General features: G+C 45.4%; 2 protein-coding genes across 4 annotated transcripts; one reads left to right on the top strand and one right to left on the bottom strand.

Annotated features, from left to right (window-relative positions):
* Positions 1 to 334: 334 nt before the first annotated feature.
* Positions 335 to 101382, bottom strand: ARFGEF2 (ADP ribosylation factor guanine nucleotide exchange factor 2). Of its 3 annotated transcripts, none has more exons than XM_047067914.1 (39): positions 101208 to 101382; positions 87247 to 87277; positions 86475 to 86598; positions 77379 to 77525; positions 76245 to 76424; positions 75553 to 75787; positions 66571 to 66639; positions 64529 to 64677; positions 61777 to 61907; positions 60389 to 60623; positions 59645 to 59744; positions 58758 to 58897; positions 57146 to 57254; positions 56314 to 56497; positions 53698 to 53809; positions 52981 to 53186; positions 50339 to 50423; positions 50064 to 50235; positions 49355 to 49506; positions 48182 to 48310; positions 46735 to 46893; positions 42516 to 42663; positions 41275 to 41374; positions 36026 to 36066; positions 35752 to 35921; positions 30435 to 30586; positions 24329 to 24501; positions 22428 to 22588; positions 20549 to 20679; positions 20275 to 20404; positions 17329 to 17464; positions 15172 to 15310; positions 15009 to 15063; positions 13432 to 13546; positions 11016 to 11146; positions 6798 to 6966; positions 5767 to 5905; positions 1832 to 1949; positions 335 to 1266 (listed from the first exon to the last, which is right to left on the bottom strand). In XM_047067914.1, the coding sequence occupies exons 1-39, from the start codon at positions 101326 to 101328 to the stop codon at positions 1090 to 1092; spliced, it is 5355 nt and encodes a 1784-aa protein (XP_046923870.1). In that variant the 5' UTR covers positions 101329 to 101382; the 3' UTR covers positions 335 to 1089. The 3 variants fall into 3 exon arrangements, with proteins under 3 accessions (XP_046923870.1, XP_046923869.1, XP_046923871.1); XM_047067913.1 differs by having other exon boundaries at positions 64529 to 64680; XM_047067915.1 differs by lacking the exons at positions 77379 to 77525; positions 86475 to 86598; positions 87247 to 87277; positions 101208 to 101382 and adding an exon at positions 77182 to 77269 and having other exon boundaries at positions 64529 to 64680.
* On the top strand, positions 24662 to 29115 carry LOC124504325 (ras-related protein Rab-21-like). Its single transcript, XM_047069785.1, has 2 exons — positions 24662 to 25431; positions 29092 to 29115. The coding sequence occupies exons 1-2, from the start codon at positions 24871 to 24873 to the stop codon at positions 29113 to 29115; spliced, it is 585 nt and encodes a 194-aa protein (XP_046925741.1). The 5' UTR covers positions 24662 to 24870.
* Positions 101383 to 142349: the final 40967 nt, after the last annotated feature.

Genomic DNA, 142349 nt, shown 5'->3' on the forward strand with positions numbered 1-142349 from the left:
CACAACAGCACAGGCCTACTCCGGGTCAATGACTCAAGGTTCACAGACGACCCCTGTCACGCACAGCCACCGTCCCTCTCGAGGGCCCTTTAACGGGGACTGTGCACAGCAGGGACGCTAACAATTGGTACACGCGCTGTTCTGAGGTAAAAATAAAAGGTTTACTCAAATATAAATTAACTCTGTTAAATTACTACTTCATTTTTGTTACTACTTCATAGATTAGGTTTCAATGTGTGAGATGGACAATGCATTCTGGAAATTTTAATACCCATCCACAAATACTTATTTCAAAGGAAGGCTAATCATCTTCATTACATTTTTTACTTTTTACTACAGACGTTTTCTCCCCAAGTTACTCAAAAAGGGAGAGCCAGGAGGCACTACCTGTTTTTGTTTTTTAACCTTGCAAGCTCTTACTTCTAACTTAATTACTAAACTCTGCTGTCAATGAAATTTTCAATAATATCTTTTCATAAAGTAATTTAAAAATCACTCAGACGTTAACAAAACAGAAAAAAAAAAGCAACAACCCTTTTCCCCACTAACTTTCTCCAAACTAATTTAACTACAGCTGACTCACAACTGACAAAAACACTCAAAATTCTCCAACACGCTCAAACAACAACAAAAAATCCAGCATATTTTAGGTGGCACTTAGCCGTTACAACAAGAAATTTTATTAACATACTCTCTAATAATCACAAACCTATACAGCTATGTTCAGTGTTTTCAAGGAGAGCAACTTCCTCGGACAAAACACGGACAGCCAATCGTGGGACTCTGCTAGGAAATGACCACATGTGCAGTGACAGGTTTGACAGTTTAATCAGTAAAATGGAATGACGGAGAGGAAACAGACTCCCCACCTACTGTGTTAACTGGGTATGCAACACTTTAATGAAACGGCACAACGTCTTAGTCAGGGACCGATGGGGCCAGCGCAGTGGCCGGCTTCCTCTAGGCCATTCTGAGCTCCCAGAGGCCGACTCCTCGTTTCTAAGATCTGACCCTTCACGAGATGTGCCAGGCAGAGGTGGCATGGTGAGCGTTCTGCAGAGCTGCAGCAGTGGCCCGCCGGGGCCGGGGCTACCACACTGGTGACAGTGTCCCCGGTAGCTGTGACGGCTCTTCTGGAATCCAGATCTTATACACAACGCCTATCCGCAGGAAGAACTTGCGCAGGACTGCTCGGAGCTCAGGGATGAGGTCAAACTGCATAATTTCACACAAGTAGGGGTAGTACATAGAAGCGTGTGCTTTAAACTTGAGGTGGGAGAGAAGGAGAGAGAGAATTAGACAGGGAGCTATTTTTTCTGGCACTACTTTGCCAAGAGTATTCATCTCACCCTGGAACTTCTTGCAAGATTCTGGTGGTTTTTCTTGCTATTAAAAAGTTGATGTGAGAAATTTGCAAATTAGAATGTCTCTTAATTACGTTTAACTCCAAACACAAATTCTTTGGGGGACAGCTTTGCTGCCGAAGTCAACTTTCATTTTAGCAAAGCAGATTCCCAGCTCTGAACCACTGCTTCGCAATCGCCACCCTCTCTTCCAACACAGCCGCACTGATAATCACTGCCGCTGTTTAACAGCCGCATGGATGGTCTCAACATCAGCCTTTCTCAACTGGGCTTCTTGGAGAGAAAGAGACCCAATGGGCCACAGCATCACTGTCTGTCATGAATTAACTTTTCTCCAATGCATCTAGAATGGTGCTAGTTATGCAACCATCCTTAGAAGAATTGAGAAAAACAGTCTTGAAATTCTGAGTAAAATGCCAACCCAAACCTATGTCCTAGTGGAGACATTAGAGTTTCCTGGTTTATACCTTGTCATCGTTTATTTTGAGGGTTTTTGTTAGAAGTAACAACAGAAGACTTGTCCAGGCCTCCCGATGGCTTTCCGAATTCACGGTGATGAAATAGGCAAGGGCCTCACTGCACACGCTAGAAGAGTCGGAAACAGGGAGGCACATCAAACCCAAGATTAACCTCGGGGCGCCTGGGTGGCTCAGTCGGTTAAGCATCCGGCTTAAGCCCAGGTCATGATCTCACGGTTGGTGGGTTTGAGCCCCATGTGGGGCTCTGTGCAGCTCAGAGCCTGGAGCCTGCTTCAGATTCTGTGTCTCCCTCTCTCTCCGCCCCTCCTCTACTCACACTCTCTTTCTCTCTCAAAAATAAATAAACATTTAAAAAAATTTTTTAAAAACCCACAAGATTAACCTCTCACATTTTACTACAGAATTTTTTTTTTTTTAATTTTAGAGACAGCATGTGAGTGGGGAAGAGGGGCAGAGGGAGGGAGAGAGGAAGCGGGGGTGGGGGGAGAGAGAGGGAGAGGGAGAGGGGGAGAGGGAGAGGGGGAGAGGGGGGGAGAGAGAGAGAGAAAATGAATGAATGAATGAATGAATGAATGAATATCTTAAGCAGATTCCATGCTCAGCACAGAGCCTGATGCCAGGCTCCATCCAACGACCCTGGGATCATGACCTGAGCAGAAATCAAGAGTCAGACGCCCAACCGACTGAGCCACCCAGGTGCCCCATGTAGTGGAAAACTCTTCATTTTGGCAATGAGTATTTATTTGCTGGGCACTTGCTCTGGCTTCTGGCTATGCCATCTTGGGCAAAGCTATAAAACAGGGATAAATAACTGTACCCAACTCAAGGGACTGTGGTAAAGATTAAATGAGACTGGTGTGTTGAATGTTAGCATAGCTCAGGGCCTGCTCAGAGAAGAGGGCCCAATCAGCATTTGTGCACAATGAACATAGAGCCTATCATCCACAGCTGGCTACACACTGCCTTTCTCTTCTCCTGTCACATACAATTGCTTTTTTTTTTTTTTTTTAATGTTTGTTTATTTTTGAGAGAGAGGGAGCACAAGCAGGGGAGGGGCAGAGAGAGAGGGAGACACAGAATCCGAAGCAGGCTTCAGGCTCTGAGCGGTCAGCATAGAGCCCAACACCGGGCTCGAACCCATGAACCATGAGATCATGACCTGAGCTAAAGTTGGACGCTTAACTGACTGAGCCACCCAGGCACCCCACTACTTTTTTTTTTTTTTTAAAGTAATCTCTACCCCCAACATGTGGCTTGAACTTGCAACCACGAGATCAAAAGTAGCATGCTCTACCAACTGAGCCAGCTAGGTGCCCCACAAATGCTACTTTTATTTAACTTTTTGGTTATTATTTCTTTCAGTTTATTTTTGAGGGGGCGGGGCCGAGAGAGAATCCCAAGCAGGCTCTGCACTGTCAGCGCAGAACCCAACATGGAGCTCAATCCCATGAACTGTGAGATCATGACCTGAGCTGAAATCAAGAGCCAGAGGCTTAACCAACTGATCCAGTCAGGTGCCCTACAAGTGCTACTTTCAAAACACATGTTATGCTGGGGTGCCTGGCTGGCTCAGTTGGTGGAGCATGTGACTCAAAATTGTGAGTTCAAGCCCCACACTAGAGGTAGAGCCTACTTAAAAAAAAATGTTATGCTAGAAATTGCAAATTTATCTCCTTTACAGAAACTTTATGAGACTATGTACATAATTATCCTTTGAGCTTGATTTAAGTTAATATGAGCTATCGGTGTCTCTATAATTAATTATGATGAACGAAAAGTGCAAAAAATTATAAAGGAGAAAAAAATACCCATAATTCCATCATCCTAAGGGACATATATCAAAATATTGTCCTATTTCCTTCTAGTCTTTTTGTCTGTGATATTTAAAAAACATTGCTGAAAAATCAGATCTATATGGTTTTACATCCTGTTTTGTGGTGAAACTTGTATCATGAGCACATTCCCACATTCTGGAAAATTATTTTGTAAAACTTCATTTTCAATGCCTGCTTAATATTCTACCACAGGATAGACTGTAATTTAGTTATCCATTCTACAGCTGAGCTGTTTTAAATTTCTTCTCTTATTTTCGTATTTTTAATTTTTAAAAAGTAATCTATGCCTAACATGGGGACTCATGAGAGTGAACTCATGAGAGATTACTTTAAAATATTAAAAGAAAAAAAAAAAGTCTCATGCTTTACCAACTGAGCCAGCCAGGCACCTGATATTTCTTCTCTTTATAGGTAAGTCTGCAGTGAAGAGTTCTTTGTGGGAATCCTGGTTCTTATTTCAACGTTTATTTATTTTTGGGACAGAGAGAGACAGAGCATGAACGGGGGAGGGGCAGAGAGAGAGGGAGACACAGAATCGGAAACAGGCTCCAGGCTCTGAGCCATCAGCCCAGAGCCTGACACGGGGCTCGAACTCCCGGACCGCGAGATGGTGACCTGGCTGAAGTCGGACGCTTAACCGACTGCGCCACCCAGGCGCCCCATCCTGGTTCCTATTTCTAACAAAATTTCTTTTTTTAAAAAAATTGTTTTGTAAGTAATCTCCGTGCCCAAAGTGGGGTCGAACTCACAACCCTGAGATCATGAGTCGCACGCTCTATAGACTGAACCAGTCAGGCACCCCTCTAAGACATTTTAGATTCCATGACAGTGGAATTACTGTGCCAAAGAAAGGCACTGAACATTTTCATGTTCCTGATTTTAATGCCACCTGCTTTCTAGAAAAATCCCCTCACTGTACACTCCTCCTAGCAGTGCAGGAGAATACACATCCTATCGTGGTTGCCAGCACCACAAGCTAATGATCTGAAATCATAAAGGAGTGAAAAGGGGGCGCAGACATGGTGTCTTGCTCACAAGATGCTGGGTGGCGAACGTCTACTTTTCTAATTTTTTTAATGTTTTACTTATTTTTGAGACAGAGACAGAACATGAGCAGGGGAGGGGCAGAGAGAGAGAGGGACACAGAATCCGAAGCAGGCTCCAGGCCCTGAGCCGTCAGCACAGAGCCTGATGCGGGGCTTGAAGTCATGAACCGTGAGATCATGACCTGAGCCGAAGCCAGACACTTAACCAACTGAGCCGCCCAGGCGCCCCTCAAACGTCTACTTTTCTGTCTGGGACTCTCAATGCCACCCCCCATCTCCTTAAGGCTGCGTTTCTGCATAATCTAAGTCAGGACACCCTGGTATCCACAGGATTCCAACACATGCTTCTTGGGAGGAAGGAAGGGTGGGAGGTTTAAGTGGACATTGCCCTAAGGAGGACTTAGTCAGGACTTCATTCCGGACCTGCTGACTCAGAGTACTTTGTACTGCCCATGTTTTTGTGCCTTAAGAAATTTATGAATGAGGGACGCCTGGTAGCTTAGTCGGTTGAGCGTCTGACTCTTGATTTCAGCTCAGGTAATGATCCCAGGGTTGTGGGATTGAGCCCCACGCTGAATGGGGAGCCTGCTTAAGATTCTCACTCTCTCTCTCGCCCCCTCTCAACCTATAAATGAAAGAAATGAGGCCCCACCCTCCTCAGGGCATTAAGAAAAGTGAAGTAGAAGTGTCAGCAAAGGGGCACCTGGGTGGCTCAGTCGGTTGAGCATCCGACTTCAGCTCAGGTCATGATCTTAAGGTTCATGAGTTCAAGCTCTACAACAGGCTCGCTGCTGTCAGCACAGAGCCTGCTTCAGATCCTCCGTCCTCCCCTCTCTGCCCCTTCCCTGCCTGCGCTCTCTCAAATAAAACATTAAAAAAAAAAAAAAAAGTATCAGCAAATAGAAAACACAAAAAAAGAAAAGCATTTTGTGAGGGTGTCAGCATGTATATGTTTTTTCTTATTCTTTTCAATTCAGAGTATTATTGTGATGCAGTTTGTGTTTTACAGATAAGACATTTAATCAGGAACCAATCTTCTTACGTTAAAAGTCGCTGCTGGATTTCATCCCAGGAATCCCTGCGGTTCTCGTCAACATACATCCGAAACAGGATCCTTAAACAACAGGCCAGGCTGCTGGTTTCTTGCTTTAGAAGATTGGGTTTAGATTTGCCTTTAAAACCTAGAGATTAGACAGTCAGATAAACAGTGCACACTTCTAGGATAAGACTGAGAAGTCATGCGGGAACCTAATCTAGTTACCTTAGGGAAAGAACACTGAAACACCTCACCTTCTTTTTAACTGAAGTCTAGCTGACATATAACATTACTCTTAAACACATTTTCTTAAACAAAGCAGTACCAGTCAGCCATAGAGATATGTAAACAACTCTCACAAGCAAAGCCTTATTACAGGCAAAGGCATAAAATACCTAGATCTGTTAAAGTCATAAAGGAAAACAGTATTATAAAACTGTGGATTAAAATAAGCATTTGGGAAGAAAATGAATGGTTACCCCGTAACAGTAACAATACAAAAATTATATAAAGTCTCACTTTTGTGCAAAGTTCACAAAATGAGACTCTCACTGGCACCATGCATGCATACCTATCTACATATAAATATATCTATATAAATCTGTGTACATATCTATATGTATCTCTGTATCACCTCCAGAGTTTATGTATTTATTTCTGGAGGTGGGAAGGAGAACCCCTAAAAGCCTCAGGAAATGTCTGAATGCTTTTCTGTTTCTCCTAGACCACCACAATTTTTGATACAAAAATATTTAACTACATAATTTTACCTTGATTTGCTAGATCAGTTCCGGTCTCTATGAATTCACTTTTCCACCAGATACTTACTGAAAATCCCCCGCGTGCCAGGCAGTATTCCTGGAATTCCTGGTACCGGGATGGAATGTACCCAGCATTCCTTCTTTTTCCCTCAAGCATGAAAATTATCTGCCAAGTTATTCCAGCTAAGTGTACAAGCCCAGGAGTTTCCCAAGGGCTTCCATGTTTTAGGGTGGTGACCGGTGTGGCCACCTGTCCCATCTGCTGTGTGGCCTTACCTGCTCGCCACAGGACAGTCCGTTGCTCGTAATTGGAGTTGAAGGCCTTTGAGAACGAATGGGACTCCTGCAAGCAGTCCAGCAGCTTGAAGAGGTGCTGGGAAGACATGCACTTATACATGCCCTGGTCCTCTGTCTCTATGTGGATATCTGCATCCAGCGTGTCTTGCTAGAGAGGGGAGGGTGGGAGAGCTAAGTGAGGGTGGTTTTGGACACCATGGCATCACATCGAGGCAGTCATTACTCGCCACAAGTCATACACACACTTCATTCCTCACCACCCTGAATGTCTCCCCTTTACACTCTGTTCATCGGCAGGGGCAGTGGGGAGAATTACGCCGAGCTCTTGCGTGACGTCAGGCTTTGCTGGCCCGAGTGTCCGTTCTGTCGGTACTGCCTTCATTGCACGAACACAAGTACTTCTCCAGTTATTTCACAATAGGACTGCACGGTCCTCTACTTATCAAAGAAACAATTTTTTAAAGACTTTATTTTTAAGTAATATCTATACCCAACGTGGGGATCAAACTTACAAGCCCGAGATCAAGAGTCGCACGTCCCTCGGACTGAACCAGCCAGGCGCTTCTACTCTTTTATTTATTTTTATTTTATTTTATTATTTTTTTAATGTTTATTTATTTTTGAGAGAGACAGAAACAGAATGGGAGTGGGTTAGGGGCAGAGAAAGAGGGAGACACAGAAGCAGAAGCAGGCTCCAGGCTCTGAGCTGTCAGCACAGAGCCTGACGTGGGGCTTGAACTCACGAGCTGTGAGATCATGACTTCAACCGAAGCTGGACGCTCAACTGACTGAGCCACCCAGGTGCCCCTATTTTATTTGTATTTTATAATGAGATTGGAACATGAGAAAGTCAAACTGTACTGTATGTCATAGAAGGTATGAGTCTCAAACCATACTTATTGAAAGACCGAAACTGGGGGGCCTGGCTGGCTCAATCAGTTGAGCATCCAACCCCTGGTTTTGACCCAGATCTTGATCTCATGGTTCAGGGGTTCGAGCCCCATGTTGGGCTGTCCACTGATGGTACAGAGCCTGCTTGGGATTCTCTCCGCCCCTCCCCCCCCACCCCACTCACGTGCTTTCTCTCAAAATAAAATAAACTTAACAGCAACAACAAAGAAACTGCTAAGTGAAGCCTGAGTGGCATCTTTAGCTTCAACTTTGTTTACAAATGTGAAGGGAAAAAAACATAAAAATAGGTACAAAATGCTAGACATTTTTATCAAACATGTTGCCTAAAATGTGAGACATAATTAGGGATTTTATATTTGTTGAGCATTCTAAGAATAGAATGGATCTATCCTTCTTATAAGCCGGAGGTTAATGAAAAATGGAGTTGGCCATGTTTCCTAAATTGATCTATGAATTCAATGCAATCCTTATCAAAATCCCAGATTACTACCTTTTATTTATTTTTTTAATTTTTTTTAACGTTTGTTTATTTCTGAGACAGGGAGAGACAGAGCATGAGTGGGGGAGGGGCAGAGAGAGAGGGAGACACAGAATCCGAAGCAGGCTCCAGGCTCTGAGCTGTCAGCACAGAGCCCGACGCGGGGCTCAAACTCACAAACCGTGAGATCATGACCTGAGCTGGAGTCAGTCGCTCAACCGACTGAGCCACCCAGGCGCCCCAGATTACTACCTTTTAGAAATTGACAAGCTGATCCTAAATTCATGTGGAAACACAACTGACACAGAATAGCCAAAACAATGTTGAAAAAAGAAATGCAAAGTTAGAAGACTCACACTTTGATTTCATTCAAGACAGTGTGGTGGTATTGGTATAAAGACGGACATACAGGTCAGTGGAACAGAACTGAGAACCCAGAAATAAATCCTTATATTTAGGATTAAGTGATTTCCAACATGCATGCCAGAACAATTCACTGGGGAGAAAACAGTCTTTACAATAAATGGTGCTGGGACAACTGGGGATGTCCACGTGTTAAAAAAAAAAAAAAAAAAAAAAAAAGATGATCTCCTATTTCCCATTATACACAAAAATGAACTAAAAAATGGATCAAACACCTACATGTAAAAGCTAAAATTATAAAACTCTTAAAAGAAACCGTGGGCCTAATCTTTGTGACCTTGAATCAGGCCATGCTTTCTCAGATATAACACTAAAAGTACAAGGACTCAAGTAAAAATAGTAATTCAGAACTTCATTAAAATTAAGTTTTGGTGCTTCAAAGGCCACCATCAAGAAACTGAAAAGACAATGCACAGAATGGGAGAAAATAGTTGTATCTGATAAGTGGCTAGTATCCAGAATATATAAAAACTCATATAATTCAATGGCCGAAAGATAAATACTCCAATTTAAAAGTGGGTACGTGAATTGAAAAGACATCTCCCCAAAAATACAAATGAGCCAATCAACACAGAAGATAGCTGTTCAAGGTCATTAGTCACTAGGGGAATGGGAATCCAAATCACAATGAGATACCACTTCACACTCACTGGGATGGCTGTGATAATTACAAAAAAAAAAAAAAAGAAAAAAGAAAAAGAAAGAAAAAAGAACAATAACAACCATTGATGAGGATGTGGAAAATTAGAGCCTTCATCAATTGCTGATGGTAGGGTAAAACAGTCCAGCTGTTTTAGAAAACAGTCTGGCGCTTCCTCACAAAGGTAGGCATGGAGTTATGGTGTCACCTGGAAATTCCACTCCTAGGTACAAGCTCAAGAGAATTAAAAACATGTCCACATAAAAACTCATATACAAATGTTCACAGCACTGTTATTCACAATAGCCAGGCAATGGAAACAATCCAAATGTCCATCGACTGATGAAAGGATAAATAAAATGTGGAACAGCTGTACAATGGAATATTATAGACATATATATACACATATATATACGCGTACACACACATCTGTATACATACAACAACGTGGATGTCACATGCTACAACACGGACGAACTCGGGATACGTTATGCTAAGTGAAGGAAGCTGGACACAAAAGCTCATGTATTATAGGATTCTATTAATATGAAATATGCAGAGATTAGGTAAACCCATAGAGCCAGACAGTAGATTAGAGGCTATCCAGGGCTGGGACAAAGAGAGAAGGGGGACTGACTGCTAATGGTTAGGGCATTCCCTTTTGCGGTGACAAAAATATTCTGGAATTAGATAGGGGTGATGTTTGTACAACTTTGTGAATATTCCAAAACACCGAACTGTACATTTAAAAAATAAAAACCAGGGGTGCCAGGGTGGCTCGGTCGGGAAAGAGTCTGACTCTTGACTTTGGCTCAGGTCATAATCTCATGCTTTGTGAGTTTGAGCCCCACATCAGGCTCTGCACTGACAGCGTGGAGCCTGCTTGGGATTCTCTCTCTCCCTCTGTCTGTGTCCCTGTGCCACTTGCTCTCTCTGTCTCTCTCTCTCTCTAACAAACAAAAAGGAGGATAGCCTTTGGGCTGGATCTAGCTCACAGATATATTCTGTTCGTCGGTAATTATATTACTTAATAAACAGGAGATTTCCTATATGAAAAAAATCTCAATCTGGCTCCTGTTGAAAAACTGGGAGCCTGTCATGACTTGACCCATCTGTTAGCAACACACCGCTGGGTTGGGAGGCGGCTGCGGCTCTGGCGGGGCTGGAGGTGCCTGGTCTCTCTGCCCCCGGTCCCACCTAGGCTGAGTAGGCATTCACAGGATGTTAGTCCCAGAACCACGTAAGTTTACAACCTATGGTGCAATGTTATGGTTCAACTTTTGGACACCCAACCCTCTGTTGCCAAGAACAACAGGTTGTACATACAAGACAAAAAAGTAAACTTTCTAAAGGAAAAAGTGGTATCTTCACCCATATATTTTTCTCTCTCGGTTACTTATGGTTAAACCATACAACAATTATGTGAAACAGGCCTGTGATTAACAACACTCTTTTTCGAAGCACCAGGGAGGGTGGGATCTGAGCAGTGGCATGCTGGTAGACCGGCTCTCTGGGAAATTAAAAAAAAAAAAAAAAAGAAAAAGAAAGTTCTGATTTTTAGGGTTTACTGATTTCTGTGGTATAAATATTCTCATCGTGGCCAATTTCAAGCTACCAATATGCCGTGACTGATCACAGGGCTGGGGAGAGATGAGCACGATCTACGAGCTGGCTCCAGCACACCACTGCATCTGAGCAACCTCTCCAGGGGCAAGTTCGTCCTCCTCGAGGCTCGTCCTATTACCTGGGCAGCAACCATGTGTTCTGCATCTTCTTTTTTGCTTGTTGCAGGGTAGAACACGATGTTGTCAATGGTCTGTATCAATTCCAGCTGGACCACACACTTGATGAGGAGGCTGGCAAACAGTTTCTGATCTATATTAGATGATAAAGATTAACCCTAATAATGATTCAGCCAGTGTTGAGTAAGTATTAACCGAGCTCCTTCTACATGCCAGGCACAGTCCTTGATGCCGTGGCATAACAATGAATAAGCTGGACAAAAATCCCTGCTTCCACGGCAGAGACAGAAAATAAACAAGATATTTAAGTCTAAGGCGCATGTCTACCTATGTCAAATGACAATGACAAAGGTAGGGATGGGGACAAGGTAGGGATGTCATCAGGATGGGGCTTCAAGTTTAAACAAGCTGGTCAGGAAAGCTCTCTCTGAGAATGTGATACTTGAGCAAAGACCTGAAGGGGAGGAGTCAGCTACGCAGGGCCCACGTCTTCCGACAAGCTTCTCTGCCACCTGCAGCTACTGACTAGACTCTGGCTAACATCTCCTCCCTCCATCTTTGTCTTCTCACTCCCTGGGCTCAGTGGTGGTCCATGTCAGGCACTTCGGAGGTGTGGGTTGATTTGACTATAATAAAAGTAGAGATTCCTCATTCAACTTATTGTTATAGAATCAGGAAGTTGAAAACATTAAATAAAGCATTTAGTGATGCCAAATGAGGTTAGGTCATTCTCAAGTTTTGGAAAGTGACTAAAATTGTCTTTCTGTATGTCTGTCTGTCTATCAATTTTCTATGTAGAATCAGGTTAATTAAAGAGGAATATGGTGGAGTTGCAAAACATGTATATTTGACTCATGCCAATTCAGTAACATCAGCCGGGACCAAAAATTAAAAAGAAGAGAAACAACGCAAGTGCTGTGAGCCTGTACCTGCTGCCCACAGGGCAGGCTGAGATGGGAGACTGGAGGCACGTTCCCAGGAGGAAGGACAGGGGTCTCAAGGCCCAGGCACCTCTCAGAGTATAAACATCCTGCTGCACCAAGAGCGGTTCTAGTTAAAATGTGCCTCCTCCACACAAGCCAATCCTTTATCTGGAGCCAATGAGGCAGCACAGTTCATTCTCTCACTGGCTACTACAGAGAGACTGGCACGAGCTGCAGATATGGAGGAACATGGTAGCTTTTCAATGGATCCCAAGGGTGCTTCTGTTTTATGCCTTCAAAAAATAGCGGTGAGCACGTGTGGCTTTGCCTAATGCACTGGTTGGGAAGTTAACAGCGGTGTTAACACCTACAGCCTGGCATGTGGAGAAGAGGGTGGGGCTGCTATGAAGGATAACAATATGGCCACAGCTTGAAAACAACCAGACCAGGAAACAGGACGGTTCCAGTTTCTCAGTCAGCCAGAAGTGCGCTAGGTGCCAAGGATCCAAATGTCAACAGTACCTCCTCAAACGGTAGAGTACCAATTATGTGAGATCACATATTTGAAACACACAGTGCTGTGCCTGGTGCATAGCAACTGTCAGACCTGTTTTTTAAAATGACAGGCAGTAAAATAGATCACAAGAACACTGTGGGACAAACTGATAAAAGTCATCTGAAACGCATATCCAGAAAAGGGATCTCTAATACATAAAAAGCTTCTCCAAACCAATAAAGACTAACAGCCAATATAAAATGAAGATTTGAACAGATCATGAAAAGATCTTAGACACATGAAAAACTGCTCATTTCACTCATAATTAGGAAACTGCAAATTAAAAATACTCCAAAGGTATGAAGTATCACCTGTGTGTTCCTGAAGATCACGTAAACAGAAACAACATTAATGGGGTAAGAATCTAATCATCCGTCAAAATGGCAAGTGCACTTCAGCCAGCAATCCCATTTTTAGGAATTTATTACACAGATAAACTCACAAATGACACACACATTAAGTGATTCAATGTTGTACTGTTCGTCACAAAGATTGGGAATAATATAAATGTCCATTAGTAGGAAACCCAATTAAGCAAACAATAGTACATCCACATCCTTGGATAACATAAATAGTATAAAAGAATGTGAAAGCTTTTAAGGTACTGATTTTGAATGATCTTAAAGATATACTAACTGAAAAAACAATGTCTAGTATTCCCTAATTTGTATAAAAAGGACAGGAGAATTCATGTGTATGTGTGTGCACGTACATATGTGTTTACGGATATGCATTTCTTATATATGGATAAAATGTCTTTGGAAACGTACAGAAGCTGGTGACACTGGCTGCCACAGGAAGGGACTGGCAGACTGAGGCACAGGGTGGAAGGAAGGCTTATCGTGTTTATCCTCTTGTACTTTGCACATATTTAAATTGCATAAGTGTGTTACCTATTTAAAATAAATAAATGAAAACAACTAGAAAAAGTAGCCTTACTTGCGTATGGTCTACCTTTCCAGCTGTCATCGGTCGGGTTAGAGAGTTGACTCTGGCCTCTCTCAGAGGCATTTCTATCTATGCTGCTCAGAGACTGGCGGTCCAGATCCACATCCTAAAAGTAAGCCAGAGAGAAATACAATGTTCACTTTATCCACAATTGAGTACCTGGGCAGAGATGTGCCCGGCTTAACACTGGGGCTGGCCCAACTTGACAGTAAGTGCCTTGCTTAGACTGAAGTAAAATGACATTCCATGCTGGACTGCACAGGAGACATTATAAATTCACTTATTTCTCCCTCCCACTAAAATTTCACGTTTTCTTGGGGTGCCGGGGTGGCTCAGTCAGTTAAGCGTCTGACTTTGCCTCAGGTCACGATCTCACAGTTCGTGAGCCTGAGCCCCGCATCGGGCTCTGTACTGACAGCTCAGAGCCTGGAACCTACTTCGGATTCTGTGTCTCCTCCTCTCCTCCCCTCCCCTGCTCACGTTCTGTCTCTTTCTCAAAAATAAACAAACATTAAAAAAAAAATTTTTTTTAAATCTTGTATTTTCTTATTCTGACTTCGAAGGTATTTCTCTACATATTATGATTTAACAATACATATGACCAATTAATGAGGACAAGCTCAAAAATACACTAGTGCCAAGAGCTAGCTTTTTAAAAAGTTGACAGAAGACAAACAAAAAATGTTTAAATAGGGTGCTTCATTTTTTAGGTTGCTATATCCTAAATGCCACCCCTTTTTTAAAGTAGGCTCCAGGCCCAATGTGGGGCTCGAACTCATGACTCTGATATTAAGTGTCACATGCTCCACTGAGTCAGCCAGATGCCCTCCAAATGACTTTTAAAATCGAATGGCTTTACAGTTATTTGGGAATAGACGTTAATAATACAAACCCCGTATAAAGCAAAATATTATAAAGTGAGACTTGAATTAGAACTTCTTGATGTGGCCTCACACAAAAAATAACAATCACTATTTCACTGGTGGTGGAAGAAAGCACTCTTTATTTAGGAGAGGAATAAATGAGGATAATTACACCAAAGTATTACTTCTAACAGGCAAACACCAGACCTGAGAGTCCAACAAGGGAGAATTCACTAAATATAATAATGTATAGCCACTGAAAAGGCTGCTCTCAAACAATATTTAAAAACATGGAAGACTGCTTACATGTTGTTAGGTAAAACATTCTGTGCCAAGCGCGCCCGAATTTCAAACACGTGTGGGTTATACGTGTGCCGTCGCACAAAGTAAAAACTAGAAATGTGAACTGTGGCTTTTATTGGGTGAGGTGACTTATCTTCTGTACTTTCTAAAAAAACGTGTTAATGAACATAGTTTTTAACTCTTTTTTTTTTTTTTAAAGTAATCTCCATGCCCCAAGTGAGGCTCCAACTCACGACCCCAAGATCAAGAGCTGCACGCTCCACTGACTGAGCCAGCCAGGCACTCCTAAAGCTTATAGCCTTTTTTGCTCACTTCCCATCAGAAAAGCACAAACTCCTTGGGCTACTTAATTTTTTTTACCTAATACGAGATCAGAGAAAAGATGACAACAAAAAACCCTACCAAGTGTTTCTCCGATGGATCTTCCTCCATCCCTACAGGTCTCCATGTCAGCAAACTGAAGGGAATACAAGAGAAGGAAAATGATCAGTGTGAAAGGTAATGTGGAGCCTTAAGACATCTACTGAGCTCAGCAAGAATCAGCAACAATCACATCTGCACTCACACGTGTGGAATGGTTGTCTTGAAGATATCCAGCATACAACTGCACGTTTCATCCCAGACGTCGGGACTGAATTTCTCCCCATTGGATATCACTAAGTTTTCTAAGCAATTTGTACCTGAGCGAGCCAACTGCTCATTATCTGCAAAATAAAGCAACATCTATCATCAAACTTCCGCTGCTGGTTTGATTCCCACCAGGGCACTGATGCTTCGTCTTGCGAGGTGGGGACATGACAAAGGGTTTGCAGGCTCTTACTTAACGAAGCAATGATACAGTGTTAAAACTTTTGTTGTTGGGGGTGCCTGGGTGGCTCAGTCGGTTAAGCCTCCGACTTCAGCTCAGGTCACGATCTCATGGTCCGTGAGTTCGAGCCCCGCGTCGGGCTCTGGGCTGATGGCTCAGACCCTGGAGCCTGCTTCCGATTCTGTGTCTCCCTCTCTCTCTGCCCCTCCCCCGTTCATGCTCTGTCTCTCTCTGTCTCAAAAATAAATAAACGTTAAAAAAAAAAAATTTTATAGAAAAAGAAAAACTTTTGTTGTTGGGGTGCCTGAGTGGCTCAGTCAGTTGAGCGTCCGACTTCAGCTCAGGTCATGATCTCGCGGTCTGTGGGTTTGAGCTCTGTGCTGACAGCGCAGAGCCTGGAGCCTGCTTCAGATTCTGTCTCCCTCTCTCTCTGTCCCTCCCCCGCTCATGCTCTTTCTGTCAAAAATAAATAAAAATTAAAAAAAAATTTTTTTAAATAAAAAAAAATAACTTGTTGTTAAACAGGCTATCAAGAGTTAAAATTACTTATCACAGCTTTACTGCTGGGATGGAAAAAGGTCAGTTTGTTAATTAACTGGCTTCTTATGTGATCAATGATAGAAGACAGAAATATTAGATCAGTGTCTCTCAAAATTTAGTCACTCAAACATTGCACTTCCAGTTTTTGCCATACTGGTATTGATTGTTTTTTCACTTATTTTAAAACTGAGTCACTTTTTGAAAAACTTTGCGAAATTAAGCTTTGTCCTAAGCCAAAACTATCTACGGAATCCAGGTCTAATGTGCTACGTAGGTATTCTTCCTAGGATGTACTAAAATCAACACATAAGTACTCTAACGAAAAATGTCCACTGATGAAGCTGTTGTTTATATTGACTTCCATAATATATTAAAAAAAAATGTTTATTTATTTTTGAGAGAGCAAGCAGGGGAGGGGCAGAGAGAGAGGGAGAGAGAGAGAATCCCAAGTAGGCTCACACTATCAGTGCAGAGCCCAACGAGGCCTTGAACTCAAGAACTCTGAGATAATGACCTGAGCCAAAATCAAGAGTCGAACACTTAATCAACTGAGCCATCCAGGTGCCCCTCCCACAGGACATTTTAAAAACATTACAGAAAATTTCAACTACGACAAAAGCAGAAACCATAGTATAATATAGAAAGGCACATCTTTTTAAAAAAATTTTTTTTAAATGTTTAATTTTTTTAAATGTTTTATTTTTGAGAGAGACAGACACAGATTGTGAGCAGGGTTGGGGCAGAGAGAGAGGGAAACACAGAATCCGAAGCAGGCTCCGGGCTCTGAGCTGCCAGCACACAGCCTGACATGGGGCTCGAACTTGCAAACTACAAGATCATGACCTGAGCCAAAGTTGGGACGCTTAACCCACTGAGCCACCCAGGCACCCCTAAAGGCACTTCTTTTTAAATATAATAATAACTACATCCGTCTTTAAAAAATGCTTTAGGAGCACCTGGGTGGCTCAGTTGGTTAAGCATCCAACTTGGGTTCAGGTCATGATCTCACGGTTCGTGAGTTCAAGCCCCACGTCAGGCTCTGTGCTGACAGCTCAGAGCTTGGAGCCTGCTTCGGATTCTGTGTCTCCCTCTCTCTCTTTGCCCTTCCTTCACTCATGGGCGCTCTCTCCCTCCCTCTCTCTTTCTCTCTCTCAAAAATAAACATGAAAAAAAAAATTTTTTTTAAATAATAAAAAATGCTTTATAACTGACTTGAGATTGTTTCTATGTTCTTATTAAATAAAAAAATACACATTTTCACTGATTATATATTGTACTCCTTGGCATTACATTCTTGCTTTCATATACTGAAATAACGAACCTCTCATTAAAAACTACGTCAAGAAGGATGATGCCTGGAGACGGAGAGAGTACCTTGTTTTACACACCACTGCAACTGTGCAAACACATCAGAAAGAAGAACTTCGTTCAGAGCTTCATAAAACTGGGTGAACACGTCACAAATAGCATAGAGTGCGTGATTGCACGTTGTCGTCATCCACTCGGATTTCTGAAAAACAACAAGGTAATGTTTAAAAGCTACTCTCCTTGTGGTGAGATGGGCCCACTCCTACCTCAGGGGAAAAACTGTTCTGCTGTGCAACCTGGAAGTACGTGTCTACAGTCAGTCTTTACAATGCTCACACCCACGGAGGCAGTCATGCTGCCCAAAGGAGTGGATCCTAAGGAAAGCAGTAAACATCTGTGGGTGAAGTCTTGTGAATAAAGATGTTTATGCCACACTGGCACTTACACACTGAAAACACATATGAACAAATGCCCAAGAAGGTGGCAACTAAATTAAGTTTATACATATGTCAGGACATTAATAGTCATTCAAAGGGATACTGACCAAAGGCTTTAATGATTTGGAAAAAGTGAGTAGGAGATTGTGCTAAGTTATACCTTACACCCAAAATTTACCGCTGGTAATTTCATGGCACTATTTTAAGTATTTAATGTATACAGAGATTTAGAAAATCATCGAAAAGGGAAGGGTTGCTAATTGCAAAACAAGATTCCAGAAGTGGAAGCCATAAGGGAAAAAGACTGATGAATTTGGTTCCCTAAAAGCTAAAATTTTCTAAAATGAAAACAAAACGAGAATAACAAAGTGGGCAAAAGCATTTGCAATTTATGGAAGGATATGCTATGTTACTTATACACGAAAAAGCTCCTAAATCAATAGGAGAAAGATAACTAACCCAATAGATCGGCTAAGGATGTGAAAAAGCAATTCATAAAAGAAAAAAACTGTGAATCAGCAATGTGAAAAAAAGTCTGCAACCTCACCAGCAATTACAAAACTTTGTCACTGTGATACTTATGGCCCATCAAATGAACAAGGATTAAAAAAAGTATGGGGGCACCTGGGTGGCTCAGTCAGTTAAACATTCAGCTCTTGATTTCAGCTTAGGTCATAATCTCACAGTTCGTGAGATTGGGCCCCGAGTTGGGCACTGCGCTGACAGCATGGAGCCTACTTGAGATTCCCTCTCTCCCTCTCTCTCTGCCCTTCCCCCCACACGTGCTCTCTCTCTCAAAAATAAACATTAAAAAAATTCATTAAGGTATGAAGAGTTGGAGGGGGTATGGAGAAACGGGAACTCTTGTGCACTGTTCAAATGTAAAAGGCTGTAAATTTATAAAGGTTGCGAGTTTATTTGGAAGTAACTTGAAAGTACATATCAAAAGCCTCAGTAATTTGTAAGCCCCAAACCTGATATACCACTTGTCCCAAGAGAAAAAAGAAAAAACAAGAACAAAGGTAGCAGCAAAGAATGTTCATTTCAGTGCTGCCTTCTTTCTAATGTTTATTTATTTACTTTCGAAAGAGAGAGAGAAAGAGAGCGGGTATGCGGGGAGGGGTGGAGAGAAAGGGAGAGAGGGAATCCCAAGTAGGCTCTGCACTATAGCTGACGTGGAGATCAATCCCACAAACGCATGAGACCAGGACCTGAGCCGAAATCAAGAGTCAGATGCTTAACTGACTGAGCCACCCAGGTGCCCCAACAGTTTGCAGCTTTTAAAAACAGTATGGAAGAAGACTTAGGGTTGTGAAAAAACACTCAGGTATTAAACTGATAAAGCAATTTACGGTGTGTGGGCTGGGATCCCATTTTTGTAAAGAAGAAAACACACGAAGAATGTGAAGGTAGGTTAACGGTGGTTGCCTGTGGAAGCTGGAACAGTGGCTGTTCAAATGTTTTCTTTGTTTTTCTGTATTCTGATTTGTTTTACAAGGAAGAAAAATTTAAGTTATTTTAAAATAAGATTAGAAAGCTGTACTCTTATACTGTGACCTCAATCATACTTTAACCCTGTAGAAGACAGAAATTTGCCAAAACATTAACTCTTATTTCTGAATGGTAAAATTGTGAGTCTTCTGCGTATTCTTTTCTTTTTTTTAAGCTTATTTATCTTGAGAGAGAGAGAAGAGAGAGTGTGAGTGGGGGAGGGGCAGAGAGAGAATCCCAAGCAGGCTCCATACTGTCAACAGAGAGCCTGATGTGGGGCTCGATCTCATGAACCGTGAGATCATGACCCGAGCCGAAGTTGGATGCTTAACTAACTGAGGCACCCAGGCGCCCCTGAGTTTTCTATATATTCTCAATATTCCATACTAAACCTATGTTGCTTTTATACCAGGGGGAGGGAGAGAATGGTATTCCTAAAAGTGGTTAAGAAAGTGACTCTTTCCCTTCTAAAAGTCTTAGAATATCCTCTCCTCCTCCCTCTATCCCTGAGGTATAAATAACAATGACAACTAGAGGCATCAGATATCCTTTAAAAAAAAAAAAAGCCTAATAATTTGCCAACATCATCTCCAACTGTAACTTCCATAAAAACTTTTCTTTTTAAAATTTTATTTTTAAGTAATCTCTATGCCAAATGTGGGGCTTGAACTCACAACTCCAAGATCAAGAATCCACATTCTTCTGGCTGAACCAGCCAGGCACTCGTAAAAATGTTTTAAATGGGTTCTTTTAGGGACCAGAGACATCCCATTGTTTACTGACTGCTGAGAAGCTGATACGGACCAAAGAACAGACAGGAGCAGTGCCCTGTTGAACTGGCAGGTGTAATGCCCAAGGGCCAAGCAGGCCGGCCATGGTGACTTCTCTCCCCTTACCCTTCCTCAGATGGGGACAGTTTCTTAGCATTAGTTGCTTCTGGTATAAGAGTTCCAAGGATGGGGTTTTCATTTTGAAACACACCTCATGGGGATGATGACACAATCCCGCAGCAGACAAAGGCAGAGACTCCCCCACCCCCACGCCACCTAGCCATATCTAGGGCACCGTGTTAGTCATCACCTACCTCTGACTGCTGCTCAGGGAGTTTCATATTGTCAAAAATCCTGAACACGATTCTGAACAGGTCCTGCCACCAGTGCTTCTCAAAGGTGTGGCCATAGCTCTTCATGATCTCGAACATGACCGTGAGTCCTCTGGAGGAACAAAGCCAGGCACAGAGAGGGAATGGGTGAGGGGGAAAAGAGCAGAGAAGACGGTGGGAGAGCACGGGTCAACTAAGCCGGTGACCGAGGCTCATTCCATGACAGAAGGGGCACCACCATCCGGGACATGGTTACCTTGTCCGAACATCCAGCTTGCATCTATTAATGATGCAGGAGAGCTCGAACAGGATGGGGAACCAGCCTCGGACCCAGACCCGGTCGCCAGGAGCCACATTCATGTCGTCACTTGTGTATTCTTGTAGCACCTACAAGGAGGGTCATCTCTCAGATGCAGGCCAAGCAAGCAAAGGAAGAAAGTCAAAGAGAACTACATGAAGCTCCAGGCCCCACACATCTTCCCCTCCTAAAAACATCCACTCAGAAAGGGTAGGACCGGGAATCCGGAGGAGGCAGACACAAGCCTCTCCCAAGAGCACACGAGCAGCTTCCACGTATGAACCTCTGGACCTCTGTGGGTTTTAGAATAAGCTGAGTGGGCAGATCACGAGGGTCCTGTGGGTGGGAGGTGTTCCATTAAGAAAAGCACCAAAGGTCGGGGCACCTGGGTGGCTCAGTCGATTAAGCGTCTCCCTCATGGTTCATGAATTTGAGTCCCGTGTTGGGCTCTCCGCTGTCAGCACAGAGCCTGCCTCAGATCCTCTGTCCCCCACTTCTCTCTGCCCCTCCCCTGCTTGGGCGCACACTCTGTCTCTCTCTTTCTCAAAAATAAACATTAAAAAAAAAAAAAGCATTAAAGGTCAAAAGGTATTCAAGATGATTCCGTACCTTAAGTCTTTCTGGAATATAACTGTAATACACACTCCTTAAAACAATACCACCAGCAGCTCTTTATTGAGGGCTTGCTTTGCGTCAGGAACTGTGACAGTGCTTTATGTGGACTAACAATCCTCACGGTAACACCATGAGCCAGATACAAATAAATGTCCTACTTTACAGATGAGTTAACTGAGGCACCGGGATTATAAGTAAGCTGCCCAAGGTCATGCAGCTAGAAGCTGGCAGTCTTTCCCAGTCTGGGTGGGAAGCCCTACTCCCTGCCCCACCTCTGGGATTTTGAGCCTTTTGCTCTGGAACCACTCTTGAAGCAGTGCTGTCTGCTGTAATGGGATTTCTCTATCAGCTCAGCTTATCCAACATTACGCAATTTCTCTCTCTGTTTCAGTGAACTCTCCAGTACAATGGGGACATAATTCCCAATCTCATAGGTCTGATGTGGAGACTAAGTAAGTCAATACGCAGAAAAGATCTGAAGAAGAGATCTGTATGAGCCATCATAGTTTAGATGTGCTTATTCTACTTAATGTCACTGTTTGAGATGGTCGTTTAAACCAAGCAGGCTTCTTTGGAAAGGTGAGACATAACAGAATAAACTGGGACATTTCTGGGAGAAAACAAAAGATGATTTTTAAATCATGATTTCTCAGTCATGTCAAAATGGTAAAATGTCGTGTTTTTTTGGGGGGGGGAGTAAAATGTCTTTCCTTAAGAGGTAGGTTTGTTCTTTCTCTTGCTTTATTTTTTGAGAGAGCGAGCACGTGTGCGAGAGAGGGGAAGGTGAAAGGGAGAGGGAGAGAGAGAATGTCAAGCAAGCCCCATACCTGACTCAGGCCTTGCTCCCACCACTGGGAGATCACAACCTGAACCAAAATCAAGACTCGGACGCTCAACCGACTGAGCCACTCAGGGGCCCCAGGTTCGTTCTCTTACAAATAGAAAGGTCTAGCTTCTTCAGCTTTGCCAAAATTCAAAGCTAAATACTATTATTTTCCACAAAAACAATTAGTAGAATACTACATAAAAGTTCGGTAGGGGTAAAACAAGTCACCTCATACACACAAAAGAGCAACAGCGGCATTCTGAACTGAACGGCTAGCTGAGGGCAAACACGCACTTCTGAAAGCGCAGCTGGAAAGTTCTTTGCCAGGAGTAAGGGTTTTTTGCCCTGTGATTCCTTTTCCCTCAGTGCCCAAGGGGGAGGAGAGGAAAAATGTACCCGAGGCCTCTCAGAGACATATTTCCCACAGAAGCGGATGAGCCGGATGGCCTCCATGCTGGTGTCCGGGAAGGCGGCATTGCAGGCAAACTCTGATAAGCACTTGACAGCATCCTGAAAGGAGTCGATGGCTGCAGGGAAATGGTGCTGGAAAATAGTTGCTGTGGAAACAAAGCCACATTGTTTATAAGACCAGGACTTAGAAATGGGGATCAAACACCCCCTCCCACCCCAAGAAAGTTACTTTTGTGAAAATCTAGGAGAAACATGTCACCATCTCCGGAAGACAACTTTTTATTAAGTTATTCAGGGATGAATCCACTGAGCACCACTTGGGCTAAACTGGTTCCTGAGCTCAAGCAACGATGCAAAGGTCCAAATATTCATTCATTCGACAAACGTTTAGAGTGCCAACTATGTGCAAAGCATGGTTGTGGGCCCTGGGGACAGAGGTGACCAATCGAATTCCCTGCCCTCACAATGCTCTTGCTCCAATGGGCAAGAACAGACAAGAATCACCTGTGTCAGTAGGTTTATAAAATATCATCTCAGGTTGGGTGAGTGCTGGGTGAGGGGACAGAAGGCAGGAGAGGCTGCTTAGGCTGGGGGTCAGAGAAGGACTCTCTGAAGAAGTCCTATCTGACAAGTGTCCCCAAAGAAGTGAGAGAGGACAAGCCATAAAAAAACCAAGCTTCATCAGGATGCCAAGGTGTCCATTTCAATTTAAGCTACTTTAGGATGGAGTTTAAGGAATGATGCAGGATAAACACTGATGTGTGTGTGAAATGGCCCCCTAGCTGCCTTCGCCGACAGAAGGTGAGCACTGAGCTAGGCCCTGGCTGGGTGATCCCGAGTGCGTCCTTTACTGCCCTGGCCGTTTCTGTCCCAAGACCACCCCTTACCTGGCTGTGAAGACAAAGGGAGATAAAGAAGGTCAATGAGCTAAAGGTGAAAGGTAATTTAGAAATCTAAGGTTTCTGAAAACCTACAAATACCACCCAAGACAAAAATATGAATAGCAAGAAGCTTACAAAGAGTTAAAAGACCTCAAAAAAGATCAAAGATGATCTGCTTTATACTTTTTATGAAGACCGGGGCGCCTGGGCAGCTCAGTCGGTTGAGCGGCCGACTTCAGCTCAGGTCATGATCTTGCAGTCTGTGAGGTCGAGCCCCACACGTCGGGCTCGGTGCTGACAGCTCAGAGCCTGGAGCCTGCTTCGGATCCTGTGTCTCCCTCTCTCTCTGCCCCTCCCCCACTCACACTCTGTCTCTCTCAAAAATGAATAAACGTTACAAAAAACCTGATCAATATATAACCTTGTTTTATGTGTGTTTCAGGATTTAACAAATAGTGTTGGTTCACAACACAGAACTTTTCGCCAATTGCACTTTAACTCAAGCTTGAACAAAGCTTATCGAGAACGTGTATTCTCTCCAGGGACACTGGACAGCACTCCGGCACTATACTTCAGGGCCATCTTAAATGGTGAACTCACCAACAAAAAAACCAAAAATGAAAACAATACGTGGTAGTAGGTAGACCACGGAAAGGACATTTATTTATTTACAGCGGGAGAGCTGAAACCAAAAGGCAGAGCATCGCCTCGCTTCACCTCAGCTGGGAACACGTGCCTTGGGCGACTCAAGTATCTCCCTGCTGGATGCACGCATGTGTCCGCAAAAGTGCGGGCAGCACTAGTTCTGTGGTTGCGAACCATGAGACTCGACCGTATCTCCCTCACCGGGTTCTTGCGCACATGCCTCAAGTGCTCAGAATGCCACCTGCCACGTTATTATATGACCGCAGATCTCAAACAAGGAAGCCCCTTTGGGGAGTAAAAGAGACAGGAAATAAGTGGTCACCCTTTGAGACTCGCAGGTGGGACAGTAGAGCCACTTACTGACAATGTGGCCCGTGGTCTGGAAGGCCAGCTCCACAATGTTCCCGTCGTGATCTGAGGCTGCCTGGTGGAACACGGCAAAGATGTTCTTCCAGCCTGAGCGGATGTTGGCCGCCTGGGAGTTCACCATCTGGGCGATGCAGCGGATCACCATGTCCCGGATGGTCGGAGACCTGAGGAAAGAACGGGGCAGCCATGTCAGCTGTACTTTGCATGGTGGGACGAAAGTGACACGGCATCACCTTAGAAGCAGCATGTTAAAAAAAAAAACCCACATTTTTAAAAGCACATAGTAATCCACACTCATTAAAAAATAAATTAAATTAGGCCTTTCCTCGGGTGCCTGACGTGGTGGCTGGGGGGCCCTTCATTCTCGGACTTCCCTCGGCCCTTCCAGGCTTCGCCCGGAGGCGAGAGTGGAGACGGCGCCCCGGGTTGACGGGTCGGTGCGGAGGGGCCTGCGCCGGCCGCGGCTGTGAAGGCGCTGCGGCGGCTGTGGGGAGCTCGGCGCAGCTCTAGGGCTCGGGCGGCGGGGAAACAGGATGGCTGCGGCCGGCAGCGGAGGGGCGGCGGCGGGCAGAGCCTACTCATTCAAGGTGGTGCTGCTGGGGGAAGGCTGCGTGGGGAAGACGTCGCTGGTGCTGCGCTACTGCGAGAACAAGTTCAACGACAAGCACATCACCACTCTGCAGGCATCATTCTTGACAAAGAAGTTAAATATTGGTGGGAAAAGAGTAAACCTTGCTATATGGGATACAGCAGGTCAAGAGAGATTCCATGCATTGGGTCCAATTTACTACAGAGATTCAAATGGAGCTATTTTAGTTTATGATATAACAGATGAAGATTCCTTTCAGAAGGTAAAAAACTGGGTCAAAGAATTACGGAAAATGTTGGGAAATGAAATCTGTTTATGTATAGTTGGTAATAAAATAGACTTGGAAAAGGAGAGACATGTTTCCATTCAAGAAGCAGAATCGTATGCAGAATCTGTTGGAACAAAACATTATCATACTTCAGCCAAACAGAACAAAGGAATTGAGGAACTCTTTCTTGATCTTTGTAAAAGTAGGTGTATTCAGACTTTGTATATTTTAGAAATAGCTCTTTTAAAAATATAAAAAAAAAATAAATTAAATTAGAAACAACAAAAAGAAAAAACATTAAGATGATCACTGTGGCAGACAGTTAGCTGCTTTCCCAGCAGCCACCTCTCCCTCACCTCCTTGACAACAGGACTCTAATTTTATCCAGGAAGCAACATGCCTGACCTCAGGGAACCAACCATAAACGGGACAAGAAAACATGACAATCTTGTCTCATCTGTCAGGTCCTCAACTGCCCAGACTTCTTTGGCGCCTGGGGAGCTATATGACTTGTTCTAATTACATATAAGAGACAGTCATGGGAATGGCATGGGGAGGGGTTTCTACTATGGCTTTGGTTTTACAGGGAAAACAATTCCTTGTCTTACAAGGAATACACATGGTAGGTTCTGCCCCCTTTCCTGGTATCCCCATTGTGAACATAGCATGATGCCTGGAGATAGAGCCTCCGTTCAGCAGCATGAAATAGTAGGCTCAGGATAAAAAATGATCCTGTGGGTGGCCAAAGGGACAGAAAGAACCTGGGTCCTCGATGACAATCTGGGCTAAGGAATCAAAGTTGGGACTGCCTGCCTCTGACTTAAGTAAACAACACACAGCCTTGTGGTTTAAGCCATCGTCGGCCAGTTTTTCTGGCTGAAAACCTTTACACTAATAGAATTCTGCCACCCAGACATGACCATTCCTCAATTCTTAGTGCATATCCTCTTAGATTTTTGGGCAGGGATATACGTGTATGGTAAACACATATGCACGGATGGGAGTATACATATATAACTTAAGATGCAACCTTTTAAATTATTACAAAACAAAACCTGAAGGTAGGAAAAATGGCCCATTTTCTGAAGCAGCTGCATGGTTCACCATGGTATTATCTGGGTATCTGTGACAGATTAGTGTATATGCCTTGGAACCTATTAAGACACGTACAGTCATGAAGTAAGTTCTATTATTTTACAAATAAAACAAGAAGCAAGCTCTTATACCACTAGCTTTGAAAGTCACATTAGAGTGGCTTTAGGACTGCAAACTTGGCTTGCAAATTTCATCTGTCTTAGATAACATTCATGTTAGTCTGCAGGACTCATGCTAACTGATAATAGGTCATTTAGAGAAAGCAAACAAAAAGTCCAAACAGAGTCGAAAATTATCTAGAAGTCCACAAAGTAAATATGCTGCCCACAGATGATAAAAGACTGACCTCATACTTAGGCGACTTTAATATGTAATATAACTGAATTTAGGGTTGCCTCCCCATGGGGAAAAAAAGCAGCTTGTTGAGATGAACTACACGTACTGATTAATGCTTGGGGCGCCTAGGTGGCTCGGTCAGTTGAATGTCTAGCTCTTAGTTTTGGCTCAGGTCATGATCTCACAGTTCATAGGATCGAGCCCCACATCAGGCTGTGTGCTGACAGTGCGGAGCCTGCTTGGGATTCTCTCTGCCCCTTCCCCACTATCTGTCTCTGAAGATCAATAAACAGTTTTAAAAATACAAAAAAAACAATGAATAAAATAAAATGTTTTTTGCCTGATTGTTAATATGTGTCACACCGTAATACGTGATGACAGTTAACATTCTGGAAAATGTAGAAAAAACATGATGAAAAAAATTCCTGTGATAGTACAGTATTCACATGCAGAGATTGATCTCGCTGTCTTTTTTAAATTTTCGTTTATTTATTTATAAACGTTTACTCGTTTTTGAGAGAGAGTGCAAGCAAGGGCGGGGTGGGGGAGGTGGACAGAGCATCTGATGGGGGCTCTGTGCAGACAGCAGCAGGCCCATTGCAGGGCTCGAGCTCACAAAATGTGAGATCATGACCTGAGGTGAAGTTGGACACTTAACTGACTGAACCACCCAGGTACCCCCACTGTCTTTTTTTTAAGTGTATTTATTTTAGGGGGTGCCTGGGTGGCTCCATCAGTTAAGCGTCCGACTGTGGCTCAGGTCATGATCGATCTCGCAGCTCATGGGTTTGAGCCCCACGTCGAGCTCTGTGCTGATACCATAGAGCCTGGAGCCTGCTTCGGATTCCGTGTTTCCGTCTCTCTTTGCCCCTCCCTCACTTGTGCTGTCTCTCAAAAATAAATAAACATTAAAAAAGGTTTATTTATTTTTGAGCGAGAGTGTGCATGTGTGTGTGCAGGGGGAAGGCAGAGACAGAGAGAGAGAGAGAGAGAGAGAGAGAGAGAGACAGAGAGAGAGAGAGAGAGAGAGAGAGAGAGAGAGAGAGAGAAGAGAATCCCAAGCAGGCTCCATGCTCAGCACAGAGCCCAACATGGGGCTCAATCTCACAACAGTGAGCTCATGACCTGAGCCAAAATCAAGAGTCAGATGCTCAACCGACTGAGCCACCCAGGCGCCCTGATAGCACTATTATTACACTGTCCAATTCTATAACCTGGCCTTTTGACTAAACTGTTAAGCATTTCCTATGTCATAAACTTTGTGAACATCTTTTTTCTTTTTTTAAGTTTATTTTGAGAGAGAGAGCACGAGAAGGGGCAGGGCAGAGGGAGAGGGACAGAGAAGAGAATCCCAGGCAGGCTCTGCACCATCAGCATGGAGCCTGATGTGGGGCTCGAACTCACAAACCATGAGATCATGACCTGAGCCAAAACCAAGAGTTGGGCGCTTAACCGACTGAGCCACCCAGGCGCCCCAAACTTTGTGAACATCTTTCACAGCTGCACAATATTCCATGTTGTGGCTGTACCAAGAATTACTTTAACACTCTTGTATATTTAGGTGGTATCTGGCTTTTAAAAAATTATTTTGTGTTACTTCAACATTTCGTTGTATTTCAAATTAATTCCTTACAAGAGTTGCAAAAGTGTAGAACTAGTGAGTCAAAAGGCACAACAATAGTAGGGTTCTGGATGGACACTGCCCCAATGATTTTGGAATGTTACAGCAAGTTACGGTTCCATCAACAGTGTCTAAGAGCGGCTGGCGATGTGTGATTCTAAACTCACTCTGCCCCTTACTCAAATGCTGGCTGGGCAGCCACGGGATGGGCAGGGAGGGCCTGGGATTCTGGGGCCAGCAGTGCCACCAGCCAGCCAGGCAGGCATGAGCGCACTGTTCTGCTACACGAGGCCTCGGTCTCCTTGGCACTATCAACAGTGTCCCCAGAGGCGGGAGGGTATTTCTGTGTGCACATTAAACTCAGGGGTGAGGCCAGATTCTGGGATGAGCTTTATTTTCTATTAAAATAAGCAGTAAGGTGAAGAAGAAAGACACCAAGAGAAAGACACATCAAGCAGACTTTGCTGCTGCCCTTTTTATTCTCCTAAGTGACCCACGCTGGCTTATAGCCTTTGAACTTGTAAGCTCTTTTTTTAATGTTTATTTTTGAGAGACAGAGAGCAAGCGTGGGTGGCAGAGGGATAGAGAGAGGGAGACACAGAATCGGAAGCAGGCTCCAGGCTCTGAGCTGTCAGCACGGAGCCCGACGCGGGGCTTGAACTCATGGACTGGGAAATCATGATCTGAGTTGAAGTAGGATGCTTAACCGACTGAGCCACCCAGGCACCCCTCTCACTAAAAACAAACAATCCAAGCAGATCTCAAGGACACATTTTAGGGATGGGGACAGACACAAAGGGTTACAGCTAAGAGTCATCCTTGACGTTTTGTTTTATGCCCCACAGCTAACTCCTCAGCGCACACAGTAGGCTGTCCTTTCAAAACATATGCAGAATCAAATCCCACAGTGTCTCACCCCCGGGTCCAAATCTGAACTATTACAGTAGCTGCTTAACCCATCCTACTGCTTTCCATTTTCCACAGATAAATGCAGGACAATCCCGTAACACTTCAGACCATTTCACTTCTCTGCTCAAAAGCCTCCAATGGCTTCTGTCTTTCACAGAGAACAAACCAAAGTGCTGACAAAAGCTGACGGCTCCTCTATGACCTAGGCACTCTGCGACCCAGGGCTTCATCCTCCAGGACCTTCTGCCTTTACTCTGTCCAGCTACACCAGCCTCCTTGCTCCTCATCTATGCCCAGCATACTCTGTCACAGGGCTTTTGCTCTTGCTTCTCCCAAGACCACATACAGCCACTCCTGGCTTGTTCCTCCCTTTGCATAAGGGTCAACCTACCAAACGCCTGCTTACCGGCCTGTATAAAAGAGTGCTTCTACTCTTAGCCCCTTACCTTGATTTAAACATTTATTTATCTATCTCACTGGAATCTAAACAAGGGTTTACTTTTGAATTTCATTATGGAAAATTTCAAACACGTACAAAAGTAAAGAGAATATGGTAACGAACACCCCTGTACCCAGTTGCGATGATGATTAAATCAGGGCCAGATGAAAACAGGAATTTTTGACTGTTTGCTTCTGTGCTGTATGCGTGGCACTTAGAACAGTACCTAGCAATGGCAGGCTGCAATAAATACAGGCGAAGGGAACAAATGATGAACAGGGAGAGTGCTTCAGAGGGATAGCTGTCCTGATCTCTTCTATCGCCTTCCAGGGCAGAAATGAAGGGTCATGTAATTCTTGACCTTGTTTTAGGACGCCTCAGCAGTGGCTCTTTCTCTGGACTTCAGCACCCACCCCAGTAAGGATGCATGGTATGTTTCTACTAGTTGTGGTGGTGTAACCTGTTCTTCTGGGAAAGGCCACACACAGATCTCAGTGATTTACTTAGAAATGTCACGTGTGGGGGTGCCTGGGTGGCTCAGTTGGCTAGGCGTCATGATCTCGTGGTGCGTGGGTTCAGGCTCCGCATTGGGCTCTCTGCTGCCAGTGCAGAGCCCGCGTTGGATCCTCTTTCCCCAATCTTTCTGCCTCTCACCCGCTCATGCTCTCTTTCAAAAATAGGTAAACATAAAAAAAAAAAAAATGATACAGATGAATTATAGGCTGTTCATTTTATTTGCTTCCATCAACAAGGGAAGAAAATATTGTGTGATTAGTGTTAGGTCTTTTTGGGCCTCCCCTGGGGAGTTTGACCAAAGGTCTTCTAGAACAACGTACATACCTGTTTTTCTTCATGATATGCTCAAAGGGCCTCAGAAAATCTTTCTGGAAACGGAAGTTGGCTAATTCTCCTTTCTCGAGAAACTTCATAGAGAGCTGCCTTAAGGAGTCAACAGCAAAGATGGCCACATCTTCATTGGGGTTACAGCCAACCTGAGCAGGAAAGGGAGGTGAGGTGACACAGGCACAGTGCAACTGTGGATGTGGGGTTCTGAACATCAAAAACGGATAGGCTGCCTTCAAAACAAATGCTCTGGAAAAGCACGCCCAAGGAAAAAAGAAAATGGCATTTCTTGGCTATGACCTGTACAATTTTTAAGTTTAATGATGAAAGATCAGTACTGCACATTTAAAGTGCTTTCAGGGGCGCCTGGGTGGCGCAGTCGGTTAAGTGTCCGACTTCAGCCAGGTCACGATCTCGCGGTCCGTGGGTTCGAGCCCAGCGTCGGGCTCTGGGCTGATGGCTCAGAGCCTGGAGCCTGTTTCCGATTCTGTGTCTCCCTCTCTCTCTGCCCCTCCCCCGTTCATGCTCTGTCTCTCTCTGTCCCAAAAATAAATAAAAAAACGAAAAAAAATAAAGTGCTTTCAAAATATGCTAAAAATTTTTTTTAATGTTTATTTATTTTTGAGAGAGAGACAGCGCACGAGCAAGTAGGGGAGGGGCAGAGAGAGAGACACACACAGAATCCCAACAGGCTACAGGTTCTGAGCTGTCAGCATAGAGCCTGATGCAGGGCTCGAACTCATGAACCATGAGATCATGACCTGAGCCGAAGTCAGATGCTTAACTGCCTGAGCCACCCAGGCACCTCGCTATTTAAATTTTTTTTTTTTTTTTTAAGATTGTGGCCAAATACATGTAAAATATAAAAGTGACCATCTGAAGTGCACACAGTTCAGCAGTGTTAAGTATGTTCACGTTGTTGTGCAACAGATCTCTGGAACTCTTTATGTAGCAAAACTGAAACTCCATACTCATTAAATAATTCCTCATGTACTAATTAATTTTATCTAAACAAAAGGAGAAGTCAAAAGACTTTAAAGTCTCTAAAGCCTTTTCATACTTGTCTGTCACCTAAAGCAAATTATAAATGTCTATCGCCAGCCTCAAAGAATTCAGCACAAACATTGAGGCTTTTGATTTCCTTAAAACTGTACTTGTCTGTAGTCTACCTACTTTTAGGGACTGGAGCTGTGGCTATATATGTGGTTGCTCAGGCTTTTGCCTCAAAAAGAATCCTAAAAGCAGAGCAAGGGGATGTTTTCCACCAGAACCCATGCGAAGGGACCTGGGGCATGTTGCAGGAGCCTGCTCCAAGCAAGGAACTTCGCTAGCATATGGTCTGACCTGAAAATGCGTTACTTTTAACAAAAGTAACGTGGCAATAGCATTTATAAAGAAAAATTGCAGGTGCGCCTGGGTGGCTCAGTCAGTTAAGGGTCCAACTCTTCAACTCAGGTCATGGATCTCATGGTTCATGGAATCAAGCCCCATGCTGGGCTCTGAGCTGACAGTATGGGGCCTCCTTGCGATTCTCTCTCTCTGCCTCTCCAGCACAAGCATGCTCGCTCGCTGTCTCTCTCTCAAAAGAATAAACTTGGGGCGCCTGGGTGGCGCAGTCGGTTAAGCGTCCGACTTCAGCCAGGTCACGATCTCGCGGTCCGTGGGTTCAAGCCCCGCGTCAGGCTCTGGGCTGATGGCTCGGAGCCTGGAGCCTGTTTCCGATTCTGTGTCTCCCTCTCTCTCTGCCCCTCCCCCGTTCATGCTCTGTCTCTCTCTGTCCCAAAAATAAATAAACGTTGAAAAAAAAAAAAATTAAAAAAAAAAAAAAAAAGAAATAAACTTAAAAAAAAAAAAAGAAAAATTGGAAACATCAATAGGAAAATGGTTACATAACGGTATATTCACATACATGCAATAAAATTTGGCAGTTAAAAACAAATACGTCCAGGCCTTAAAAAAAAAAAAAAAAGAAGAAGAAAAAAGTAGAAAATTCTATCACAGGCTACAGTACAGATAAACCTTGAGGACATTATGCCAAGTGAAATAAGCCAGTCACCAAAAGATAAATACTGCATGATTCCACTTATACGAAGTCCCTAACAGTTGAATTCACAGAGACAAGAAGCAGAATGGTGGTTGCCAGGAACTGGGGGAGGGGTGGCAAAGAATGGGAAGCTGGTGTTTGGTGAATTTGGAGTTTCAGTTTTACGGGAGGAAAAGAAGAGCTCTGCAGATCTGTTGCACATGATGTGAATGTACTTAACACTAATAAATTATACGTTTACCAACAGTTACAATGAAAAATGTTATGCGTATTTTACAATTATAAAAATAAATTCATACACTCTAATAGCAGCCAAATCTTTAAGATTCCTTGCTAAGTGGAAGACGAAAGTTACAAACTGGTATGTAATACTAATCACGTTTTTTAAAAAAACAAAACAAACCAAGACAAGATTATCTGTATTTCTATGATATATTTCTATATATCTATATTTCTATTATATTTCTACAAAAATGTTTGGGAAAATATATACCTAACTGCTAACAATTAGTTTGGGGCAGGGCTCAACTGGGGAGTGGTGATGGTCGAAAGTGGTTTTAGCTGTAATTTTTTTTAAAGTGTTCATGGAGTGTTCATTTATTTAAAAAAAAAAATCTTTTTTTAATGTTTATTTATTTTTTGAGAGAGAAACACAGAGTGCAAGCAGGGGAGGGGCAGAGAGAGAGGGAGACACAGAATCCCAAGCAGGCTCCAGGCTCTGAGCCTTCAGCACAGAGCCCGACATGGGACTTGAACCCACAAACCATGAGATCACGACGTGAGCTGAAGTGGGACGCCCAACTGACCGAGCCACCCGGGCGCCCGTCATGTAACGTTCGTTTAATTAAAGACTAATAAAGAGACTATTCCTCTCGTAAAAATCAGGGGGATTCAGGAGTTCCTGCTGCAGAGCACACTCCATGCTGATTGAGCAGCTTTGCACACACCCCAGGACACGCATGCGCCCTAGTTTAAAAGAGGAACATGGGACTGTGCCAAAGACTCTGCTAGAATTCCAACAGCTAAGTTACAGCTGTCCTCAGCCAACCATCTCTTCAAACCTTGAGACCCTTACGTGCCCCGGTTCCCAAGGGGAAGCACAACATCTTCCTGAAGTGGTAGAAAGAATGATGAGCTGCAGACGGAGGGACTGAATTTTCCACAACTTTGTGCTTAATGGCTCTGATGAGATGGAACAGACATTTGTAATGAAGCTGACAACCACGAAAAGTCTAATTACTACCTGCCAGCCCATGTCCCAGGCCTGCCCATAAGCGGCCCAAAGATAACTGAGAACCGGCACGTAAAGACTCTTGACAAAAGGGGTGCCTTCAGTCAGTTGAGCATCTGACTCTTGATTTCAGGTCAGGTCATGATCTCACGGTTCGTGGGATCGAGCCCCACATCCGGTTCTGTGCTTGGGATTCTCTGTCTCTCTCCCTCTCTCTCTGCCCCTCTCTGGCACGCGCTCTCTCTCTCTCTCTCAAAGTAAATAAAAGAAAAAAAAAAGTCTTGACAATAGAATCATAGGTGGGAACAATAACCTGTATAAACTGATGTTCTCTCTCAAGTCCCACCGAACATAAAATCTAGACTCGAAAGAGTTGGGACATGTTTACCAAAAAAACCCCACTTTTGGATTATCACTTCTAAGAGAAAATAGGATTCCGAAGCTGCTAGCGGAAAGATCTCGCGGCTTTAATGAGCAATGTTTGCTCCAGCTTAGCGGTCACAGACCTGGACAAGAATACAAGACTGCATCTGACAAGGTCTCATTTCAATTGGGGCCTGAAGCAGGTTAGCAGCTGCCCACAAAAGCCAACGGTGCTCAACCCTGTTAATCCGCACTACCACTATCTCCAATATCATTCTGCTTAGCCTCAAATCGGTTGTGGGGGGCGGGGCTAGTTACACCACAGAAATCGACAGATGCTATAAACCCTTTACCAGCATCCTACTGCCTGTTCTGTATCCCAGTGGCAGACCACTTCTTTTTAGAAGCTTCTTCCATTCAATGGAGAGAGTGTGATTCTCTTTTGGATAAACTATCTTTTACTCACAGTTCTTTGAAGCATCTGTATTAGAACTCTTTATCTCCAGGAGTGAAGAAATGGTTTTGAAATCATGGAGTGTGTTTTGGTAGTTAACAGTATAATTTAGCTATTACTTTTCCTTTAAGAAGTCAATGGCGTCAGAGACGCATCCACACACACATGGTATGTACATGTTCTGATCTGTAAAGTGTGTTCAACAGATGTGTGCAAGTGCCTACGTGTACACGATGAAACCTCCAGCGGAAACAAAGAAGCGTAGTCTGGTTTCCAGTAGTTGTCAGTTTCAAAACACACAAACCTCTAGCTTGCTTCTAATTTAAAAATAAATGTTAGTTTTCTCAACAAAGGTTTTAGGAGAGCGATGGCAAAGAAAGCCAAAAGAAGCAGCAGGGACGTTTAACAGTGAAACATACAGAACTTCATCTTAATCTCTGGTCGTTCAGAAGACACCACAGGATTCTGCAATGTGCTCCAACACCAGTGATGGTCCAGTGACTACAACGATGTTTGTGGCATCAGCCTACATCCTGGGCAGGGGACAGTCAAGTATTTTTGGTACCAATACCATTTTAGTTCCACGCTCCCCCAGTTCTAGCAATATGTAAATACGCTCTGCAGGGAAAACGAATTACGGGTGTCCTCTGCTTCTCGCAAAGTCAGGTGGCACTGCTTTGCTTTTATGAAAGACCTGCCTTAGTGTTAGTTTTTGCGAACCAAAAAAAAAAAAAAAAAAAAAAAATATCTGATGAGAACTTCTGCTTTTACAAAAGAAGGTGAAAAGGGAACATAACACTCAGCAATTGTTTCGCAGCGAGCTGTTCTAGAGGCCGGACTGGTGTCACCAAGCCCCCGCCCCGGGAACTCCACTTGGCGGCTCCGCATCAAGCTGCCAGAGCTTTGAACTCTCACTGAGCGCCTGGGCTTTATCTCGATTCCGTGCTTCGTTAGCAAGATGTGTCCTGAAGTATCAGAAATGCCTGAGAGAGGTTATTCGGGGGGTCTGGGGACGCTCAAAAACCTTTTCATACAAATTAATGGTAACTACCTCTTTGCTTCACACCATTTCAGCTTACAAAAGGTTTCACAGGAATGCTCTACTCTCGGATAGCACGGAAATGTGTACAGGCACCTACACTCTCAATCACTTCTTTTTTGAATACAGCTGCCTGCCTTTTTCTGGACATCGATGGAGTAGTTTTTGAATGTGAAGAGTTACCTTATTGAAGTGATCTCCAATCACATGCCATATTCGGGACCATTGCAGCCGAATCCGATTCATGTTGTAGTATGAGATCTCCACGATCTTCTGCAAGCTGAACATGCGGGGGTGGTGGGGGGAGGCCAGCTCGTCCATGGACACGGCACACAACCAGCGGACAAAGTCAACTGCAGGCCGGACCCAACAACACATGCGAGGCTTCATTAGTAACGGCCAGAGAGTCACAACATGAGGATTCTGTAGCTGTCACATGTGAGTGACAAATACATACCTATGGCATTTCCATCCAGTCTGGTAGATCCAGTAAAAATTCTAGGAAGATAATTTCAGACACAGTAAGATCAAAGTTAGATTTGGAAGCTGAGTTTCAATTTCAAACACTGAAGAAAAGGCAAAAAAGGAAACGTTTTGGGTCTGGCACCTCTACTAAAATAAATGAGGAGGCATCAGAGGCACAGAACTGGTAAATGAACTGAGTTGAAAGCAGAAATGCCTACAATGGTAGAAAGAAAAAGCGACACATCAAAAGGAGGAAGGGAGAGTAAAGTATAACAGCACGTGATGTCACGACAGTGGGACACTGTCAACTAAATCAACTAAAGTTGATTATTTCAAATGTGTTCCAAGAACTTAAGGAAAGGATAAGAACAATGTCTCTCTAATAGAGAATATTAATAAATATACTAAAAAGGTGCTCCTCCATAAGATGAACACAAACACACAAAACAATTTTTTTTTGGCAAAAAAAACTTACCAAAACCAACTCTTCTAGGACTGATTCTGGAAATTACCAAAGGCTGATAAAATGCTCATTCAAGAAAAATGGCTAAATCTTGGTATGAACAGAGGACACGAAGGTGTTTTAACTTGGCCTATTTCCATTACTGTCTCCCCAGCTCCATGGGAGTGTTGAAAACCAACAGCTCTGAAGTCAAAGTAACTGTGAGACCAGCAACCTAGCTCCACAGGAGAGAACAGAACAGTCCTGGAATTTCCCCCAAAATACCATTCTCAGGGAACTGACGTGTGACCTGCCTGGCAGTACCCTGGGAACCCTCATTTCTAGGATTTGTCCATACTTGACACAGACCTCGTTCAGTCCAAACAGCCTTTTCTCTGGGGCTTTTGTCACAAGCAATCTGTGTAACCAATGAACAATGCAGCTACCTGAGTACGACCAGGTCAAACAAGGACCTGGGCGAAAATTTAAAAGGAAAAGTTGGGAATAAGGTGTCCACAGGAGGCTTTAAAAAGGTACACCAGGGGCGCCTGAGTGGCTCAGTCAGTTGAGCGTCTGACTCTTGATTTTGGCTCAGGCTGTGATCCCAGGGGCATGGGACTGAGCCCCGCATTGGGCTCTGCACTGGGTGTCAAGCCTGTTTGAGATTCTCTCTCTCCCTCTGCCCCTCTTCCCTGCTCGCATGTGCACACATGCACGTTCTCTCCCTCTTTCAAATAAAAATTAAAAAAAAAATACTTAAAAAAAAAAGTAATAAAAAGCTCTACCATATTCCTGGTAATCTAGATAGCCATCGCATGGGTAAGGCTTTGTACACACCCACGGAAGACAGGACAGGGCCCTAAGCACTCATCTTTGGCAGGCCTTAAGGCACAACACAACATGCCAGAACATCAGAGGGGCACCCCAAAACACACTCAAAACTCCGCAGCAAAGGCTGGCATGCTTAACAGTCCCAGGCATATGGGATCTTTGTCCAATTCTTAGCGGATCACAAACGCCAAATGAGGAGACAGTGGCTATATGCGAAAAGAATACAGGCTTTATATAGTTAGTTCAGGAAAGTCATTCAACAAACTAATAGCAATGACAACAATAATAAACCCTGGGTGTGTGGTGGGCAACCTGATACCCAAAGCTGTCTCAATGTATTTTTTAAAGTATCAATTTTCAACAAAAAATTGTTAAGACATGTAAAGAAACAAGAAACGATGGCCTATTTACAGGTAAACAACAACAAACAGATCCAGTCCCTGAGGAAACCTAGATATTGAATTTACTAAAGTTTTAAAGTTGATTATTTTATTTTTATTAAAATTTTTTAATGTTTATTTTTGAGAGAGAGAGAGAGAGAGAGAGAGTGTGTGTGAGAGAGAAAGAGAGAACAGGGGAGGGGCAGAGAGAGAGGGAGACAGAGGATCCGAAGCAGGCTCTAGGCTCTGAGCTGTCAGCACAGAGCCAGATGCAAGGCTCGAACTCACGAGCTGTGAGATCACGACCTGAGCCGAAGTTGGATGCTTAACCAACTGAGCCACGCAGGTAACACCTAAAGATGATTATTTCAAATATGTTCAAAGAACTTAAGGAAAGGATAAGAACAATGTCTCATTAATAGAGAATATTAATAAATATATTAAAAAAGTAATAAATAACCCAACAGAAATTCTGGAGTTGAAAATCATAAAACTGAAATGAAAAATTCACCGGAGGGGCTCAACAGCAGTTTTCAGCTGACCAAAGAGTTCGTGAACTTGAAGATAGGTCAGATGAGATTATGCCGTGTGATAAACAGACATAAAAAGAATTAAGAAGAAAGTGAACAGAGCCTCAGAGACCTGTAGGGCACTATCAAATATATAGACATACATAAGGGGAGTCTGAACAAGAGAGGAAAGAAAGGGGTTGGAAGAACTTCTGAAGAAATAATGGCTACAAATACCCCAAATTTGATGAAAAACAATCTACACATTCTAGAATCTCAACAAACACCAGTAAGATAAACTCAAGAGATCCACATTCAGACATATAATAATCAAAATGATGAAAGGCACAGACCGTGAGAGAATCTTGGAAGTAGAAAGAGAGCAGAGATTTGTGACTGCATAATGGATCCTATGGAAAATGAAAAGCTGATTTCCCATCACAAACCATGGAGGCTGAAAGGCAGTGGGATATCATATTTAAGGTGCCAAACAAAAAGACTATAAGCCAAGAATTCTAAACGCAGCGAAACTTACCTTCAAAAATGAAGGAGTGACTAAAATATCCCGAGATACACAAAATCGGAGATGATTCATTGCTAACCAACCTACCCTATGTGAAATATTAAAGGAAGTTCTTCAGGTTCTAACGAAAGGGTGATAGAGAATAACTCAAAAGAATCTGAAGAAATAAAGAGCACTGGTAAAGGTAAGTGCGTGGAGAAATAGGTATTTCTTGTGTGTAACTCATTTTATTTACCGGATTCGAGGACAGCGAAGGTAATCACTGTAAACCGTGTTGATGGGCAGGTGTGTATAAACATGTAAGTCATATGACAGCACAAAGGAGAGGGGAGAGAATGGAACTATACAGAAGACATGTTTCAGACTATTCAAATTAAGTGGACATTAATTCAAAGTCAAATGTTCAAAGTTAAAATGTTACTAATCATGATCCCCAAAGCAATCAGTAAGAAAAACACTCAAAAAATATAGTAAAACAGACAAGGAAAGTAAAATGATACACTAGAAAATATCTTACCATATAAGAAGGCAGTGATAATGAAGGAACGGGAGAACAAAAATGACACATTTTTAAAAAGAGCAAAAGAGCGGATATAAATCCTATATATCAGCAATTAAATTATAATTAAATGTAAATAGATACTTTAATAGATATAATTAAAAGTAATAGACACTTCTCGGGATTCTCTCTCTCCCCCCATCTCGTGCTCTCTCAAAATAAATTAAATAAAAACTTAAAAAATGGTCCAACCATCTGCTGTCCAAAGAGACTCGATTTATTGCATTATTATTATTTTGCTAAAGTAGGCTCCATGCCCAACGTGGGGCTTAAACTCGTGACTCTGAGGTCAAGAGTCACATGCTCTACTGACTGAGCCAGACAGGTGCCCCCAAAGAGTTTCGCTTTAAATTCAAAGACACAAATAGGTTGAAAGTAAAACAATAGAAAAGACACAGCATATCAAAAAGTAAACAAGAGAGAGCTGGGTGGCTGCACCAATATAAGACAAGAGATTTAAAAATCATTACTAGAGGGGTGCCTGTGTGGCTCAGTCGGTTAAGCGTCAGACTTCGGCTCAGGTCATGATCTCATGGTTTGACTTCAAGCCCCGTGTCGGGCTCTGTGCTGACAGCTCAGAGCCTGGAGCCTGCTTCAGGTTCTGTGTCTCCTCCTCTCTCTCTGTCCCTCCCATGCTCATGCTCTGTCTCTGTCTCTCAATAATAAATAAACGTTAAAAAAAAATTAAATAAATAAATAAATAAATAAATATCATTAGTAGAGACAAAGACGGTTTTATAACATAAAAGGTTAAATCTGTCAAGAAAACATATAATTATAAACATATGCATCTAACAACAAACCCCAAAGTCACGAGGCAAACAGATAGAACTGGAAAGCAGAAATGGACAACTGAACCATGCCCAGAATCCACAAATCCATATAGACGGAATGAAGATTACGGGCTCAGGGACCACTGGCAGAGGAAATGGGGAGTGACGGCTAATAAGTACAGGGAGATGAAAATGCCCTGAAATTCCACAGTGGTGATGACCACACAACTCCAAATATACTAAAACCCACGGAATTGTACGTTTTAAAAGAGCAGATCTTATAGTATGTGAATTATATCTCGGTTTTTAGAAACGTAACAGCACAAGAGTGGTGCTAGGCAAGACTGCCTGTAGTCCGTGATTGTGGCTGAGGCAGAGAAACAGAAAAGAAGTAAGTGTGGTTAGTGGAAGAACAAAAATTTTGTACTATTAGCCTAAACCTAACTGAAAAATGTGGGGGAAACCAGTCAAAAGTATGTTACAGAGAGTGTCTCTGTTAGAAGCAGAGAAGCAACAGGAACAAGGTAATTAAATACACTGACAAAGAATTCAAAATACTAAGGATTGTCCTGAGAACAATACAAATTATGACAACAATTCTGTACGGCTGTCATCGCAAGATGGTCTATATTTAACGCACCGGGCTGGGTCAATAACCAAACGAACAGCAGCGTACATGCTTATTCGGTGGTAAGTTTCAGGAGCATGTTCATTTTAGAAAATTCACATTTCAAGCACTGGTACCTAATGAATGTCTTCAAATGAGAGTACCTGTGTTTCTCTCAGATGTTTAGGTCAAGTTTCAAGTAAACAGATAGAATGGAAAGGTTCTGAGGAAAAACAAATGGAAACTATCAATTTGGCCAAGTCTCACTCACGGATATAGGCTTTAAATCTTAAACCCTTCTTGACGTTTTTATGAAAGTAATTTCTATTAAGGAAACAAGGTAACCTAAAACACGAGCACAAGCAAAAAGTCTTGTTTCTGACATGATTTGGTCACAAGGTTAAAGTTATAATTTTTCTTCAAAAGGTCAGGAGGCAATTCAGGTCCCAATTCAGATGAACGTGAAGGTTATGAGTGGCTGTGGATGCCACTTCCTAGCCTGAGTGATCTGGAGCTCATCACACTCACAAGAGGCAAACGAGCAGAGTCCAGTAACGACACAGACAATGTGCCAAGCTACTGGACAGTCCGGCTTCGCTGGAGAACAAAATCATTACCTGTCCACAGCTACAACCACACTCTGCGAGCTGGTCTCACCAACCGACTCCTGGAAGCTGGCCATCTGTCTTTTATCCACGCCACCACTCACCAAATTACCTGGAACGCAATGCGCAAAAGTCAACGGTGCTTCAAAAAACAGTCAAATATTTAGAACAAAGTATTCTGTGGCATCAATCTGCAGCAACAAGAGACATAAATGCGAAGGGTTTGTGGGAGGGAAAAAAAAAAGCCCCAAGCCCCCTCAACTGATGACAGCATAAAATACATTCTTATTCTGTAAATACAAACTCCTTTGCTTGTACCAACCACCTCCTTTCCTTTACAGTCTTTTACATTTTTATAGTATTGAATGCCTATATTTAGGAAAACAAATACGAATTAAACAACCCTAACTTAGAGCTCCTGGAAGATGTGATGGCTTCCACCTGCTGAATGTCCGGCATGCTTTCCAGGACTTCAGCCCAGCCATCCCTGTGTGCACCCTAAGGAGGCGATGCTATGACAACCCCTCCCCTCTCATACAGTCTGTGCTTTTAACATTACCCGGCACGATTCCAACCAGTGCAGTGGGACCTAGGAGCCTGCCCTCTGCCCTGAGACAGCCTGGGTTTGATACCCGCCTCTGCTACTCCTTGCAGTGTGGTCTTGTTCGGGTCACTTCACCCCAGCCTCACCTTCCTCACTTACAAGATGGGGATGACAATCGTGCCAATCTCAATGAGTTGTTCAGAGGAATGAATGCGTTCAAATGTGTAAACGGAGGGTTTCGAATGTGGTCCCACACATCTGTTTGCCCTATTTACTGTTATTGTTCTATCACTGATGGAGTCTCTCGATTCAGTGAGAAAGAATTCTACTTTCATGAGAATACCATTTAGTTAAAAGGTCCCCAAATGAACATGGAAGAGACGGTGAAAAATCCTTCTAAAAATCGAGAGATGCAGATATCCACTAGGTACTAACGCTGCAGCCTTTCTAAAGCAAATGGCCCTCCACCCAATAGTTCTATGCACAGAAAGAAAAGTAATGCACCCTGATTTTGACAAAATAGGCATTTACTCAACAGTTCGAGCACAGATACGAGAGCCAGAGCAGCACTTGCACTTCCACGAATAAACATGCTGTCAGCTGGCACACAAGGAAGAGGTTTACACAACAGTCCTGCTGAGACAAGAAGCGTTTCATTCCGGTTAACTTGTGACTCCAGGACGGCCAGCCGTGGGGCCTGGTGTCTTACCAAGGCCAAGGCCCATGAACTCTTCTCCTGCCAACGTGTGGCTCTTCAGGCTCCCTTCTCTTTCACGTCCGGATCCAGACAAGTAGCGGGTTTTCACACCGGTTCCTATGAGCTGAGCAAGCTCCAGCTGGCTGATGCATTTCAAGATCTAATGAAGAGAAGGCATGAAGAAATGAGTTCCTGGGGCACCCCAGTGGCTCAGTCAGTTAAGCATCTGACTCTTGATTTTGACAATTGTGAGACTGAGCCCTAAGTAGGACTCTGTGCTGGTCATGGAGCCTCCTTAAGATTCTCTCTCTTTCTCTCCCTCTGCTTCTCCCCCCACAACCCCCCCTCAAAAAAAGAGTATACTTATCTTGATGAGCACTGAGTAATGTATAGAAATGTTGAATCACTGTATTGTACACCTGAAACTAATATAACACTATATGTTAACTGTACTAGAATTAAAAAAAATAAAAATAAAAAACAGTATCGGGGCACCTGGGTGGCTCAGTCGGTTAAGTGTCTGACTGCGGCTCAGGTCACGATCTCATGGTTTGTGAGTCCGAGCCCCGCATCGGGCTCTGTGCTGACAGCTCGGAGCCTGGAGCCTGCTTCGGACTCTATGTCTCCCTCTCTTTCTGCCCCTCCCCTACTCGTGCTCTGTCTCTATCAAAACTAAATAAACGTAAAAAATAAAAAACAACAGTATCCGCTAAGGCTGAAGAAAAAGAAAAAAACCTCACATCTTTAAAATACAAAAAGAAACCAATTCCCATTTCTAGCAATCTTAGTCATTAAAGAGTTCTTTGAAACACACAGCTTTCCGGGTGAGAATAAAATCTGAGGGTCTTAGGGTGGTTTCCCTAGTCATGGTTAGGCGACCCGTTGAGTGTGGGCCTGGAAGACAGGCTTCGCTATTTTTCTTTTCAAACTATTAAAAAGGAAAAGAGAAAATGACCAAAAGAAAAGCTGGTACAATGGAGTTATGCCATATAGATGTTTAATGAACTCCTCAGACACATAAAATACTAGTCTCCCTGCTGCTCCATTAACTTGACATGGCTCGTCGTGAGCCTTTGTACCTGCTGTTCCTTATTCCTAGAATATGTTCCTTACGCTCTTCCCTATGGCTCACTTCCACCTCAGACACGTGTGTCCCTCAGAGACCTCCTTTAACTGCCCTGAGATCACACACCCTCTCCACCACCATCCCCTGGTAACACTTTTTTTTCCCCTCAGCACTTACAACGTTTTGGCGTTTTGCCATATATGCTTGTTCTCTGCCTTAAGTCCCAACAGGGCACTGACTGTTTTGTTCACTGCTGAATCCCCAGCACTTAAAACAGCTGATTATTGTTTGGCTGGCTGGCTGACTGAGAACATGCCCCAGAATGGGGGTGCGGCGGGAAGAAAGGCTGCACCTTTCCAGCCCTATGGGGTGGTTCTGGGGCTGAGAGGTCATCCCTGCACACAAGCCCTCTCAACTGAAACTTATCTGAAGAAACAGAAATTGGTCTCAACTTCCACCAGAGGAAAAACTGGTTCCAAGAAACTGATCGTGGGACGGCGTGGAGATCTCCAGGTAAACCCTTCCCAAGGGATTTTCACGGGAATTTGTGACTAAAGCTGAGTATTGCCTTTCGTGTTGACTTTATCATCCAATGTCAGAGTATGGGAGTCCGTTACACCATGGAGCGCTTCTGTTATTACTTATAGACTGCCTTCCAGTTGACTGAGAAAGGTACTTAACTCTACCAGAAAGAGCTATCCTCTGATTGCTCCATATACAATACTATTAAATTATTACCAGTAAACTATGAATTCCCTCCCTTTTCCAGAAGCTGAGGATGGCCAGAGTCTTGAGTATTTCAACAACCTGTGGCTGACGGCTTCTTGGTTCCAAGTCTGATTTCTCAAGGTTTCTGACCATCACATAGGTGGTAATTCATTTTCACACTTTCAGGTGTTGCTACAGACTTGGCAACCAGCGGGAACCCCACATAGATCATGCCTCCCAGGTTAAAAAAAGTTCTACGAAACAAAGTGGCTACTTATTGATTCATCAGACGTTATGACTCCTCAGAAGACAGGAAATTATTTCTTAAAAAATAGGGGCGTCTGGATGGCTCAGTCGGGTTAAGTGTCCGACTTCAGCTCAGGTCATAATCTCACGGCTTGTGAGTTCAAACCCCACGTAAGGCTCTGTGTTGACAGCTTGGAGCCTGGAGCCTGCTTCAGATTCTGTGTCTCCCTCTCTCTCTCTCTGCCCCTCCCCCGCTCATGCTCTGTCTCTGTCTCTCTCAAAAATAAATAAACTTAAAAAAAAAAATACACACAAACAAAAAAACCAGGGCTCCTGGCTGGCTCAGTCCCCAATCTTGGGGTCATGAGTTCGAACCCCACACTGGGCATAGAGATAAAATAAAACAAAACAAAACCCAAACCAACCCAGCCCTCTCCACCCCCACCCCATGCAACTTCATCTTTTCTAATACAGAAAACTCCAGGATTGTGACAGAGAAAGGAAAGGCTGGGTGGAAGAGGATGAAGGTATGTGCCATGATAAGGGGGAGGAGGGCAGCTAACACCTACTGAGCCCTTACCACCTGCCAAACGCAGTTCTGATCCCTTTCCTGCGCCATGACCTCCCTTCTCCTCATGGCACCCCACAGAGGTACGGCCTGGGGACTGAGGGACTTGCAGGCCACACACAGGCAGGCAGAGGTGCACACCCAGCCCGGCCCCCCACAGTGCAGCTCGGCGGGGGGGGGGGGGGGCGGGGGGGAGGTAGGGGACCGGGGGCCCTTCCCCCTTAAGGACTCCGTGGGGCAGGAGGCAGCAATCTTCCCTCTAGGTGCCCACAGTCCCTGCAACTCTGCACTCTCTCACCTCCACTTTTTCACAATTTTCTCTTTAAAGCAAGAAGCAATATACACAAATGGTAGAGAAATCAGGTAATGTAACTTAAGGGAAAAAAGCAGAAAATAAAATGCCCACCTAATTCTATCACTGAGGATGTTAACGTTTTTCTTTATCTGTTCAAACCTCATTCTCTATGTACGTTTAAAATGAATTTTTACTTCATATACTGTGACCACCTTTCCATGACACAAAATCATTTTTATTTTTTTCTCTAAAGTCTTTTTAGAGACAGAGCATGAGTGGGGGAGGGGCAGAGAGAGAGGGAGACACAGAATCCGAAACAGGGTCCTGAGCTGACAGCACAGAGCCCGACGTGGGGCTCGAACCCACGAACTGTGAGATCATGACCTGAGCCGAAGTCGGACACTCAACCGACTGAGCCACCCAGGCACCCCTAAAGTCTTTTTTAAGACTCCATTCATTATTTTCCTTGTCATTTATTTGTTGAAGAGCCTGGTCATTCAGTCGGGGGGGTTTTCATCTCCTATAGTTGATGGACATGATCTCATTTACACATGCCTCTGGCCCCTAGATTTCCCGTGAACTGGCAGTACAGGCTCGGACTGACTAGGTTTGCAGGTGGGGGCAGAAGCATTTCGTGGGTGGTACTGTGTGCTTCCATCAAGGAGCACGTATGTCTGGCTGTCCCTCCCTTCAGCAACATTATTTCAAATGGCCTCATAACACTCTAAGGAATGGCGTACCACACTTTTGTTCTATTTTCTTTTAAAGAGCAATGTCTCATTGCTGGGACATCCAGGCTGTTTCTTATACAATATTTTTCCTATGACAACTAAAATTTCAATGAATGACCTTTCAAACACATGTCTGTACCCACAAATAATTATCTTTAGGTGAGCACCTTAGAATGTTATTTAAGGAAAAACGTAAACCCACCGGCAATCTCCTTAGTGGCTTACTGTAAATGTTGACCTTTCTTTTCAGATCAGGCTCCCAGCTTTTTCTAAATCTATACACTGGCATTAGGAGCTTCCAGGAGGCGCATAAGGGCTGGGGAAGCAGCACTCGGGTGGGAGGAAAGCCACTGCAACACAGGTGTGCTTGTGCAACATGAACTGCGGGGGCGCGGGAACCCCATGAGGGGGTGCATGTGAACCCACCTGCCGTCTGCAGCCACACAGGCTGACTCTCAGATATGTGACATATTTGAAAGATAAGGAAAAACCCAGAGTTAAAGTCAGGCTTCACTGTAGTTCCAAAAATGCAATTGACCAAAGACAGATAGACAATGAATGAAAGGAATGCTGGGAGTCATCCTAAGGCATTCACCAAGCTTTCAAAGGAAACACACCTCATGCCAGGAATTCCCAAGGTAGTTGCCATCGGTGTGTGCCACCGTAATAAGCGTCTTTATGGTGTCGATGTTTTTCTGCTTCATTTCTGTGATGCTGGAGCTGGCCGTCAGCAGGGAGAAGCGAGCAAGAGCCTGAACATAGGCGTCTCGCTCCAGCTGTAACGGAAGCCCAAACAAGAGACAACGCTCAGATTCCACCCTTAGCGTGACCGTTTTCACATCGACTGGACTGTGTCCTGGGCTTCTGACACCTTCTGTATACATATCGCCTAACAGACTTCACGCACATTATCAGGCCAGTTATTCGGTGCTGGCGTCCTCCTGCTCCCGGAACATCCCTGCACACCTCATGGCTGAGAGCCAGCTCTCTCCCTTGCAGCTGACCTCAGACTTAAGTTCCAGGTTCTATTCCCTCTGGAGGGAGTGGGAGAGGAATCTGTTGAATGTTAAGATCGTCACATACACTCAGGGCGCCTGGGTGGCTCAGCTGATTAAGCATCCAACCTCAGCTCAGGTCATAATCTCATGGTTCGTGAGTTCAAGCCCCACGTCAGGCTCTCTGCTGTCAACACAGAGCCCGCTTTGGATCCTCTGTGCCCCCTCTCTCCCTGCCCCTCCCCCTGCTCTCTCTCTCAAAAATAAGTTTTTTAAATAGACATTAAAAAAATGTTTAAAAATGTTGAAATGTTTACACTGTAACATCTGCAGTAGTATCTGCAACAATCTTGCAAGGTAGGCCTATTTTCTCAACTCTGCAAATGAGGAAATCAAGAGTGTCTTACAGAGAAGTTAGCTGGGCCAAGGTCACATGGTTAGAGAAGTAGCACAGCTGGGTTCTGAAACCCAGACTGAGGTCAAAGCCTGTGGTCTTGGTACAGCAGAAAATGTCTAACTGTAAAGTAAGCAGGAATAGATTTGAGTTTTTCAAAATAAATGGGTGCAAATTCTTATTTAAGAAGTAATGCATGGAACTGACGATTTCCTAATTTCCTAGCAGTTTGAGAATCTTATTCTGTTTAGTTGCTTGCGTTTTTCAAGATTCAAAGGTTTACAGACACATTCATTTTGCAGTAAATTATTAGTCTCTCCCAGAGAAGACCTAGATATGAAGGAAATTATAATAAAAACGGATCTTAAAAAGAAAAGTAATATTTTAAGCACTAGGGCACACAAATTAGTCAGACGGATAGGAAGTCTGTTTTGTCAAGCCCTGTCAAGTAGCTTGAAACCCACCCATCCCTAAAGAAGGTTATAATCCAAATCTCCAATTCTTCCCGCAGAGGAGACTGTTGTCAGCACAAATCTGTGGGTTTCCTCTCAGCACGCATGAGTAAGGAGCTTGCTGAGAATTTCTGGCTAGGTGGAAATGTCTGGTAGCTTCTAAGTTTTGCCAAATCCAAAGGCACACAGCCCACCAGGATCGCTGGAGCTTTGTTAAACTCACCTGCATTCCAAAGATGCAGGCAATCCGGACTGCACACCGGATGCCCTCCAAGCACAGGGAGGCCACTTCTGTGTCGTCACAGTTCTGCAGTCCGATGCTATAGGCGGCCAGCAGTGGTGTCCACACCAGCTAAAAGGGAGCAAGGTTTCAAATGCTACAACTGTAGCATGGCAACAGCCATTAAAGACCACACTGCTACTTATGAGCACAGGCAGGATGCCACAGTCATCACTATTTTGCTTTCAGCCTATTCCATTCACAATATAAAATAGTTCCCCCTGATCTGTGGTCAAAGGTATCACAACAGCACTACAGATACGCTCTTTACTAGACATGTGGTTCAAAAGGAAGGAATATAAATACGTGGCTGGAGTACCTGCGCTCGTGACAGACATCATTAGTCAACTGGAGGGCCCACTCCCTCCTGAGTCTATTCAGGGCACGAGAATCCTTCATTCACAGTGCAGCAGGCAGCCATTGCCAATCAGAGGCTGGCATGCAAAATAAAACCTATAAGTAACTTATATTCTATAAACTTAGTTCACTGAAAGTTTCCTAGTTCAAATTGTTTAGACTTTATTTTTCCTCCAATTTTGTTGTGAATTCCCTGGAAATAAAGCTTCACAAAAATCTAAGAGGATATTGATAGTTACTATAAAAATATCTTAGAGAAAAATTATGTGCTATGTATATAAAACATGTATCTTTTCTAGACATCTTAAAAATAGAAGGACTTCAGGACATTATTCTTTACTTCCAGCTAATTTCATCTGGTAAACTAACCCTGAGGCCACTGAGGTGAGATGTTAAAATGATCTCTTTTGCGTGAATAATTATTCATTCATTCAATATCCCCGCAGCTCTAACAACAACCCTGTATTTGTCCCCATTTTACAGATGATGAGACGCTGAGTAACCCGAACCAGGTCACAGAGCTATGAAGTGGCAAACCAGCCATTCCGACACAGAGCCCATGCCTGTGGCCAGTGCTGGTGCATCCCCGGCATAAGGGCTTCTGGGAAGGACTCACTTTAGTTACCGTTTAGACAGAAGCACCCAGACTTGGCCTTTCCTCTCCTCAACCTCTTCACCATCACAGCGTGGCTGGTTAGCTTCCAGCTGGTCACCTCCAGAATCAGGCTGAGCCGGGTCCTCACTTCTCAGTATACTCACCTTGAACATTGGCCGGACGTGGTCCAAGTGTGTGGCACTTGTGAACGGGGCTTTGGCATGGCTCACGGCCTCCATCAGGGCCTTGGCTGTTCTAGCCATTTGCTCCATCTCCAGATTGTACAGCAGCCGTCGCTGTTTTTCACTAGCTACGCCTACAAAGAAATAGGGGAGTGTGACACCCACGGACAGCTTGCTATGTGCTAGGCACACAAGTCCCCCTGACCACTTCCATGAGCATGTTCGGAATATTACCACTTTACTGAAGGAGGAAATGAGGCAAGGAGAGGCCTAGTACCTCGGCCAGTTAGTAGTAGAGGTGGGACCTGAGCCCAGCCAGCGTGGCTCTACAGCCGGTGCTCTAAACCCCTACACTGGGCTGAAACTGATCGTGCCGTGGGCCTTACCTAACAGAATCCTCACCAACGTTGGCACAATCACCAGTGGCATTAAAGCAGTTTCAGGGAACATTTTGTGGGGGTAATTTGGCTCTCAGATCACTCACTGAAATTCTTTCTTGTAGCTAATCACAAATTTAGCAAGAAGATGGTTATAATTATGAAAAGACTCAACATAATCACAATAACTAATTTAAACACATTTGCTATTCAGATGTCTAGATACACAAATTAGATTTATTATCAAGGGACTTAATCATGCACTCTAATACACTCGAAATTTAGAATAAAAATAATTTGCCATTAGACCTTACTCTGCTTAGTTGATTTGGTTGCGATCGTATGCTCTTTTGTTTCTTTCATTGCAATTTTCTTGCCTTCTATTTCTTCATATATGCTTGAGAGGTATTCTTCCGGTAGGTCTTTACTATCATTGATACCCCGATTCATTTTAATATACTGTTCTTTTGTCATTTTATTTTTTACCTGAAATTAAAAAAAAATAAAAAACAATTTAGAAACCATCCAGTGGTCCAAATAAAGCTCCTTATTTAGCTGCTGCAATATATAAATCACTAAAATATTTTACCTGAGGGCTGTGCAAGTCTGTAGTTAGCATGATAATGGAGTATGCTAGGACATATGCAGTGTCAGCACTAGCAAATAGGGTTTGCCTGGAAGAGAAGGTTCCAGATGTAAGAACATGCAGAGAGAGGAGGCGAAAGGAGACATACTGCACTGAAAGCGGGCTGACCGTTCCACGTGATGGCAAACTAGTCAAAAGCATTCATCCTTTCATCATCACTGAATAACAATTACTAATGACCCTGAGTGTAGAAAAAACTAATCAAGAAACCATGTCAAGCTTTAGATTTCTTTGCATAACACAGTTTTAAGTAAAGTTTTAAAGGCCTAGGGATCAGGGTGTGGCAAGCAAGACACCCAGAGCACAAAATGCAAGGAGACGCTCACTCCAACCATGAGCGTGAGGCCCCCTTCTAGTCTGCACCTTTGTGCCTCACTTGCTTCACCCTGGTCCTGTTCCTGAGAGCATCTACTTTGTGCTAGGCACTGGGTGTAAAGAGGACAAGAACTGCTGTTCAGGGACACCTGGCCGGCTCAGTCAGGGGAGTGTGCGACTCTTGATCTCGGGGTCATAAGTTTAATAAGCCCCATGTTGGGGGTACCTGGGTGCCTCAGTCGGTGGAGCATCTGACTTCAGTTCAGGTCATGATCTCACAGCTCAGGGGTTCAAGCCCTGCGTCAGGCTCTGTGCTGACAGCTCAGAGCCTGGAGCCTGCTTCGGAGTCTGCCCCTCTCTCTCTCTCTGCCCCTCCCCCGCTCATATTCTCCCTCTCTAAGTAAATAAACATTAAAAAAAAAAGGTAAATAAATACAAATAAAAATAAAAAAATAAGCCCCAAGTTGGGTGTAGAGATTACTTAAATAAAATCTTAAAAAAACAGCTGTTCAGTTATTGTTTATAGCTTACATTCCCCACTGTAATACTGAACAGCAGACATTTGAAGAAAAATACATTGTTCTAAATAATAAGCTGAAGTCTGACTGTTTTTTTGCCCAAGGCAAGAGAAGAAAGGCAAAAACTGGTGGATGCATAGCCTCAAAAACATGTGAGGCTGAAGCTACAAAACTGGTCTGTGTCCACATCGCCCCCAAAAGGAAAGGGAGACACTCTGAAGAACATAACGAAAAGACCGATTCCAAAATAAAATTCAATTGGGTCACATGTTTACCGATGAAGAGAAACAGATCAAGGCACGAGGCTCACACAGGAGACTATGTTCAAAGGAAACAAAATCTCCTTATGCCTTTGTAGCAAATTCTAATGTCCACTTGGTTAAAATGACCAGGTGCTGCCTTTATTGTCCATGTGTCTCAGAGGGAACAGCCGGCTGTGCACCCGGAGCATCAGGACCAATTAATATGAAGACCAAGTTGACCTGAGGCTAAACTGTTCTCGAAATGTCTCCACTGAACAATCTCCATATCATGTTCAAGTACATTCAGAAATTCTGCACTTCGTGCCCACTGGGAGCAGCATGAGCTTTTGAGTTAGACAATTCATATTCAATCCTATTCCGCTACTTGCTGGCCGATTAGCTTTTGGTCAGGTTGCTCAATCTCCCAGAGCCCCAGTTTTCTCGTCTATAAAACGGAGACCTACTCACAGGATTACCATTAATTATGAAAAACCCATGGCATGACAGACATATAAGAAATATTTAATAAAGGTTAGCCCTCTTTTTAATTTCCACTTCTACAAAAAAAACATGAACTACCCACCAAAAGAGGCCCTAAGATGAAATCATGTATTTAAGGCAGGTTTTATTAGTTATATAGCCATTTCTGTAACCTGCTCATTAGTTACGTAGCCAAAGAAAAACCAAAATCCTTGAGATCTACTCTGTATGTTAAATCGGGGAGCTGTTTTTTGGTTTTTTTTTTACGGTACTTTTTTGTTTTTTATTTTAGAGAGAAAGAGAGAAAGCAAGCGGGGGAGAGGGGGAGAGGGGGAGAGGGATTGAGAGAGAGAGACAGAGAATGAATCCCAAGCAGATTCTGTGCTCAGCATGGAGCCCCATGTGGGGCTTGATCCCATGACCCTGCGATCATGAGCCAAGTCAAAATCAAGAGTCAAATGTTTCACTGAGCCACCCAGCACCCCAAGGAGCCGTTGTTAATTAGGGAAGAGATGCCCAAGGACCTCCCTCCAACTCATAAAATTACTCTTATCACAATTAATAGCACGGATTCTAGGAGCACCTGGGTGGCTCAGGCAGTTAAGCGTCTGGCTCTTGATTTCGGCTCAGCTCATGATCTCACGGTTTTGGGGTTTGATCCCTGCATCCAAGGGCCGGGCTTGACAGTGCAGAGCCCACCTGGGATTCTCTCTCTCTGCCCCCCCCCCAAATAAATAAACATAAAAATAAAAAAATAAAAAAAACCAGTATGGGCTCCAGCTGTGTGAACGTGGGCAAGTTACTTAAGCCTCTCCAGTCCTCTCCTTGTCTGTAGAAAGGGGACACAGACAGAAGCTGTGAGGTCTTACATAAAATAATCCCTCAGCACAATGCCTGGTACATGGTAACAGAAACTTCAGTTGCCTAGCACAGATTTAGAAAGATTAAACTCAAGTCCTAACCAATCGAAGACTAGTGCTCTGAGGCAGGCAAAAAGGTGATGTGGAAGGGACTTAGACACGGTGCTCACCCCTGGTTGCACTCTATGTATCTCGCTGCAAACTTCTCCATCAATCGATCAATCTTCTGGGCTTCCCCAGGTAGGCGGAAACCTTCCAGAAATGTCCGCAGGGCTGAGACAAACTCCTTTTCACAGAAGTCAAGTTGGTCCACGTAGGCATACATCACTTCCTTGTTGAACCTCGTGCTCTCTCCCAGAAAATCACCTACTTGGGTCTGAAACATATGCACCCACTCACATCTAGAAACTGTCATACGTGAACCCACAGTAAGGCACACTTCAGGCAGAGCGGAGAAGGCAGAACACCCTGCTCTCAACACCCAGAACAGGCTGGCCCACTAGAAAAGCTGGGCGACTCCGAGCCTGCCCACCCGCCCAACTGGTCCGGGCTCAGGCTATCCTGCCGTGGACGAAGCAGGAGGAGGCAGCACGAGAGACTTAAAGATGGGAACACGATGAGACATACTCAGGAGGGAGGTTAGCTGCAGATGAGCAGCCAGAAGTCTCTGGCAGTCAAAGGACACTTCTAGTTCTGACGCTGTTCCACCAAGAACACAACTACCTCTTGGGAGCTTTTTGCAACGCTGGAGCAAGTAGGACTGCTGTCGGCAGGGGTGTGGACAAAAGCCACCGCACTCAGGGTCAGTCACACTGTAGGTTAAAGCCGGAAGGGTCTCAGAATCACCTGATAAAACCTACACGCAAGTGCCCCACCCCGAGGCTTACAGAATCAAGGCGCTCCTCCTGGTGCAGGAATTGGGCAATATCTTCGACGGACGTTCCCAGCATGCCCTGCTCCTGAAGGAACTGGATCCCTCTCTTGGGTTTCTTGTTGAAACTGTTTCGAGAAGAGACAGCACATGGGTTACTTATTTCAACGTCTGGAGAACAGAAAAAGCTGGCATCTGGGCCATGAACAAGTCACGTTTATCAGCTTAGGAAGGTCGTGTGTGTCCTGGCAGCTTCTCCAAATTCCGCCTTTAATTTCTGACCTAGCTGTAGCAGAGTCTGATGGCTGTCACCCAACATCAGTTCTCCTCTTCTCCCACATGAACAGAACTCAAGGACTCAAGGATGTTTAGCCGGGCACACGACTACCTGAAATAAAAACTACATTTTCCTGCCTCCCTCAAACAAAGTATGGCCATGTGATAAAGTTCTGGCCTGTGACATACGAGCAGAAGTGGTGTGGGTACTTTCAGGAAGGAGCCTTAAACAAAGCTGGCTTGGCTGGGAGGTATATTCTTTTTGCCCTTTCTTCTTTATTCCCTAGGATATATGTGACGGCTGGTGCTCCAGCAGTCACCTTAAGCCATGAGGTAACACGGAAGGTGAAAATTGTGTTAAGGATGGTGAAGCAGAAAAAGTAAAAGAGCCTGGATCTCTGATGTCCGTAAGAACCAATATAAGAGTCCTAGACTGTCCATGTTGGGATTTCCTTTACCAGTGCTTAAGTACTGTTTCTATTTCCTGTTAAAGGTAGGCGTACTTAACTATGTATAAATTCAACTCACTATTTACCAGGCCCTGCACTGGAGAAGGCTATTCACGTGTCAGCACGGACTGGGGCAAAGGCTACAAGGGAAGGACATGGATAGTGTGCAAGCAAGAGCAGCTTGGGACCTGTGCAGACAGGTGGCTCCAGAAGGCCTCCTTGAGGAAGAGAGGTTTTGCCAAGTCTTAAGGAGGAAAAAGACCCACGAGTATTCCAAGCAGAGGGCACGATGGTGAAAAGAGCTTGAGGTATTCAAGGGACTGAAGTGTATCTTACGACGTGGATACTGGCAGGAGGATGAGGTCAGTGAGGGGGACCCAGAGGTGGGATCAGGCTGTGATGAGGAGAGAGACACCTGGAATGATTGTAGGCAGGGGAGTGGTATGACCTGATTTAAGTTTTTTGTTTTGTTTTTTTTTTTGTTTTTTATTCAAAAAAAATTTTTTTTCCAACGTTTTTATTTATTTTTGGGACAGAGAGAGACAGAGCATGAACGGGGGAGGGGCAGAGAGAGAGGGAGACACAGAATCGGAAACAGGCTCCAGGCTCCGAGCCATCAGCCCAGAGCCTGACGCGGGGCTCGAACTCACGGACCGCGAGATCGTGACCTGGCTGAAGTCGGACGCTTAACCGACTGCGCCACCCAGGCGCCCCCTGATTTAAGTTTTTAAAAGATTAGCTCCGGGAGAACAGACTGGGGAGATGCCAGTCTGGGGAGAGCGGAAATAAGACCAACACTTCAATTAATAAGTGAGTATTCTAACATCAACTTTTTTTTTTTTTTTTAATATTTACTTTTGAGAGAGAGAGAGAGAGACAGAGTGTGAGTGGATGAGGGGCAGAGAGGGAGGGGGACACAGAATCCAAAGCAGGCTCCAGGCATTGAACTGACAGCACAGAGCCCAACATGGGGCTCAAACTCATGAACGGCGAGATCGTGACCTGAGCCGAAGTCAGATGCTTAACTGACTGACCCACCCAGGTGCACAACTATTTTTTTTTTTAATGTTTTATTTTTGAGACAGAGAGAGAGCAAGTGAGCATGAGCAAGGGAGGGGCAAAGACAGAGGGGAACAAGGATCTGAAGTGGGCTCTGTGCTGACAGCAGAGGGCCTGATGCAGGGCTTGAACTCACAAACTGTGAGATCACGAGCCGAACTTGGACACTCAACTGACTGAGCCATCCAGGCACCCCTAATATCAACTTTTAAAACAAACTGAATTTACTAAGTTAACCAATCATTCAAAATTTGGACAGGATGTAAAACTGTGCTTATATATTTTTGTGTGTGAAAGACTGGAAAGAAATACATTAAAATTACCAATGATTGTGATAATGATGATGTGCTTATATGGGAGAATGTCCTTCTTTTTCACAGATGTAGGGCTGAGGTATTATGATGGGTGCAGATTACTTTCAAATGGCTCAGAAAAAAAGATACATAGATAACCCTAATAGGGTAACATTAATTCTTCTGTGTGTTGAAATTTTTCATAAGATATAGTTGGAAAATAGTTATCAACAGTGATTTCCTCTACATGATAATTTCATGAATGATTAAACATTCCTGTGTTGTACTTCTATTTTCTGAATTGGTTTAACTTCTTTCATTAGGAAAAATAAAACTAAAAAGACCAGGCATCAGTTACACAAAGCTATTCAATTTCAGTCTCGATGTCCCTCTCCATCTCCCGCTCACTCCCTCTGCCTGGCTCAGTCGGGCTCAGCTGCAAGTGCCAGCACTGCCCTTTCGTGACAGGCATTCCCCTCGTGGACTCAGTCCCAGGGGGGATGTGGCTTTGTCAGAGGCCCCAAGAGATTCGGCTGGAGTAGCAGCCATACTCACAGCTCGATGCCGTGTTCAATAATCTCCTTTTGTTGCTTGATGACCTCAAACTGCTCCGGATCATCTTGGACAGCCATCTGGGTCCCTGAGGACACTGTGGACTCCATGGATGTCACACTGCTCCGTCTGGCCATGTCAAGGCCTTTCCCGTCCCCCATTTCCTGATCTGTGGGCCTCTCCTGACCTGACATAAAAGCAAAGGAAACCAAATAAGCAGATGGGATACAGACACACCTGAGCTCAGATGGGGCTCTGTGGTTTCCTTTCCCAGACCTGTAACAATAAAGCTTGTACTGGAAGAATCACAAGCATGAAAACTTGATTATTACTCAGATACTTAAAAACTTACTTTTTTGTCGAACTTGATAAGCTAATTCTAAAAAGTACAGAAACTGTCAAGACACTTGAAGAGCAGTGGCTAGGAAGACCTGCCCTAACAGGTACAAACTCACTAAGAACTCAAGGCATCTGAAAAGGCTGGTATTGGCACAAGAACAGACAAATCCATGGAACAGAATAGAAAATTCAGGAACAGGCTTCCTTCTGCAGGGAAATGCGTGTATCATAAAGGTGGTGCTTCAAGGTGGTGAGGGAAGGAGAGACTACTAAAAATATGTCAGAACAACTGTCTCTCCATTTGGGAAAATGACATTAGAGCACAACTCACACTATTCCCCCCAAATTCCAGATGCATTAAAAAGCAGAAGCTTTCAGGTAGTCTGAAAACTACAGCGTTTTGCTAATTCTGAGACAGCGACACAAACACAGCTTTCCCCAACAGTCGGAAGCAGCCTATCGTGAATGGAGGTGGCGGTGCAAAGTGCTCTCTCACCGAGGCTGGTCTGGTGGTTGGGATTGACATACAGGTCTTTGCTCCATTCCACCATGCACTTGAGAATGGACACGAGGCACTCCAAACCTTTCTTCCTCAGACTGAGCTCCTAAAGGTCAGAAGGGACATAGCACAGAGGCTTAACACACAAATTGAGTGCAGACATCTACAGGGCTCTTAGGGAATCCTGCGAGGATACAAGATAATCACGGACATTCGGTGCTATTAACCACAGAACCCAAGGAAAAGTTAACAGGTGATGTAAGTATTAAGGGCTCATTGCAAAACCCCTGAAACTCTCTACCGCTGTTCATCACAAATACCCTAGCAGCAAAAATGTGAGATGTATGCTTTCCAAAAATGAGCAGTGTTATCTGCCTTTTTTTTTTTTTTTTAAAGTAAACTCTACACCCAATTAGGGGTTTGGACTCACAACCCCCAGATCAAGAGTCATACCCTCAAGGGTGCCTGGGTGGCTTAGCTGGTTGGGCATCTGACTCTTGATTTCTACTCAGGTCATGGTCCCAGGGTCATGGGATCGAGCACCGTGTTGGGCTTCACACTGAGCGTGGAGTCTGCTCAAGATTTTTTTCTCTTTCTCTCTCTACCCCTCTCCCCTGCTTGTGTGTGTGAGCTCTTAAAAGAAAATGAATCTTAAAAAACAAAACAAAACAGTTGCACACTCTACCTACTGAGGCAGCCAGGTACACCAAGTGTGATCTGAATTTTTAAAAGGAAGCTATTCACTGTTTATATAATTTAAAAAAAACACTTAACACTTCTCCTTTTTAAAAAACCAACAGGGTCTTAACCAGTGACTGCCCTCCCTCCTGAAAAAAAGAGAAGAATTTTACATCATCCAGCAAATGAGTGATTCTGGACATATTCTTACTCCTCAGACACTCACAAATGCATTCCATTTTAAGGTTTACTCTACAAGTAAATAAAAATACTGTTTGTTTTTAAGTAGCATTCCTTAAAAAATCGAATGTGAATCACAGATAACCTAAAGAAATACAACTAGTTTAAGACTCAAAACAGCATCTAAGGTGGCACAGCTCTCTCTGCAAGTCTAATGACAGCTATGGACTTTCTACGGAAAATGCCCATACACCAGAATTGCACCCATAATTCCAGGCAGCACACAGACCTTCTGACCAGTTCCCTCAGAGACCTTAGGTTAAGATCCTGTTCTCTGTGTAGGCACACTAACGAGGCAATCTGATAAGAGGCAATGTCCTTTGCCTTACTGGAGCCTGGGATCCTGTTTTCATTCAATCTTTGGAACGGTGATTAAGTGTGAACTCACTTCCTACAGTTCTAGGCTCAAATGTCACCCTGGAGGGACTACCCTCATGACCCCATTAAAAGTGGCAATACCCTCACTTCTAGGACTCCTTTATCCCCACTTTATTTTTCTCTACAGCTTATTTCTTCATTGTCTGCTAGTAAGTGTCATGACCACAGCAACTGTGCATGCTCATGTGAGTGTCCTTTCACCACTGCATTCCAGCACCACGGACAGCGCCTGCCTGGCACAAGGTCATGCTCCGTAAACGTTTACTGAAACAAATGCACATTAAGTAGAAATGGGTGTTCTCAGTGTCCTTACCTGCAGAGGTGTCATTCCCAGCTCATGTCCACTTCTTCCCTGAGCGATTTTGGATAAATCGTTTACGAGGCGCTCAAAAATGTTAGCAGCATTTAAATCACAGTCGTAGTTGACGTAAATATCTACAACACACTGGGCATCTTGGAAAATAACACACAGATATTAGAAATTCTGATCAAACACACACAGCAGTTACATTTTCTTATCACATGAGATTCCTTTTATAAAAATGCTTCCCTGTAAACTATGGACTCGGGTGGACACACCTCCCTCAGGAAAAGTGTGTCAGACGTTCTAGAAGTCGGGAGGCCTGCTTTCCAGGCCTGCCTCAGCACCGACTGAAATTTCAGGCATCTCATTCCACCTCTCCAAGGCTCACTCTCCTCAAAAGAAGTAATGATTGCCTGATCCACCTCTTAAAGTTATGTAACTAATGAAATCATGCTTGATGACAGACAAGAGGGGGCTTGATTGATAGCCCCACAACTGTGCGTTCATAAGGTAAATCCAAATTTACCTTAGCATCCAACCAGGGGTTAGCAGCACCAACACCTTGGGTCCTGTGACTAACAAACTGTTCAGTTTGTAGGCAGAGTGACCAAGTCTCCTAGTTTGGCAGGGTGATGGGGTTTCCCACGATGTGGGACTTTCTGTGCTAAGACCACAACGTGCCAGGCAAACCGGATTGAGCTGGTCATCCTCTAAGGGAGAGTGGGGCAGGACTAGACAGTACGTTAGCAGTAGCCTTTAAGGTAAGGATTTCCCAGCACTGCATTAAAACTCTAATAGCATAAAGTAAAGGGCTCAATCTGGATTCTGGAAAATCAAAGCTTCAGAAGCATTTCTGGGTAAGTCAATGGATGAGCACACCCTCAGGGTGAAAATACCTGCACAGATCCTTGTCAGAGTCTGAATGACCATCCACCTGTGCTCAAAAGAACTTGTTGATGTTTCTAAAATGTTCAGGAAAATCTCTTTGAAAAAGACCTACATGGCATGGAGACAAAGGAGGACACCAATTAATCCAGTTTAAATTAGGGCTCAAAAACCCCAAAGGCTTTAGGGGATAGGCAGAGCGAAGCAGCCTGGGCAGAAGTAGCAGAGCAATGCACACTCGCACTGCTGAGGCGCGCTGGAGCCCCGGCCTCCCGTGGGAACGGCTAGTGGGGTGGGGTGGGCCCACAGTGACCTGGAGAACATGGGCCCCACCGGAAACAGGACCAGCTGCTCCTGAGCAACGAGTGAGAGGAGCTGCCAGGCACAGTTACGTGCACTAAGTTACGATTTTGAGAGAAACCAGAAATCTGGATTTTCACGTAAAACCTGACTTCTCGATTTGCCAACTATTTCAGGTTATTTCAAACAATTTATAGGCTAAACAAACATGTTCAGGGGACTGAGTCCAGCATACAGACCATTTGATTTAAACTTCTGGTTAAAATGAAATGCACGCGAGATTCTGGGGCAAGGACTTTTAGGAAAAAGTACTCTCTTGCTCATTCAAAAAGTCCTTCTTTGGGCTGCCAGCAAGTAGACTGTGTAACTCTAGTTCCTGGAGACTGTGTCACCAGGGGTTAACTGAGTGTAAGCGTCACCATCATTAAAAAAAAAAGTCATTTCAGAGCCCATACCTCTATCTGCATTTTCAAGTGCATTTTAAAGTTTGAGAGAAGAGTAAGAAAAATGGCAAGAGAGAGCTCAAAGACATCAGGCACTGAAGAGACGCCGTTTTTGGACAACGCCACACAGAGATACTGCTTGATTGCGTTGATGAACATCTCGTGAGTCCTGAAGACGGGGCCCGCGTTTTGCAGCACGGACAGGAGCAGCTGCAGGGAGACCACCTTGGAGCGCAGCTCGTGGGATCTGGGACAGAAAGTGAGAAACGGTGACGGCGCTACAAGATTTCCGTTTCAAGAAGCATGTTTCTTGACAAGGCTTTGCTTCTCTACCAGTGGGTAGCGTTTTCTGAGAGCCAGTGAGTTAAGGATTGTCACCTGCACCTCAATGCCAAGAGAGTGAGGGCAGATGGCATGAGGTGGGCCCTCCCAGAGGACTGTGAGAACAGGAACTGCCAACTCCTGCTTTTTTTCTCTCCCTGCCAAAAATAGGGAATACAGCAGGAGCAAAATAAGTGTAAACTGACTCCAGAAAGCTGGTTCTACAACTAACCTAATAGAATCAATTACTTTACATTATACATGTGAAACTAAACGTGTGTCCTGCTCCATGTTTATGGACAATGCAAACAGGGCTCTTTATCCACCTGTCTCCTGCTCCTCACCACCACCCACAGGGCTGCAGAGAAAGGGAAATTTTCCTGAATCATCTCCTTAATGGTCATTGTGTCTCAACAGAAAAGCTGAAGATTATTATTAGCAACTAATAATAACAGGGACTATAAAACTCATAAAGTGCAGGGCCCTTGCACTCAGGATGCGATTACATCATCTCATGTAATTGATCCTGCAAGGCAATCTTCCACATTCCCATTTTTTCAGATGAGGTTCAGTAATTCATATGGCTGTGGAGCTGGTCTCAAGCGAGCTAGGAGGGAATGCAGCTTTCTGGCTCCAAAGGGCTATCATCCTTGCAGTAACTTGTTCATGACAAAGAATGTTTTGGCTTCTCTGGGTTGAATCTGAGGCTTAAATCTGTACTCAGGGAAGCAGAGGTTTCCAATGAGGGCAGGGAAGTGAGGTTTGTACACATCCTGCCTCTGCCCACCCTGCACTAGATTAAATTCATTAGTTAGGAAACAGAGGGGGCACATTCAATATAATGACTATTTTTCACACACAAACCAAGGAAAGCAACACCAGGCAAAATCTTGGTTGGTGTGGGCACAGAGACAACACATTATGAAAGGGCTGTCGGGACACCAGGAATGTGGAAAGCTGTAAATTCCTGCATTTGCAGCAACCATGGGAGAAGACACTGAGATTTTTTTGGAACCCCCAAGATCCTCCTGGGTTATCTGGGTTATGTTATACACAGTCAAGAACTGCTGTCCGCTTACTTTGGATCTGGGGGGCCTTCACCAAGGGGCTTCATGGACAGCTTGCAAAGGGAGCGAAACACCAGGAAGGCGTCCTTCTGGAGAATGTGAGAGAACCTAGCGGCCACCTGATGTCCCTGTGCATCTGATTCCTGAGATTAGAAACAAATAAGAGAAAAATCAAACCGTCAAAACCAAGTAAGAACTCTTCTCAAAAATAAGAAATATAATTATCTCATGGAAATCAAAATTTTTTTATTTATTCAATGGGGGAACTGAGGAATGTGGGGAAGGGGACAATATGTCAAAATAGGAGCGATAGGGGAGTCATTATAGCAATTCTAAAACCTTGTTCCTTGTCCTTTAAAAAGTGGGTATGGATGACTTAATGATAAATGAGCAAACATAAAACCATTACAAATCTAAGACAAATACAGTTGACCCTTGAACAACACGGGTTTGAACTGCACGGATCCACTTATCTGCAGATTTTTTTTGATAAATACAGTACTGTGAATGTATTTTTTCTTCCTTATGATTTTGTTTTCTCTAGTCTATTGTTAGGAATATAGTATATAATACATATATATGAAATACGTGTTAATCAACTGTTTATGCTATGGGTAAGACTTCCAGTCAACAGGTTAGTAGTAGTTAAGTTTTGGGGGAGTGAAAAGTCATATGCAGATTCTCAGCTGCCTGCCCCTAGCCCCGGCATTATTTAAGGGTCATGTGTATAAGTAATTCTATTAGCTTGGATAGCAGTATTTCTAAGAACGCTATTGCAGGGTAATAGGGGAAAATGACAGGCATTTTAAAATATACTTCTTTAACTAAAAAGACTATATTTAAAAATTAAAAAAGTATTTGTAACATACAACAAAGATTAATACGGCTCAACATACAAAAAGTTGTTATAATTCATTAAGGAAATACAGAAACCTTCCACCGAAATGAAAAGCAGGCAAAAAAAACATGAACAAGCAATTTACCAAGAAATGCAAATGACAGATTCACCTAAATAATCTTACTACTGATTATTAAGGCAGGATCTTTCTCCCAACAGACTAGCAAAAGTCTGAATGAATTCTATTGCCCGGTTTTAATGAGGGAATGGGGAAATGAGCACTGATAGCCTACAGGTGGGCAGAAATTTGAGCATTACCTTCCCAGCAGGCTAATGTGATGTTAAGGAACAAAAGCCTTAAAGCTTCCAACTCGTGACCCAGCAATATCACTTGTAGGAATTTATCCTAAAGAAAGAATTAAGGACGTGCACAAGATTTATCTATAAGGATGTTCATTATAGAACCATTTCCTGTGATAAAACTGAAATGACATAAAAACCTAATGGGGAATTGGTAAAATAGATTATGGTAATCTATATGACAGAATTTTACATGACCACTTAAAAAATTTGTTAGGTCTATACGTACTCATGTGGAAAGATGTCCATAAAATAGTGCTGAGTGAACAAAGTAAGTCACGGCCTGGTATACAAGGCATGTGTCCTCATATAGATTTAAGTACATCCCTGTTAGTGCATCCTTTCTTAATGGAAATGACATAACCCCATGGGGACTGCAATAGACTGAATGCTTATGCCTCCCACCCCCATTCATAAACTGATATCTAATCACCAAAATGATGGTATTTGGAGGGTGGGGACTTTGGGAGGTGATTATATCGATAGGGTGGAGTCCTCATGAATGGGATTAGTGTCCTTATTAAAGAGGCCCAGAAAGCTCTGTAAGCTCAGTAAGAAGACAGCCATTAGTAAATCAGGAAATGGTTTCTCACCAGACACCAAAACTGCTGGTACCTTGATCTTGGACTTCCTAGCCTCCAAAACTGTGAGAAGTAAATTTTTACTGCTTATAAACCACCCAATCTATGCTATTCTGTTATGGCAGTCCAAACAGACTAAGACTGGGACAGGTATTGGTACTTGGTGGAAGGATGGGGGGCGGGTTGAAAAAAACCTTATTCTTTTTACGTATAAAGCACAGACACACATATAATACATAAACAGATATCCAGTTTATCAGTGGCTTTAAAATTCATGAAAGGGGGTGGTAAGTCAGAAAAAGGAATATATAAAAAGGCTTGGGGGGTGCTAATAATGCAAAAGGTTGAGAAACACTAGTAAAAAGGTACAGGCAGTGGGTTCAGGTGGGATGTTAACATCATATCTCTCCCTGTTTTGAATGCTTACATACAGCATTTTCAAGAGAACAACAAAGCTATTAAAGAAAAATGATATGGCAGACAGATCTAGGAGTCTGAAAGATGTTCGTAACACACATTAAGTTTCAAAAGTAGGTTACAAAACAGCATGTATCTTGTGTGATTACATCTAACTGAAAAAAAAATATGAGAAGGGGAGAAAAATCTAGAAGGATGTAAGTAAAATGTTGCCAAGTGTTATCTCTAGGTTAGGGGATTATAGATGACTTTTACTTCCCTATTTTTCCTCCTCGGTATTTTCTTATTCTTCTGTAATGAATGTATATTAAAGGAGAAGAAAAAGGGCAGGAAATCTAAGTTTTTACAAGTCTGAACAACCAGCGTTAACAACAATGCCCTATACAACCAACAGTAACACATTCCGAGAATGGAACCTACTAATACAAAGCGTATCAGGCCAGGACTGTGTGACTAGCTGAACAGGGGTTGCTGGTTTTCACTAGCTTCTTCTGCTAGAGATTTAAATCTGCATCTTCTAAAAAAGGAAACTTCGAGATGCATCTGTATGGGAGGATCACCAGCATACCAGATTATCCGCTGATGACAAGGACTGCCTGTCATCCGCTATCCCGTTGGTCTGTGAATCTTCATCAGCTGCTGGGGGCACAGCACACTCCTGGCACTCCATTTCACCTGGGACCCTCTCAGGTTCTGTCAGACGGTGCTTTTGTGCTGCTTCTTAAAACACAGGTGCAGAAGTCATCACCAAATTAGTACTTGGTCTAAAAGGCGGCCTGACCCCAGGAAGAAGTTATTCACATGATTTGCCAGCTCCTGCTTTTTCCCTTTTCCCTTCGCACTACCTTAAGAACTGACACAATATCGAAAAAGCCTTGGCCAAAGCGGTGCTTAGACTTTACATGTGTCCATTATCCACAGTCTCATTCCCTGGAGGTTTCATTCATACCACAGTCCATGTCAGTGGTGTCTCTAGAATTGAGCAATAACAGCAGCCTACCCACCCCTGTCCACTTCTGGAAAAGGTCAGAAGCAGCTAAACCTGCAAAGCACAGATTTTTGTTTTTAAAGGGGCTACTAATATAGGTGTTAAAGAAGAGCCATGTAAATGAAAAGAATTTGATAGTTATGACAGGAGACCTTAGCCATGGAGTGGAGGGAGAAGGGGACCCAAAAAAAAAAAAAAAAAAAAAAGAGCTGAGCTTCCTGGCAACCATGTGAAAAGGGAAAGATAAAGAATTAAAACTATTCTATTTTACTTTTTTTAATTTTTAAATGTTTATTCATTTATTGAAATAGAGACAGAGCATGAGTGGGGGAGGGGCAGAGAGAGAGACAGAGACACAGAATCCGAAGCAGGCTCCAGGCCCTGAATTATCAGCACAGAGCCGGATGTGGGGCTCAAACCCACAAACCCTGAGATCATGACCTGAGCTGAAGTTGGATGGTCAACCAACTGAGCCAACCAGGCACCCCAAAACTATTTTATTTTAAAGACATTTCTACCAGAGTGTACATTTTTATGTTCTATTAATTTAATTCTACATTACATAAATAATGAAATCTATGAATACAGATTGGTGGTAACCTAAATTAACAAAAGGACAGGGCTTAGAGCAGTGTATCAAACTTCTTTGACCATGACCCTCAGCAAGAAATGCATTTTAATGGCTTGCCTGGGTGGCTCAGTTGGTCAAGTGTCTGACTTCACCTTGGGTCATGAGCTCAAGGTTCTTGGGCCCGAGCCCTGCGTCTGACTCCACACTGGCAGTGCAGAGCTTTCTTCGGATTCTCTTTCTCCCTCTCTCTGTTCCTCCCTCCAACACGTATGTGTGTGCATGTGTGTGTGCATGTGGGCTCTCTCTCTCAAGGTAAAAAAAAAAAAAAAAAAAAAGACCCAGTACACATGTGTGCATATAATAACTGAAGCACGTTTCACGAAACAGTGCTTAACATTACCATCATGATGTATTCAGTTTCTGTTCTATTTTCATTTCATTCTCTCTCATTTAAGAAAGGCTGATTGTAACCCCTGCTAAGTTAATGATTTCTCAATCCACTAATGGTTTACTGCCCCTGGAACCAAGTGTTCAACACATAGGCACTGACATAAGATTTGGGGCAAAAACAAAGAAAAAACTCATCCAACAGTCATTCTGAGCTATACAAGTTTAATTTCACCAAAACCACACCATAAAACTGAGGGTGCTATGAGTGAAGACTAACAAAACAAAGGTTCCCTGTGCATCTGATACCCACTGACATGATACATCAATGGTTGGCCATGAACATTCAGCAGCACCTCAGGACTCCCAGCCACTCCTGGGAAAAGCTGGATATATATGGGAGTGGCTTTCTGTCTTTCGTGTGGAGCGCCCAATTCTAGCACTGTCAGACTGTGCTTTCTGAACTCTGAACCTGGCCCTAGTGAGAATAAAATTAATCACTAAAAAGAAGTAATTTCTGAGTTCCACATGAAAGATGGGCAGATACAGGCAGACTCAGTTTCCATGACTTCACCGAGGGTGGGCACTCCACCACTAAAATTATCTGCCCAAGGATTTTTTTGGAGGAGTGTGTAGGAAGAAAGGCTGGGCTCTTGGTTCTTACCTTTAACAGCAGATGTGACCACATCTTCTAAGATCTCCTTGACCACCTCCTGGGCTCCATCATCAGTCCCTACACACACCCAGAGACATAAACAAATACATATGGGTATTTCCAGGGAAAGCAAAGGAAGGGGCAGAAGGTCACATCTCAAAAGGCAAAGGGGTCAAATGAGTCCTCTCCAAAGCCAAATCGGATTATGCCAACGAAAAACAAGTCCTGTGCAATCTGGAAACTCTCAGGCAGTGTCTGCCATGACTTTGAGTTTCCTTTTGTGGGTCTCTCTTCCTTCTTAAGTCACAGCTATGCGGTCAAGGGCCCTCTCCACCACCCCAGAGTTTGAGGCAGGAGCCGCATCTCATCCAGAACAAAAGACAGGGCTTTCTCTTGTGCTTTCACACCCAGTACCCCAGGGCCTTGGGAAGTGACATGCCCCCTGCTGCCTCTACTCCCCCACACTCTGACCCCAGAACTCAGCATGAGACTTCTAATGTGGTGAGGATTTAGTAAATTTTAAGTACAATTATTCTGTACACTGTTAATACTTAAGCAAAGAGCTTCAGCACCGATTGTTCTAAAACTAGTTTTGGGAGAACTAGTAAACAGTTCTGGACTTGACTTTTAGGAATAAACATTACTGCCTTCTCAAACATCACACTGACCAAAACTTAACAGAGCTAAAATAGCCCTTTAAATTCTTCCTCAATGAGGCCTTTCAATCAAGCCCTTATTTTTATGAGTTCTGTGCTTGGCCCAAAAGGTCCCAGAGAACAGCACAATGTATTTTCATTTCCACTGAGCACTTGACCCACCCAAACTACTTATTTGCTCCCCCTCCCCGACCACACACACATGCCCCAAGCTTTATGGAGGTACGACTGACGAATGAAACTACATAATAAGTATGTAAATGGCTAAGTAAATCTCTGGAAAACGTTGATGTTGTGTACCCTTTTCTTAGAGGGCAAAAAAGAACTTGAATGAAAGAAAGTCCAGAGCCGCAGTGACAATCTCCTGTACCCACGTCTTCATCTAAACAAGATGAGTTAGACTAGCTCCGCGTGTGACATACTTCAGGCATTATTGTACCACCTTTGCCATTTTCACGCATCACTCGTATCAGTATATTACACGTGTACATTTAACAGTGCTCTTTACATTAACTCACCTTAAACAAGAATATTCACAAAACCGCAGGTTTCATGCACTAATTATATTTTCTGAATGCATGTTAAAATAAATGTGTAACTATTAAAATAAAAACTGTTTACGCATGAGCCACCTAAAATCACCTCATCTACATGTGACAAGATGTTTCCAAGTTCCTTCCCAGTTCCAACATTCTCTGATGCTATATGTGCTGCTCCCCGCCACCCCCACCACAACCAAGCTTCACTGAGGTATAAGCGACGATTAAGACTTGTATATACTTGGGGCACCTGGGTGGCTCAGGTGGTTAAGCATTCAACTTCGGCTCAGGTCGTGATCTCATGGTCTGTGGGTTCGAGCCCTGTGTCAGGCTCTGTGCTGACAGCTCAGAGCCTGGAGCCTGCTTCGGATTCTGTGTCTCCCTGTCTCTCTGCCCCTCCCCTGCTCACGCTCAGTCTCTTTCCTTCTCAAAAATAAACATTAAAAAAAAAAAAACCCAAACCTTGTATATACTTAAGGTATACAACTTGATGATTTGATATACATATACACTGTGAAATAATCACTACAGTCAAGCTAATTAACACATCTATCACCTCACACAGTTACCATTTTCTTCCTTTTCTGTGTGTGGTGAAAACACGTAGACCTACACTCAGCAAATTTCAAGTATACAACACAGTATTGTTAACTACGTTTATACTGTTGGCATTTTGCACCTCCAGAACTCTGCCCCTTACATAACTGAAACTCTGTACCCCTGACTAGTACCTCCCCATTTCTCCAACCACCATTCTACATTCTGTGTCAATGACTCTGACTACTCTAGGCACCTCATCTATGTGGAATCACACGGTATTTTTCCTTTTTTTTTTTTTTTTTTTAATGTTTTGGTTTTGAGAGAGCGCAAGCAGGGAAGGGGCAGAGAGAGGGGGACAGAGGGTCTGAAGCAGGCTCTGCGCTGAAAGCAGCGATCCCAATGTGGGGCCCTAAGTCATGAAATGGGAGATCATGACCCGAGCCCAAGTCAGACACTCAACTGACTAAGCCACCAAGGTGCCCCCAGCAGTATCTGTCCTTTTGTGACTGGCTTATTTCACCTAGCACAATGCCCTGTAGATCCATCCATGTTGTTACAAACATCAGGATTTTCTTCTTTTTTAAGGTGGAATGGTATTCCAGTGTGTGCGTGCATGCGTGTGTGCGAGCGTGTATGTATGTCTGCACTTTATCCATTCATCTTTTGACATTTAGATTATTTCTGTATCTTGGCTATTATGAATAATGCTGAAATGAACACGGGAGCGCAGATGATCCCTTCAAGATCCTGATTTCATTTCCTTTGGAGATATACCTAGAAATAAAACTTCTGGGTCATAAAGTAGTTCTATTTTTAATTTTCTGAGGAACCTCCATACTGTTTTCCATATGGGCCGTACTGATTTACATTCCCGCCAACCGGGCACAAGACTCCCCTCTCTCTGCACGCTCACCTAGCTCTTGTCTTTCACCTTTCTGATAACAGCCATTCTAACAGGTGTGAGGCGATATCTCATTGTGGTGTTGATTTGTATTTCCCTGATGATTAGTGAAGCTGAGCACCTTTTTAAGTATCTGTTGGCTATTTGTATGTCTTCTTTTGAGAAATATCTATTCAGGTTCTTTGTCCATTTTTCAGTGGGTTATTAGGGTTTTTTTGTTTTTGTTTTTGTTTTTTTTGCGGAGTGGTATAAGTTCCTTGTATATTTTAGATATGAACTCCTGATCAGATGTATGGTTTGCAAATAGGTTCTCCCATTCCACAGGATGCAGTCAAACTCCACTGGTTGTTTCATTTGCTGTGCTTATGCACTGTTTTTAAAAACAGCTGAATTAGCTGTGAACATTTAAGAACTGGGAGACATGTCATAAAAATCCAGATGTGGCTTCAGAAAAATTATCTGGCAACATCAGGCCACAGTGGCTGGACCCAGGAGTAACTGCCCCCTTTAGCCAGGGTGTGAACTCTGCAGATGTCCTGGTGCCTTGGTCCTTGCCAAGGTCAACGGTCTTCCATCCACTGAGGACAGGTGCTATCACAGTCAGCAGGAATGTGACACATGTCTGTCAAGAGTGCGGAAAAAGGGAGACTGACGGGGCTGGGTATTTGAAAGACATCAGAGAGACAATGTTCCCTTGTGGAAGTGACTTCAACACGGTAAGGAGGAGTGAAGGCTCTGGAGCCAGTGTGTCTGGTTCAAGTCCCCACTCTGCCACTTCCCAATGTGGGGACTTAGGTCACTTGACCTGCTTGAGCCTCAGTTCCCTCAGGAGCGAACAAGGACGATTTCCACAGCACTTACCTCTGGGGCCTCGTGAGAATTCAATAAAAATAATACCCAGAAAGCGTTTCAAATGGCGCCCGGAGAGTGAGGAGTGGAAGGTTCATTTTTCTTAGGCCTGCAGAGTGTGACTGTGGTAAGATGCTCATAAGGTGCCCTCAGGACAGAGGATGTCTCATCTCTGTCATCTGCCTGGCCCTGGAGACTAAGTCCATACTGAACTTTCCCAACTAACCACGCGGAAAACAGTTTCAGTTACTTCAAGCCATCACTATCTTTCATTCTAAAGAATGTCCATTTCTACAGGGATCTTCCTCTTCCCTCACTGCAGTTTTCCACTTAAACAGCATCAGGCCCACCATTATTTGGAGGGATAACAGTGTTTAACTCATTTTCCTCAATAGGCTGGATCCATAATGGCACCTGTCAAAATATTCTCAGGCTAGGAAGGGTGGAAGACGCAGGAAGCCCTAATTCCAACAGAAGGTTCCTGCACAGGGAGCTGCTGCTGAAGAGTCCCCAGAGAGGCCCAGAAGTAGCAGGACTTCCCACAGTACCCCTGGACTGCTTCATGTCAGCCTGGGGTAGGCCTCAGGAGAGGCCTTTCTGGATGACATAATAACCACTGAGAAGTCTGCTGTGTTTAACTTTCAAGCATGCTGTCAAAATGTTAGGAAACCAAATCAAATCAAATCAAATCCTTGGAAGGTTCAGAGTATACTTAAAACACTCTGGTTTTGCTGGTTCTCTGGGATGTCCAGCAGTCACCATTTGGCCATTACTGATTAGGCACCAGATCCTACCTGTTTCACAGACTCTGTCCCTAAGAGGGTCACCTTGAATACGTTCAGATGAAAGAAAGCCTTGCTGCCATTCCCTCCCTAGCCAGCAGGAGAATAACCTCCATGGTGGGTACGCCAGGTCCTGACTCATACCCTTAGTCCTCTAACAGAGCTCTAATTTTGTTTTGGAAGGGGCTGTCCCTAGATTCCTGGCCATCCTAGCAGACGGTAGCCATCTGACCAAGTTGCGGCCAATGAGGGGTAAGCGCAAATTACTGGAGATTGCATCGGGTTCCAGAAAGGCTCCTTAGAAAGGGGCATGACTCAGCTGGGAGTCCTTTAGTCCCACCCTCTTCCTCCTTTCTGCCTAGAGCAAAATGACAGCATCTGGAACCATGAGGTAACCTGGAGGATGAAAGTCACAAACTAAGAATAACCGGGGAAAAAATGGAAGGAATCTGAAACAGACCCACCCACATCCCTGCTTTCTGTCCAGCAAAGCAGGGGCCATGGGGGATGGGGGGAGGTGGGGTGGGAAGATGCACTCACTCATTCGTGCAGTTAACATATTGAGTGCCTACAAGTCTGGCACCGTTCCAGGCGTTTGGACTCTATCACTGTTTAAAACAAAGATCCTGATCCTCATGGTGCTTACATTCTAGCCGGGATAGTAAATAACTATACATGCTGTGTCCTACAGCGCTAGGGGAAAAGTAGAGTGGGAGGAGGCAGATGTGGGATTGGAAGGGACAAATGTGAACCCATGGTGACAAGAAAACGTGACATGCCTGTTTCCTAGAAACTGGGGTTTGGTTGTGCCCAATGTCCAAGCACTTGGTAACATGTAAGAATACTAAAGGGAAAACATCAGGGAACATAGCTGTTTGCTATCACATTCCAGCCACACACCAGTATGGTTCCTCGACAGGAAGAAATACATTAGGCAACCTCCTGTTGCACAATAAATGTCCCTTATACAAATGTTGTAACCCCATGAGCTGAAGCCTCCCTGCCAGACAGCCTGTGTCAAGAACAGGTCAGAAAGGAGGGGGACCCGTGGGTACATTTTGTTATTTTCATAAAGTATTGTTCTGAGACAATTTTTGTCTTCTCCACACAAAAAAATAAATGAATAAAAATAAAAATAAAAATAAAATAAAATTCCTAAAGCAGAAGATTGGGTGCTAACATGGAAAATAGGCTCATGTTATTCTACAGGACCATGCCTACCACCTTCACATCTGGTTACCACCTTAACTGTTTGCCACTGTTCCCTAACTCCTTTTTTATGCTGAAATTTACTTGAAAGCTAATTATAGCAAACACTTACACAGGTCCCAGGGCCAGTCACTGGTCTCACTGGACTCTCACAGACCCGCAGGGCAGGTACGAGCTGTAGGCTCATTTTACAGATGAGGAGCCTGAGCCCAGAGAGGTTAAGGATTTCCCCAAGGTCACAGAGCTACTACAGGGTAGAGTCATGGTCTGAAACCAGGCTGCCTGATCAGAATCTCCATATTGGTTAAAAAGAGGACAGCTTTTCTCTAGTGTATAGTACTTAGGGACTGGGTTGTTTTTCTCTTAAAGAATGAGATGCAAGAAGAAAAAGCGAGCTAAGAAATCTTTAAACCCACAGGTATTTATGTACCCACAATACTCATTAGTTGTATAAATGTAAAAACGCTAATGTCTCATGCATGGTGGGAGTCAAAAAGTCAGGATCTTAAAAATGATCTTAAAAGAAAACAAGAAGTGGGGGGCCTGGGTGGGTCACTCAGTTAAGCGGCCAGCTTCAGCTCAGGCCATGATCTCCATGAGTTCGAGACCCCTGTCAGCCTCTGTGCTAACAGCTAAGAGCCTGGAGCCTGTTTTGGGTTCTGTGTCTCCCTCCCTCTCTGCACCTCCCCCGCTCACGCTCTAGCTCAAAAATAAACATTAAAAAAAAAAAAGAAAGAAAACAAAAAGTGACTGCTACTGGGTACAGGATTTCTTTTGGGTGTAATGAACATGTTCTAAAATTGACTGTGGTGATGACTGCAGGCTCTGTGAATATACTAAAAATAACTGAAGTGTACATTTTAAACAGGTGAATTTCTGGTACATGAACTGTATCTCAATAAAGCTGTTTTTTAAAAAATCGACAAGACTAGCCAGGCAATGAGGAGGAGTGTAAATGGACAAATGGGGTGAGGTCCCCTAGGGAGACTGCTGGCTGTGCCCCCAAATTCACAGAAGCTAGCATATCTTAGGTTCAAAGATCTCATTTTGTAAGTTTACAAAGAGCAATCTAATGCATGTCTTGGACAAGCTGATAAAGATTTACCAAATGATTACTGACTTATCAACTTAGAATGAAAAACTTCTCAGCGGAAAGAGATACTCAAGTCTGCTGGTGAACTGTCTCCATGTACGCAAATTTCACCGTGGGAGGCAAGTGATCCCAGGAAGGCCGTGGGCAGGGTTCTCGGTGAATTAAAAAGGAAAATGTACGTGGAGTGCTCAGATGGCGAGCTCGGAGCCTGACACAGTGACCAGCTGGTGAGGGGTGGCTCCAGGATGGTGAGGACTACAGGATGGACCCCACAGAAGGGCAGGCTGTGTTATCTCCATCGCGAAGACACTAGAGCCCGGGCCTCTCAGTGGGCCTCGACAGCCTGGAGTCCAGCCCAGGGTGCCGTCTCCCAGCACCGTCACCTCCACCACTTGCCTCTCATGCTGTCCTTCCTCTTTGGCTTCTATGGCTGCTCAACCCCTTCTTCGGAAGGAGAGGTTCTTTCTTTAGAGCTACATCTTGAGAACCAGAAGCCACTCACTCTTTTTAAGGGTAACAGACCCACTTCCATTCTGACCCACTATTTTGCGGGTTTGCTACTGGATTCTTACTGGCAATCCAATTCCCATATTCTCGGGAGAAGCCTTGCAGAGGACACCAAGTACTGGCAACAAAACCCACAGCAATACACGAATTACAAATCATTCTTTGTTACTGCACAAGTTTAAGTTACGGTGTTTCTGCAAAACCGCATTTTAGAAATCAAGTTTTTTTCCCCCCATTCATTCAAAAAAATGCATTTACTGACAGTCTGCCGTGAGTGTTGGGCACCATTCCGGTGTTGGGCATACAGTGGTGAACACAGCGGTCTAGATCTCAGCCCAGGGATAAGTGAACATAAATCCTTCAGTGATCTCAGGTAACAATAAGTGCTTTGAAGGAAAGAAGAGAGGCTGATGGGACAGAAGGAGTGGCAGCTTCAGAGAGGGTGATCAGTTCAAACAGGGATACCTGAAGATGGGGGTGGGCGGGGCAGGGAAGGGACAGGAAGTGCAAAGGCAACAAGAGTACGCATGGCACTTTCAAGACAGAAACACTGCCTGCACACTGGGTGGCAAACAAGGGGGAAAGAGGTGTAAGAAGGGGATAGAGAGGTGGGCAGGAGCTGGTCACACTGGGCCTCGGAAGCCACGGGGCAGTGAGGGCACAGATTTCATTCTGAATAGGATACAATGGGAAATTACCAGAGAGGGTTGGCGGTGGGGGGGGGGGGGGGTGCTGGATCTAATTCATGCTTTTAAGACATCACTTTGGATGCCATGTACAAAATGGGCTATAGTGGAAGCACTTTCCTGCAGCTAAAGAGACTGACACTTGTATCTGCACAGCTACGCTTACTACCTCGCATGTGTTTAAATATTAATACTTATGGATTGACCACAGCCTGATAAGGGTTACAGTAAAAACCTGGTCCTTGCCCTGAAAGCTTAAGAAGGCAAAGATGGTAACAGATATAGAGGGTGGGCCAGTAGTTTCTGAGCACGTTCCCCGAGACACAGGACAGCAGGACTGAGGAGACAGCAACTCTGTGCTCGCGCTCAGGCACGTGCCATTCTTAGTGGCAACTTTTTCTTTTGTCCTTCCCTTGAGTAAAGATACAGAAAAACCTTCCAGCAACAGCACTTGGTCCGCTCCTGTGTATGCCAAGCATTCTGATAAATAATAGAGGACAAAAGCTCTCAAATATGGATGCTTTCACAGAACACACGACCAACAGAAATTGCCATCAATAATGGGACAGAGGAAGAGATGAGATAAAGTATAAAGATGGGTCAGATATTTCACGCAGACCAAGCAGCTAGAGTGAAGAATTACTGGACAAGTATCACCGGGAAGGTACCTTCCTGAAAAAAATATGAATTTGAGAACTGGTTCATAAAAACTGCCCAGGGCAACATGCAAACATTCAGAAATACTCTTAGGATAATCCAATCCACCATCTCATGCCTGATGTTTCATTTACTTGGAGACTAGAATCAGCTGTCTACGAGTAGCCACTAACTACCAGGCTGTGGGCACAATGCAGAGATCCTGTCCGTGTATACGTGACATGACAGATGAGGTCCCCTCGTCCTCCCCTGAACAGATAAGGCAGGCACTGAGTGACTAATTACCCAAACAGTTAACCACTGGGAGAGAAACACCCCAAACTGAACCCACTGCACTGAAGCTGTAGCCTGATGCATTCCAGGGGCTATTTAGAGAAAACCACGCAGCTGACATCGGACATCATGCCTTGCTGGCTATGTTCAAGAGAAAAGCAACAGGGAAGGGGAAGGCCCAGAAATAGACAAGCTGCTATCAGAGGTTTCCTGCAGATGTTACCAGGCTCCTTCAACTGCCCCTCAGACACAAAATAGGTCCCTCTCACAGTGGGAAAGGGACATTGCCCAGGACATACCTGACAGCGACGGGCCTCTTTCACCAGGTGCATCTCCGTTCTCTGAGCTCTCTTTTCCAGAACCACTCCTGGCATGTTCACCATTAGTTAAATCTGTCTTTTCAGGAGTCGTTGGTTTGCTTTGTGCCTGGCTCTGCTTCAAATGACTGAACTTTGGGGACACTGTTGCAGCTTGGATCACAGGGGACTGGGGTTTTGACTGGACTGGTTTTTCCAATTCTCTGGCCTCCTGCAACTAAAAGGCAACAAAAAAGGGATTCGATCTAAATGGTCCCAGCATTGGGGCACCTGGCTGGCTCAGCTGGTGGAGAGTGTGACTCTTGATCTCAGGGTTGTGAGTTCGAGCCACGCCCTCCCCCATCCCCGCCACTGGGTACAGAGATTACTTAAAAATAAGAAAATCTTAAAAAAAAAAGTCCCAGCATTTTGAGAAGGATCAGAAAATATGCCAGCCTGTTGCTTAAAAAAAAAAAATCCAACCAGAAGGATAACATTTTAAAAAGGAGATAAATTCTTTTGATAAAACTCAGAACAAATTCTCAATGTTGATTCCAAAATTCATGCTAGTTTCTCTGCCTTTTAAAACAAGAACAAAAACAGAATTCAGAGGAAGAAGGGATAAACTTTAAAGTGAAACAGTCACATATCAAAAGATGTTGCATCCCCAGCAGCTGATAACTGCTACCACTCACCACTTGGTTTTCCATGCGGGTGAAAATGACGTTCAGCATCTGAGTAAGGGTAGCCTTGGCAGTGGTTTGATTGATGAGATTTTTGCTGGCCAAATAGATATTGTAACATGTCCTAACTGTCTGCAGAATAGTACCCTCATGAATTTCAATGTGTGGGGACGTCACCGCTGTCAGAAGAGCCTAAAACGAAAACCCACAACATTCACCTTCACAAACACCCACCTGCTTCCCATCCTCCCACAGCCAAACTTTCATACAGGGTTTAGCTTTGTTTTGGTTTCATAAATTTTAAGATGGCTCTGCACATGAAAACTCCCCATTGCTCTGAGTTTAAAGATAATTATTAACTCTATAAAATCCAAATTATTTGATGCTAATTAAGTTGTGTTGAAGAGGGCTTTCTACGAGTTTACTTTTTTAAGAGCCAAAAATACGGACCATTCTCTCAGGAGGGAAACTGCTCTAATTCTATCTCGTCTATATTAATCACAAAATATACAGGTTTTGATAGGCGGTCAGTGTCCTAGTTCCCTGGAGGGTTTCCAAGAGAGCTTTGGGAGTGGCCAACACGGAATCATCCCACACAAAGCTAATACAGTTAGGACTTTAGATCTGGAATGTTGGCTACACCCATCCAGATCCTGTTTCCCAACAAGCAGATGGTACTACTACATGCTAAACCACTCCTGGCAGCACAAATGGAATGGAACAGGGAAATGGGATGGGGGGAGGGGTTGGAATGGAACAGGGAAATGGAATGGGGGCGGGGGTGCAGGGCAAGGGGCAGACTGGTGTAAGATTATCAACAAGGACCCACTGAGAAATGGCAGATTGGGAATCCAGAATTTCAAGGAGAAAGACCAGGAGATTTCAAGCCGATCCAATTGACAAGCAATTTACATTGTTATTAGCGGAACTGTTTACTCTGAAAACACACCTGGTTCCACTCTTCTTGTCTCAGCCTGGGCTAATAAATTCTGACACTTAACAAAAGATGTAAGTGATGCTTACACTCTTCTGTTCCAGCTCAGCACCACCTGAGACAACTAACACATGGCAAATTAGAAATCCAAATTCCCAAAAGACACTAGCTTTCTTATTTAAAATCCAGATCAGGCAAACAAACAGAAATACCTTAATTATTTGTAACTGAACTCCTTCATCGGTCTGAGGGCCCTGAAAGCAGTTGCAAATGGTTTCAACAATCCTGTCGATAAGCCGCTTCCCTGGGGCTCCACTGTCGGGGGCGTTGCCGGTGATGTGCCCATATGCGATGAGTTTCTAAATACAGAAAGAACAGACATGAAAAGTTTCTGCCCGACAAGGACTGAGGCTGCCCATGGCAGCAAAAGAAGTGCTTAGCCTCTGGTTCCCACAGATCTCTCTGTTCTCCCGGGGCACGGCGGACACAGCCACCCTCTGGGCACAGTGTTCACCCTGTCTCCTCTGGCAGGAGAGCCTCAGGATGGTGAAACGGTGTCCAGTGGAACAGAGTGTAGAACAATCGCCAATACACAACCACTAGTGCGAAGGACTGAGGGACTAAAATCTGTACGGAATAGAGACAGGAAGTCATCAGTGCGAGACGGGCAGTGATTACTCACGAGCCCACTTTCTTTCTGAAGTGATAAAGATGGTCTAGAATTTGATCGTGGTGATCGTTGTACACCTGTCAACGTACAAAAATCACTGAATTGTACACTTTCAATGGGTGACTTGTGTGCATATAAATTGTATCACGAGCTGTTAAAAATCCGTATGTATAGATTTTTCTTTTTAAAAGGAAAGATACATAGGAAACAACAGATCATGTGTCTTGCTTGAGGGGGAACTCAATTCTGCACCTATGTATTAGACGTGTGTCAACCCCGTGGCTGAAGAGGTGAGGGGTCACTTGGGCCATGCCCTCTGGGTCAGGCGACAGACTGGGTTGGAGAGGGGCTGCCTTTCAAAGGCCTGTGCCACCTCACTCATGACCTGGATTTCACCACAGAGAATCTGAAAGCTGGAAAGGAACCCAAAGGTCAGGGGCAGGAGGATTTCCAAGCCTGTGTGAGACTCACAATCACCTGAGGGAGCCCATTACACATACAGATTCTCGGACCTCACCCTGGACCTGCGGAATCATAACTTCTGGGGTAGAGCCTGGGAATTGGTGTTTTTCTCCAAGCTGTCCAGGTTATTTTGAAGGCTGCCCAGATAAAAGAATCACTCATCTGACACAACCCCTCTAGGATATGTGACTTCTAAGGCATTCTCTGCTTCCACTGACTCAAAGACTCCTTAAAATGCTGTTCTATTTTTTACCCTTTTTGGTTCCTGATTGGTCACATCCTTGCCTCTACACACACAAAATGACACAAGGTCCTAAGATTATCTACGGTGCTAGGAAAACCTGCCACTCTGCAGAGGCCGGACTCCGTTTCTCACTGGCTTCCCCCCTCACTGACTGTGGAAGCATCGCCATTCAGTAAGCAGAAAAAAACAAGAGACAGTGGCTCAGAGGAGAACATGATACCGCCAGATCGTATGACTGACTGAGCAGAAGAGGCCTGCACAGCCTCTGTTCGTCAAGTCCAACCCCAGAGGTCACCACACAGGGGCAGGGGGTGGGGGCGGGAGTGGGGAAGTTGCGGGGGAGGGGAGGCGTGCTAAAATGTGTTTCTGAAAAACAGGTCAAGATGCCCTTTACCTCACCCCCCCTTCCCCCACTGCTGATGCACATGCAGGCTTCGGAAGAGGGCAGCACCGGCTGCCTGGTAAGTGACCTCCGGTTCTTGACGGTGCTTATGCCTTACTCCTAGTGGATGCATAAGCCCATGTGGAGCACTGGGTTATGAGTGCGATGGTTATAAACTCCTCAAATGTGATGTTAACAAGTAGGCCCCACAGAACTGATGCTGCAAAGCAGGACTGAGGTGAAGGAACCACTGGATATTTAATTCAAATACGAAAAGGACTAGAAGTAGTCTTTCTACAGACTCCTGTGAGGGCACATTCCCCTTCAAACTGAACAGGGGTTTTTTTGGTTTTTTTTTAATTTTTTTTTTTTAACGTTTATTTATTTTTGAGACAGAGAGAGACAGAGCATGAACGGGGGAGGGTCAGAGAGAGAGGGAGACACAGAATCTGAAACAGGCTCCAGGCTCCGAGCTGTCAGCACAGAGCCCGACGCGGGGCTTGAACTCACGGACTGCGAGATCATGACCTGAGCCGAAGTCGGACGCTTAACCGACTGAGCCACCCAGGCGCCCCTGAACAGGGTTTTAAAGCACGACATTATTCCCTTGTCTGTGCAGTGACACAGGGCCAGAAGAAAGAGTTCCCGTGACCTTCCTGTTCTGCCTTCTCACTCCTTGTGCCAGATATTGTTCTGGGCACTGGAGGTACAACAGGGAGTAAGATGGTCCTTCTTCTCACAGAGTTTATATTCTCCCGGGTGGGGGCAGACCAAAGCCAAAAGTCCTGGGTGCGATCTCCAGGGCCCTGTCTGATTTGTAGACACTTTAAAAAGAGCAAGTTGCAGTGATCATGCATAAGACTATCTCATTTTTGGAAAATACAAACTGTGAGTGTGTGAGTGTGTGTGTGTGTGTGTGTGTGTATACGCGTGCGTAAATTTTTGTCAATGCACAGAAAAAAACCTGGAAACATAGCAGAGGTCCAGCAGCACGAGCGTGCTTGGCAAGCTCACTTGAGGAAAGCGCTTTGCACGGTGAGTGGGGTGGAAAGTTACTGGCAGGTTTAAGCAAAGGATTAACATGATGTGATACATTTCTAAAGACTCCCCCCACCTCCCCCCCTGCCCAGTTCCTGCATGGAGGACAGACTGGAGGACAACAGGAGGAGAAGCAGGGGACTAGTGAGGAGGCTACCGAAGCTGTCCAGGAGGGAGAAGCTGGTGGCTTGGACTCTGGGAGGGAGACAGAGATGGAGGGTAGAAATTCCTGCTTTATTCCTTGTCAATGCAATGAGATGAGAAGAGGGAGGAGGAGGGAGGCCTCTGGGCAGCTGGCTCGCTCACCCCTGTGTCTAAGGAGGCTGCCTGCACAGGGATGTTCACTGTCACCCTATTTATCCATGCCCCTCAACAGAACAAGAGATAAATAAAATGGCGGTATCACATATCATACGTCAGTCAAAAGAAATGCCCTGTATCTGCAGGTAGCAATACAGCCAGATCTTAAAAACACTACTGAATGTAAAAAGCTGCAGAACACCTGAAACTAATATTATAGGTCAACTTCAATAACAAACATTTTTAAAAAATTATTTTAAAGAAAAGTATTAAATACTTTTGATAAAGAGGAGTGTAGACATGGAAGAGGCTGTGTGGGAGAAACATGACTGATTTGTGTTTGGGAAACACTGAGTAGTTATATCTGGTCCCCATCATCACCTACGGAGGCAGATGACACCACTGTTATTCTGTGTCTGAGGATCCCGGACCCTGGAAAGGTTAAAGAACTTGTCTCAGATGCTAAGCCATCTGTAAGCCAAGTCTGTGCTCTCAGTCTTGACTTATCTGCCTTCTTTATGGACAAAAAGTTGTCATACAAAGTTGGGGTCGTACGAAGTTACTGATAGTTGAGTTTTTCAGTCCATGAGAATGACAACTTCATGTGGTTCAACCTAAAACAGTATTAAAATGAGAAAATGGGGCACCTGGGTGGCTCAGTCAGTTGAGCGACCAACTTCGGCTCAGGTCATGATCTCACAGCTCGTGAGTTCGAGCCCCGCATCAGGCTCAGTGCTGGCAGCTCAGAGCCTGGAGCCTGCTTTGGATTCTGTGTCTCCCTCTCTCTGCCCCCCCCCCCTCAAAAATAAATAAACATTAAAAAAATTTTTTTAAATATTAAAATGAGAAAGAAATTCCATGTATCCAACTAACATTTTAAAGATGCAAATAAATTAGGGAAATTTGTCAAATTCATAAGATAAAATTCTACCACCCACAGGTAAGGAAAAAAACAATGAAAAAGACGAGAGGAAAAAAAGTATTATGACCTACACAGGCAACTGGGTTTAGGGTTAGCAGTCTAAGGGATTTCAGTCTTACCTTTTTTTTTTTTAAAGTGTTTATTTATTTTTCAGAGAGACAGAGTTCGAGAGGGGGAGGGGTACAGAGAGAGGGAGACACAGAATCCAAAGCAGGCTCCAGGCTCTGAGCTGTCAGCGTGGACCCCGATGGGGGGCTTGAACTCACAAACCGTGAGATCATTACCTGAATTGAAGTTGGACACTTAACTGACTGAGCCACCCATGCACCCCCAGTCTTATCCTTAAAGTTCTAAAAAAAATATTTAACAGAGAATGTAATCATGTACAACTTTGATAATTATGAATGCATTTTATTTTTAAATTTTTAAAAATATTTATTTATTTTTGAGAGAGAGAGAGAGAGAGAGAACGAATGTGGGGGGAAGGGGCAGAGACAGAGAGGGAGACACAGAATCTGAAGCAGGCTCCAAGCTCTGAGCTGTTAGCACAGAGCCCGATGGAGGGCTCAAACTCACGAACTGTGGGATCATGACCTGAGCTGAAGTTGGGTGCTTAACGACTGAGCCACCCAGGAGCCCCAATTACAAATGGATTTTAAGATATGCATTAAAAAATCCAAAGTTTTCTAGAAATAAGAACTAAAAGATAATGTTTGTGGTATGAACAAGACAGCTGAGACCAGTGGTTCCCTGCAGCCTTCACTAGGACATAGAAAGAACTCTATTCATATTTTTCTTATCTTATCCTTTTAAAAGTTCTATTTTTGTTTTATAATATAAATAATTTAATAAGAGTAGTACATGTACATAATCTTACCACTGAAGATATATGAACGTATTAAAAGGTTATTCTCAAAAAAATTTGGTTATTGACATATGTCCAGGGTACCCTGGAGATCACTGAGTTAGGCAAGACAGACCCTAATGCTCCTCCCCTGGCATGGGGGAGGAGACGCCCATGGGTCCTCCCATGGGGGAGGACAGACCAGGTGCAGAAAGGAAGGAATAAAGAGGATCTTTACCTTTGGTAGAAGTGAGCACCAGGAGAACTCTGTAGGCTTCTCCCCGTGGGGAGAGGGAACTCTAAGCTAACTGTGCTCAGGACAAACCAAACCCAGAAGCATCTTTGCTACCCCATCACCTCTCCAAGCTCAAAGAAGGATGCCTTTATTTATTTATTTATTTATTTATTTAACGTTTATTTATTTTTGAGACAGAGCATGAATGCAGGAGGGTCAGAGAGAGGGAGCCACAGAATCTGAAACAGGCTCTAGGCTCTGCACTGTCAGCACAGAGCCCGACGCGGGGCTCGAACTCACGGACGTGAGATCATGACCTGGGCCAAAGTCGGACGCTTAACCGACTAAACCACCCAGGTGCCCCATGCCTTTATTTATTTTTAAAAATTTTAATGTTTATTTAATTTTGAGAAAGAGAGAGAGAGAGAAAGAAAACGCGCAGGTGTGGGGGAGGGGCAGAGAGAGAGGGAGACACAGAATCTGAAGCAGGCTCCAGGCTGTCAGCACAGAGACCAATGGGGCTCGAACCAAGGAACTGCAAGATCATGACCTGAGCCAAAGTCGGCTGCTTAACCAACTGAGCCACCCAGGCGCCCCTAAGAAGGATGCCTTTAAATGCCCAGAGCAGAATGTGGATATGTCTGCAGCAGTCTTCAATTCTGCCTAAACCAACTTTTACCCCTGGACACTGACCTTCCATTTCCAAGTCGGAAGTTACCTCTCCCACACTGGGAAAAGCCAGTCAAACAGGCTTTGCAAGGGCAACCTCCAAGAGAAAATGCATTTCATTTAGTATTCCAGAGGGCACTGGGTCACTTTCTAATATCATAAAAAGGACAACATATTTTGCATTTTGTATACAAACCAAAGAGATTCAAGTGTACCTATTAAATCACAGAGAACTTTCATTCTGCGGGGTGGGGGGGGAGTAGAAGAAGAGCTAACCATATGTCATAGGTCTCAAGACACTCTTAAATCTACAACTCGAGCCAGGACTGTGGCCTAAAGTAGAGCAGGATGTCAGTGTTTCCGTTCCAGAGTTCTACAAACAGACTATTTCTAGGAAAATATAGAACATAAATCATAAACAGCATATTTTTAATCAAAGACGCCAAACCACAGGGTAATAGTTAAGAGGGGTGGTCAGCAACCTTTTTCTGTAAAGAACCAAATTTCTAGGCTTTGCAAGTCATGTGATCTGTTCCAACAGCTCAACTCAGCCGTAGTAGTGGGCAAGCAGCCAGAGGTAATACATTAACAACGGGTACAGTTGCTGCTGTGGACTAAATGTTTGTGATCCCCTGTTCCTATGTTGAAGCCCTACCCCCAGTGAGATGGTATCAGGAAGAAGAGCCTCTGGGAGGTGATTAGGTTTAGGTAAGATCAGGAAGGTGGGGTCCTTCGTGGGATTAGTGCCCTATAAGAAGAGACCAGAGATCTAATGTGCTCTCTCTGTCTTGTGAGAACTCGGCTGTCTACAAACCAGGAAGAGGGCTCTTACCAGGAACTGAATCAGCTGGCACCCTGATCTTGCACTGCCCAGCCTCCAGAACTGAGGGAAGTAAGTGCCTCCAGCTTAAGCCACCCAGTCCGTGGTGTTCTGTTAGAGCAGCCTGAGTGGATTCAGGCAGCCGTGTTCCAATAAAATTTTATTTACAAAAGCAGGTAGCAGGCCAGATTTAGCTCACAGTTGCAGCTTAAGGACCCCTGGTTAAGAATTCAGACAGGGTGGGGACAGTCCTAGATGCCCACTCAATCCCACCACTTTCTGGGCACAGGAGCTCGGTAGAGTGGTCACTTTATTCTTTAAGCCTCCGTTTCCTCCATTCTGAAATGAGGATGAGAGTTAAGTGACCAGAGGGGTGCTGGGAAGATCAGACACGATGCTGTGGACAGAGTTGATGCAGCACTCTGCACAAGGCCCAGCACTGGCTGAGACCTCAACACGCGTTAGACACCATTCTTTACACATCAGTCATGTTAACCCTCAGCACCAGCTTCAGAACTAAACCGTAACGTGAGAAGGAAACAACTAAAGTTAAACTTATGCCAAATTTCCTCAGAAAATTTCACGGCCACAAATATTTCAGGATAGAAGCAGGACTTGGGTCTGCCATTTAAGAATTCTGGGCTCACAGTATGTTTCACATAGGACAATCTGTACAGAATCTGGTTGAACGAGAAAAATGGCTTTTCATTTGGAAGAACTGCTTCCATGAAGAAACTGTCACCAACTTTCAAGCACAGACATATCAAAGAAGCGAGACTGATAGAGTAAATATTAGACCACCGATGCCAAAAACGTGGCATGCCCACTGCCACTTGGCAGTCCTGTGCCACAGCAGACAGAACCAATCGATCACAGTCCTTTCTCAAGAAACCCAGATGAAGCTTCAGATAGCTTTTCAACACAGCTTCTGGGCAATTACAGAACCTGTTCCCTATCCCTGCTCTAGAAAGTCCTGGTAGACTGTGGGCTTCTGACCATCATTTTTTAATTTATCAAGCTTTTTTCATTGATGCTGGTTGCTTGCTGGGGTTAAGAATCAAAGTGAGGTAACCACAAACCTCAAGAGTAGATCTTAAGAAAAAATACAAGAATGCTGGACCAGGAAGAATTAAGAAACCGTAGTTGTAGTCCTGTTTCTTTCACGCTACGTATTATCGGACAAGTTACCTTAACTTCTCTGTTCCTGCTTCTTCATTAAGCAAAGGTAATTTATAACAAGGTCACTGTGGCTCTAATACAGTCGATCCTCATCATTCCCAGATCCTGTGTTTGCAAACGTACCCACTCACTAAAATTTATTTGTAAGCCCCAAATCAATACTTGTGGTACTTTTATAGTCATCTGCGGACACACGCAAAGCGAGGAGAAAATTGAATCACCCGATGCACACATTCCCAGCCGAGGTCAAACACAGAGACACTCTGTCTTCTCGTTTCAGCTCTTTTACTATAAACAGGGTCATTTTCTGTGGCCTATTTCATGCCATGTTTTTTACATTTCGGTTCATTTTGTTGCTTTTTTTTGACATTAAAAAATTTTTTTTAACGTTTATTCATTTTTTTTGATAGAGACAGCATGAGTGGGGGAGGGGCAGAGAGAGAGGGAGACACAGAATCCGAAGCAGGCTCCAGGCTCTGAGCCGACAGCACAGAGCCCGAGGCAGGGCTCGAACTCACAGACAGAGAGATCATGACCTAAGCTGAAGTCGGACGCTTAACCGACTGAGCCACCCAGGTGTCCCGATTTTTTTGACGTTTAAGATGGCCCCCAAGGGGCACCTGGGTGGCTCAGTCAGTTGAGCGACCAACTTCGGCTCAGGTCATGATCTCACAGCTCGTGAGTTCGAGCCCCGCGTCGGGCTCTGTGCTGACAGCTCAGAGCCTGGAGCCTGCTTCGGATTCTGTGTCTCCCTCTCTCTCTGCCCCTCCCCCACTCATGCTCTGTCTCTCTCTGCCTCTGAAATAAATAAACCTAAAAAATAAAAAAAATAAATACATTAAAAAAAAAAAAAAGATGGCCCCAAACACATTGCTGAAGTGCCGTCTATCGTTCCTAAGAGCGAGAACGCAATGATGTGCCTTACGGAGAAATTACACGTTGAGATAAGCTTTGTTCAGGCATGTGTTATAGTGCTTTGACCGTGAGTTTGATGATAATGAATCAGTAACATCTATTAAATAAGGTGTCTTTAAACAGAAACACACCAAGAACAAACTTATGTACTGATTTATGTATTAGTCAGTTGATGAACATGTTGAGGCCAGAGGCTCACAGTAACCTTACTCTGTATTTCCTGTGGGAACCATGGTTCAGCATTTGCTTATTCAGGATTCACAGGGACTTTATGCAATATTACCACAAATGATGAATATTGCTTATATTTCTCTACTGGATATTATGAATTTTAATGCCATCAAGAAAGAGGTGGCGTAAAAATACCACGTGCCCAGGTATACCAACTCTTCCAACGAATCCTAAAGGTTTCAGTTAGAAAACCGCACATAAGAGAGTACAACACAACATTTCTAGGGAATCACATTCTTCTTTAGCTGAGGTCAGATTAGACCTCTTACTTTTCCCTCCCTCATGAGACCTCCATGAAGAATACACTGGATGGCTCCTTTCCTCACTGCCCCTGTGAAAGGACCCCCCTGTGGCTTGGAGACAACCCTCCTGACACCATCAAGTTTAAACGTGGTACCTGCAAGCAGTCGAGGGATGTGCTGACCACCCGGGGGGACTTGGACTGGCAAGCTAGCTCAAACGGAAGGAAATACTTGTCGGCTTCGATGAAGTTTGCCTTCGGGGGTGCAGCAGCGCCACGCCTAGGGAAGAAGCAGGAGAGGGCGGAGAGGGGAAATGGAAAAAAGTCTGCTTTTCTACACCTCACTCTAACTGCCCATCCCACTTGTAATCGCTTGACTGGAAGTGCCTGCAAACTGCCTCTGCGGGGCCAGACAACTGAAAACCGAAACACATGCATTAGGACAAAAGACCACAGGGCCACATGCAGAGAGCAAGGTCCCTGACTGGTAGGCTATGTCGACAGCGTCCTGGACTGAATCCCGGCATCAGCTACGTCATCAGCTACGGGGCTGTAGTTTTGAAACGAGACGAACTGGCTTCTTGACCATGGAGACGAGGCACAGCCACTTCCGGGACAAGCTGTCCTCCTGCCTAAAGAAGCCGGACACAGAGGGCAAGCAAGGGCTTTGCCTCGTCTGTCAAGAAAAGGGACAGCGGCATCAACCTGATCTTCCTTACCCTTTGCTGCAAATATGCAGTTACCGAGTCGGTAACCTGCTAACCTAGCATCTGTTCAAACACACACAGAGTCGGGCCCTGTGCCCGACACTGTGCTAGGAGAGCATGCGCTGTCCATAATACAATATGAGAAAACACGCACAGAGAGGGGTTCCCGTGGCCACTACCTACTCCCTTAATACTGTATTTCAGCCAGGAGAAGAGCTTACCTCTGCTTTTCTATTTCTGCTTTAATTTCATCTGTGGGGAAAAAAGAAGGGCACGTTAAGAGAATGCAATAATTATGTAAAAGAAAACTTTACTGAAAGATTTGGAAAATATTAAAAAGAATGTTTATCAGAATTTTAAGAATGAAATGCTGATATGAAGTAATAAAAAGTGATTACGGTAACAATAACAATAGCTAACACGTGCACAGCAGCTATGTTGTGTTAGGCATTGCTCTAAGTACTTTACATACTTTTAATTCACTTAACCCTCAAAACAACCCTATAAGGCAGATAGTATTTATCTCCATCTTATATACAGCAGGCCTTCTCAACCAAGACACTACTGACATCTGGGAGCAGCTAATCCATTATGGGGCTGTCCTACGCACTGCAGAACGTTCGGGAGTATCCCTGGCTTCTACCAGTGGGATACCAGTAGCAGCCCTCTGCGGTCTGCAACACCAAAAATGTCTCCAGACGTTGCCAACTGTCCCCTGGGGCAAAACTGCCCCAGGTGAGAATCACTGATTTAGATGAGAAACCAAGGCACAGAAAGGTTAGGTAACTTGCCCCCTGTTAGATATCAGGAACTGGGGAACTAGAATTGGAATCCAAGCATTCCGGCCCATAGTGCAATGTTCTAGCTATTTCCCTGTTGTGCAAAATGCATGTTAAGGATAGCTACCACAATAATATGGTAATACTATCAACATTTCAACTGTGCAAAAATATGTATAGGAGATTGGCAACAAATATAACAGAAAGCTGTGTTAGTAGAATGACTATTTTTTATTTTTTTCACATTTTCTATAAGCATATATACTTTGTTATTTTTACATAGAAGTTTTTTTTTATTGTGGCAAACACAAATAAAACTTACCATCTTACCCATTTTAAAATACACACTTCAGTGTATTAAGTACACTCATATTGTTGTGCCAAGATATATAAAAATTTTTATGAATTTATAAAAAATCTTTACGATGGAGGTTATACAACCTCACAGTTAGGGTTTCAGAAATAAAGCGTCATTATTCACAAATCACAATCTCGGATAGTCTTATTTCCAGGAGAACAAGGTTTTGTGCCCTTGAGGCAACAGAACACCCCATCTAAATATGGAGAGAATTCTCCCCCATTCTCTTGGTCAAAAGTATTCCTGCACACTAGGCTTCACAGGCTCAACATATTATCAAACCAGGCCACTGAAGTAAGCCTGCTGTGTACTCAGATAATCTCCAAGAGCAGTCTTCTTTATCCAATCCTTTGAGAACCAGTGGTATGGATACAGCATTAGTTATCCCAGCAACACAGCTCTGGAAATTACAGATTCCCTTTTCTTGGACAACTATTATCCTAGACTGAACTAGGAAGTGAAAACTCAACAACCAGATTCACTAGAGGTGGCAATTTCTAACCCTGAAGGCAATCTTCCAGTGTCTTCTTACTGCACACATCAGACAACGGGGGAGAAACACCCAGATGATCGTTAGCAAGCATTTTGCTCATGGACCATCGGGGCTGTGACACACAGGGTCTGTTACAGAGAGCTCTGTGGCATTCCCTTTGGGGACAAGAATCCACTAAGGACGTAGCTGTGGCTTCCTCTAGTGGAGGCCTCCGGGCTGTGGGAGTGGCTCAGGAGACCCATCCAGCCCAGGACACTGGTAGCCAAGCTTTCAGCTGGCAGAAATCTGTACCCGTAACGTCAAGGCTTTCTTGGTCCTTGGTGTCACCGTGTGACATGCCAGAGGCACACCGCTCCTCAAACTCAAACGTAAGGTCTCCTTCTGTTCGCGGTTACCTTGTTAGCGTCTAGATGTTAAATATATCTGAAGCAATTAAGCCTTCACTAGAGTCTGGGCTGGCCTCTGAGCTCCAAAATAATCTGTTTTGGAATATCACCGGTGCCAACTCACTCACTAATGGATGAGGCAATCACCAGGAATGCCAGCTACTCAGTCACTGAGGCATCAGGGGTAATAAACTCAAGTGCAACACTCAAAGGCCTACGGAGGCCAGGCAGTGGACATCAAGGAGAGGCACGGGTGGGCTTAAGATATCAGGGGAAGGGGGGACCCCTCCACATCCCACAGGGCCTCAGTCCCGGCGGAGCCCAGAGGTGCCAGCTGTTTTGATTTTTCCAGAGGTCAAAACCCGGATTTTAAGTGAAAGTTTGACTGTAATCCAAAGCAACCTCAATTATTTTTAAAAGTATTATGCTCAAAAAAAACTAGTTTGCAACCTTTGCTTTACCGATCAGGAAAAATCGAGGAAAATGTACTTCACTGGCTGCAGAGAAGTTAACAACTGCTGGGACAAAAGTGGCTTTTAAGGACTATGGCCAGCACTATGAAGACAAAACATCCAAGTTTTACACCAGTTAAAATGCTTCTCAGCCAAAAAGCATGTAAGGAGCCTGAGGACCAGGGTTCAAGGCCCAACTCCACTCAATTTTACAGATGAAAACACAAGACTCAGAGACATTACAGTCTAGTAAGCGGTAGGGCTGGAACTTGAACCCAGAAAATTAAGGCCCTTGTTCATAACCCTTGGGTACGAGGGTGACTCCCAAATAAGCACCCAGAATTTCCCGGTAAGCTATAAATGCAGAATATAAGTGTTGGCTTTGCTATCACTAACGCAGACTGTGATTACTGCGACCGTAGGTCGAAGCACCAGTGTTTGGACCGCTCTGAGCCCCATCCAGCCTCGGGAGGCTGAACCCCGGCTCTGGACTCTCTCGATCTCCTTTCCTGGCCTGCTGTGGCAGAGCCACCAAGATGGTATGCCCTGGTTTTCCAAAAGAACTGAACCAGTACCCAACCAGTACCCTGGTTTTCCAAAAGAACTGAACACAGGCCAGAGTGACCTGTGGCAGTGAGTGAAGAGCACAGCCCTCCACAGTGAGCAGCACAGAGGACACTACTGGTGACAGCTATTGCCAAAGGCCAAGACACCAAGGTCACAAATCGTATGTTTGCAGATTTTCTTCAGTTTCTCACTTTATGCTTAAGTATTCCCACAAGAATCAGGAATTGTTGCACTCTCTACACCATTCTTAAAGAAGAAAAATTATGAAAAAACCTCTTCATTGGGCACAGCTGGGGTCCCGATGATGCTGGAAAGCCCCTGGGGCGGGGGGGGGGGGGGGGGGGGGGGGGGGCGGGGAGGCAGCCTGAGCTGACCTACCTATGTTCTGACAGATCAATCTGGCGGCTGTTTTGAGTATAAAGAGGAGGGTGGCCAGGACAGAAGCAGGGACTCCAATCAAGGGGCTACTGTTACTAATCCAGGCGAGCAGTAACAGGGGCCTGGACCAGGATGGAGTCCATGGGGGAAGGTGAAGTATCAGAACCACAGGAACGCGCCACTTCTGTAGGCTGGGAACGGCCGAATAGTAGCAGTTTCATATGGCCTGCCCTAACAGTTGGCTTCTGGATATATCTGGATAATAGGGTATGTTCTTCCCATTAAACAGAGGCAGAAAAAGAAACAGGGGAAAGGTGTGTGGCAGGGGGCCTCACAGATTGCTTGGCACGGCCTGGTGTGGTGGAAGACAGGAAATTCGTTTGAGATTCAGCAAGAACTGGGTTCAAGTCCTCGCATGGACATCTATTAGCTGAACGAGGCCAGCTGGGTTAGTAGGCCTTTCTGACTCTTGATTGCCAACTTTAAAAAATGGGGATGATGAAAAGCAGCCCCCTCTGCCCCACAGACTGTAACCAGGCCTTTGGGTGCAGGTGATTCTCTTGACAAGCCCATGAGAGAGGTATTATCAGATTAATGGCTAAGGCAGGGTCCGGCCTACAGCAGGTGGTCAACCAAGTGACAGTTCTCTTGCTTTTTTCTTAAAAGAGGAGTCAGAAATCGCGCAAAACCTCTAGTGCTATCAGTGGAACCAAGCAGAGACAAGAGAAAAAAGAAAATGAGGGGCAGGTGCCGATTCGGTCCTCACCAACACCCAGGAAGCCAAGAGCACTCTTATCCCGTAACTGTTACACAGGTGAGGAATCTGGGCACACGGCCGAAGTCACCTGTCCACCATCACAGCCACCAAGTGCTACTGCATCATACCCAGGCTGTCTGCTCCAGAGCCAATACTCCAGAAGCCCTCAATGATGAGACAGAGGAGGAGGAAGAGGAGCATATGGTAGGACACACCTGCTCTGGTTTATTGCTCCACATTTTAACAGGCGTTCCCAGCAGCCAACCAGACAATTAGCAGCCATAAATGAACAGGCTGGAGAGGAGGAAGACCTGAGTGGGGTGGGGCAGCTTCAGCTGAAAAGCCACACTCTTCCTAGGAAATCCTTTCTGGGCATGGCTGCCATCTACCAACCCCTAGGGTCAGGACCACCCCCCCCCCACCCCCCATTCATCAGTGACTTTGGCACAAGCCTCTACTCCACTCCCAGGCTGAGTCCAAAAACGACCCACATCAACCTCAATGATCCCATCACTGGTCAACTCACCCAGAGACCCCAAAAGTCCCTGCAAATCTTCAACTCTCCCCACACATCTGACCTGCCACACACACCCCTGCCTCCTATGCAAACCAAGGCTGCCCCCAACTCGTGCAACTTCTCCTCCAAGGCCCTCTTCCCCCACTACAAGCCAGCCTGGTGAGGCTGGTCACACTCTGAATCTTGTCCCTATATGGAATGGTGGACTTCCAGCTCCTTCCTGACCCATGCCCTCAGTCTTCTTTCCTTCCAGCTGACCAGCAGGGCCCTTCTTTGGCCTGTCAGATCTTGACAAGGCCAGCATTAGCTTTCCCCTTTCTTCAGTTCCCAGGATGGGTCCCATTAGTAGGACTGCTATCCGAATGGTAGGTGATCAACAGTCATGACTCTCTCTGACCTTTAGTCTTTAACTTCTGGCAAAATCCCAAACTGAGATTATATATACTACCATCTCCTTCTGACCTGTCTCCACCTAGCAACCAGACCTCTGACAGTGGGGCAAGTTGGCAGGGCTAGAGAGTCATAATCGCCAACCATAAATGGAGCCCTAAATAATGCCGGGTGTGCCCATCTCCTCTACCTTCCCTAAACTACTGCTCCTTTCTCCGCTCTTCTCAAACACCCCACCTCCCCTCCTAACCAACCACCAACCGGTCCTCCTCTTTACTCATTACCCATGAAGTGGCCTCCTATTTCATCCAGAGATTAGAAGCCGCCACAAGGAGACTGACTCAGCTTCCCGTTAGAGAACCTAACTGGTTCTGTACCCAGAATTTCACTCTTCCCTGCCAGAAGACAGGGTCCAATCCCTCCACCTCCACAATCTCGCATCCCTACCTGCCTCTGCAGGCTCTCCGTTCTGCCTGGAATCTGATTACTTCTCACGGTGCTGGGCCACCACCACTGCCATCCACGCTGCTCCAGCTCCCACCCTTTCCTCCCACAGCAGCCAGAGGGATTCCCTTAAAATGTAAATGAGATCACATTTGCTCAAAACAGATTGTCCATAACCCTTACGATGGAAATCAGATTACATCTGCTCCTTTGCTCAAAACTTTCCACTGGCTTCGCATCTCACCCTGAGTAAAATCCAAAATCTTGACCTTGGCCTCCAAGCCTCTGTAAGATCTGGCCCCCTGCCATCCCTCTGATCTCACCTTCTAGACACTCCGCTGCCCCCACCCCCAGCCTGCTCGTTCCAGTTTGAGGGACTTTGCAATTGCTATTCCTGCTGCCTGGAATGCCCTCCCTCCCCCAGATACCCGCAGGGCTCACTCCCTCACTTCCTTCAGTTCCCCCTTCCAATGTCACCTTCCCTCACCACCCAAACTGCCACCTCTGCCCCTCCTTGTCATTCTCTATTTCCTCACCTGCTTCACTTTTCCACTTCACCCTGGTTTACTTTTCTCATCTTGCTTCACAGTACTTCCCGCCCTTGACATATTATTTATCAGTTCATTTGTTTTCTGTCTTCCCCAGGAGAATATAAACTATGATAACTGAGACTTTTGTCTCTTCTGGTCACTGCTGAATTCCCAGCACCTAGGAATTCCTAGGCAGAGAGGAGGCACTCGATATTTGTTGAATGAATAAACTGTCCTTTCTCTATCCTGCATTATTTAACCTCTCACTCACCTGGATCCTTCCCAAGTTTAAACCTTTAAATAAAGAAAAGATAAGACAAAAAAAACCTTCCGGGATCCACACCTCCCTCCTCCCCTTCACACCAGAGCCAAATTTGGGGAAAGAGCTGCCCATGCTCACTGCCTATTTCCTCACCTCCTACCCACGCCCCAGCCCACTCCAGTCTGGCTTTCACCTTCACCGACCGTACCACCAAAGCAGCCCAAACTAAGGTCACCAATGACCCACATGTTTCTTGATCTGATGGGCATTTTGCCACTCTCCATCTAACCCGACCTCCCTGCGGCGTTTGACCTTACCGACCTCACCCTCCTTGAAATGTTCTCTGCTTCTATCTTCCTAGGCACACATTCTCATCTGCCCTCTGCTTCTTGCCCCAACTCCTCTCTATGGCCTTTGCAGGCTGCCTCCTCTGCCCAGCCAGGCAGGGGTTCCCGAGGCCCAGGCAGACCTCTGGCTCTCGTTCTCTGTACGCTCTCTCCCTAGGCCACCTCACTCTCACCGACACCTTCGGTTCCCACCTAGGCTCTCCTGACTCCCAAATCATGACTTCCGGCCCAGGTCTGTCTCAGGAACAACAGGCTCATATGTCCACCTGCTGCCTGCTCCACCTGACTGGATGCTCGAAGGCAGGTGAGCCTCAACACATCAAGTCCCAACTCAGATCAACCTCCTACCCCCACACTCCCACCTTATGGAACGGCACCACCATCCATTCAGTCGGGTGAGTCAGAAACTTAACAGCCAGCCTCTTCCTTATCCAATGTTCTCATTCACCTTCTGGACAAGTGGGGAATACACTCGCTTTGCTTGGCTTCTGTCCTCACCACTGAGGCCAGGAACCAACATCTCTCACCCGGGTGACGGGAACTGCCTCCTCACTGTCCCTGAGCAATCCCTCTGGTCCTCCTCTAAAATGTTCTGAACACAACAGTCCAAGTCCAAGTGATCTTTCCAAAACACAAACCTGGTCATCATGGCACCTTCTCCCCCGTTTACTACTCTTCAGTGTTGTCTCACTGCTTTTGCTTGGAAAATCAGACTCCTCACCATGAAAACCTTGCGGTCCTGCATGGTAGGGCCCTGGCCACCCCTCCCACCTTATTCTCAAACACTCTCCCCTTTCATTTACCATGCTCCCACCACACAGTGGCCTCTTTCAGTTTCTCTCTCTCTTTTTTTTAATTAAGTGATCACATTTTTTTCTATTTTGAGATAACTGTCGATCGACTTTTTAGTTTAACAGTTGTACTCCTCCCTGCCACAGGACCTTTGTACATACTATTCCCACATCCTGCCAAAACACCTGTCACCCTAACCTATTTAATTTTTTTTAAGCTTTTATCTTTAAGGAATCTCCACACCCAACATGGGGCTCAAACTCACATTCCCAAGATCAAGAGTCACTCTACTGAATGAGCCAGGCAGGTGCCCTGTCCACCTACTTAATTCTTATTTATCATTCAAATCTCAAGACTTCCTCAGGGAAATTTTCCCTCACAACTTTGCTCACTCCCCTGCAGGACCAGGTTTCTCTCCTTCATAGGACTTTTTAGGTTAACTTTTTTTTTTTTTTTTTTTAACGTTGATTCAGAGGATGTGAGCATTTGAATAATGCACTTCTTCCCCATTAACTGCAAACTCCATGAGAAGAGGGTCCTTGTTTGTTTCCCCTGCATCATGACACCAAATGTGACACCCAAATAAATATCTTCTCAGTGAATGTCACCCTTGTTTAGTCAACAGACAAAAGGACCATATAAAGAGTAAAATATGCACTAACCGCTCCCTGGGACTGAGGAAAAATTTAAGAATTTAATGGCACAAGAAGGCTGTTCTCCCCACAAATCTATAAAACTTAAGAAAATACCTTTAATAAAAAAAAAAAAAAAAGCAGCAAAAGACTTATTTACAACCAAGACAGTAAACTGAAAGAAGCTCCTTTAGGAAGACTCCAGGAATGAGTCAAGGTTTTCTAAGATAACCTTGCTGGAAAGAAAGTCAAGTATTTTCCTGGCAGGCCCCCTAAGCCTGGTGAAATTGGTGAGGACTAAATACAGTTCTGAGCTATTTATATAGGAAACTCCATGTACTTGCTGATTAAGTACACATTTTCACAAGTCTGCTCTTTTCTATAAAGAATAGTCTTACTGTTTTCCCCAGCACTGCTTACAGACTCTCCCCTGAGATTTACACGTACAGGACAGAGCTCTAAATTCATCCAACGGCTTGCTTCACCGGCATCGAAATGTCAGAGACCAGAAAAACGTCCACAAACCAACTAATACGGGAGGCAGAAAAGAACAAGCATTCAGTTTCTTCTCCTTTAAATATGGTTAACACCAGAGCCTCTGAATTTTAACAGGTTATCTGTTAGGCACCAGACTTTACTACACTGGGTCACTTAACCTTCACAATAATCCCGGGACAAAGGTATTATCACCTTTAGCATTTCAGGAAACTGAGGCTCAAAGAAGCTAAATTATCAACCCAGCATCACAGAACTAATCAAGAAGCAAAGTTTCCAACTCAGCTCTCAGTGAATTTTCTGCTAATCCAATAAACAAACAATTTTCAGTAATCAAAATCCAACTTTTAGATGCTGCTTCTAGGCAGGTGACCGCTTCCTGAAGAATCATCATAAAGCTTTTCAACAAAAACTAATCTGTCAGGGTCCTGAGTCCTGGTATTTCTCAAAACATTAATCTGCACCACGTGCAAACAAAATGTCTCATCCAAACACCAGAATTTGCCAAAATTAAAGGATTTATTTTGTATTTCAGCAGGAAATACAAATTACTTTATTTGCTATGACAAAAAAAATTACTTTATTTGCTATGACAATTTAGAGATGGTTTTCATATTTTTCAAATTTTGCACTTAGGTTCTTCCTAGTGGTGAGAACAGTTATTTTGAACACATCAAAGTTAGAATAACAACAACATCATATGGAGGACAAAGCAGTTCACTTTATCATATGGACGTGTAAATGTTGAATTTTTTTTTTTGCACATTAATATACAACTAAGATTTATGAGCATACTCCCTTAACTGGCTTCTTCCCAAGGACATTTAAACCCGTTCGAGTTTTTTCTACTTTAAAATAATAAGGAGAAAAACCCTCCCAGGATCCACATCTCCTGCCTCTCCTTCACGCCACAGCCAAACTTTGGAAAACAGTTGTCTGTGCTCGCTATTTCCTCACCTCCCACTCATGCTTCGCCCATTCCATTCTGGTTTTCTCCTTCATTGTGCCACCAAAACAGCTCAAGCTAAGATCACCAATGACCCGCACGCCTCTCAGTCCCATATACCAAGCGGAGTGGCAGATCTAAAGCTGGAGTTTACGATTTGTGTGTCAGGCCAGGGCACGTGTGTTCCGTATGTCTCCCGCCTGGCTGTGCAGATGTGGCAAGACTCTCTCTGGGCCTCGGCTTCCCTTTGCCCGCGGTACCCAAAGACGGACACCGGCTACGTGTCACACCTCCAGAATTCATCAAAGGCGCTTTACCGCTGATGAAGAGAGAGGTCATAAATCAGAAAGCTTCATCACTCAAGTGAAGCTTATGGGCCATCGGCTCTTTACCCTCACTTCTTTCTTCCCCTTAGGTCCTAAACTAAAGTAAACCCAAGATACATGCAGCAAAAAGCTGCAGGGGAAGAAAGCTGTCATCATTGCGACGACAGGCTTTCAGATATATCAAAATTCAACTATAGAAAATATGGTCTCTCTACTTACCAAATGCTTTTACTTAATGAAACTTCAAAACTTTACTGCAGTGCAATTACCGCTTAAAGACTCCACTGAGTATTCTACATACAATAACTCTCCTACGGAGGAGCAACACAAGCGTGACGGTAACGGTTAAGGTCCTGGGCTCTGGAGCCAGCCTGCCAGTGTTCCATCCTGACTCCACTGCTTCCTGGTTGAGGTATGCTGGCCAACTTCTCTGGGCCTCAATGAGGATAATAACAGTTAAGAAGTAAACTGCTGCAGAGCACATGGCATGGTGCCTGGAACACAGAAATGCTTAGTACATGGTAGATACCAACAGTTATTACATAACATGTGATTTTAAGACGTTACTCAATTGGGTGATAATGATGCGTCAGTGTAGCGTCATCATAGTAATAAATGTTCCACTCTGGTGAGGCATGTCGCTAACGGGAGAGGCAGCGCATGTGTGGGGGCAGGGAGCAGATGAGAATTCTCTGTACCTTCTGTGCAACTTTGCTGTGGACCTAAAACTGCTCTAAAAAAAAAGTCTATTTAAAAAAAGAAATCACTCTATTTCATATGAAAGCCATACAGATATGTTTGTTATTCTTTTTATGTTTTCTTGATAATGACTAAGAATGACACCAAGTAATTACAGAGCACTCAGCTCTTAGCACTCTGTGTGGATTGTTACGAAGTAAGATAATGCATCTCTTATCATATATAGATGAGAAGAGTACTGTTAGAACTCAGTTAACGTTTTCCAGATTTCCAGACAAATTTTTCCATACTCAATTTAAAAACACCCAGATTATCCTGTCAAGTCTCCAAACTCTAGAATTTATAATTTGTAACTCAGTAATGTAAAGAGAGATCATGACAGAAAATGGCCCTTAAGACACTTATGAAAGGGAGGTTTAGGAATGTATGTGTGTACCCCAACAAGAAGGCTGAAGGGTTCAAGATTATTAATACACATCAGAGCTTCGTTAACAAGGTAAAGACCAACAAAATCCTTGGGGAGATGAATACTCTTACAGGCTATTTTGATACTCCAGATAAAGGCTGGCAGGACAAAATCCCCTAATTGGGTAGTCTATACCTACCTATGCATTTGGCATTTAGTGCAGATAAATCACTGAGATTACTCCAAACCTGTTCCATCCTGATCATCACTGCTGTTACAAGGGACAACCCCTGTCTTCATTGAGCTTTAGCAAGTTAACACTGCGATAAACACAGCCTCCTGGTCGTGTAATTACATTCTTATTTACTGCAGCAACAAACCAAATAGAGCAATAAGTCATTCCTGAACGAGGAACCAATGCAGGTTAAGAACATCAGGCTAGAGCCCTCAGTGTCTGTGGTCTGTTACAGCTTAAGCTAATAATAAAAAACAAGAGGGGCGCCTGGGTAGCTCAGTCGGTTGAGTGTCCGACTTCGGCTCAGGTCATGCTCTCGCGGTTTGTGGGTTCGAGCCCCGCGTCGGGCTCTGTGCTGACAACTCAGAGCCTGGAGCCTGCTTCGGATTCTGTGTCTCCCTCTCTCTGCCCCTTCCCCGCTCATGCTCTGTCTCTGTCTCTCAAAGATGTATAAATGTTAAAAAAAAAAAAAAAAAAACAAATAAAAAAAAAACCAAGAGCAAAACCAAGAGCATCCACTATGTGCCAAGTTCTTTGCACATGTCAACTAACTTCATCCTTACAATAACCCAATGAAGAAAGTATAATACCTGTCCAAGATCACAAAGATAAGAAGCGGAAGGCAAGCGACTTGAACGCCGGCAGTCTTGAGTCCAGAGAACACACTCCTAACCTCCCTACTATGCAGTCCCTGCAGCCCTGATCCCCTCCCCCAATACACTACAACAGACGAATCCTATCACAGCTGCTTCCTGTAAGTGCGCTCCATCATCTAAGCACTTCAACTTTGGGTGGTCATTTACAGTTCCTCTTATCAAAATTAACGACAATCTATACGTGGTAATCTCTAAAACGCTGGCCACGTTACAAAACTTCTTATACGCAAGCTCACACACAGGCTTGTTTCTGGGCACAAGACTGTGGCTGGAGACGCAGAGTGAAGTATCAATCACCATGTACTTTGCTATAGGTTTTCTACTGTTTACACATAAAAGCAGTCATTTCTATTCAACAGCAATGACACAATTACTCTCTTAAAAAAATGGCCACTTTGACTCAACACTGTGCACAGGTTCCCTTATAATAGTTCCTATGACCCAATTTGATGACAATGATGAGCCACCATGTCCATTTGCTTGCTATTCATTTAACCTATGGTCAAATTACTTCTTATATGAGCTATTTCTTACAATCCACTACTAAAACATTGAATGTGCATTCCACAACTTCTGAATAAAGACATGATCCAAAAACATCTAAAAAGCTCTCAATGTTATGACCCTTTATGACCCATAATACAATTTTAGAAGTAGGTTGCAAAATTGTGATAAACAACTTGGTGAAAATGAGGAATGAAAAATTTTCTGCCAAATAGTTATCTTTAAATTTCTGCGACAATACTCTTAAAGTAATATTGACAGGATAGACTCCAGGAAGATTTCAAAATGGAGTTCTAACTATTGGGCTTTTGCCTAACAAACTGCTTTGAGGTGTTTATCCTGCATTCCTCATAAAACAATATCCAACAGTTAGCCTTGGTTTTCTGAATAGAAAAGCTTTACAAATCTAAATCTCAGTAAATTCCTCCAATTGATCCTGGATTTCACAGGACTAGTATCTGTTTCCAGATTATCTAAGCAACTACAACCTCTCAATCAATAGTTCCTGACCCCTGAGGGAGTCTCAGACCCTTCCGAGAATCAGATAAAGCCAAAGACCTTCTCCTGGACAAATGCAAAGTTCACAAGCTCGTTCCTAGGCCCCAAGAGAAGAATCTCGGCTCTGTCCCTTACACCAAACGTAGCGAGAAAAGTGACAGCAACTACAAACTCCCTAACAGAAAATCAAACTTTCCATTTACTCGATTTGTTAGGGAAAAAAACAGGTCTTTTTACAGATGTCAAACCAAAGGCACTGGGGTCGTGAATTAGCTTGAAGCTAGCTCTGGTCAAATGTATTGATCCTCAACACCCAGAACTCTTCTCCTGAAACTCCACATGGTGGACACTTCTTGCCTTTCAGTACTCAGCTCAAATGTCACCTCCTCAGAAAGGATTACTTTCTTGACACCCTATCAAAACCAGTCCGCAGCCCCTCCCCTTTTTTTTATCCTATCTTGCTCTTTTACTTTCACAAAAGTATTTATCAGTACTCAAAAATGTCTCAGTAATTTTAGTTTCCCCTTTTAGAGTATAAGCCCCACAAAGGCAAGTATCTTGTCTGTCTTGTAGTGCCCATCACAGCACCTAGTAGACAGTGGCCACTTGGTAAATATTTCAATGATTAAAAGACAGGATGTCGATGCTGTAATCAACTACCAAGGTTTTAACTAGCTATGAGTGAGAGTCCTCTCCCTCTTTCCATAATCCGTGGGTCCATTCAATCAGCACCTACTATGTGCCAGGCAGAGCTGCAGACGCAGGGAATCCAGCAGTGCATAAAACACGAGCCTTTTTGCCCTCAAAGAACATCTATTTCAGTGGACTGCCCGCAACGAGCGGATCTCTTGCACCTACCTAAGAGGTGCAGGACATGACGGAGTTATGGGAGATCCCCAAATTAAAGGAAAAACATTCGCCAATCCAAGACTTCCAAAACAAATGTCAGGGGTTTCCCTAAGGCAGGTGAGCAAAGCACTTGCTCTGCTCACATGGGGGAACCCTAACCAGCAGAACGCAGGTAAAGAGAAAACTTGGGGCAAGGACTACCGCTCCTGAGGTTGGTGAGGGGAGGAACCAGGAAACAGGACGGCAAGGAGTCGTGGCAAGAGCCCGGGGCTGGGAGGCTGGATAGCTAGCGCTGGCTGTCACTAACTTGCTAGGTGACCTTGGGCCAGTCCCGAGCTGCCTGGACATCAGTTTCCCCGGGCTATAATAAGGGGGTCGGGAGGGTGGGATTCGAGGTCGGGGGAGGTGGAAACCAGGACGCCGGGCGGGGTAACGGCCGGCGTGGGGAGGCCGGCGCGGGGCCGGGCCGGGGCGGCTCACCCACCGAGCGCCACCTGGCAGGCCCTGCGCAGCTGGGAGTGCTGGGGCCGCTTCACCTCCTTGTCGGCTAAGATCTTCTCCAGGGCCCGAGACACGAACATGCTCTTGGTCTGGCTCTCCTGCATGGCCCCGGCCCGGCGGGGGCTGGCAGCCCCGCGGGCGGGCGGTGCGAACAAGCGGGCGAGCGACGCTGCGGGCCCGGCGTCCCGGCCACCACCGGCCGCGTCCGTCCGCGCCGCCCCGTCAGGAAGCGACGCCGAGGCCCCACGGCGCCGCCATGTTGGAGCGCGTCACGTGACCACGTGACTGACGGGGCCGCTACGGCCGCCGAGCGTCCGTCGACCCCGTGACCCCGGCGGGGCGGGGCCTGCGGCTGGGGGCGGGGTCCGGCGGGTGAGGAGGGGAGGGGCGAGGGTGGAGGAAGGAAGAAAAAAAGGTGGGGGAGGAGAATGGGAGTGGGTGAAAGGCCAGAGGGCCCGGGAGGGACAAAGGAGAAAGGTGAAAAGGAGGACAGGTAGGGGGTCGATTGGAGGTGAAGGGGTGAGGGGAGAGAGGAGGTAGGAAGAGGAGAGTTCAGGGGAAAAGAGATAAGAAGGAGAGAAGATAAGGGCAGGTGAGAGAGGAAAGGAAGGGGTGGAGGGAAAGGGGAGGTGAAAGGAAGGCAGAGAGAGGGAAGGGAGATTCATGGACACTCTCCAGACACAGGATTTCTCCATGCCTGTTGGCGAGACACACACCTTGCACCCAACTTTACCGTCACTGCACTGCGTGCCTGGCCGTCCAGTTCAGTGAGCTGTGTGACCAGTGCCACCTCTGTGCACCTCCCTTTGGAGTGTGCCTGTCCACGTTCGTCAGTCTGTGGTTCTTCACAGTGCTGTGCACAGGGCAGGGTGTCTGACAGAGGAAGAAACAGATCACCAGTGTCACACAGCCTACAAGTGAGTGTAAGAAGACAAATTCTGGCCCCGGGGGCCCCTTGTATTCTATCCTACTGCCAGTAACATCGCAACACCACTGGTGATGTCCCCCGAGCCCTTCCTTTCATACCGCCTGTATCCCACAAGGCAACTGTGTGCTCATGCAAGGAGGGCATCTTTCTTGGAAACCACGGAAACTTCTCATGCAGGCATGCTCAAATGCTCAAACATCTCAGGAGGTCCTCCCTGACAGTTTCATGCACAGGAGCCCCTTGTCTCCCTATTTGATGTTTTTCACAACACCTTCTGGCCTTTTGCACTTGTTGACTTGTGTGTTGTCAGATTAGGGTGTAGGTGTAGGCCACAAAGGGGCAGCATTCTCCCCAGGGTCTGGTCCAGAGCCAAGTAGAATGTTCCGTGGCCATAAATTCCATTACTGTAATGCAACTTTGCAGCTCTTCTCGGCGGGCAGTGCTGTTTGTTTCTCCACCCCCTTGATTTGCCTTGCCTTGACTAACAGAATGTGGTGGAAGTGAGCCTGTCCTATGCATCGGGAGGCCTCAGGTGCTCAGGACCATCCTGAAGGAAGAGCACATGGAGGGAGAGGCCCAGTCGTCCCAGAACTCCCAGCTAAGCCCAGCCCCCAGCCAACTCGCCAGCCGAATACAGCAGGTTGAGTAACCCTTGTGAGACCAGCAGAACGGCCCAGCCAACCCACAGAAGAGCAGAAAGCAACACATTATTGTTATGTTATGCCACTATATTTGGGGGTTGCTTGTTACACAGCAATGCATCACTGAGACACCTCTCAATCCTTATGTGTTGAATGAATACGTGAACGAATGGATGTATGACACTCTCAAAAAATGCAGTATGATCCAAGGAGTAACAGATGTTTGGAGTCCCCCCCCCCCCCCCGCCAACAAGGTCAGGCCAAGTCATTTCCTTGCTATGAAACCTACAATGACACCCAGTTGCCCTTGGAATTGACTCTAAATATCTCACTGTGGCCGACTTCTCTGCCCTCACTTCTCTCTTCCCTTCTTCCTCCTTGGGACTCTCCAGCCACTCTGGATTCCTTTCTGTTCCCCTTAAGGGCTTGGCTTATGCACCTCTGTTCCTCCCAATCAGTGCCTCTCACTGAGGCCAGTACCAACCCTAGGGACATTTTGAAGTTTTATTGTCATGATAGGGGAGCAGGACTGCTTGATAACATTCTACAGAGAGCTGGGCCATCCTGCAGAGTCCCGCATGGCTGGAGTACACATTCTTGGAGGTGAAAAACCTATTAGTAGCCATCTGATCCTAGAACGTACATCTGCTTAACATATAAACACAAGCGTTTTTCATAGGCTTAATATACATTTGAATTTTCTAGGAATGTAACTATTATAGTAATTCCAGAGAAAACTGCATTCTGTCTGGTCGTTCTCTGTTTCAAAACCACATTGGTACCATTTACACCAGCCCTGGTATTTGCGTTGCCACAATAGCACCCCTGATCAATCTGCAGTTGTCGTGATCCACAGGATTCTACTTTTAGGTTCCAGTATCTGACTGCTTCATTATATCTCTTAGTGTAATTGTGCCTGAGCGCTTATATGTTGAAATAAAGTTTGTGGATTGTACATTACTTTCCTTTTGTTTTGTCTTTGTTTTTTATTACCTTTAAAAAAAATTATGCATGGGGCACCTAGGTGGCTCAGTCAGTTGAGCATCCGACTTTGGCTCAGGTCATGATCTCGTGGTTTGTGGGTTCGAGCCCCGCGTCGGGCTCTGTGCTGACAGCTCAGAGCCTGAAGCCTGCTTAGAATTCTGTATTATTTCCTCTCTCTGTCCCTCCCATGCTCATGCTCTGTCTCTCTCTGTCTCTCAATAATAAATAAACGTTGCAAAAAATTATGCATGTAGAAAGATTCTGTTATCTATGAATTTCATTTCAGAAGAGTTAACAGAGGCTTTGTGGTTATAATAAAGGGAGTGTGGTGTCTGTTGGGGTTGGAAAGCACATCTGGCTGACACCTTCCCATCAATCCACTCTCAGCTCACGGTCACCCACAAGGGAGGTTTTCACCAACCTCCCTGTCATATCATGCCTGCCTTCACCATTGAATTCCACACCATCTTGATTTATTTTCTTTATCACACTGAACTTAATTTGCAATGGAGGTGTTTATTTATCTGTATATTAGTTATCTATTGCTGCATAACAAATTATGTGAATACTCAGTGGCTCGAAATCAAACCTTTATTATCTCACAGTTTCTGTGGAATTTGAGAGCAGCTTGGGTAGTTCTGGCTCGGGAGCTCCCATGAGATTGAAGTCAAGCTGTCAGTTGGGATTGCAGTCATCCGAAGGCTTGACTGGGGCTGGAGTTGCTGCTTCCAAGATGTTCACTCACATGGCTGTTGGCTACAGGCCTCGGGTAGTCACCTCACCATGGAGCTGCTTGAATGTGCTTGTGACATGGTACCTCACTTTCCCCAGAGAGTGATCCAAGGGAAAAAAAGAGGGAACAGCCATAGAAAGCTGCAGTAGTTTTTATGACCTTGTCTTCAAGGTATCTTCCATCCAGACTGATCAAGGGTACTGTCTTGGAGACTTGACTGTGGTTGACATAAATGGCGGTGCTATGGCTTTGCAATGGTGAATGACATTTGGTCAAGTTCCAGACAAAAGGCAGCTTTCCCTTGATTTGCATATAGTTGCTTTAGAAGTAAATGACTAAGTCCAGCCCACACTCAAGAGGAGAAAAATCAGGCTCCACCTTTTTAAAGGAAAGGTCTGTTTTCACACGAGTTTCTTTGCTTATTGTCTCCTCTTCCCCAGGTAGAATGTGCATCCATGAAGGTAGAGACGTCATCTGTCTTGCTGTTAGCTCTCTGCCCAGAGCATGTAGGAGGTGCTCTGTAGCTATTTATGGAATGAATGAATGAATGAATGAATGGAGGTGTCTGGATTGGGTCCACAGGATTTAATAATTTCATCAGCAAGTTATTTGGGGGCAACTTCTGTGTTTCTATGGGTACAATAACAGTCCCCAAAGATATCCACATTGCAACCCCCTGAACTTGTGAATATATTACCTTAGAGAGCAAAAGGAGCTTTTTTTTTTTTTTTAAAGGAATCTCTATGCTCAACGTGGAGCTCACAACCCTGAGATTAAGTGTCACATGCTCTACCGACTGAGCCAGCCAGGCACCCCACAAAAGGGGCTTTGAAGGTGTGATTAAGTTAAAGGTTTTGAGACTGGGAAATCATCCTGGATTACCGGGCTGGCTCAATAGAATCACGGGGGTCTTTATAAGAAGGACACGGGAGGGCCAGAGTCAGAGGAGAGGAGATGTTAGAAGCCAGCAGTGATGTGAGACCACAAGCCAAGGAACACAGGCAGCCTTTAGAAGCTGGAAAAGAAGAAATGGAATCCCTGTCAGTGCCTCCACAAGGAACACCACTCTGCTGCCCCATTGTACACCTCTGACCTCCCAAACGGTGAGCGAATCAGTTGGTATCGCTTTAAGCCACTAAATTTGTGGTCATTTGTTACAGAAGTTAAGTTCGAATTTCAGATAAACGATGAATACTTTTTGAGTAGAAGTGTGTCCCATGCAATAACCAGGACATTGTTATATTACAAAAATTCACCATTTATCTGAAATTAAAATATAACTAGAGGGGGAAAAGTTTATAACTGGAGGGGTGCCTGCTTGGCTCAGTTGGAAGAGCATGCGACTCAATCTCAGGGTCGTGAGTTTAGGCCCCACGTTGGGTGTAGAGATTACAGTAAAAAAATAAATAGGGAGCTTGGGTGGCTCAGTTGGCTAAGTGTCTGACTTTGGCTCAGGTCACAATCTTACGGTTTGTGAGTTCAAGCCCCGTATCAGGCTCTCCGCAGAGCCTGCTTCAGATCCTCTGTCCCCCTCTCTCTGCCCTTCCCCAGCTTGCACTCTCTCTCAGAGATAAATATATATTTTTAATTTTTATTTATTTATTTATTTATTTTTAAAATTTTTTAAATGTTTTTATTTATTTTTGAGACAGAGAGAGACAGAGCATGAGCAGGGGAGGGGCAGAGAGAGAGGGAGACACAGAATCTGAAGCAGGCTCCAGGCTCCGAGGTGTCAGCACAGAGCCTGATGCGGGGCTTGAACTCACAGACTGTGAGATCATGACCTGAGCCAAAGTCGGATGCTTAACCGACTGAGCCACCCAGGCACCCCTATATTTTTTAATTTTTAAAAAATTTTTCATGTTTATTTATTTTTGAGACAGAGAGAGACAGAGCATGAACGGGGGAGGGTCAGAGAGAGAGGGAGACACAGAATCTGAAACAGGCTCCAGGCTCTGAACTGTCAGCACAGAGCCTGATGTGGGGCTCGAACCCACGAACCGTGAGATCGTGACCTGAGCTGAAGTTAGATGCTCAACCAACTGAGCCACCCAGGCACCCCCATTTAGTTTTTAAATATTTATTTGTCTTTGGAGTGCCTCAGTGGCTCAGTCAATTGGGTGTCCAACTTCAGCTCAGGTCATGATCTCACGGTTTGTGGGTTCCCCACGTCAGGCTCTGTGCTGACAGCTCAGAGCTCGCTTCAGATCCTCTGTCTCCCTCTCTCTGTGTCCCTCCCCTGCTCTTGCTCTCTCTCTCTCTCAAATGTAAATAAACATTTAATAAATAAATAAAGAATAAAATAAATAAAAATAAAATATAACTGGCTACATTGTATTTTATCTAACTGACCCCCCCCCCCCCGGCTCCCTTTGCCAGCAGCCATGTTGGGCCCATGAGGCAATCTGAAATAGAAGTTTTTCTCAGCAGAGCAGCGAGAGAGAAGGCACCTGTGTCTGGGGTGCTTACCTGTTGCCTTTTACACAAGGCAGCCTTTTAGTTTTAGTTCCCTATCTCGTGCAGCGGAACCTAGTCCTAACTAATAATATTGGCAACCAGCAGCGTCTTCTCTGACTCCCGCTTTCCCCTGAGTCATGTCTCAACTCGGTAGCCTGAGCCAGTCACCCAAGGCCCTGGTGGCCGTGCCTGCAGTCAACCTTTCCAGCCGCCGGTCTGGTCTCTTCCCGCTACACACAGGCTCTTTATACCCCTCGTCACACTGGATGGTCTGAGCCTGCTCCCACAGTGCCTCTGTGTGTCACTGTTCTCTGTGACAGATGTTTATTTTCTGTGTTTACTTTAAGGCAAAACTCAAATACAGCCTCTCTGATTCTCGTAGCAGGACTGGGGAGGAGCCCCATTTACTTGGGACCTTAGATTTAGGGTGAGCCTCAAAGGTAGACTTGCGAGAGTCTCTCCAAAGGAAGTTATGTGTGTAGCAGCTGTATTCTGTTTGTTTGTGGACATGAGTCCAGTTACACTAGAAAAATGTTGACTTGTTCAGTGTAAATATTTAAGACACCACCGCTGTGGGGGTTTGTTGTTTATTTGTTTGCCCCTGAATCTTGGTTTGGGCTCCCGGAGGAGAGGACGAGCCTGAGACAAGGATTCAAGTGTGTTTAGGAGGTGACCCCAGGACACAGCAGCAGGGAGTGAGAATGGAGCCAGTACAGGTGTGATATCAAGCCAGTCACCCCCGAGGGCATCTGGGGCTCCATCGCACTGGAGAGCCCCGGGAGCCGGTGTAGATATGCGTCAGAGTTATGCCAGCCAAGGGATGAGAAAGCCCGGGTATTAATTCATCTAGTTCCCATCCATTGTTGCCTACGGCTGCTTCTCGGGGCATCAGCTCTGACACCGTGTCCTGCACACAGGCTGACCGAGACCCGTGGAAGCGGCCTCCTCCAGCCAAAAGAGGTGAGCGCCCAGGGCAGATGGCTGGAGCACCGACAGTGTCTGCTGCGTGCCGTTTGGGTACTTTTTTGTCCTTATATATGTCAGACACTTGGCTCGAGGACTCTCCCGGGGGCACAGATGTGTGCTCGGCCAAGCGTACCGCAGATCAGAAGTGCCACCCGGTTGACACCCTTGGGAGATCCACCTAAGGATGAACAGAGAGGTCTGCAGTGTGCTCTGCTATTTCCCAGAGGTCCTCGGGGCTCACTGGCCAGAGAGCACATCCCATGGCGGCTTCCTTCCCCTCTCTGTCTCACTTCCCCACTCGCCTGCTGGTTCCTGCCAAGCACACCATGTGCACCCAAGTCCTTACCTCAGAATGTGCTTCTGGGGGAACCTAACGGTGGTGGGCAGAATGATAGCTGCCCGGGGATACCCACACCCTGATCCCCAGGACCTGTGGCTATATGGCCCTACATGGCAGTGGGGATGAAATTAAGGATCTTGAGAGGGGAAGATTATTCTGGATTATCTAGGTAGGCTAACCATAATCGCAAGGGTCCATATAAGAGAAAGAGGGAAGCGGAAGAGGCAGAGACGGGAGATGTGACAGAAGCAGAGGCCAGATCGATGCTATTGCTGACCTTGAAGATGCTATTGCTGACCTTGAAGGTGGAAGAGGGCCGCAAGCCACGGGATGTGGGCTGCCTCTAGAATTTGAAATAGGCAGGAAGACAGATTCTCCTTGAGAACCTCTAGGAGGCAACACAGCTCTTCTAGCACTTTAGATTCGGCCCAGTGAGACCCATCTCAGACCTCTGACCTCTAGAACTGTAGGGTAATAAACTGTATTTCAGGCTACTAAGTTTGTGTCACTTTGTGAGAACAGCCATAGGACACTAATGCCTAGACCGTGAGTTTATCAGAGAAGTTTCTGAATTACAAACAACAGGATTCACTCTAGGTAATTTAAGCAGGAAAGGGTTTTATTGAAATATACCAAGAAGCTCACGGAAACTCTGGGAGGCCCGGAGACCCATGTTTGAGGATCGGTAGCCAGATGCAATGTCCATGTGTCACCGCCTCAGAAAGACCCCACTGCTGCCACCCTGGGGTACAGACCCTCCGTGGGCCTTGTCCCCACATAACTGGTCTTACTTCTTGTTTTGGCCATCCACTGCTGTGTGACAATCTACCCCAAAACTTAGCAGCCTAAAACAACGATTTGTTATTTCTCACGATTCTGTGCTCGCCTGGGATCAGCTGGGTGGTTCTCCTGTCGTGTGCGGTGTTGGCTATAGTTATCAGGGGCTCACACAGTGCCGGGACACCCAGAATGGTTTGCTCGCACATCTGGCACCTTGGGGGAGGACAGCTGAGGTGCTAGGATAGCTGGGACACCTGGCCTCTCTCCTCATAGACTCAGGGTCTGTCCCTATGTAACCTCACCACATGGTCCCTGCTGGCAGGGTAGCCAGACCCCTTATGCGGTGGCACAGGGCTCCCCAAGGTGCAGAACCTGAAGCTACCAGACCTTCTTAAGGCTGAGCCTTGGAAAGGCGCAGCGCCCCTTCCACTGCATTCTATTGGTTCAGTCAAGGCAGGAGATCAGGCCAGAATAGATGTTTAAGGAGCTATATGGGTGCGTGAATACTAAGAGGCTGGCTGGTGGTGCTCGTCCTTGAGAAGAGCTGCCACACTGTTCTTCCCCGAACACCTGCAGGTCTCCTGGGACTCATCGTCGTGAAGAAATCCCACCCACGTGGCCTCCAAAGAAGTATGGTGCACAGAGCGCCTGAGCCCCGAGTTGCCACATAACCCAGACGCACTGTCCTGAGTCCCCCACTCTGAGGAAGCCCAGAGGGGCCCCCGTGGAGACAGGGAGATGCCAGGTCACCCCAGCTGCTCCGGCTCCCCCTGTGCCAGCTTCAGCAGGCATCGGGCTGCAATCACATCAGAAATTTCCAGCCAGGGGCGGCCTGGGTGCCTCAGTTGGTTGAGCGTCCGGCTTCGGCTCGTGTCATGATCTCACGGTTCGTGAGATCTCTGTTGGGATCTCTGCTGTCAGCACAGAGCCCACTTCGGATCCTCTGTCTCCCTCCTTCTCCGCCCCTCCCCTGCTCACGTGCACTCTCTCAAAAATAAATAAAACATTAGAAAAAAAAAAAAAGAAATCTCCAGCCAGAACTACCAGACCATGCTCTTCCCGAATTCCTGACCCACGAAATGGAGACAGGTACTGATTTTTGGTTGTTTTAAGCCACCAAGTTTTGGGGCGACTTATTCTAAGGTAATAGTAACCAGAACAGTTATTGAATGACAGAAGGAAAGATCACTCTGCTAGAATGGCTCGAAGAGAGAAGCTACTCGAAACAGAGAAGCTTCTGCCATTTTCTGGCTGATATAGCAGCAAAGGTGGTCAAAAACAGGCAGATTCAAGACAAATTTAGAAAGCTAAATGAACAGGCCTCAGAGACTGCCTGCATGTGAGAATGAGGGAGAGTAGGGTGTCTAGGCAGGAGGGCTCCCAAGTTTCTTATCTGGGGAAGCAGACAGGTGGTGAGGCCATTTACCAAGCCAACGGTGCACAGGAAAAGCTGGTTTCAGAAAGAGGATGTCATAAACTCCAACTCCAAGACCTCACCTTCCGGTAGATATTCCTCATAAGCAAAGCCAGCCTCTCTGAAACCTCTTGGTATAACCATTTCTCATCACAGAAGGGAAACGACAGACCCTCCACCCTACGTCCATGCTCAACCTCGATGCAATTTGTGTCTCAGCCACCAGAGAGCGACAATGTTCAGGAAGTTCAGATCGGCTCACCACCGGGTCGCGCGTCACTCCTCTCCGAAGAAAAGGTGGGGAAGAGGTTTGGGCCTCATCATTTTGCCTTAGACTCATTCTCATGAGCTGCCCTGAAACCAGAAGAAAGTCTGATAGCTATGTCCTGTGTGAGGGTCTGGCACTGGCTTATTTGATCCCTCAGTGCTAATCAGGAAAAGTCTCCCTCAGCACAGTTTTCCATGAGCCCACCTCACAAAGCACGGGGACTTTTCCTCGTATTTTCATTAGGGGAAGGTCAGCCAAGTTTGATTCTAATACACTGATACTTCTGCCCTATGACCTTCCCCCATCTATGACCTTTATCATCCCCTTTCCTCGTTTCTTCCAGCAGCGGGAGCTTACAAGAGGACGGTTGTTTCTTTTTCAGTTTACTTACTGATTTCGAAAGCGAGAGAAAGCATGAGTGGGGGAGGGGCAGAGAGAGAGGAGAGAGTGAGAATCCCAAGCAGGCTCCGCACTGCTTGCACAGAGCCCGACGCGGGGCTCGAACTCACGGACCGTGAGATCATGACCTGAGCCGAAGTCGGACGCTCGACCGACGGAGCCACCCAGGCGCCCTGACAGCTGTTTCTTATAATGAGTTCATCGACAGCTGCTCTCAAAAGTCTCCAAGGGGATTTAGGAGCTTGGGGGAAGTGTGTTCTCAGAGCCTCACAGCCCTCCGGTACCTGCTGCCCCAGGTACAGCTTCCTTTCGTTCCTTCATGATGGTGCTAGGACCCCATAAATCTCCTGACCTCCTGAGGGCGGCTTCTTCCCTCCCAAACAGGTGGCAGGCACTTGAGGGTTCATTTCCCAGCTGGCCTCCATCAGAGGGGATGGGTCTCAGAGCCTCTGGGGCCCAGGAGGACAGGGGACCGAACTTACCCACTCTTGTTGTGAATGTCCCGACTGGAAGAGATTGCTTGGCCGCGGAACCTCTGTCCCTAAAGGTACTGACACTTCCAGGAGTTGCAGACTCTCTCTGGTCTGGCAAAAGTGGTCTCCCGGACTTGTGGGCGTGTGGAATTCACCTTGGCTTGCTCGGGTCTCCACCCCTCACCTGCTCTTCCCACGGTCAGAACGAATTTCTGTCTCTGAGTTCTCTTGATGCGTGTGCCTCAGTTAAAGCAATTGTCCCGGTTTTTGTTCTTCTCAGAGCCTGAAGCTCCTTGGGGTAAGAACTGCTGTTTGCACATCTCAGAACTCCCTAGAGCTGGGGTACCTGACATCCCCGTGCGGCACGCGCTCTCTCTCTCTCTCTCTCTCTCTCTCTCACACACACACACACACACACACACACACACACACACACACACACAGCCTGGCTAGACTCTGAGGAGGTGTGTTGTTATTTTCTTTTTTAACCCGTTCACAGTACTTTGTGGAAAACAACAATGTAGTGAAGTTTGCATAAATTTGAATCGCTGCTGTTTATTCTAGTATTTTAATCTCTTCCCTTGTTGGGGATAGTGGTGGTGGGAGTTACATGTTCTTTCTCTGTGAAGTAATGAGGAAAATATTTCTTTGACCTTAAAGCCTTTTAGATCGTCTTAGATAGATGGCCCAATCATCTGTTTTGTTTTTGGGAATTTTTACTGGCCTTGAGAAGTCTGGAAAGCTGAGAACCCTTGTCCTACCACAGCCAGTGCAATCCCCAAAGCAGAAAACAGCCAATTGTCATATGACACGGCCATTCCATTCTGAAGTGTATACCTAAGAGAATTAAAAACAAAGTCCACAAAACCTTATGGAAGGCTCATAAGCACATAAGTACAGGAATGCTCATAGCAGCACGATTCGTGACAGCCAAACAGTGGAAACAACCCGAACATCCATCGACTGATGAATGTATAGACAAGATGTGGCCTAGCCATACAATGGAATATTATTTGGCCATAAAAAGGACGGAAGTACTGATACTTGCTACAATGTGGATAAACCTTGAAAACATCACACTCAATGAAAGAAGATAAATCCCAAAGGATAAAGGTTGTACAATTCGACTTCTATGAAATATCTAGAATATGCAAATTCGCAGAGACAGAAAGCAGGTTAGAGATTACCGGGGGCTGGGGGGTAGAGGGCAATGGGGGGTGATTGTTGAATGGGTACAGAGTTTCTGTTTGGAGTGACAAAAACTTTGGAAATGGTGTTGACGGTTGTACAACTTTATGACTGTGATTGAGGCCACTGATGTGCACTTAAAAATGACAAATTTTATGGTAAATATATTTTACCACCATAAAAAAGTGAAAAATATGTGGAAATAATCCAAATGTCCACCGGCTAGTGAATAGCTAAAAAAATGTGCTATATCCATACACTAGAGTAGCATCAGCAGCTAAAAGGAACAAGATACTGATCTGTTTATAGGAATTAGAGACTACAATTCCATTCATATCAATATCCAGAAAAGGCAAATGTGGAGACAGAGAGAGGAGATTAAAGTCTCCTGCAGCTGGGGTGGGGGCATCGGGAGTGATGGCAAATGGGCTTGAGGGACCTTTTTAGGGTAATGGACATGTTCTCGAATTGTGCTAATGGCCGCACTCTATAAATTTCACAAACCTTCATGACTCATACAGTTAAAGTAGGGGATTTCATGGTATGTAAACACCATTTTGATAAAGCTGTTTTAAAAAAAAGAAGGACATTTCCTTCTGGGGTGCCTGGGTAGCTCAGTCAGTCAACTGTCCGGCTCTTAGTTTCTGCTCAGGTCATGATCTCCCAGTTTGTGAGCTGGAGCCCCACGTCGGGCTTTGTGCTGACAGCACAGAGCCCGCTTAGGACTCTCTCTTTTCCTCTCTCTCTCTGCCTCTCCCCTGCTCACTCACTCTCTCTCTCTCTCAAAGAAGTGAACTTAAAAAATTAATAAAAATATAAAATAAAATAAAAAATAAAAAGAAGAAGGAAATGACAAGGGCTGGTGAGGATGTGGAGAAATTGAAACCCTTGTGCACTGCTGGTGGGAATGTAAAATAGTGCAGCTGCTGAGGAATACAGTATGGAGGTTCCTCAAAAAATTGAACATAGAATTGCCATATGACCCAGCAGTTCCTCTTCTGGATATATACCCCAAAGAACCGGAAGCAGGGACTCGGACAGACATTTGAACACCCATGTTCAAACCAGCATGATGCACAATGGCCACAAGGTGAACGCAACCTAATTGTCTAATGACAGATGAATGGATAAACACAATGTAGTGGATAGATAGATAGATGTACACACTAGAACATTATTTAGCCTTAAAAAGGAAGGAAATTCTGACCCAGCCTATGACATGGATGAACCCCGAAAGACATTCTGTTGAGTGAAACAACTCAGGAGAGGACAGGTACTGTGTGATTCCACTTCGATGAGGTCCCGGGGGTGGTCAGACTCAGAGACAGAAAGTAGGTTCCCGGGTATGAGGGGCTGGGAGGGGGGTTAGGGTTTCACGGGGGTAGGGTTTCCGTCTGCGAAGATGAAACAGCTCTGCAGCCGGATGGTGGTGATGGTTACACAACACGGCAGACGTCCCGAAGGCCACCGAGCTGTACCCTTAGAAATGGCGCAAGTGGTACATTTTATGGTACAATTTGCCATAATTAAAAATGGAAAAGTAGGGAGTAAGCAACTGTGTCACATGCTGCTGAGTGGTCCAGGTTATGGACAGAGACATCACAAGGGTAGGAAACTCCAGACTAATAGCCTTATGAGTACAGATGTAAATATCCTCCACAAAAGACTAGCAAACTGATTCCAGGAACGTATGAAAAGGATTACACACCAAAAATGTATCCCAGGAATGCAAAGGTGACTTAACATTCAAAAATCAATATAATGAACAATAGTAACAGACTAAAGGACAAAAACCACATGATCATCCCACAGGTACAGAAAAAGCATTTGACAAAATCCAACAGCCTTTTATGATTAAAAAAAAAAAAAAAGCACTACATGAACTTTGGACAGAGGGACTTCTTCAACCCAATAAAAGAGGTCTGCAAAAATCCCACAGCTAACATCCTCCTTAATGATGAAGAAATGGAGGCTTTCTACCTGGGATCAGAAACAAGACAAGATTGTCTGCTCTCAACACATCTAGTAAATATTGTACTGGACATCCCAGTTGGGTCAATCAGATAAAATGAAATAAAAGACATCCAGATTCGAAAGGAAGAAACAAGACTATGCTACGTGCAAATAACATCACCTTGTATAATATAAATGGCAAGGAATTTATTTAAAAACAATTAGGGGGGCGCCTGGGTGGCGCAGTCGGTTAAGCGTCCGACTTCAGCCAGGTCACGATCTCGCGGTCCGGGAGTTCGAGCCCCGCGTCAGGCTCTGGGCTGATGGCTCGGAGCCTGGAGCCTGTTTCCGATTCTGTGTCTCCCTCTCTCTCTGCCCCTCCCCCGTTCATGCTCTGTCTCTCTCTGTCCCAAAAATAAATAAACGTTGAAAAAAAAAATTAAAAAAAAAAACTTGCACTCTGAAAGCTGTAAAACATTGAAGGAAACCAGGGAAGACCTAAACAAATGGAAAGGCATCCCGTTTTCATGGATTGGAACACTTAATATTGTTACAGTGGCAACACTCTCTGAATTGATCTACAGATTCAAAGCACTTCCTGTAAAAATCCCAGCTGGCTTCCTCTCAGTTAGCTGGCTGATCCTAAATTGATGTGGAAATGCAAGTGATCCAGAATAACTGAACAACCTCAAAAAAGAACAAAATTGGAGGACTCACAATTTCTGAGTTCAAAACTTACTACAAGGCCATGGTAATCAAGACAGTGTGGTATTGGCGTATGATAGACGCGGAGATCAACGGAATAGATTAGAAAGAGTATAAGTAAATCCTTACAGTTATTAGTCAGTTGCTTTTTGACAAGGATGCCAAGATAATTCAATGGAGAAATATAATCTTTTCAATAAGAGATGCTGTGACCGTTGGATATTCACATGCAAAAGAATGAATTTGGTCCCCTTCCTCACTCTATACATAAAGAATAACTCAAAATGGACCACAAACGTAAAGGCTAGGACTAAAATAATAAATTCTAAGAAGAAAACATTGGAACAAATCGTTGTGACCTTAGGTTGAGCAAAGTCTTCTTAGATATGACGCCAAGAAAGCACAAATGACAAGAAAAAAAAATAGATAAATTGGACTTCATCAAAATTAAAAACATCTGTGCTTCAGAGGGTACCATCAAGAGAGTGAAAAGACACAATGATAGAGAATACTTGCAAATCATATATGTGATAAGGGACTTTCATCCAAGAACGTATAAAAAACACCTGCAATCCAACAATAAAAAGACAATAAACCAGTTGACAAGTGGGCAGAGGATTTGAATAGACATTCTCCGCAGAAGATATACAAATGACAGATAAGCACGTTAAAGGATGGCCGACATCATTAACCGTCAGGGAGGTGCAAATCAAAGACACAAGATCCCACTTCATACTCACGGCTGTGGCTAAAACAGAAAAGATAGACCATCACAAGCGTTGAAGCCACAGCACGGTTGGAACCCTTGTACATTGCTGGTGCGAATGCAAAAATGATGCGGCCGCTTTGGAAAACAGTTAATCAATTCCTCAAAATGTTAAACGTGGGGTTAGCATTCAACCCAGCCATTCCAGCTCTAGGGACATACCCAAGAGAAGCGAAAATAGGCATTCACGCAAGAACTTGTACGTGAAGGTTCTTATCAGCCTTATCACAATAGCCAAAAATTGGAAACAACCAAAATGCCCATCAACTGATGATTGCATAAGCAAAATGTGGTGTATCAATGAAAGGGAACATTCTTTGGCCGTAAAATATAGGCGGTGCCACAAACACACCTTGAATACATTATGCTAAGGTAAGAAGCTAGTCACACATCCAAAACATATTGTGAGTCCACTTATGAGATACACAGAATAGAGTCAGAAAGTAGGTGAGTGGTTGTTTAGGGCTAGGGGTGGAGACAGGGGAATGGGAATGGGAATGGGGTGTGACCACTAATACTTACCGTGTTTCTTCTGGGGGCGATGAAGGTGTTCTAAAATAGATTGTGGTGATGGTAGTATAACTCCATGAGAAACCAGTGAATTATACACTTTAAGGGGGGTCAACTGTATGGTGTGCGAATTACATCTCGGTAGAGCCGTTCAAGAATCAGTTCATAAATATGGAAAGGAGATAAAAAGGCCAAAAAATGGAGAACGTAGTTTTGATAGAAGCTGTCTGTCAATGAACCTTAAAAAGCACATTTATTAAGGGAACATTTAAAAAAGCAATTGTAGGAAAGGATTTACTGCAGATTTTGAATTCTTTTTTTAGTATGGAAAAATTTTGAACATACAGCAAAGTAAAGGGAAACATATGAAAACTTTCATGTCTGTATCACCTAGTCCAGCAATTATCAACTCATGGCCCATCTGGTTTTAGCTATACTCCCACCCATCCCCTCGCCCCCAAGTTTTGAAACAAATCCCAGAATGGAGCTTTTCCATTAGTGCAGGAATATTGTTGAGGATATTGTCCACCTCACGAAGACTGGTGCATAGACTTTCTTTTTCACCCTTGTATCAGGAGTTTGTTTGTTTGTTTTTTCCTGAGGAGTGGGTTTGCCTTCTTTGCTAAGATAATAAGATAATATACTTTGCATTCAGTCATGGATTCCTTTCTTTTATTGGCATTAGGATGCTCAGGGACAATTTGGTAGCCAGGCACCTGGAAAGGTCTTTGTGGCAGGTAGTTTTGTGGACCCCATGAACTCCAGGCTTCGCCTCATTTTCTCACCTGTAGCAGAAATTACTAGCGGTCTGTTATCTATTCTCCCTTCTTTCCTAGTAGGAAAGAGCCCTGATTTCATTGGGGGTGACATTGGACAGAGCTAAATGACAGCATTTCTCAGTCTACCATATAGTTAGGGCTAAATCCTAGCTAGTAATTTACAAATAGACGTTTGGGACTAGGACTTCCGAAGAGGCTCCTTAAAGAGAGCTGAGATTGCAAGCTTTTCTCCCTTCATTCTTCTTGCTGCCTGGAATGCGGCCGTAATTGCTGGAGTTCCTGTAGTCATCTTGCACCGTGAGGTGGCCTTCAGGACGGAAGCCACATTGTGAGGATAATAAAGTAGGGTGATAGAAGAGACTGTGTTCTCAATCTGTGGAGCTGCCGCACCACTTCCAGACTTCCCTCCCCCAGATTTTATTTACATAAGAGAAAAATAAACATCTATGTTGTTTAAGCCACTGTTATTTCTGGTCTTACCACCAGCTGGGCACAATACTTATCAGATGGACTGCTCCTTATTTTCTCTTCTCCCCGATTCCCTCCTCTATTGATTTCATCTTGCACGTATTTTTGTAAAACCACTTTGAATCCTTTATGGACTTAGAATCAAAATAAATAATTTATTAAATGGGCAGCATTGCACAATCGAGCACAAGGATTCTTACTTCAAAGAGCAACAGAAACCATTTGCAGACAAAAAGTTAAACTGTGTCTTGTGATTCGCAAAACTGAAGTCTTGAATCAGGAAGGAAATCCGTTGCTTATTACCAGAAAGATGGGCACCACATGGAAAATCAATTTCCCACAGAGAGAGTTTTTAAAATTTGAAAAGCTGAACAAAACCGGACCATATGTCCCACCGTGGAGGAAGGGTGAGGCGGTCCATGGTGTGCGCTAAGACAAAGGAATATCAGATTGCCACAGTGAACGGCAAAAAGGACCGTGATGTGCAGATCAGGGGAGGCGCCCCACGAGGTAGCAGGCAAGGAGAAAGACAGCACTTGGCCTGCACCCATGTGCAAAATCATGTCTCTGGTATCTTTAGGATCAGAGGAGTTTACACAGTTAAGGATCACCGGTGATTTGAGGAATGGAGGGTGGGGCCCTTATTTCACGGAGCTGTTGATCATTCAGTGTTTCCATTTAATGCGTGCATATTGAAGAGTTAATAGGTATACCCAGAGGTGGTGTAAAAAATGCGTAGCATGGAGGAAGCCTTAGTCAGAGAGCAGCCCTGGTGTTCACCTGTCAGGTGCTGGATTGTAAGATGGGCCGGAGGGTCGCAAGAGAGGAGGTGAGTGCATCCTGGAGAGCCAGGAGATTGAGAGTGGTGCTATTTATCAACCATCACAGAAGTATTTCAGTATTTTAAGAACTTGTGTGGCTGCACTGGTACCAACTAAATAAGAGCTCTGATTTTACAGACGTTTAAGTATTTGTTTCTTTTTAAAAAATGTTTATTTATTTTTGAGAGAGAGAGAGAGAGAGAGAGTACGTGCGTGAGTGGGGGGGAGGGACAGAGAGGCGGGGGGACAGAGGATCTGAAGCAGGCTCTGTGCTGACAGCAGAGAGCCCTATGCGGGGCTTGAACTCACCAACCGTGAGATCATGACCTGAGCTGAAATCAGACTCTTAACTGACTGAGCCACCCAGGCACCCCTAAATATTTGTTTCTTCAGTGAAAGTTTTAAAAATGAAAACGTATTTAAATATGTGTGTAGAAGATGGAATCATAAAATACTCCTGATAACAATTCCTACCTTTTGAGCACTTATTGTGCGAGACACTTTATAATTCACAATCTCATTTAACCCTTACAAGTGCAGCCCTGAAATGTGGTCTTTTGCTTACAAGTGACTGAAATCCAATTCCTGTTGGCTTGAGCAAAGACGGAAAGCTTCTAAGGTGTGTAACTAAAAAGTCTAGTGGGATTCAGGTGTGGCTGAATCCAGGGGCTCAAAGATATCACCAGAACTCAGTGTTCCTCTCCCTCCATCCTTGCCCTCCATTCCCTGGTGTTTCTCAAGTAGACTCTCTTTCCATGTGGTAGCTCTGATGGTTCAATGCCTATATTATCCTTCCAACAACATCAGCATAAAGAGAGCTTTCTATTTCCAACAACCCTAATTAAGGTTTCAGGATTGAATCTCAATAGACTGACTTGGATCCCATGCCCATCCCTGAACCACCCTCTGTGATTGGTTCCAGAACACCACTAGAACACTCCGATTGGCCAGCCACAAGCACACCTTTGGATCTGGGATGGGGTCAACACTTCTGGAAACACATGAGGGTGAGGGGATGTCACTGAGTTGCAAGGAAAAGGGGATACCGAACAGACAGAGTGTCAGGTGTCGACTACAAGTGTCCGCATTTTAGTAACAAAGAAACCGAAGCCTAATTGTTTGTGGATCAGCAAGGAGGACAGCCTGGTTGGAACACAGTGAGCAAAGGGAGATGAATGGGAGAGGAGTCAGCCAGGGCAGGGGAGCAGATCGCACTGGGCCTTAGAGGTCACTGGAAGGACTTGGGCTTTTGCTCTGAGGGGGAAGGAAGGCTCCCAGCAGAGGAGTGAAGTGATCCCATAGAGGTTTTGGAAAGAATCACTCTAGTTGCTCTGGGGTACAAATGTAGACTATTGTATTTCTTTCTCTAGCCTTTCATGTTTATTCATGTAACAAATGTGAAATCAACATGGGGCCCAGGCAGGGTCAATCACCACATTCCACTTCCCTGCTAGGTGATTGTATCAGAGATGGGCATGTGACCCACGTGGGGTCTGCATGATCTAGTCCAATGACCTAGAGAAAAGACTCTTTCCACGATGTTGCTAAAGATATAAGTCTGGCCACTGAGGCCCACCATACAGTAAGACTCCACCTGAGAAGGAGGCCAACACAGAGAACAAGGGACAAGTGATGGGGAGGAAGAAAGTCTAACCTTGATGACATTGGCTGACCCCTAGATCCAGCCAAACCTGACATCATTCTGGGCTTCTCAGTTCTGTGAGCCAATACATTCCACTTTTCTCTGAAGCCATTTTGAGCTGGGTTTCTTTTCTTTCCTTTTTAAAAAATTTTAAATCTTTCATTTATTTTTGAGAGAGAGAGAGAGAGGTAGAGAGGGAGAGAGAGGGAGAGACAAAGCACGAGCGGAGGAGGAACAGAGAGAGAGGGAGACACAGAATCTGAAGCAGGCTCCAGGCTCCAAGCTGTCAGCACAGAGCCCAATGCGGGGCTCGAACCCACGAGCTGTGAGATCATGACCTGAGCCGAAGTCGGATGCTCAACCGACTGAGTCACCCAAGCGCCCTGAGCCGGGTTTCTAATACTTACAATTGGAAGAATCCTTGGTGAGACGCCATGTACGCTGAGCCCCACTTTGTGCCAGGATGGTTTTGACTAGTGCCTCGCTCCTAACAAGTTCACGGTTGATGGAGATAAAGAACCTGTGCCTCACGTCCCGTCTCCGTCTAGATCATAGACTCCTTTTGTGCAAAGACAGGCTTTTACCTTTTACGTCACTCCCAAGAGCATTTATTTAGCCCTTTGTAGAGCCTTTGGTGGCTGCTCCTTAAATGTGCCCCAACAGTTTGCTTGAGGATGTGACTCTCAACAACACCAAAAACTGGGAATAATCCAGGGTGCCCGGGAAACCTGCCTGGCTCCCAAGCCAGATTACAGGTCCAAGAGTCTCCCGCAGACCCCTGGCTCACAGCTAACCGGGACAGAAAAGGAGAGACAACAAGAAAAGTTTTATTCCCTTTCTTTGATTCCAAGGAGGAGTTTGCCTGATAAAATCAGCACTTGGCCACCTCCTGCCACCTTTCATGTCACATTGGATTTCATTTGCACCCTCTAAGGGCCGATCCCGCAGCCAGAGCTGTCTCCAGAGGACTCTGTTGGGCTCCCATCCCATCCACCTGAGGCCAGGTGGATGAGAAAAACAGTTTTCTGCCCTCTGTCTCAACAGCAGACCTGGGCTGGACCCCGCTGGGGAAAGAGCTTCTTGACCCAGGGACTGCGGATACGGTTACAGGATCTGTCACCCACATCTGCCACCTCGCCCTCCCCAAAAGGTGCGTCTTTGTGTGAGGAAGAGGGGGAAGGGCCCCAAGTGCCTCGCTCTACTCCCCTTGGGGTGAGAGAGCAGGGAGGCGAGCCCAATATATTATTACGAGACATGTGATCCTGGTCTCAGCTCCCGTGGCTGGGCGGCTCTGCACAGCCTGTCCCCAGCTCAGCTGCCCAGTATTCCCTCGTGCCCTCTCTCCTCCAGGAACCCAAGCTCGTACCCTTCCCAGCCTGCTCTCTGTACCCACTGGGCCCCTTCAGAACACCCTGCCTTCGCCTCTGCTCTGCTCTCTGCCTGTCTGTCTTCCCCACCAACCTAGCCTGGTGATCTCCCACTCATTCCTCAGGGCCTGGCTCAGGCGGCTCCCATGACACCTTCCAAACCCCAATCGCTCCCTCCTCCACCTGCTCCCCGAGCTCCGCACCACAAACACATCAGAGTTTGTCTCATTGGTGCTTTGCTCAAACCCCTTGTCAGGTTCTGCTATGCCAGGCACCCTTTTGAAAACTTGAATTTATAGCTGCAGACCTGAATGGATGAAATTGTAACCGGAGTCATCTCACTGTGCATACAGTAGCTACCCTGGCCCGGTCTCTGAGCCACGGGCTGCCCCGGCCTCGCTCTCGTCTATGCTCAGGCAGCCGCTCTTTGCACGCTCACATAAGGGCACCATCCTCCTCGGGCACCAGCTCATGCTCATGCCATGGCCTCTGCCCCCCTGTCCACCTTCCCAGTGCGGCTCAGTCCTAGTCCCTGCACACGCCAGCCCCCTGTGGCCACCCAGCCTTATCTCCCACCTTCCCCCCACTCTACCCTTACCCTTTTCGCCTCACCGCCCCGGGTCCCTCCTCTTTCTCGGATGCCAAGCCCTCTCCAGCTTCAGTCAAGGCGTCCCCACTCGCTGTTCCCTTAGTCTTTGCCTAATTCCCACTCAGCCTGCAGGTTTCTGCTCGGATGTTACCTGTTCAAGAAGCCTTCCCTGACCCCCAGTCTAAATTAAACCCCCTGGTGACACCTTCATATCGCATGGGCAGCACTACGGCGGGCAGTGTAACAATCGTTACTCTTCACAATCCGTGCAAAAGTTCCTTCAACTTTCTCTAAATTCTACCAGTTACTTATTTATTTATTCATTTATTTTCGAGTTAGCTCGTTAAGGCTTGTGTCATCCCCAGGGCCGACCAGAGATATCAGCCTGTGGCTCAGCTCGCTTTCAGCATTCAGTTCTTAGAAGGACAGATAAAAAAAAAAAAACTTCCCGTAGGTGCCCGACACCCAGCTAGCACATCGTGTCGTGCTGTTAAACCGCCTCAAGAGCCTCCTTGTTTCCTCAGCTTAGTCCCAAGCGACCTGAAGGTGAGGGTCATTGTCCTGCACCTCGTGTCTGGGAAAGCCCCCAACACAAGTCTGGTCACGGTAAACATGCCCCTTTCCTTTTCCTAAAACTCGCGCCCCCAGCACAACACGCACACACACGATGCCTGCGTGTCCACAGCACAGGCGTAGTGAGCTGGTGACGATGAGTCTGGAGGCACAACTCGAACCCCCGTTTGGAGAGGCAGCTTTCCCGTAATTGAAAGGGCTTGTGGAAAGTCCTGGGTTCAAATGGGAGTCCAGCTACTGAAGAGGTGAGTGATCTTGGGTAAGCACCCTAACCTCAGATTCCTCATTTGTAAAATAGAAACTCAACCTGCCTAATCATAGGGTCACTATAATAGCTAAGTGATTAGATACTTACAACTGTCATGTGAGAATACATGTAGTACGATCTCATTGTGTAAAATGAAAGCCTTCCGTGTGTGTGAAAGCGTGGGAAAAATCTGAGGGGACACGTCCCGCACTGGTGGAGTGTTTGTGTTTGGAGAGGGTGGGGCAGGACGGTGATAAAGTATTCTTCTCCTTTGCTATGGTTTTATATTTTCCTGCTTGGATATTTAACGAGACCACATTCACATGCGATACAAGCTGCTGTAGATCAGGTTGTCATTGAGCAAGTATTTACCTTCTCCCCCTCCACTTTCGTGGAAGGGGTGCACTTCTCTGGCCCTCGTCGTTGGCCGTGGCCGTGTGACTGGCTTTGGCCAATGGGATATTAGTGGACATGATATAAACCAAGGCTTGGAATGTACTTGTGGAATGGGGCCTCTCCCCTGTGTTCCTGGCTTTCGACACGAGAAGAACATGCCCTGGGTGGCCCACTAGCTCCCCCAGATGAGTGACTTAGAAGCACCCCGAACCAAACCCACTGCCCAGAGGCCCAGTTGAGATCACAAGATCAATAGCACCTCCCCAGAAAATACATGCATGAGACGCAAATGGGAGTATATTTTGTAGCAAAAGCCGACTGATACACTTGTGTTATTTAAAAAAAAAATTTTTTTTAACATTTATTCATTTTTTGAGAGGCAGAGAGAGAGCATAAGCAGGGGAGGGGCAGAGAGAGAGGGAGACACAGAATCCGAAGCAGGCTCCAGGCTCTGAGCTGTCAGCACAGAGCCTGATGCAGGGATTGAACCCACGAACTGTGAGATCATGACCTGAGCTGAAGTCGGACACTTAACTGACTGAGTCCCCCAGGTGCCCCATACACTTGTGTTATTTTTAAAAGAGAGGGGGAGAAACTAAATAGAAAAAGAAAATGAAATCAGGAAACCGAATGCCGAGCAAATAGTTGGACCCTCTTTCATCTCCTAAAATCCCCCTTCAAGCGCTGGTTCAGAAGACTCCAGAAGACCTTCCAGGCGTATGTTTGACTGGGTTGCCTTTCTTCATGAGATTGTGACCTGGCCGAAGCTGGACGCTTAACCGGCTGAGCCACCCAGGTGCCCCTAAGCTGGGCCTGATTCTAATGTTTAAGGTACTTATTTTGTGTGCGCTGTGGTTACCAAGTGTAATTCAAAGTGGGGTCTGTTATTATCCCTGTATTATAGTTGCAGAAACAGAAGCTGAAAAGGGACAATTTCCCAAAGTCATGTACAGCTTGTCAGGGAGATTGGGTCAGGACTGGGGTTCAGGCTGTCCGGATCCAAAGCTGCGTCCTGGGTTCCAGCTGTAGACGCCCTTCTGCAGTAAGAGACATCCACAAGCACTTAGTGAAGGGCTTTAGGTTAGATGAACAGATAAGTGAGGTTATTTGTTACACATCAGGAGCCGACCAATACATCTGAGAGGTGGGCACCTGCTGGGTCTGAGGACAGCTCCATGCACATTTACCACCTGCACGGAAACAGGCCTTCTTCCACGCACCGAGCTGACAGAGGCTCCGGGCAACTCTGCAGAAGCCCCGGTCTCTTACCACCGAAGCTGAGTGCTCCCCCAAGCTGGTTGTCAGCCAGGAAGTGGGTCCGGGACAGGCATAGGCATCAGGCAGTTGAGATTCGAATGATGACTTTGCAGTTCACTCGCTGTGCAGTTTGAGGAAAGCCAATCAACATTTCTGGGCCTGGAAGGGTTGGAGCTGGTGACGCTGGGGCCTGCATGGCCCACAGGCATGTTTATGTGGATGGCACATGGTTTTGTTTTGATTCATTTCAGTTTATTTGACAACATTAAAACAATAAGGTATTTGTGAGGAAGTAGTCACTGATACATAATTGGCGGGAGTGGATCTTGGTACAACCACTGGGAAGGAACAATTTGGCCACTTGATTACGTGTTAAAAATGCACCCACGGGGGCGCCTGGGTGGCTCAGTTAAGCATCCGACTCTTGATCTCAGCTCAGGTCTTGATCTCAGCATGGGGAGTTCAACCCCCACGTTGGGCTCTGCGCTGGGCATGAAGCCTACTTTAAACAAACGCACACAGAGAGGTTCTACTTTTTGGAACGTTGTCCACAAATACACTTGCACATGTGAAGAATGATATACATTGGAGGTCAAGCAGGTAGCATCGTTTGTAATGTAACAGTTCTGAAAAATAGCCCAGTGCCTACCCAGAGGAGATGGTTTAGATCCAATATGGATCATCCACACATTGAAATACTATGTGGCTAGAAAAAAGGCCAAGGGCGCTTCTTAGGTACTGATAAGGAAAGTTCTCTAGGATATACTGTTAAGTAAAAAAGCCAGGTGTCAAACAAAGTGCTCATTATGCTTTCTTTCGTCTGAAGGAAAAAAAAATGTGTATGCCTATGTTACTATTTGCTTGCATAATTCTAAAGAAATCTTAAATATTCAAGAAAAGTCAGTAACTGTTACCTTTGGGAGTAGGAGACTGGAGTGGGAGGGAGACTTTTTTGTTTGCCTTTTCAAAATGTTTTGTATTTTGGAAAAAAAAAAGAGTTTATTTTTTTTTTAATTTTTTTTTAACGTTTATTTATTTTTGAGACAGAGAGAGACACAGCATGAACAGGGGAGGGGCAGAGAGAGAGGGAGACAAAGAATCGGAAGCAGGCTCCAGGCTCTGAGCCATCACCCCAGAGCCCGACGCGGGGCTCAAACTCGCGGACCACGAGATTGTGACCTGAGCTGAAGTCAGACGCTTAACCGACTGAGCCACCCAGGCGCCCCAAAAAAAGAGTTTAAAACATCGATGTTTTCATATCTAGAGGACCTACCCGCCCTGCAGGTAAGGGTCAGTGCAGAGCTGGGTGGTAAGTCTACCTCCTAGATGGGCTGTGTGCTCTCTGGTTTGCCATACTCCCCACCACTCCCTGTTGTCTCCCTGACCCCGAGACCTGCGGTCTGTTGCCATCTATCATTTTCCTCTCATTTTCTTAGAGCACTGAGAGAAAAGCCAAGCACTTCTTACACCCAGGCCTTTATCAAAGGCGGCAGGCTTTTGCACAACAATGTGAATACACTAATCACTACACTACATTGACACTCAAAAATGGTTAAGATGGGGGCACCTGGGTGGCTCAGTCAGTTAAGCGTCTGACTCTTGATTTATGCTCAGGTCATGATCTCACAGTTCGTGAATTCGAGCCCCCCATCAGGCTCCATGATGACGGTGTGGAGCCTGCTTGGAATTCTCTCTCTCCCTCTCTCTGTGCCCCTCCCTGGCTCCCTCTCTCTCTGCCCCTCCCTGGCTCTCTCTCTCTCTCTCAAAAATAAATAAAATTTAATAAATGTTTGCTTATTTTTGAGAGAGACAGAGAGCGAGCGAGCTGGGAGGGGCACAGAGAGAGGGAGACACAGAATCCAAAGCAGGCTCCAGGCTCTGAGCTGTCAGCACAGAGCCCCACACGGGGCTCGAACTCACAGACTGCAAGATCATGACCTGAGCTGAAGTCACATGCTTTACCCACTGAGCCACCCAGGTGCTCCTCAAAATAAGTAAACTTTAAAAAACGTGGTTCAGATGGTAAATTTCATGTTGCGCGTGTTTTACCACTGTTTAAAAAGAAAATGTGGCAGGCTCTATACCTGCATGTCAAGGCATAGATGGTTCTCAGTACCAAGGAAAGTTCCAGAACCAATTATCATGAGCCCAGCTTGGCCCCTGTGCCAGCTCTGTGGCCTGTGGGATGGAAAAACCAATCTGCTTCTCTTACAGACACTGCCTGTGTGGCCCCCTCGAGTGTGCAGCTCTGAAAAGAGTGGTTTCCAGTTCTCTCCTGCCTCTGTGATTCCTAAAACGCTTCTGTCCCCAACTTGCTGTGTGACCGTGGACAAATCACTTCCCTCTCGGGGCCTCTACTTCCGCATCTGTGAAATGAGAAGCTTGAAGTGGGTCCTCTCAGAGGCTCTTCAGCCCTTAGAATCTCTGACTTGGTTTGTCCTTGAGCAATCCTTCCGTCACCGTCTCCCCAGAAGGATCAAACGGGCTGTGGTGGGGAAGTAGGGAGCAGAGGCTTTCCTTTTGTGTTGGGGATGTGTGGGCTGCAGTGGGAGGCTCCCTTTTCTTTCTTTCTTTTTCTTTGTAGCCAGAAAGTTATTTTAAACCTAAGTGGGGAGCTGCTAAAAGCCACATGCCTCAGATCTCATGTGCTACAACGTCTTCTGGGGAGAGAGTGAGCAGAATTCTAGTTCTTACTGTTCTCTACCCCCTCCCCCATCCCGAGGGAGGGGCAACCCATTCCATTCATCCTCTGCTCTGCTGAGTCACAAAACTGAGAACCACTTGTCTTCTGGCCTCTGGCGGCCGCTAGGGCCGCAGTCTGAAATTCAGTACCCCCTCAAACTTGCACACTCAAACTTGTGTGGCTCCAGGAACCCTTATTAAGTTGCAGATTCTGGCTCAGCAGGTCTGGGGCGGGGCTGAGGGTGGCTATTCTACCAATATCCCCCGTGATGTCTTGAAGGGCCGTGCCCAGGAGCCGTTAGCTCAGAAAATCCAGCTGGAAGGTCACCCGAAAATCACTCACCTGCTGCTTCTCATTTTGGATTTGCCTTGCCCCCCCATTGTCTTTTTAAATATTTATTTATTTTGAGAGAGAGAGAGCATGAGCAGAGGAGGGACAGAGAGAGGGAGAGAGAGAATCCCGAGCAGGCTCTATGCCGTCATTGTGGAGCCCGTTGGGAGGCTCGAACCCACAAACCGTGAGATCAGGACGCGAGCCGGAATCAAGAGTAGGACACTTAACCAAATCAGCCACCTAGGCGCCCCAGCATAGCTATTCTTTATTGACCGGTTCCTGTGTCCTTGGCACTGATCGGAGCTCTTTAGGTAGATTACTTAATTTAATCCCTCCAACAAGCCCAGCAAGGAGGACACAATTTTACAGTTGAGGAAACTGAAGCACAGAGAGGTTGAGCATTTTGCTCCTCATTACACAGCAAAGGAGGGCCAGAATTGGTTTGCCTCGGCCCCAGGTCCTGGCCTTTTCTCAGGATTCAACGCCTCTGTAGACTTGCCCCCCCCCCTCCGCCCCACATTTGTTATAGCCAAGACAGCATATAATGTTCTGAACCTTGCTTTCCCCCCTTTCCAATTTATCTTGGAGAGAGCTCAACCACAGTACACGGAGAACTGCCTTTTTCTTTCAACCAACAGCATAGAATTTCTGTGCAAGTACGGACCTTACTGGTTTCACCAGGGACCTCTCTGGGGGATGGGCAAAGGGTGGGTCATTTCGGTTCTTTCACTACTGACCCCTGTAAGGAACTACAGGTCTGCAGATACATGGTTTCACACAAGTGTGAGGGTATTTGTAGGATAAACTCTTGGGCCTGGAATGGGTGTGTCAAAGGCTGCGTTCCTTTAAGTTTGGGTAGGTGATGTCAATATCACTTGTTTCCCAAAACACCTACAGCAAGTGGCTCTCACCCCAGAGTCTCACCTACATCGTTTTATAAACTTTTGGCTTTTCTGCTGCTGATTTTGAGCAGAGGGGCCGGCCTTCTCTGTCTGATGGTCAAAAACACAGCTGAGGTGTGTGGCTTTGAGATCATTTTCCGTATCCAGTGACTCTGTTCTAGCGGTCAGGTCAGCCTGCTTGTCCGTAGAGCGGCATTTGTCATCGGGGATTGAATGGCTTAAAAATAAAGGGGATCGGATTGCACTCAGGAGCCCCAGCAGTAGCTCTGAGCCCTTTCCCCTCACCCCCAGGGACCACAGCTAAGAAACTGGAAGAAGTCACAAAAGAATAATGAAGTTTGGCTTCTCAGGACCCTGAACGGCAGAGGGGCCCCTGGCACAAAGGCGTCTAGAAGCTGAAGATCAGGGTTCAGCCTGGGCTCTGCCACCACCCCTCCCTCTAAATGACCTCCCCTTGCTGTAGAGTGGTGGTGAGCCCACAGACTCAGGAGCCCCAAGACCTGGGTCCGCAACCGGCTTCCTCCATGTTTGAGCTACGCCATCACTCCATCTTATGTTAGTGATTTAAACTCTGTACCCATTTTCCCATCTGCAAAATTGGGATAATGACAGACAGCGTGGTCATGAGAACTAATTGCCTTGATGTACACAAAGATTCTGGAACGACATCTGGCACAAAGAAAGTACGCGATAAATATTAGCCATTCTTTCGTTTGTTCGGATTTACTTCCTTACTTGATTATTGTTTGTCTAGAATGTCAACTGCAGGAGGGCAGAGACCTCAACTCCTTATTGCCAGAGGTGTCCCCTGCCCCAGCACAGTGCCTGCACGTAGTAGGTCCTCTGCAAACAGTCACTGGAGAAATGAATGAATGGACACTTTTCTTCCTCTCCTTGACCCTCGGTTTTCTTATTTGTAAATGAGAGACTTTTATTCTGTTCTCTGTGCTCATCTATGTTTTCCAAATCTGTGGTGATCGTGTATCATTGCTTTTTGCAATTGCTTTTTGCAATTGGAAGAAAAAATTATTATTAAAAAACTTTTTTAATGTTTGTTTGTTTTTGAGAGGCAGAGACAGAAGGCAAGTGGGGGAGGGGCAGAGAGAGAGAGGGAGGCACAGAATCCGAAGCAGGTTCCAGGCTCTGAGCTGTCAGTGTAGAACCCAATGCGGGGCTCAAACCCACGAACCATGAGATCATGACCTGAGCTGAAGTGGGACGCTCAATTGATTGAGCCACCCAGGTGCCTCCGTAAGAAAAAATTACTAAAAAATGGATAAACCCTTACCCATACATTGCTGAAACTTGAAAGCAACCTTTGATCGGTGAGTGGATAGGCAAATTGTGGTCCATCCAGACAATGGAATATTATTCAGCACTAGTATATAAGCTATTAAGCTGGAAAAGATATGGTGGAATCTTAAAAGCATATAACTAAGTGAAACAAGCCAGTCTGAAAAGTCTACATATGGTATGATTCCAAGTATGTGACGTCCTGGAAAAGGCAAAATTATGGTGGCCATGAGAAGAGCAGTGGTTGCCAAGGGTTTGTGGGGAGGGAAGGAAGGGATCACTAGGCAAAGCACAGGATTTTGGGGGCAGTGAAACCATTCTGTATGATACTGCAATGGGAAATTATGTGTTATTATACATTTGTCCAAACCCGTAGAATATGCAACACAGAATGAACCCTACTGTAAACCATGGGCTTAGTTAATAACGATGTACCAATATGGCTCTAATGTTGTCTGTTGGCATTAACTAATGTGCCACGCTAATGCAAGATGTTAGTAATAGGGGGAACTTAGCGGGGGGGTGAGAGGGTATTGGGGAACTCTCTGTACTTTCCCCCTCAATTTTTCTGTAAACCTAAAATTCCTCTAAAAAAAAAAAAGTCTATTAATTAGGGGCACCTGGGTGGCTCAGTTGGTTGAATGTCCAACTTTTTTTTTTAAGAATTTTTTTAAATGTTTATTTATTTGAGAGAGAGAGAGCGAGCACGAGTGGGGGAGGGGCAGAGAGAGAGGGAGACACAGGATCAGAAGCAGGTTCCAGGCTCTGAGCTGTCAGCACAGAGCCTGACGTGGGGCTCGAACCCACGAACGGTGAGATCCTGACCTGAGCTGAAGTCGGACGCTTAACCTGAGCCACCCAGGTGCCCCTGAGGTCTGACTCTTGATTTCAGCTTGGGTCATGATCTCACAGTTCGTGAGTTCGAACCCCACATGGGGCTCCGTGCTGACAGTGCAGAACCTGCTTGGGATTCTCCCTCTCTCTCTGCTCCCCCAACCCGCTCTCAAAATATAAATAAAAAAACTTCAAAAAAAAAGATTAAAAAAATTTAAAAGGCTATTAATTTTTTACAAAGTATAGGTTCAGTTTTAAAACTTTAATTCACTTTTTTTGTTTGCTTGGATTTATAACTATTTGGCCATCAGTGGTTCTCATCCACATTGACTAAAGATTTTTGGAAGTGGGAACAGGGATGCAGGTGACCCAAGTACAGAGCTTGTTCGATGAACCTTCCTCCTGTCATTACATTTTCTGGACAACTGCCTACGGACACAGTAGGGGGCATTCCTTATTCCTCTGGCCTGGGTCAATGTGCACATCTGGAGTGCCCATCTCTTTCAAGGCAAATTTCCGGATCTCTTTGAGGTTCCCAAGAGTGCACTTTTTGAAGCCTGTTCCTTGGATGTGCTTGGGAACGCTGATGATATGTTCTCTGGTCACCACCTCCTTGATGGCAGGATGGCCTTCTTGTAACCATCCTTCTTTGCGGGAGCCATTCTGCCTGGCCCAGGTTGGAAAGGAAGAACAGAGTGGAATGTTGATTCACTGGCTTGGCAATCACACACATGCATGCATGCACATACACACACACACACACACACACACACACACACACACACACCCACACACGTATGCACACACACGCCCTACACAGGCAGGGATAGTTTCCAATTCATTCTTTCTGGATGTGCTTCGAGTTTTAGGAAATGTGTTCAAGACCTAACAAAATGTTTAGACCGTAATGATGGCATCGTACAACTTGGAGATTTCACAGATGAGAAAAGTGAGGCCTGGAGAGAGGAAGTGACTTGTCATGAGAGGAGAGAGAGGTGAAATCTTTCCCAGGTCCGCTCACCACCACTGTGTGGGCTCTGTCTCAGGTACGTCCTCTGTAATATGGGTTATAAGAGCATCCACCTCCCCTGATTGTTGTCGGGTATAAATGAAACTATATGCAAGCGCTTCGGAAAAAGCCCGGTACATAGCACATGCTCAGTTAAAGTCAGTCATCATTATTATTAGTGTTCATTTATGGTAAGGAGGAAGAGGAGGATGTTAGTTCCTATTCTTCCTGTTTGAATTGTCAGGGTAGAATGCCTGCATCAGTTTACATCCCCACCTTAAGGTATAAGGGTATATTTTGTTTTTAGTTTTTTTGTTTTTTTTTTTACTTTCTATAACTTTGTGATGGAGGGTGGGAAGGAGGTTATTGTCTGAAAGGCCCTTGAGCAAAGCCCACAGCCCACCGTGGGATTTCTTCATACATGGCATGTCTCTGTGAAACACTGTCAGGTGGAGACAGTGTGTCCCATGATCAGAAACCCCAGGGCTGGGACTGACCTTCACCCAAGAAACTCTAATCAAACTGTTATTGAAGTCAGAGGCCTCTGGGGTGTCATCTTGTCCAGGCTTTGCAAACTCAACCACCTACAGGGCCCTGGCAGGGGAAGTTCAGGCCCAGGGGGACCTGCAGTGAACTGGGGCGCACTGGCTCCATCCAAGGGTGCCACCTCTAGATGGTGGTGACCACTCAATTTTAAAGCTTGCGTGAGACAAATAAGACACGTCTGGGGCCCAGATACGGTTCCTGGGCAGCTTCTGAAGTCCAACCTCTCACTGGGAAAGATGGGGAAACTGAGGCCCAAGGAGGTAGAACAACTTCCTCAAGGTCCCCCAAAGCTAATATGAAAACCCCATTTTTTTCAGCCTGCTTTCACTGCTGTGCTGTTCTGGGGCCAAAGGGTGTTACCTAAAGTCTGTGATGGCTCCTCTTAGGGTCACAGAGGCGTGTCCCAGCCTCTGAATGTACAGACTAAGCTAGATGGGGCCACAGGGCTGCTGGAGGTGTAAGTCAAACCCCACCCTTCCTGTCAGAAAATGAGACCTCCTCTCTGGGCCTCAGTGAAGAGGCAGAGACATCTTTTTCTTAAAAAAAAAATTTTTTTAATTGTGGCAAAATACACCTAATATAAAGTTTAGGTTACCACAGTAACCATTTTTTAAAAATTTTTTTTAACATTTATTTATTTTTGAGACAGAGAGAGACAGAGCATGAACAGGGGAGGGGCAGAGAGAGAGGGAGACACAGAATCGGAAGCAGGCTCCAGGCTCTGAGCTGTCAGCACAGAGCGCGACGCGGGGCTCGAACTCACGGACCGTGAGATCATGACCTGAGTTGAAGTCGGACGCTTAACCGACCGAACCACCCAGGCGCCCCACAGTAACCATTTTTTGACGCTTTAATTAATTAATTAATTAATTGATTGATTAATTTTTAATGTTTATTTATTTTGAGGGAGAGAGAGAGAGAGAGAGCATTCACGTGCAAGTGCCTGAGCAGGGGAGGGGCAGAGAGAAAGGGAGAGAGAGAATCCCAAGCAGGCTCTGTGCTGTTAGCACAGAGCCCAACGCGGGGCTCCAACCCATGAACCACGAGATCATGACCGGAGCTGAAATCAAGAGTCAAACACTGAACCGACTGAGCCACCCAGGTGCCCCCATCATAACTCTATTTAAGCATTTGGTTTAGGGGTATTAAGGACACACGCTGTTGTGCAAACATCCCCACCGCCCATCTCCAGAACTCTTTTCATCCGGCAGAGCTGGAACTCTGTCCCCACGAAGCCATGACTCCCCAGGCCCCCCTCTGCCTGGCCCCTGGAAGGACCTCACAGAAGTGAAGTCAGTGTTTGTCCTTTTGTGACGGCCTTGTTCCACTTGACATAAGATCCTCAAGATTCATCCGTGTTGTAACCTGTGTCAGAATTCCCTCCCTTTTGAAGGCAGGATGATATTCTGTTGTATGAATAGACCACAATTTGTTTATCGATTCGTGCATTGATGGACCCTTGGGTCGCTTCCGCCTTTCGGCTACTGTGAATAATGCTATGAACGTGGGTGTATAAATATCGGTTTTAAGTCCCCGCCTTTAATTCTTTTGGGTACATACCCAGAAGAGGAATTTCTGGGTCATATGCTAATTCTATTTTTAATTTTTTGAGGAACCACCATACTGTTTTCCAGTAGCTGCATCATTTTACACCCCCACCCACAAAACCCCGAAGGGTTCCCATTTCTCCACGTTCTCACCAACACTTGTTATTTTCTGTTATTTTGATGACAGCCAAACCTAATGGGTGTTTGGTGAGGCAGGACACCTTGGTTTGTGTCTGGAAGGGTGGTTGGATGACCAGATTCGTGCTCAGTGTCAGCAGAATACCACTAGGCTTTCTAAGAATCTTTTTGTTTCCATAAAACATAAGTGTTTTTGTGAGTTAAAACTGTAAAGTAGATAGTACAGTGCCTAGCAGACAGTAAGTGCTCAATAAATGTGACCTAGAGGCAGAAGGTAGGGAAGTGGATGAAATAGTTGAAGGGGGTCCAAAGGTATATACTTCCAGATAGAAAATTTAAAAAGTCATGAAGATGTGACGCACAGCATAGTCACTATAGTTGATAATGCTATGTTACATATTTGAAAGTTGCTAAGAGGATAGATCTTAGAAGTTCTGATCAGGGGCGCCTGGGTGGCTCAGTCGGTTAAGCGGCCGACCTCGGCTCAGGTCACGATCTCGCGGTCCGTGAGTTCGAGCCCCGCGTCAGGCTCTGGGCTGATGGCTCAGAGCCTGGAGCCTGCTTCCGGTTCTGTGTCTCCCTCTCTCTCTGCCCCTCCCCCGTTCATGCTCTGTCTCTCTCTGTCTCAAAAATAAATAAAAAACATTAAAAAAAATTAAAAAAAAAAAAAAGAAGTTCTGATCAGAAGGAAAAAACGTGTAACTACGTGTTAACTTACGGTGGTGGTTATTTTGTAACATTTACAGATATCAAATCATATTGCACGCTGGAAACCAATATAATGTTATATGTTAGGTATAGCTCAGTTACAAAGAAAAAAAAAAGACTTCAGCTGCCTACATCAAGAAAGATAACCCCAAGGAAGGGCTTTGGAGGTTTGATGGTGATTTGCTGGGGCGGGGGGGGGGGGGGGGGGGGGGAGGGGGCTACGACCCCTTCCCCACCCCCACCCCCACCCCCAGGGTTCCCTGGAGGCTGTCCCTGCTGCTTGGCTAGTTTTAGGCCAGCCTCATTCTGGGATCCTGTCTGGCACCTCCTAGCACCGGGAGTAAGGAAGAGAAGCAGCCCTTGCCCCTGGGAGCCTGTCACCCAGGACAGGGCTGATTAACCCTCCGCCAGACCTGGCCTGTGTCCCATCTAGTCTGCAGGCAGATTCTCTCCTGGAGGCCTTCTCTGCTGTTTTCTCCCCACCCCCCCAACCCCCTGCCCCATCCCCAATTCCTGTTGCCTTGGGGGCAGGGGAGATGCAAATTTGTCTGCTGCTGAGAGGCTCCCAGAGAGTGTGAACTTGAGAAGCCAAGGTCAAGGTCTGCCACACGTGTGTGTGTGTGTGTGTGTGTGTGTGTGTGTGTGTGTGTGTGTGATAGAGAGAGACAGAGACAGAGAGACAGACACAGACAGAGACAGAAAGGTGGTGGGTGCTGAGTGAGTTTGTGGGAAATCAGGGCTGAGGAGGGCAAGAAAGAGACACGCTCTGGGAGGACAACCAGAAGCTTTCAGAGTCGGGCTGAGGAGGAACTGGGATGTGAACAAGGCCAAAGGGAGTCATAGAAGAGGGAGTCTTGGGTCTGAAGAAGGAGACCTGAGTCTTTTTTTTTTTTAATGTTTATTTATTTTTGAGAGAGAGAGAAGCAGAGAGAAAGGGAGACCCCAAATCCGAAGCAGGCTCCAGGCTCTGCACTGTCAGCACAGCCCGACATGGGGCTTGAACCCACCAACCCCGAGATCGTGACCTGAGCCGAAGCCAGACGCTTAACCGACTGAGCCACCCGGGCGCCCCAAAGGAGGCCTGAGTCTTAATGCCCAGCTCTGCTGCGAACCATAGAGCCCTGGATTTGGGACTGAATTGGCATTCCTCGCAGTGGCCTGCAGGGCCCTCTCCCACCCCTCTGATCTCATCTCTCCCTCCCCTCCCCCTGGTCTGCTCTGCTCCCTCCACAGTGGCCTCTCCTTTCTGTTCTGCCAGCACCAAACTTGTTCCTACCACAGGGCCTTTGCATTCGCCGTCCTTTGGTCCGGAACCCTCTTTTGCCTGGCTCCGGACTTGGCTGGTTGCATCTCAGCTACCGGTCCTGCTCGTCTGTCACCTCCCCTGGGGCCCTTCTCTGACCACCCTAGATTAGTTCTGCCAGTTCCTTTGTTTATTGCTTTTGGTATTCTTTTGGTATTCTCTGAAATTATCTTGTATGTTACGTTATTTTCTACGTGGCCTGTTCCCGGCCGTTTTCCAGGTCCACCATCATGCGTATCTGCTGACTGAACAGATAAACCTGCTGTTCGGCCTCCGATGAGCTATTTCACTACTCTGGGCCTTGGTTTTGTGGAAAAGTGACAAAAAGCCCAGTCTTCTCTAACCCTTTGTCAGCGCTGGTTGTGAAAACCTAAGAAAATTAGGGGAATGTTTTGAAAAGCACAAATGAGAAGTCACTTGCTGAGAGCAGAGAGAGAAGTCACTTGCTGAGAGCAGAGAGAGAATGGTCTAGGGGAGAAATTGCTCATTTAACACATTGAATTTGCTTTGCAAAGTGTTACTCGTCACAGCCAACCCCCAAGCAAACAGTCTCACCTTCTTCTTACCCTTGGGGAAGTAACAACTTCTTAAGGAGATAAGAATATTGATTTTATTTACTCTCATCTGCACCTGTGGGTGGGATGGTTCACTGCTTGTTGCACTCTTGCCAAATCTTGAAAACTAGGCCTCTAGCAGGAGCTTGCTGTGTGACCTTGGGCAGGCCTCCTCCCCTCTCTGGGCCCTACCTTTTCCATCCCTCGAATGAGAGAATGGAAATGTTTGAAACTTGGGCTTTCCCAGCACTAGTATTTAGGATATCACAGACTCGCCAGGAGGGAGGAGAAACCACGCTGACCCCAAATGCTCCTGGGATGGGTCTTGTCCAACATGTCCATTAGTGACACTGATCATCGCTGGTCTCCCTCTCAAAGCACTTTGCCATCCATTAGCTGGGATGGAGGTGGGGCATCAGGCTGTTGTCTTTATTCCACTTTGGTAGAGAAAAAAGGAGAGAAGCAAGGCCTTACCTGCCTCTCCAAACTCAATTCCTACCATTCTCCACCCTGGTTGTGCCTCAGGGCCTTTGTGCATGCCACTCATTCTTCATTCTGGAATATTTTTTCCCCAGCTACCCTCACTTCACTAGCTCTGAACTTAAATGTCTGCAGGAGGCCTTCCCTGATCACCTCGTTTAAAATAACAGCCCTCCTGGAGCACCTGGGTGGCTCAGTCAGTTAAGCGTCTGACTCAGCTCATGATCTCACGGTTTGTGAGTTCGAGCCCCGTGTCCGTCTCTGTGCTGACAGCTCAGAGCCTGGAACCTGCTTCAGATTCTGTGTCTCCCTCTCTCTCTGCCCCTCCCCTGCTCACACTCTGCCTCTCTCTGTCTCCTAATAATAAATAAACATTAAAAAAAGTTAAAAAAATTTTTTTTTAAATTAACAGCCCTCCCACACCTATTACTCTCTGTTTTATTTTTCTTCAGGTAATTTCTCAACACTTGACATTAGAATGATGTCTCTATTTTTTAATTGTCTGTCTCCTCCCCTAGAATGTTAGCTGCGTGAGATGGAGATTTCTATCTGTCTTGTTCAGTGCCGTCTTCCCAATCCCCAGCAGAGGCCTGGAACTGTGTGAACGTTTACTAAATAACTGTTGAATTGAATTAACCTCCTGGGGATGCAGAGGTGGAAGTGACCTTGAAAGATAAATTTCATCTGTCCCCCTGCCACCGAGCTGGACTCAGGGGCCTGCGTGGGTGTGTCTATTCTGTGAGAATCTCTCAGCAGCAATCAAGATTCTTGACATCTTTAAAAAATACAGTGGTTTTGATCGCAACCAAGATCTGCACACTTTCTTTGCTAGCCCCGTGTTGCTTTCTCACCGAGGTTGACAGAAACAGGAAAAAAGGCAAGATATTTACAGATGAATGATACAGGCAAACTGCTAAAAAGAGAGATTTGAGGGGCGCCTGGGTGGCTTAGTCGGTTAAGCGTCCGACTTCGGTTCAGGTCATGATCTCGCGATCCGTGGGTTCGAGCCCCACGTCGGGCTCTGTGCTGACAGCTCAGAGCCTGGAGCCTGCTTCGGATTCTGTGTCTCCCTCTCTCTCTGCCCCTCCCCCGTTCATGCTCTGTCTCTCTCTGTCTCAAAAATAAATAAACGTTAAAAAAAATTAAAAAAAAAAGAGAGAGACTTGATTCTTTCTCGCACGGGACTGAGGGTTTCTGTGCTCCATTCGATAGTACACCCACTGGATGAGGGTGAACGTGATCATCTTATTAACACGATGATCCTCGCGAAGGCTAATGCTATGTGCAAGGCCCCGTGTGCCTGACTTTCAGTGCTTCATTACTAAGCCCCAGAACAGCCCTGAGAGGTGAGTAATGCTGTGATGATCCTCCTGTCACCGGTGAGGAAACTGGGGCGCGGCCACACGCCGATGTCAGTGACATCTGAAAAACCCCCTCAAGAGATGAAACGTTCGGAGCTGGGGATCTGGAATCAGACTGCCTCTCCCCGCCGCGGGATGTCTGACCTTGGGCGATTTAATTAGCTGCCCTGTACCTCAGTCTCCCCATCTGGAAGATGGGACTCTGCCGCTGCTGCCCATGTCAATGAAAATTCACTGTGATGTGACTAGAGACCATGCAAAGTATGTCCTCAGTAGTTGTTAGTTATTTGTGTTATCATTTCCTTGTGCACTTTTCTTCTCTCTCTGTCACAGTTTACACACAGGCACGCACGCGCACACAAACACCTGGTGGGCTTCCTGGAGGAGAAGTTCTGCCAGTCAGCCCGGCAGCCAGCTGAGTTCCGGAGCCAGAGTCAGGCTTGGATCTCCTCTGGCAGGAAATCTCCCACTGAGAGGGGAGTGCCAGCCCCCTGCAGCCTTTCCCACCCTCCCCCACCCCTGCACTCAGGCCAGCCCCACACACAGGGCATGTGCCAGTCCCTCTGCCTGCGTGTGCCTCAGCCTGGTAGCTGGACCAGATGGTGGGACAGTCGGAGAGGGGTCTGGCAGGGGTTGTTCAGAGCACCTGCCCAACTGCAAAGGTCAGGGTGTTGGGTTTCCACCTTGCGTGGGGCCCTGGGACACAGGCAGGAGACCTCGCAGAGACCAGGCTGGGGTTCGTCTCAGCCCTGCTCACCCCCAGGCTTCTTGCTATAGTCAGTCTTCTCGTGTGTGCCCTTGACAGTTTGGGAGGTGTCTTCCCACCCCTGAAGGTCCCCAGGGCGCCAGCGTTATTTTGATTGTCTCCATGACATGGGGCTCGTTGGCGCTGAATGTCTCGCTCTGTGTCACTGCGCCCACGGAACTGGGATCCAACTGAAGTTTACAGAGTTTAAGCCCAGGGTGCTGGCCACCACGCTGCACAGACTGTATGCGAGTGTGTGTGCATTGTGTGTGCACAAATATTGTTCGGTGTGCCAAGAAAGGAGATGGCTCGCCCTGGAACGGGCGGCTCGGCCTTTCTGACGGTCCGAGTTGATGTGTGAGCGTTCGAAGTACGTGGTGAGTCCTTTTATTTAGGTATCCTTATGATTTAAGTTTTTAACTTATGTTTTGGACAGGTATTACACTCACAGAGTTCAAAATCCACATCGGTACGGTAGAGCGTTCCCCTCTCCCCCCTGGATGCATCCACTCAGCTCCCCTCTCCAGAGGCACTCGGCTATCACTTTCCCCTGCCAGGCTGTCCTGTGCGTCTACAGGTCGATATGAACTTAAATACCCACCCCTCCCCCAACACTCCATACACTCCACTCGCTGTTTGCTCCTTGCTTTTCTTGTTTAATATGTATGTCCCAGAGATCATTCCATAGCAGTACATAAAGGGCAGCTTTGATACTTTTCATGGTTGTGTCATGCTCCATGGTAGGGAGGCACTTATTTGACTACATCCCTGTCGACGGACATTTAGGTTATCTCCACTGCTTGTCATGACAGACTATGGTACATAGGATCATTCTGTATATGCATCACTGGGTATGTGTATGTGGGCGGGATATAGCACCTTGCTACTCAAAATGTCCCCAAACTAGCAGCTGGGCATCAGGTGGGAGCTTCATCAGAACTGTAGCATCACGTAATCCCCCCCACTCAGACCTGCCGAATTGGGACCAGTGTTTTAAAAACATGCCTAGGCGGTTTGTATTATGCACATTAAAGTTTCAGAAGCGCTGGTCTGGGAGACAGATTCCCAGGAGTGGAATGCTGGGTCAGGAGAGAGGTGCATTAATAATTTTGACAGGGACAGCCAAGTTCACATCTGTGGAGCTCGATTCAATACATAGTCTCACCTGTGACGTGTACGCATTTGGATAGAATCTTGAAAAAGAATCCATATCCAGGGCCACAGACTATGGAGAGGATGATTCAGTGAGGTCGGGGTGGGCCTGGAATCTGCATTTCCTACACTCCCTGCTTGATTCTGGGTCAACTAAGTTTGAGAACAACTGGTCTAAATACATCCCTACTCTTTGACTGCACAGGCATCTTTAAAGGGCTCCTGGGCAGGAAGGCTATATTGGTCTTTAAGTCTCCATCCAAGGTTAGTACTTGTGACTGGAGTGGGCTAGGTTAGATTTCTAGGACATCAAAGTAAAAAGGGAAATTAGAGGGGCGCCTGAATGGCTCAGTCGGTTAAGCATCCAACTCTAACTCAGTTTAGGGCATGATCTCACGGTTCGTGGGATTGAGCCCCACCACGGGCTCTGCACTGACAGCACAGAGCCTTGGAATTCTCTCTTGCTTGGAATTCTCTCTCTTTCTGCCCCACCCCTGGTTCTTCTCTCTCTCTCAAATAAATAAATAAACTTTAAAGAAAAATAGAAGAAAATTAGAAAAGGTGCAAACCAAGCAAAACACATGTGGGTTGAAATTGGTCCCCAATCCTTGAGTTTGTGACTTTTGGTGCCCTCATGATGCCTTTTTTTTTTTAATGTTTATTTATTCTTGAGAGAGAAAGAGAGCAGCGGAGGGGCAGAGAGAGAGGGAGACAGAGGATCTGAAGCTGGCTCCACGCTGACAGCAGAGAGCCCGACGTGGGGCTCCAGCTCACCAAAGGTGAGATAATGACCCGAGCTAATGTCAGAGGCTTAACCCACTGAGCCACCGGGGTGCCCCCTGCATGATGCCTTTAAAAAACCAAAAATCTGTTTCGGTCAAATGTCATATTGCCTCGCAAGGATTCAGGTATCCTTCCTTCATGCAGTGTTGGGGATCTCAGGGATCGAGGCCCCCACCTTACAGAGGAGAAAACCGGGCCCAGGCATAGAAGGGGTGGGCCGGGTCCCTGCAGAAAAGTTTAATCAGTATTTATGGACGCTCAGATATTATGCTCCATGCTGGGGGATTTCAGCCTGCAACAATAGGATTCAGGTCCTTGTGGAGGGGGAGGGGACAAACATAGAGTCGGCAAGTAACAGCCACTGAGGGTACAGTGTGCAATAGGGGTTGATCCTGGTTCCAAAGTGGGTTCCAGAACCAGGGAGGGTTTCACAGAGGAGCTAAGGCTGAGAAGGACGTTGGTGGTTTTTGGTTTTTGTACATCTCAAAGAGGGATTCAAACGTTTCCTGTCAAGGCCAGATAGCAAATATTTTAGACTTTGCAGGACGCACAGCCTCTGTCGCAACCCCACATCGCTACCGTTCCAGCGGCGAAAGCTGCCGCAGGGAACAGGTAAACAAATGGGAGGCGGGGGGACAGGGGAGGCAATGTGCCAATGAAATATGGACACTCGAATTTGAATTTTACGTAGGTTTCACGTGTCATGAAATTGTCTTCTTTTGACTTTTCTCCCTCCAGCCGCTTAAAAACGTAAAAACCGTTCTTAGCTCACAAGCTGTAGGAAAACAGACGGTGGGCTGGATCTGGCTGGCGGGTGGAGTTTGCCGACCCCTGATTTAGAAGATGAGGAGGAGTTTGCCAGGCAGATGGGAGAAGGGTGTTCCAGGCACCGAGGGTGGCAGGTGCAGGGGCAGGGAGATGGCAGGGAGAAAAGGATTCCACAGACAAGTTGGGATCGAAGTGCTGGGCTTCGGGCTTCCAAGGCAATGCTGTCACCTGCCCAGGTTGGGGACCACGGTGAACGGGAGTGGGGGCGGCCCCTCCTTTCCTAGCTCCTGCCCAGTGTCGCCCAATTCTTCTGATGGTCCAAGGGAAGGTGGACATGTGCTC

Source organism: Lynx rufus, unplaced genomic scaffold (genome assembly GCF_022079265.1).
Source record: "Lynx rufus isolate CCGP_SWC_20201006 ecotype Redwood Valley unplaced genomic scaffold, mLynRuf1.p SCAF_8, whole genome shotgun sequence".
Taxonomy (NCBI): Eukaryota; Metazoa; Chordata; class Mammalia; order Carnivora; family Felidae; genus Lynx; species Lynx rufus.

Coding starts and splice junctions, on each gene's coding strand:
- LOC124504325 (XM_047069785.1), top strand. CDS start 24,871: ATGGCTGCGGCCGGCAGCGGAGGGGCGGCGGCGGGCAGAGCCTACTCA. Junction 25,432..29,091: donor CTTTGTATATTTTAGAAATA/GCTCTTTTAAAA, acceptor TATGCCCCACAG/CTAACTCCTCAGCGCACACA.
- ARFGEF2 (XM_047067913.1), bottom strand. CDS start 101,328: ATGCAGGAGAGCCAGACCAAGAGCATGTTCGTGTCTCGGGCCCTGGAG. Junction 76,425..77,378: donor TTCAGTTACAAATAATTAAG/GTATTTCTGTTT, acceptor TTTTCGTTTTAG/GCTCTTCTGACAGCGGTGAC. Junction 53,810..56,313: donor ATTGAACACGGCATCGAGCT/GTGAGTATGGCT, acceptor TTCTCGAAACAG/TTTCAACAAGAAACCCAAGA.